This window comes from Halichoerus grypus, chromosome 11, assembly GCF_964656455.1.
Source record: "Halichoerus grypus chromosome 11, mHalGry1.hap1.1, whole genome shotgun sequence".
NCBI classification, from domain to species: Eukaryota; Metazoa; Chordata; class Mammalia; order Carnivora; family Phocidae; genus Halichoerus; species Halichoerus grypus.
In genome coordinates this window covers 25,108,066-25,252,244 of record NC_135722.1, presented here as the reverse complement: position 1 = coordinate 25,252,244, position 144,179 = coordinate 25,108,066, and the positions used below count along the sequence as shown (strand labels likewise).

Sequence of the window (144,179 nt, the reverse complement as noted above, 5' to 3'; positions counted from 1 at the left end):
CTTGAGGCCACACTAAACCTGGATTGCCCCTCATGGTGGCATAGGGTGAGCTTCAGATCACTTAGGCCTGACCCAGAGACTGATTACCCATGTGGTTTGGGAGGCATCTTCCTCCACCCACTAGGCCTCCACTTTCTTTTCTAAAAGGGGGATAAGCACTGTATGTGTTTGTCGCATGCTTGTTGGTGGAAGGAGATAAGGCCTAGAAGGGGCTGAACACCAGGAAGGACTCCAGGACGTCTAGATACTGCTCACCTAAACGTGGATGATTTTCAAGTCCTCTTCAGATCCATTATCCAACTTGTTACTTACAACTTCATACAACTTCATCTCACAGATACCCCAATCTCAGTGTGTCCCAAACCTGGTCCTCTCCCCATAGGCCCCTCCCCCTACCTCAATGAAAGCCTCCATATCTACCCTGCCGTGAAGGCCAGACACCTGAGTCCCTATCGACACGTCGCTCTCAATGCTGCCAAAATCTAACCAGCTTCCAAATCTGTCACTGGGGTATCCTTCAAACCACCTAACTCGCCTCAATCTCTGATGCTACCTGGTCCGAGCTTGCGCCTCTTCCGGGAGCACCCCAGAGCCTCCACACAGGCCTCTTGCTCCCCCTACCCCAAGGACCCAACCACTCTCCAGCTAGAGCGATCCTTCCTTTGCAAGCACAGTTCCGACCATGACAACCCCTGCCTCAGGACAGATACCTTAGTCGTGCTTACCTCCTTAGTCGTGCTTACCTCCCCAGCGGAACCGCTCCAGTCTTCAAGTCCTTACTGACTTCTGCCTCAGGGCCTTTGCACAGACTGTTTCCTTTCCCTGCACAGTCCCTCCCCTCAAGTCCTCCCCCTCAGAGCCTGGCTTCAGGAGACATCCTTGACCCAGTGGGGTCAGATGTGCCTGGTTCCGTGGGCACACGGTTCTCCTCTAGGGGATGGGTTGCATTGTGGTTATGCACTGTTTAATGTACAGCCCCCTAATGAACCTCGCTGTCCACCTGCCCTTCCCTGTCCTCCATCCCCAGCAGAGTTCCTCCACATCAAAACCAGCTTTGAGAACACATGTGTGCACAGGTGTGATATTTTCTGAAGGGAGACTGCTCCTCGGTGGTGGTCCCTCTCCTCAGCCCAGGGCCCGAGGGAGGATACCAGTTGGACTTAGGATGGCATAGTCTTGAAGGAAATCCCAGGGAGAGGGCGTTACTCTACGCCCAAGGGGCTCCACACACAGCCCTCTCGTCCACTGCCCTCTGTTCCTGACCTTTTCGGCCTGTGAGAAGGAACTGCTTCTCTGCTCTCTGCCTCCCAGCTCAGCCTGGTGGATCCTGGCAGGCCTCATGCACGCCTGGAAGGGTGGCCTCACACCTTGGAGAACTGCAAGCTGTGAAGCTGGACAGGAACACAACACTTGCATGCTACAGCCCCAGAAAGGCACACTGCTGTGCTTCTAAATTTATCTGCCGCCCAGAGGTCTAAAAATACTGAAGGTGATGTCTCATCGCCCAAGTACCAGAGCGGCTTGGACAAGGCCTCAGCTGGCCCCTGGTTGGCCTTAGCTCCAAACCAACCCACATAAATTTGCTATAAAAGACGACCTTCTGCACAGGGAGCTTCAAACCAACCCCTCAACCACCCCCCTGAAAACAGATTAAGGCAGCGCCTCACCTCACCTAGAAATTCTGCAGTTGCCACTGATATTTTAATATTGAGAGAGGGAGAGCAGTTCTTTCAGGGGTGGTAGCTGAGGTTGCTCTCCAAGGCTGAGAATAAAATTAAAAAAAATTTTTTTTTTAAAATAAGGTATACAATTTCAATGTGAGGCAATCATTTACACTCAGCCCTGGTTGCTAGCATCTTGCCTTAGGGTAATTACGCCATTGCTCTTGAGTGGAAGCCTATAGTAAAAAAGGGAGCAATTGACTATTACTCTCTGCTGGGACAGGATTTTTTTTTTTTTTTTTTTTTAAGTAATCTCTACACCCAACATGGGGTTCGAACTCAACAACCCTGAGATCAAGAGTTGTGTGCTTTACCGGCTGAGCCAGCCAGGCGCCCCTGGGGCAGGACTTCTAATTGTCAGTTCATTCAGAGAAAGTGACTCAAAATAATCCTCTGGAACATCAGGTGGTTCTGCCTGGAAAGGCGTCTTCCAAGTGACAGAGCACATCCAGACGTACCCAAGGGAGTTCCCGGTTTGGTCCAACACTGGAATCCCAGGAAAACCCACATTCTCCACTCACCTTCAGAGGGTCTCTGAGAGGTAAGAAACACTGGATTTGGGGGTCAGAAGCTTCTGGCTCAACTCTGCAGAATCAGGCAAGCTTTCTCAACTGTGAACTGGGGTTGGTAGCTGCGGTAGAGGTTGCCTCCAGGATAGCAAGGATGAACCATACACATTGGTAGGGCTGGACAGATACTTGCTGCGTCGGAACCTGGTCTCTGGCTTTTGGGTCCAGTAGAGTGTTCAGTACTTTACTATTTCTAGATCAAAAAGATCACTCTAAAATGTTCCCTGCATCAAACTGGTTTGCAATCCTCAGAGTTCCTGTTTCTTCTTTCCTCTCTCATTTGATCTAAGAAAAATGAGCCTCCCCAAGGATATTCCTTTACCTCAGATTGCTTAACAGCGGCACCTAATGTTTACTGAGCACTTACTATATGCCATGAACTATATAAATGTGTTTCAGGCATTATCACACTCAATCCTCTCAACAACCCTGTACGATAGTTTCTATTATTCTCACTTTACCAAAGGAAGCAAGCTCAGAGAAGGTAAGTAACTTGTGATAGGTTACAGAGCTAGCAAGTGCTGCAGCTGGGCCTCAACCAAGCTTAAGTGATTCTAAAAAGCACGTTCTTTAAAAAATTTAAAAAAAGAAAAAAAGCCTTCCTTAGCAAGTGAGATACACACACTAAACTCAAATCTATATTCTTGATTTGGAAATGGCCCAGGGACTAAAAGGGTTAATAAGAGCTCATTGTCAGTGGGGCAATTTATACATACACGAGCTCATGTGCATTTTTTTTTTTTTTTGCTCAAGGGTTCTGGAGGCTTCTGTGAAATGAGGTCAGCAGCTGGAGGGTGGCTGGCAGTGGGAAGTGGAGTAAGAGGATGACCAGACACCCCAAACAGGCCCCCCTGAGGGCTGGCTCACAGACGGATCCTACTATTGGCTGTCTCCTGAGCACCCCAGCTGTCTCCTGGGTAGGAGGTGGTCTGACCACATTCTTTCAAGTGTCTGGTAGCTCCTTGCTGGCCACCTGGCTCAGAAGACGAGCCAGCACCTAAGCGGCAGCCTGCATCGCGGCCAGACTCAGCAGAGAAGCCCCACCTCCTGCCCCCGTGGTTAAGTTCAGGCCCGTCCCTCCCTCATGAACAACCAAGGGCCATCTGATAGGTGGACATCTGGAGAAGTCATCTCTAACACCCGGAGAGATAGCAGGCGTTGGTAGTAAACATGCCTACGCACACTATCAGCCATGCCACGTAAGTGAGAGAGATGCCACTGTGAGGATCACGGGCCTCAGTTTCTTCATCTGTGAAACAGGCTTAGCAGTAGGACTTTGCCACTCTGGCAAAATGAGTTAATATGCATAAAGCGCTCAGAGCCGCGCCTGGGGCTTAACATTCATCAGGCGCGGCTGGTTATCGTTACTACTACCACCAGGGCAATGAGGAGCAAGAGTTCACAGACTCGCTGCATAAACCTCACCACCCCCCCAACCCACCGCCCCCAGAGAGGGACTTCCCCAGCCCCGGCCGGCGGGAAGTTAAGGCCAAGTTCTTCTCCAAGCTGGGGGCAGGTCACGGGGCGTGACCTGGCTGACACGCAGTGCTGGGGTGAGGGGCCTGCCAGTGGTGTGCGGAACGAGTAAACATCTCAGAAACAGGTCCCAAATTTTACAACAGCAGCGGGAGGAGGCTGATGCCAGTGACCGAGGGGTGACGGAAAATACTCCCCGGGACGCTCCCATGAGCGTGGCTCTGATTCTTTGATATCCACCACCCCCCCGAAGCCCAGCAAGGGCAAAGCTGGATGCACAGCCATTCTGCACGTCCTGGGGGTCCTGCTGCTCCTCCTGGATAAACCGAGACGGAGCAGAGGCCTCTGTAAGCTGTTCAGGGAGGGAGAGGTGGGTCTGAGCTGATACTTTCCCTTCGGTGAAGGCAGGGCCCAGGTATGTTTCCGCAATGAAGCGGCTCTACCCCAAGTCTAATCCAGCACATAGTATGTCGTATTAGTCAGCTGGGGCCGCTGGAACGAAATAGCACAGACTGAGTGGCTAAAACAACAGAAACTTATTTCCTCTCAGTTCTGCAGGCTGGAAGGTCCTGGCTCAGCAAGGTTTGGTTTCTGGTGAGAGCTTGCTGAGGACCAACTGCGGTCTCACTGTGTTCTCACATAGATCTCTCTCCATCCCCCCTCATTCTCCCTCTTAGAATGCCACCAATCCTATCAGATTAGGCCCCCACCTTTAGGACCTCATTTATCCCTCACTCCCTCCTGAAGAACTGATCTCTAGATATAGCCACGCTTGGGGGGGGGGGGGTGTTAGGGCTTCAACACATGAATTAAGGGGGACACAAATGAGGCGGTAGCACATGTGTTCAACAGTATTTGTTACACAAGGAAAGGACTAGAAAGGCAAGCCAGATGTGTGTTTTCAAGGGCCTACTTGCCACTCACTGGGCTACCTGCTGCAGGGCATAACCTTTCCTCCTCTCCACAGCAGCCGTAGGGGACAGGCTCTCATTAGAAAGGAGGACACGGAGGCTAAGAGGTCAGCGTCCCCTAGCCCGAGGTCTCACGGCGGTTGAGTGGTAGAGCCCAGCCTTCAGCCCAAGGGTCCACCCCTGGTGCCTGAACCCCCTTGGTATGACGGGCCACATGACTTGTGGGGATCAGGGCAAAAGGAAAGTATGGAGCCCCTCATTCAAACATGAAGGGTTTCCAGATAGTGACAATAAGTCAGTAAGTGAAGTGTGGGGCCCTTCTGAGTGGGGGCCCTATGAGACCTCACAGGATACACACCCAGGAGGCTGGCCCTGCCGCTAGGGGTTGGCTCTGAGAAGCTGAGGGAGAAATGGAGTGTACAAGACATAATCAGCCCCGCATTGCTTCTGACCATTTTCACTTTGCCACGTTCCAGCTCATCTCTCCAAATGACTTCTCCAGAAAAGCCATCAAGTATTATCTTACCCTCCTTTAAAAAAAAAAAAAAAAGCGAAGACTGGAAAAATTTCTGCCAGAAGCATTCAGAATTCCACATTAAAAGGAGGCCTGTGCTTCAGTGAGTCTGTCTTCTGGATAGTCTACGTTTGCAGGAGGCCACGTGAGTGGCAGACACTCTGTGGAAACAAGCTTGCCGGCATTTCGAAACCTAAGTGGGACCAGATCCTTGGTTGAGGAGCCCCAATTACCACAGAGCGAGTTGTCCTGATTAAAACCAGTGGCTTGAGGTTCCTGGATTTCACTGAATAAACACACCCAGTTCGGGCCGACTGATTTCTGCTGATGGAGAGAAGGGGGTCCGTCTGAAATTACCTGTGCCCATGGCCCTCCTGAGCCCAGGCTCGGAGGGGTCTGGGATCTGGCTCCCTGAGGCTCAAAAATCCATCTCTGGGAAACTCTGAAACAAGGGAAAGCTGTTTTGGGGCAGTCAAAAAGCTTTGGGGAATACAGCTCCAAATATTCATGAGGAGGAATGGGAACAATTAGATTGATTCCAGGGATGAGTTCTGGGTTCCCCTTCTCCTCTCTCCCCCACAACCAGCTCCTTTCTCCTGCATTTCTCCTCCCCTTACCCAAATCCCAGCTCGCCCACAAGCCTCAGCAGATGCAGCAGGGAGGAGAGGGAGACCTCTGGCTGGCCACAGCCCTGAGGCTTTTTATTTTTCCACCATGAGTCTGGTTCTCAGGCACACAGGTCTCCAATCCAATTTCTCTTTTCATAGTAGCAATCCGAAGCAACCACCCTTCATGTGTTAGACTATCTTCCATGGCAGGATGTCCGTGCTTCCGACCCATGGACAGAATCCCCAAATACCTGTGCTAGTCAGTCCCTTTACAAAGAAGGGACGTGAGGTGGCATAGGATAATGTGTCCAGGTCAGCTTACATAGCAACTTTTAACCAACCAGTGTCAAGCTGCTAATTTAATGTTCACAGTTAAAGTTGTAAGGTAAGAAAAAAATGGTTTGCAGTGTCCTAACACCTGACATGGCCAGAACCAACTTCATGACCCGGTGGCCAGATTTGTTCAAAAAGGGCTAAAAATGCTAACATCACTCTGCTTCACCCACCTAGCAGGATGGAAACTACGGTTCCAGCCTTCTAAGGGTGTTCTGTGGGGCATGGGGTGGAGACAGCTCTCGGCCAAGGGCATCCAATATGAGCTCGTATTCTGTGGTCAGTCCCAGGCTCTGGCCACACAGTACCACTTGTCACATGGGTATTAGACAAGCTGCAAGCTGTTCCCTTTTGTCCTTTTTCAACCATCAGTAATTGGGACCCTCTGGAGAGACAAGAACTCCTCAGTAGGTAAGTATTCACTTTCTAGAAATGATTTCATTGTAAACTCAGCTCCAGCCCAGCCAATGGTATGGACCTCCTGATCCTTTGGGAGGCAAAGATACTCTCTGGATCATCTCCTACAGTCTGCTCGTTTGCTTTCCTAAAACCGACAGGCTTAAGTCAGTGACCAAGTGTAAACATGTGTTTGCCATAAGTCTCTCATCATCAAGTACAAATGCACCAGGCTGAGTGGTGAAAATGCCAAGGCCAAGTTACTGTTTCCATTGGTGCTGCTGCTAATCTGTGAGCTTCAGCATACACACAAATACGTAAATACATACCTACACATACACATTTTAAATATACCACATACTTAAAAGTGATAAAACTGCAACAATGAGACTGTATATAAAGAGCTTCCAAGGGACACCTGGGTGGCTCAGTCAGTTAAGCGTCCGCCATTGGTTCAGGGCATGATCATGGGGTCCTGGGATCGAGCCCCATATTGGGCTCCCTGTTCAGCCGGGGGTCTGCTTCTCCCTCTCCCACTGTCCCTCCTCCCACCTATGTGCTCTCTCTCCCAAATAAATAAAATCTTAAAAAAATAAAATAAAGAGCTTCCCAGAATGAATCAAACTCAGCTGGGCCTATCATAATGGACTGCATGAGGTGTGTACTAAGGATCTATGGGTGCATAAGGTAGTAGCGAGGCTGAAGATGCAAGCAGTCTACAACACAGCTCCCCACTCCACATGCCAGTGACCTCATGGGCGGAAGCCCAGAAAGGCATATGGGGAAGAAACTTAAAGATGTGGGCAGAACACTCAGGCCCCATCAGTATCAGCTCCAGGACGGCTTTGCAGGAGGGGCTTGGGGCAGGAGAGACATCAAGGTTGTTTCACTCTCTGCCACTAGCAGGCACCTACCAGATCAACAGAGGTAGAGTGACTCCAACCTCCAACCAGAAATGCATGGAAGACCTCTCAACATCTCAGAGTGCACTGTCAGATGTTTCATAAAAACACAACCTGTCTCGGGTAGGGGACGCATGTCACCTGTGAGATTAGTTCCTACTCTAGAATCGGTGGACAAGGCTCAGGCAGTCCTTGCTTGCCCTCTGATTCCACTGCCCTAGGTTCAGATCATTATCACGGTTATTAGCATGTTTTGACAGGCCTGTCTACCCTGGAAACTATAATCTTCCTGCTGGTAAAGGCGGTGGGACATGTCCCCTGTCCCAGTGTTGTATTCTTACTTCCAAAGACAGCACTTGGCCCACAGGGCACCCAATGAGTAGGTGTTGCCAGAGAGAACAAACGTAACGAGCAACAGTAAGGGGAAGTGGTCAGCAAGCCGCCAACGGTGGATCTGAAGGGCAACCCAGACACCCCCTTGAGAAGTCATGCCCTGCCCCTCCCCGCCAAGAAGGAAGCACGGGCTCCGAGGGTTCTGGTGACTGGCCAAAGGTCACTCGGCCATCTTGTGGCTGAGCCAGAACGTGACTGGAGTCTCAGCTTCTAACTACGCAATGGAGCAGTCATCAAAACTCCAACTTAGGTTTCTGGGCACTTGGAAAGAAGGTGGTTTACCCAATTGTGAATCACCAAGTAAGTACAGAGTCCAAAATCCAAACTGGATTATTTTCCAGTTAGTGCCAGCTGATGAGTCAGGACTCCACGTTCCCAGTTGGGAGGTTACCCTTCATGTGATAAGGATCCAATGTGTTGCTCTCAGGTTTTCCTTGAGCAGCTTAACCACCAGCCCAAGGAATCCATAAAACCCGGTGTTTAGAGAAACAAGATGTTTGTTTTTAAAGATTTTATTTATTTATTTGACAGATAGAGAGACCACGAGAGAGGGAACACAAGCAGGGGGAGTGGGAGAGGGAGAAGTGGGCTTCCCGCCGAGCAGGGATCCTGGGATCATGACCTGAGCCGAAGGCAGACGCTAATGGCTGAGCCACAGGCGCCCCAAAACAAGATGTTTTGATGAAGAAATACCAAGAGGTATCATCTTAGGGCTAAGGAAGGGAGCTGGCTTGCCTTTCAAAGGACTGCCCCAGTTGTTAGCCTGAGTTAGCTACACTGCCAAAGGCACCTCTTCCCCAGACTAAAATTCTGGAGCCAGAAACCAGCACTGCCTTAGCAAGAGCGGCAGCAAAGGCTCCTGCAGCTGGGGACCACATTCTGTCATCCCTCCAGAGTAACAGGAATGACACTGGGGCAAAGACCACCCCAAATTCCAGGAATCGAGATGGGCAAGGCAGCGCACTGAAGCTCTGTGGCCTGGGTCTGGTGGACAGGAAGCCTTGGTTCAATCCTTCTTTCCCACAATCCCACTGCGGTCCATCCACGGTCAGGTGGAGAAGGCCACAGAGTCATCAGCAAGGCTCATTTGGGCTTTCTTCCAACCTTGTCACAGAGGTACAGGTCCCATCAGGACCAAGGGATGCCTGGGCTGGCCAGTGTCTCTAAGAGGCAGGGCAGGGGAACCTAGGTTCAGGACGGCTCCAAGCCATGGGTGGGCCATGGGCAAGAAGGGACTGGCCACCACACGCCAAGCAGTGAGTGTGCTGCCGACTTTGGGAAGCGGTTCAGAATTAGCCAGACCTGGGTTGAGTCCCCTCGCCACCACTGGTCACCTCGTGGGAAGTTACGTCACCTCTCCAAGCCCCAGTTTTGTCATCTGGAAAATGAGACACCATCCCTTCTTCGAGAGCAGGTGGATAATGAGTTACTAGGTATGAAGCATGTAGAGCTTAGGACCTAGAACATACTAATCCCTTAACACAGGTTTCCTAATTTTATTCTTTTTTTAAAAAAAGATTTTATTTATTCATTTGACACAGAGAGACACAGTGAGAGAAGGAACACAAGCAGGGGGAGTGGGAGAGGGAGAAGCCCGCTCCCTGCCGAGCAGGGAGCCTGATGCGGGGCTCAATCCCAGGACGCTGGGATCACGACCTGAGCCGAAGGCACATGCCCAACGACTGAGCCGCCCAGGCACCCCCCCTAATTTTATTCTTAACACACAGCTCATTCCCCAGGATCTTGGCTCACAGGGCTGAATGTGATTTGATGTCTTTCTGTCCCATGCACGTGCACGGGTGACCCAAACAGGAACCAGTCTAGCTTTGAAGGCACTGATGTTTTTATAGGAGGAAGGAGCAGACTTTCTTAAGGATGTTAAACTTGGGCAAACACTGAAATATTTTGCATCTCCTGGGCAAGCCATGTGTGAGACAGGGCCCTAGAAATGTACTCGGTGGCAGAAGCAGTCTAGTTGGTGAGGAGAAACTGTCCCTGGATGATCTCCAAGTTGAAGGCCATGGCCATTTCAACTCCCCACCAGTGGAGAGACTTATGAAAACAGGTCACCTGAATGGACACATCTCACCACAGGAGAATCTTTTCTCCAAAGCAGAGTAGAAACTGGAAGCCCAAGTTTTGGGTGGGTGGCATGGAGTACCTTTTCCATTCACTCACCTAGCCATCACTGAGCACTTCCTCCACGAGCACCGTGTCTCCACATCAGAGGGTTGCCAAATGCTCTCAGCACATACATACCGGACTAAATTTATTTCCCCTGGGCAAGGCCTGCTTGCTGCCTTTCCTCTCCCGAGGACAATAGCTCACTTCTGTTACCAACACAGTTTTTATCCTTCTTTCAACCAGGTACACTAAGATCTCCCATGAAGTTTTACTTTGTACCATTCAAAGATGTTTCGCCTTGGGTTGTCTTTGCAAGGAGAGAAGGGACATCTGCAGATTTCCCCCTCCACAGAAGTCAGACCTTTATAAACGTTTCTGGACAAATCACAGACAGCAGTGTGCCAAGAGCTCAAAGGAAAAGGAGAAACATTAACCAACCAATTTGAAAAAACACAAACACACACAGAGGTTTAAGCAGGAGGATAAGGAGAGTTTGAAGGTCAGTTCCCCTTTTATGATCCAAGGAAAATTAAAACCTATCAGGGATGACATTTCTTTTTCCAGAAAGATGCCTGTGAACTGAATGCTTTATTGGGACGCTTCTGGGTGTAAAACCACAAAAAGTAGCTTAAACAGTAAGGGGATTTATTAGCTCTTAAGTTATCTCAGGTAGGGGAGTTTCAGGGTTGGTTGGGTGTGTGGCTCAGCAATATCATCAAGGATCCAAGTTATTTCCTTTTCCCCCCTCAGTCTGTATCAGGATGGTGGGCTCTATCCTATTTCCCTGCACAGCCATTGGATGGCTCCTGCCTTAGCTCCAGACATGCCCATATGACATCCAAAAACCTGAAAAGAAGATGACCCCAAACTTGGGTCATCCCTTTGAGAGGAAAACCCTTCCAGAAACCCCACCAAGCAGACTTCCCTCAATGGCCTGAATGAGGTCCCAGATCCATTCCTAAATCAATCGCTGTTCAGGGGACAAGAACTACAACTGTCAGGACAGTCAGGGCTCACCTCTGGGCCAGGAGGGAAAGCCCAGACACCTAGACGCATCATGCACCTTACTTCTGATTCCTAAACAGAGCCACAGATCCGCTCGCAAGAACAAAGGATGGGGCGGGGGGGGGGGGCAGTTTTGGTGCCAGTTTGGGAGATAACCCAACAATATCTATCATAGTTCATAGTCCTCCTGGGCTCCTAAGGATTTAAACTGTATATCAGGCCACAGAGGCATGCAGAAACCATCCCAATATGCGGGTCTGATGTCAAATGCCTTTCTCAGAATTCTACCCATCATGAAAACACATTTGGGTTAACAATTTGCAATGTGCGGATCTTGTTTGGAATCTGATTCAAACCAACCAACTTATAGAAGATATTTTTGAGGCCAACAGGTAAATCTGAATATGGACTAGCTACTGGGTTACATCAAGGAATTATGATGATGTCATTGTGCAATTAAATGTAAGAAGCTATATAACATGTAAGCGAATCCTTATTTCATCAAAGGATGCATACTGAAGTATTTAGGGATAAAATGTCATGATGTCTGTCTGGGGTTTGATTTATTTCAGCCAAGTAGAGGCATAAAGAGTGTCAAAATGGTGCTAACTATTGAATCTGGGTGATGGACGTACAGTCACGCATTACACAATTCTCTCTCTTTAATGTTTAAAAATACTTCGTAACAAAGATTTAGTAAGTAAGGTATGCTATGATCTGACCTTGCCTTCAGAAAGCTCACTATGCCTTCAGGCTGTTCCTCCTCGAGGCCCTTTGGACCTTCTGTCCCATCTTCCTGGGATGTTTCCCAAGATCCTTGCATTTCTGGCTCCTTCTCACACTCAGACTTCTGTCCAGATGTCACCTCCTCGCATTGGCTTTACTTCCCCCCAATTTTACTGCACAATCCCCCCACAATCTTTCTCTATCTTATTAGCCTGATTTTGCTGCCATTCGGTACTCATTGCTACCTGGAGCTACCCTATTTGTTTACTAGTCAGTGTCTATTTCTTCCATCTAGAACAACCTCCGCGAGAAGAGTGACCTAGCGTACCCTATACAATCTTTCTCTGGCGCCAAATTAGCACCACGCATATGGAAGGCACTCAAATATGTGAACAAAGAAATTGAATTCTCTTTCTTCTTAAAAGCCCTCACTGACACTAACCAGAATGATTACCATTTAATGAACAATTTATGTATATTCATTTAATCCTCATAATAATCCTAGGAGGGCAGGTCTTGTGCTACGATTAAGGTCCAAGACTTATTTAGCCCCTGTACACTAACTAAAGGTGACACACCTGACCAACATGCTTCCAGCCCATTCCTGGGCCCAGGACAGGCATCCCTGATAGGTCCCCAAATTCTTCCCACAGAGTCTGGATTCAACACAGTGCTCCAGGCAGTTAGTGTCATTCCATTAGGTCTGGCCCACGAGGTGAGGTCTACTTGCCATTCCCATACTAGGTCTTGCTATTAAAAAGCAGGTGTCAGTGTGATGGAGCTCCCCCTCCAACAGTTCTTTCTGGGGTTCATTCCTGCCTCTTCAGGAAATGCAAAAACCGAAGGCTCCAAACCAACCTTGGCCTTGGCGAGTGATATTGCCAGACCACTGGATCAGCCTCGAGAAGGTTATTAAGTAGCGCAGCCCAGCTGCCAAAGCCTTCTGAGGCTTGGCATGCAAGGAAGGGCTCCCCTGTGGGGACTGCTGGCTGTCCCCATCACTTACAGATCGGAATTTCCAGCCCTGCTACTCTGCTGCTTCCCACACCTTTCTGCCAAGAAGGCACAAGGAAGCACAAAGACCAAAAGCAGGAGTCAGGAGACCTGCGTCCAGTCCAGACTCTGCCTCTACACGGCAGGCGGCTTCACTCCTACCACCTCCAATTCCACACCTGAAGAGACGTCCCTTCCAGTTCTGACCTCAGATTCGAGGTCCATTTTCAGAGCTTTGATATTATGTGCATAACCCCTGGCACAGGAAGGTCTCCCATCAATGATTATAGGGAAGAGGGCAAGGAGCCTCTGAGTGGATCATCAGCAGGCTCTAGCAGGGGGCGATCTCAACATGGTGGAGAAGGCAAGGTCCCTAGGACAGACTAGGAGTCTGCACGCCTTCCAGTATGTTGTTCTTCCATCGAGACCCTCTGATAGCAGGAGAAAATCAATGGGTCAAAAGTCTGCTGTTTACTGGCTAGGTGACCTTGGGCAAGTTAAACACCCTGTGCCCTAGTTTCCTCATTTATAAGATGCAGATAATTGCAGTACCTACAGTATAGGGTTGTCGGAATAATAACATAATGCCTGTAAAGAACTTGGAACAGTGCATGACACACAGGAAGTGACCCAAGTTAGCTATTATTACTATTCTTACTACCAATACTAGTCTTTGGATTATCCAACCTAGAAGGGAGGGGATTCTGCTGCCTGGTTAGATGCTAGATAAAGGTGAATGAATGAATAAATGAGATAAACCAAATTTCATTCTTCCATTCGTTTCCCCCCCACACACACACTACTTGATTGATGGGTTAGAATGACTTCCCCTGAAGCTAGATTTTACATGGAGGGACTTGGATGGTGGTGAGCTGTCTATATTGCACTCCAAGTATGAAGATATGATTTCTCAGTTGATGTGAAAACATAAGTATTTTCTTTAAACCTTAGAGCAACCACTTTTAAGAACATAACTACACAAAGAGATGGTAAAAAGAATAGATAAAAGGCAATACTAAAAATTGTTCAAATAATCTAAAGGCAGAAAAAAGGAAAGAGGAACAAAAACAGAGGGGGCAAATAAAAAATAAAACGGTAGAACCTAGATCCAAATATACCAACAACTATATTAAATGTAAACAGGCTAAACACACCAGTGGAGACAAAGATGGTGAGGATAGAGAAAAAACAAAATGCAACTATATGCTGTTTACCAGAAACTCACTTGGTATAGGATATGAACCAGTTAAAATTAAATGTATAGAGAAATACACTATGTAAACATGTATCAAAAGAAAACCGGAGTGGCTATCGTTAATATCAGATCAAGGGGCGCCTGGGTGGCTCAGTCGGTTAAGCGTCTGCCTTGGGCTCAGGTCATGATCCCAGGGTCCTGGGATCGAGCCCCGCATCGGGGTCCCTGCTCCTCGGGAAGCCTGCTTCTCCCTCTCCCACTCCCCCTGCTTGTGTTCCCTCTCTCACTATGTCTCTGTCAAATAAATAAAATCTTTAAAAAAAAAATATCAGATCAAGTAGACTTCAGAGCAAAGATAATTCTTCGGGACAAAGAGGGCCATTACAATGCTAGCTTTTACATAAAGCATCAGAAAAGATGATGTTTCTAGCAGGATGAGGTGGAAACCATTCCGAAAGACCCTCTTCTCCCCACCCCCTCTCCCCCATCTCAGCTGCCCCAGAGTCCAGTGGCATTGCCTGGCTCTCTCTCCCAGGCCTCAGGTACCTCTAGTTCTCTGTACCCACACCCCGTTCCCTTCCAATCTCAATGAGCTTCTGAGGAAAAACCACCCCAAGGCATCAGTGACCTTGTTGAAAAAACCATCCCCAGTCCAGTATTACACCCTCATTCCTTGGGGTACATTCTCAACTCTATAGCATCATGCTAGATTCATGGGGCTCTACGTCCATGCTGTTAAGGACTTGGGGCAAAAATCCCCTCACTTCTATTCTCCCCCCACCTCACATTTCTACCAAAGGAAACTATATGGGGGGCGGGGAGGGGAAAGCCTTTAAAAAGCAAATGATCCTGCCCAGGAGAAAGGGTTCTGGATTATGTTTTCTGCTCCTACGACCTTGGCAGGATCTGGTTTAAACAAGCCCCCGGTGGAGTGCGCGTGTGTGGTTAGGACGCGCTCTGTCTGCCGCCTGGCCTCCCAGACCCGGCTCCTCGCAGTGTGGTTTACAACTCCAACCCCCACGCTGCCTGCACCCTCCGACGTGTCAGCCACACAGTGTGTGAAAACACAGACTGGGTGCCCTCAGCAGCTCTGGACAACTCTGGTCCCACCCGATTCCCGAAGCCAGATTTGGTTTGTGCTCGGACTGGTCCTGCTGTCCATGTTGCAGACAGGCTGGACTAGCAGCTCAGAGTCCGAAGTCAGACAGATGGAGGCATCACGTGGGTCAGACAGGCTGGCGGGAGGCCCACCCGGTATCCTCTTTCTGGAAAGGCATCGGCCTCAGCAGTCAGGCAATCTTCCTTCTTCCCAGGCCTGCAGTTTCATGAGTGATGAAATCTGTTATCGGGAGAACTCATTTTTTTGGACAGTGAGAAATCCTGTAGTGACAGGCTCCATCCACGGCACTGGGGTGAGGGACTCGGGCTGTGCAGCTGGGGAGAGCCTACCGTGAGCCTGGCTTTGCAGCTCACTTGCTGTGTGACTTGAGGCAGGGTTCCTAACCTCTCTGAGCCTCCACTGCATGCGAAGTGCTTTGCTCCTGACCTGCGGAATGAACAGCTCCTGTTGGTCCCCCCACAGGATCATTCCTCCAGCGTAGGAACCACTCCTTTTTTATCCTCCATGATGCCTACAAGATGCTGGTCCAGGGCAGGCATTCAAGGAACCCTTGCTGGCTACGCATTCACACTATCTGGATCTCGTTAGCTATAGGTACTTCAAAAGGAACATTTAATAACACCCCTCCTTGTCTGGTTTAGTTCAGAAATGGAAAGCAAATTAGCCACCAAGCCATCCAAGACTCTGAAAACCTGTGGCCTCTAATATTATCACACCTTCCACTGGCACCTGCAGCTGATTAAAAGGAAGGATCTGTGAGATGGACTTGCCTGTGGTACTTGACAGCACACAGCTTAGACCAAACGGTCTCACGAAGCCTTGCAGGTGGCACTGGGCCGGTGACTGGAAGAAAAGAGAGGTGGCCCTTCAATCCATCTGGCATAATTTAAGATGCCATCAGGACAGAAATCAGACTAGTCACCAGCTATTCAGGACCTAATGGCTCTTTCCCTCAAACCTATAATCGGACTCTTGAAGACACACTCCAAAGTGCTTTTCTTCCAGAGGGGAAAGGTTACATTAGAGCAAATGTACACTGAAGTCAGTGAATATAATAAAGAATAATTGCTCTAATAGCTGCAACAAAGACACTTGTGAGCTTCACATTTGCATTAATGGTCTGTTGAAGCTCTCTTCAAATAAAAAAAGTTATCCTTGCCCAGCCTAAGGTGGCAGATGTGTTTCTCCATAAAACTGGTTTTTCCATCTGACTTTTCCTCCTGGATCGCCCAGCCTACCTCCCCGCCTCCCAGGTCCCCCAGTGCCTTGTCTCCACGGCATCCGTCTTTCTCTCTTCTACCCAGAGCCCCCTTATGGTTCTGTGACCAGCAGGGCTCCCAGCCTTCCCTCCAGCATGGGAACTGTATGTGGGCAATGGACTACAGCGATTGGTTTGATGGTGGACCCAAGACCTCAGTCAGGCCAATGAGACTCAAGTCCAGGGTTTTCGTTTGAGCGGCCAGGCAAGCAGACTTGTCCCCTTGGCTATTAGGCTTTAAAGCTGAGGCTGCTGCAGGCAGTTTATAATCATGAGGAAAAAAGCTGATGGATAATGGAGCCAACCGAGGAGGTTGACATCAAGAGGAGGGAGCAAGCAAGAGAAAACAGGGCCTCAAAGATCCTACTGAACCCCTGAATCGAAGCACCCCTGAAGCCAACCTTACTTCAGGACTTTTAAATAAGCCAGTGTATGTTTTTCTTCTTTAATTAGTTTGATATGTGTCTACAACCTACAGAGTCCTGACACAGAAGTTTTAAACAGAAGTGTACTTGTAAGTAGTAACTGGATGGCTTCTCAGCTTCAAAAACTCGGAGGAGAATGATGCATGGATTCCCAGAATCCTTCCCATCTGGCCGCCCGGAAGAATGGGTACAGGGCTGGCCACTTCTGAGCAAGTGGCTGCTGGCTTAGAAATGCCCATGACCTGGGACGACTGGGGGGCCGTCAGTTAAACGTCTGACTCTTGGTTTCAGCTCCGGTCACAATCTTGGGGTCGTGGGATCGAGCCCCACATCAAGCTCTGCGCTCAGTGGGGAGTCTGCTTCGGATTCTCTCTCCCTCCCCTTGCCACTCACTCACTCTCTCAAATATATAAATAAATGAATAAAATTCTTTAAAAAAAAATGCTGGTGACCTCACTTAGATACTACTACTCAGGTTCACAGGTCTTGGGTAATGACAAAGTATGGGTCCTCAGGAGACCTGAGGTCTGGCCCCAGTCGGGTCACTCATAACATACCCCTGGGACCTCAAACATACCCCTGGTTCCTTCTAGTAAGAGAATGAAACCATCTGCCTGGAGCACAGGGAGAATGAGAGGCACCACCACGTGGCATTTAGCAACATGGGCTTTGAGTTGGGTAGATTTGGGTTCAAATCCCTGGTCAGCCCTCAACTAGCTATGTGATCGTAGGTCACAGGCTTAATCTCTCTGGGCCAGTTTCCATGTCTGTAAAATGGAAATGGAGTGTTACCACGTAGGGTTGTTTTAAGGATTAAACATGGTAAAATTTGTAAAGTGCTTAGCAATGTAGCCAGTCTATAGTAAAGGCTCAATAAATGGTAGCTATGATGGAGATCAAATGAGGCAGAACGGGAAAGGACTTTGTAAAAACCATAAGGTGCTGTCCCCATATTAGTGAGTATCGGCCTCACCTCACTCCTGAACTGGCGGTGGTTAGAATGTCATAGTGTGGGGTGAGGGCAATCAACCCAATAGAATGACTTCAAGTGATAAATCATACCTGACCCAGCAGAGAGAGAGAGAGAAAGACAGTTGTCAATGGGGCACAGGGTTGCGAACCCCATGCTATAATTGTCATTTTGTTGACAGTTTAGCACGCTCCCCAAGAAATAGATCAGGGCAGTTCATGGAAAGCTGTATCAGTAGCGACCTGTTAAATGTTCCTCTGGAGGCCTGGAACTGTGCCCAAGCTATGAACAGTCTGGCCCGTTCTGAACTTTTCCAGAGCTACATCTGCAGAACTACAAGGCAAGATCCCCTTCCTGATTTTTCTATTTCTTTTAACAACTTCATGGGCAGGATGAAAAGGTGCTTCTTTATGAATGAGAAACTTCAGTTGCTGGACTTGGCGGCAGAGATTTCCAAGAAACCCAGCCGTGAGGAGTGCTGCTTTACAGCAGGACCCCTCCTATTTTCCACTGGCACATCCCGTAAAATGAGGGAGTGTGGGGTTTCACGGGGGCTGCTCGCAGGAAAGGGACAGCTGTGGCAAAACCAAAAAGATATTCCTTCCAGGTTCTGGAGAGAAAAAGTCCCCCCAGGCTGAAGGGACACTGGTTCTTTTTTAGTTTGGGAGCTTTAAAAAACACATAACCAGCCTTAGAAGTGCTCTCCACAAACATACAAAAGGGTCACTTCAAATAACCCAAGGATTGCTTAATATGGAAAAACTTAAAGCTTGAAAATCAGGTCCATAAAACGTAAGGAGTCTTGGAAAAACAACCCCATTTGATTCTGCACTACTCGCGCAGGAAAATAGATAGATTGTTCTCTTACTCTCTCTTCTAACTGCAGCCTGTAGACCAGCCGTGTGTATTTTGGACTCTTTCCCATCCTACCATGATTTCCTGTCTAAGTCTGGGTCCCATGGTAACTGCAGCAATCTGGCATCCCGGCCCCACATGCGGTGATTGGCCACGTGAGGGATGCCAAGCGGGTATCTTCTTCCATAACAAACACATCCCTCTTCTGGGTCTGTGGCAGGGCTAGTCTCTTGCTCATAAACTCTTACTAATAAAGTCTTCAGTTTATAAATGGATCTCCCCACCCCGCCTGTCTCACCCACCTTGCGGGGAAGTGAGCGTCTCCTGCAGAATCACAGGGCCTGTGTATTCCACATTCCATTCATTGCCCAGGGTAGAGAGGCTATAACATTGCTGGGGGGGGGGGGTGACAATTATCAATGGTCTTGCCACCAGCAAAGGCATCAAGCGGTTCAGTAGAACCAAAATCTCCTTTATGGGGTGGATGGAAGTGATCTTTGGAAATGTGTTTCGTGAGAGTCCCAAGGATACCCAGATGGGGGCTGCGTGTTGCAGACGTCTGAGGGTTAACCTCTATCTACCTTTCTCCACGCAAATGACACCAGCTCTAGGCCTGTGATAACCCTGCACCCCCAATCTGGATCAGGGGCTGTGGTCTTCCAAGCATAGCATCTAGCAGACTGTGTGACAAATGCCTGTTTAATTCCTGCTCCCTGACTGGAAGTTTCTTCCTGAAGGGCAGGGCCTGGAACTTTGCACCTGTATTTTGCCACAAGGCTTGATGTCCTGTAAGTGTACGTACGATGTCTGGTGGGCAGACCTAGCCCTGGACCTCAACACAAACTCACAGAATCTGCCTTCATGGCCCCCCTTTGCCCTCTGTTCGTTCGCTGCCACCCACCATCCACACGGTTCTACCTCCTCCTTCATGAAGACCTATCCTCGGGAAAGGACAGGATAAAAACCATTCGGGTCAAGGTCACATGGAATCATACATCATGAAGACAGAATGTACCCCCCTGCCCAAACTCAGGGTATTAGTGCCTCCCCTTGACCCAAGGAATTGAATTATAATCCTAGAATTTTAGGCAAACACAGAAGATGATTTTGCTTTTTGTTTTTTAGGAACTGAAAGAGATGGCTCCTCCCACTGCTTCTGAAACCTCACAGTGACCACAACTCCTGGCATTTCAGCAAAAGCAGCATCCAAGGAACCCCCACTCAGGGGAGTCAGTCCAGCAATGCCTCTGTTGATTTTGCTAATAGAACAAACAGACCCTCTTTGGAAAAAAAAAAAAAATAGGCAAAAGCTGCAGAACTCTGCTTTCCTGCCCATTTCCCCTGCCTTATTAAGAACTGGTTTCAGTAAGAAACCCTGTAAACCACAGATGGAACCATCTCAGAAGGGTGCTCAGAGGGCCGCAGGGAAGGGTGTGCGGGGCACAGGAAGCAGGCCTTGCGGCGAGGGCAGAGGGGGGAGACACAGGCAAAGACTCTGAAGTCCACCACGGCAACAGTCAACAGTAAACAGCTTCACCTGATGACGTGTTAACTGCTTTACATATTTTACTAATGACTTTACACGTGGTATCTCATTTGATTCTCTTAACCCTACAACACAAGTACTACAATTTTGCTTTCAAAAAAAAAAAAAAAAAACGGGGATCAGAAAGGTTTGATGATGTTCCCACCCCTAGAAGTTCCAAAACAGGCAAAATGAATGGATGGTGACAAAAGTCAGGGTAATGGCTACTTGGGGGCAGGTGGGGGGTGGGTATAGACGGGGAAGGACCATGAGGGCACGTCCTCATGGGAGTATTTTAGATCTTGAACTTCACCTGGGTCGATTACACAGCTGAATGTCTGGGTAAAATTTCATCAAGCTGAACAGAATTTAGGAATCCGCACTTAATGCCCTTCAATTTAAAATAAGGAAAAATGAATAATACTTGTGCCTCAAAATGACACGGTGAAGATCCTGAAATTGAACCTAGGTGTCCCTAATTCCAAAACCTATACTCTCCTCTCCTTCAAATTCAGAGGGTGGCAGGACATGAGGATCATTTAGACCCAGATGCCACGGACCTAGAGGCACAGGACTAGGGTGTCTCCAATGCCCTCCACGCTTCCCCTTTCTGTTAAGGGAAGGAACCACAGGTAAAGAAAAGCCATAGGCAAAGGTCATGATGCTTGATGGTGGCAGTGAAAGCAGAGAGGTCTAAGATCATACCAAGACAAACACCGTCGGATCCAACCCAAACATTGCCTTCCCTTGGAAAGAAAATCTCCTGGCGAACATGAATGCTCCTAAAGTGATTCTAATGAAAGCCTTTATATCTGGCACAGCTAGGACAAAAAACAGCCCTGTCTTTGTTCAACTGTGTTAGACACACACAGGAGCTGATGCCCAAGACCTGCAACAAACCTAAAGAGCAAGGCAACAGAGATATCCCTACTGTCCCACACTCCTCACATGGAAGCCACTGGGGCTAGAGGTGGGAAGGCGTGGTGCTCAGGGCATTTTGCACAGATGACAGGCCATCTCAGAGGGTAGTCGTGGTGGCCTAGGGTGTGGTCCAGGTGGTTCAGGGGATAATGACAGTTACCGCCTACTGAGAACCCACTAAGTTCTTAACTTTGGATGCACAAATTGGATGTATCGTATTCCCCGGTTCATGACCATGTGTATTTAGTTGTAATAATGTGAACTCACCTCCAAAACAAAGCTAGAGCCTTGACAACCCTCCACATGGCAGCCACCGGGGCCTCCCTCCCTGCACAGGACACAAACACCGTCAGTGTTCACCACCCCCACGCTCAGGAGAGTGTTTATACGGGGTTAAATGTGCCCAGGAGGAGCCCCTCCGATACTTTTTCACTTAAAAACTTTGTTTCTAACTTTACAAACATTGTATCATGCCACATGTAATCTTTTGAGGCTGATTTTTATTTTCGCCTATTACATTGCTACGGGTCATTCAACTCCTATTTTTCTTCCCAATTCATTCATTGCCAGCTAAGCCCATGCTTTTTGTTTGCGTTTTTGCTTTTCACTTTTATGACACCACAAGGCAGGTGATGCTGTCATCCTCATTTTATAGATTAAAAAACAAAACAAACAGGCTCTGGGGCTTTCCCAACCTCACATAAAACAAAAAAACCCCAGCTTAGTGGGGATTAAACCCAGATTTGTCTCTAAAGCCTTTGATCTTTTCCACTGTAATACTGAGGATGTGCTCACACAGGAGTGCGTGCCCTCATCAGACTGGGAAGGGTCACCAAGGACGCCCACCCCCAACAGTCACCGTTGTCCTCATGATCATCATCCTAATGGTTAACATACCCGACATTTACGTGCCAGGTACTATTTCAAGCATTTTAGAAAGTGTAATTCACTTACTCCCTGCAACTACCATAAGGGGTGGGTTAGTATTCTCTCCATTTTACAGGCAAACTGAGGCACTGAGATAGGAAGAAATTGGAAGCAGCGGATCCAGGCTTTCAACCCAGGTGGTCCGCTGCATGTCTGCCCCCTCAGTCACAAAGCTATCTGCCTCGCAGGCTGCAGAGAGGGACAATCATTTGAGTACCAGTGATGAACAGGGATAGTGGCCGTGTGGAGTTTGCACCCCGGGCAGTAACGGCTCCACTCCCAGATCCAGATTTGTTTATTTATTGAGGAAGGCGCTGACTCTAGGCCTGGGTCCCAGGAGAAGAGCTGCATGCAGGGGCTGGGCAGGGAAGGAGGAAGGGGGAGGAGGAAGAAGAGAAAAAGCAGACTAAAACACAGACAGGCTCAGTGACGACTGGCATAGTTTACTGGTGGCTGGTCTCGGTCAGGGGCTGGGTCTGCAGACGGAAAGAACCAGGCTCTGAAAGCCAGGGCTGGAGGGCCACAGGGCAGTGCTGTGAGGAAAGATGGCATGGCAGATCCTTCTGGAAAATCTCATATTCTATTTAGAATATAGAATTATTTGACCCACTCCCAATAGCCTAAGGATTGTGATTAAAATTCCAGCCAGCTTCCAGCAATGGAAGCCGTGGGCTTTGAAGGCTGGTAACTCTGATGTCAAACTCCACCCCTGCCACCTGCTGTGTGCGTGCGGGACCTTGGCCAATTCACAAATCTGAATTACCTGAGGGGCCTTTAGAAAATATACATGTTCTGGCCTCACTTTTCCAGGGTTTTACTTATTATGTCCAAGGTGGGGCCCAGAATATGAATTTTGAAAATGCCTCAAGATGTTTCAGCCCCCAGCCAGGCCTGGAAATGACTGATGTAAGAACTGCCTACATTTTAGGAGGGCAGAGGAGATGTGTGGGCTCACGCTACAGGTACACGGACAGACACACACACCCCCACTGGGATCTTTTGACATTTGAGGGGCCCCACCGACAATGGAGAAGACGCTGGCACAGATAACTAGCAAAGCAACTATTTGCCAAGAAGGATCCAAGTTACCGATTAACCACGAGTGATTTGTCAATTCCAGGGAAGCCACACAAAGGACAAGGGTTTGGTCAGCCTGGAAGGGCTCACGGGGGGCCCAGGTTACACAAATAACATCAAGATAATGCAATATCCTGGCCCCATGTCTTTCCTTTCTGCTCTTAGAAGCGTTTACTTGAAAGTGGGGTCTCCCTCGGTAGAACCATCTGTAGAAGGAAAGTAGGGATAGCACCACCCTCGGCGGCATTTGGATTGCCCTCATTGAAATCCATCTCTTGTAACAACTGTGGTGAAAATTATTCGATTCCCTACATATGGTTCCAAGTTATTTGGATTTCATTACAAGTGGCAGATTTAGCACATTCTGTATGTGGGCAAACGAGTGGCAACTGCATAACTATATGGGCATTTCTCACCACAGATTAATCCTATAGAACAAACCCAGCTCTGATTACACTCTTGGACGGGGCAGTGCTGGTCACCCAGCCCAAACCAGCAGGACGGAAGCAGGCTGGTGGTTACCACGTGAGGACCTGACATGACCACTGCACAGAGGCACGCTCTTTACCCCCACCATCCTCCAGAAAGAAGAAAGAGAGGAGGAAGAAAAAAGACCATGTGGAGGCCCAAGATACACAAACTTAAACCTAGCCATTCACTGGGAGACCTGACACCCTCTGGGTCACTTCTAACCAGACAGATGATACATCCTCGAGTAGAAAACGCGAGCGCCACAGGAAGTGAAAGCACGCCGCATGCCATTGCCCAGAGGTGGTGACCGCCAGGATGGCCGGTGGCACGCGCCTCGTGGCAGCTGTGCTAGGCACTAGGCTGGGGGCTTGGTTCGGCGTTGTCCCATTTAATCCTCAGAAAAACATACACAACTTTGTAGCATGTGTGTGTTCTTGCTATGCGTCGAGCATTCTGTTTCACACCTATTTCTTCATTTTGTTTAATCCTTACAAAACCCCAAGGTATCTTTAACCCACCCTTTGTCGGCCCTTGTCAGTACAAGGGCACCGCTTCAGAGAGGCTAAGTGACTTGCCCTAGGCCACACAGCTTGGAAACGGTAAAACCTGACCTCGTGTCAAGGGTCCAGAGGTTAGAGCCACAAGAATCAATGGCCTTCATCTCTACTTCCATGAATCTTCTTGTTTCTGCAAACAGAGGGCTTTAGAGAGGCCGGAGACTAGTTCAGATTTTGAGGCCTGTGAAAACCCAGAGAGCTGGCCCCAAGTGACCCACCGATGACCCACTCTAATGGCCACGCATCCCACAGAATTGTCTGCGATGATGCAGGGGCCTCCATCTGCCTCGTCCAATACGGTGGCCACCAGCCTTATGTGACGAGTGGTCACTACAAACGGGCCTCGCGTGCCTGAGGAAGTGACTTTTTTTTAATCTCATTGAATGTTTACTGAATTTCCATTTAAATAGCCTCACATGGTTCGTGGCTGTGTATAGAACAGAGCGACACCTCTCCCCCACAGCCCAGGTCTCCTGGGCACCACACAGCGAAGGTTGTAAGAATACTCCCGCTTCCAGGGCAGGCCTTAGTGCAAATGAATAAAATAAAATAAATTCTTCTCGCCCCAGAGCAAACACCATCACCATGATCTGGGAACTTTTGCAGCTGGAAGAGAGAAATGACTGTTTCCAAAACAAACGGCCTCGCCTCATTTTTTCCCTTTTAAAAGAAAAAATTAAATGTGTAGCCCCCTGCCCCCATTAAACTACTCAAGAGAGGTTGTCACTTTTTTCTGGGGACAAACTCCTTTGGTTTACAGTGACATAAGGGCTAAAATATGGTCGAAAGGAAAAGCCAGAAGAATAAACAAGAAGAGGCCCAGCACTCTCTAAGGTGTCATAAATCAAGAGGAAATAGACTCAGGGAGCTAAAAGCTTCCTAACATTCTTCCTCTTGAACTATTTTAAGCAACCCACACATACAATCTCTCAGAGGTTATTTCATTCACAGCAACAGATGAGAAGCAATGAGCTTGGCAGGAGATCTCTTCAAACATGCAGAGAAACAAACACCTCCAACCACAGCCCTCAGGCCTGTCCGATCGGCCACCCCACCAAGCAAGGCCACTATTTTAAGGCACCTACATGACTCTGTTGTTCAGAAGCAGCGAGGGATGCTCTGGCCTTGCTTCAGTTCCTCTCACCCTCTTGGACCAACCTGTCGCTTTCTCCGCTCAGGAAATCACTAAATGTGCTTCTTCGCCCCCAGGCTGCTCTTGAGGAGAGAAGCAGCAGGGCCGATGGGGACTCTGGAGCCCGACAGACCTGGGTTTGCATCCTGCTGTGTCATTTACTAGCTATGCCCCTTGGACTTCTCTGAGCCTCATTTTCATCCGCTGTGAAAGGCGGGGTAAGAAGACTTAACACACTGGGTGCTTTTAAGAATGACATGGTAGGATACAGGTGAAGTGCATGGCCTAGGGCCTGGTACTTGGGAAAAGCTCCACACATGGTAGGTATGTGCTGGGGGTCTGAGTTGAGAATTCAGTCTCTTGGCTTCTCTGGCTAGGAAGGGAACACAGCGTGGCAGAGAGTAGAGAAGCTGGTGGAAGGCTGCCTGGGTTTGATTACAGTCTCTACTTCTTATTAGCTGCATGACCTTGGGCAAGTGACTTAACCTCTCTGAGACTCCGTTTCCTCCGCTCAAAGATGGAATAAAACAGTACCCACCTCATTTACTAATGGAATAAATAACTTTGTTATATCCTACCACTACCATTCTAGATCGAACTCGGCCCTTTCCATGCAACCCTAACAATTCAAGCTTCTCTTGGGTGTTCTCTGGTGATCCTTCCAGATGAGCGAGCCAAAGCAGTGAAGTGAAGGAAAGTCACCATCCTGGGTGGGGCAGAAATGAGCACTCCAGAACAATGATTCTTTTACCACCAATAATAGCTAATGTCTGAGTGCTCTCAGAGCACCAGACTTCCCAAGAATGCTACCCACACGGTCTGGGCCCCACTCCAGGCCATTTACATCAGAATTCCTGGAGGTGGGGCCTTAAGACACACACATACACAGGTGTGTGTGTGTGCGCGCGCCCTTAAAGCTCTCCAAGTGATTCTAATGTGAATCCAGGGTCAAGAGCCACTGAAACAACCTTGAGACAGGAACCATGATAAATACCCATTAAACAGGAGAGGAAAACTGAGGCTCAGAGACCAGGTAACTAGCTGGCAGTCAGGCGGTGGTGACTCATGTTCCGTGTCTTGGCCACCCTGTGTTGGATGGCCCTCCTGAGGAGAAGGGGCCACACCATCTAACAGGCACCCAGACACTCCCACAGGGCCTTTCTCAGACTGCTCCGGAGTCCCCTTCACCTTCTCAAAGCACCCAAGAAGGTTCTCTCTTGGGCTAAATTCCTGACCCAGATTTGACCTCCACAAACCCAAAACGGCCTGAAATGGAGCCTCACTTTCCAAGGACCAAGGGATACATGCACAAAGTCAGAGCAATCCACAGAACAACTGGACCTAATTAAACAGATCTCATGTTAATGACGGGGAAACAGATTTGACAATCTTCATTAAAGGCAGCTGGCTGCCCGTGAAGAAGCTAGAAAGCAAACTTTAGGGGCTCTTAAGGCCATCAACCACGGAATTATAAGACTGAAAATAAATCTCTCCTGCCTGAGGCCCTATCTGACCCTGCTGGACGGTGCCCACTAGCAGGTCAGACAAAGGAGCACAATGTTTCAATCCATCATATGATTAAGGGCATTCAAGGAGATCTGGAGGCCAACCTCCTTCTTGAGATCTCTATACAGAAGTGTGGGACAAGCAACCAAACTCACACGCAGACCTGTGGCTCAATCCGGCTTCTTCCACACACGGCTGTTCCCATTCTAAGCAATGGCTACTCCCGTCTTTCAAGTGCTCAGACCATCAACCTTGGTGTCATCCTGATTGCTCTCTCACGCCTCACACATCCAAGCTGTTGACATATCCCCTTGGCTCTAATTTCAAAACACGCCCATACCCTCCCCGCTGACTCCCAATCCAAGCCACCATCCTGTCTCACCTGGATTACTGTGAAAGCCTCCCAGCGGCCATGCTGCTTCTGTTCCATCCTTGATGCTATGTCCCCTTTCCAACCTAGCAGAGGGGCTGATCTTGTTAAAGTACAAATCAGATCATGTCATTTCTGTGCGTCAGTCCCTCCAGTGGCTCCCTGCAGACTCTGAATTAGCAGTCGAAGTGCCACCCAATGGCCTACAAGGCCCGACCCGACTCACCCCCCCTCCACTGGCTCTCCAACCGCATCTCCTCCGGCACTCTGCTCCCCAGCACTCGCCCCAGCCCAGCCACACTGGTTTCCCGGAGCCCACCAGGCACTTGCTGTTTCCCCTGCCCAGATCCTTCTGCTCCAGCCTGGCTGGCCTCGCTATGATTCTCCCAGCATGCCTTATTCTTCCTCCTTATCCCCCAGGCCTGCTCCCTCCCATCCCCCTGGGCCTCTTTCACCAGACCTGGAAGAGTGCCAAGCGCACAGTAAGCCCTCAGTAAATATTTGTTGGATGAACAAGTAGATGTACCCTAACCTCAACTCTTGGCCTCTCCGATGCTCCCAACCCCTGCGACCCACCACCTTTCTCCTCAAAGCCCGACATGGTAGAAGGCACACAGGTCTCTCCTAGAATACTTTGTACAAGCACCCACTAGACAGGTAAGGTTCACCATGATGCCTTTTCAGAGGCAGCTCTACCATGGAGCGTGCTCACCTGCTACTGAGTTGGGTCCCAGCATCATTCTGGCCTGCCCTGCCTATCCCGGCAGGATTATATCCAGAAGAACAGCTGCAAGTAACTTGCTTCCAAAGTGTGTGCTCGTGTACAACTTGATCTACCCAGCTGAGAGGAGTGAAAGAAGCAGCACGAGGCCCCTGGTTTTCACAGAAGCAACTTTTGGGGCTGTCCTGTCTCCTTCTTGAGAATAGTTTATTCATTTTCAACTTGGGGATTCTTCTGGTGGATGGGCTGGTGGGGAAGAGGGTGATAAGCCACCCCATTGGCAGCGCCTCTCAAGGTGAGCTTCCCAAGCCCTGGTCAAACTCTGTGGTTGCAGGGTAAACTAGGGGTCAGAACCCATGCACCTAGGACTGCTGAGCTCCATGTCCTAGTGCTTGGAGTTGCTGGAAGCCTGTCATCCCCACTTCCTCTTACTTTCCCTCCTCTTTGAAAAACCGGCCCTGCCAACTGCAACAAACAGCATTTAAAAATATCTTGCTGGATTATACAGCCCTGCTTTCTAAATTCCTCACAATGCCTGTCTCTGTCCCACATAGTATGAAGACGGGTGTAGCGTATTTAATTTTTTTTTTCTAGCTGCTCCCCTGCTATAAATACCCAAGTCTGGGTAGGCGGGCCTCAAACACCGGCTGCATGAAGTCACCTCGGAGGGAGCGGATCCCACCACAGTGCCGGCCCGCCAGGGTCTGGACACAGCTGTTGAGCACTGAAGTGCTGGGTCGGCCAGGAGGAGACAGAACTTATCCCTCCGATATGGGGGGGCGGGGTGAAATGTCTAATACAGTAATTGCAGTTAATCCCAATATGGAAAAAGATGGTGTTTAGTCCTACTACCCAGCCAGGTCTTCAGAGAGCATGTCCAGCTCCATCCCGGGCTGTTTCTTTCCCAAGGATACTAATCACAGGGCTTGACCTTAGGAAAATGATTTCACAGTGTCCTTGTGGGGTCTAGAAACATTATCAGAGACAGAAGGGCCCTTGGAGAATCTAGCCCAACCTCTTCACACCACAGATAAAGCAACAGAGAGCCAAGAAGACAGAGTGATTCACTCCGGGTCACGGAGGGGCCATGCTCCAACACAGAATTTTCTGGATCCAAACCCTCTGCTCTCTGAACTGGATTGTCCTAGATGCTTGTGCACATATAGTTGCTTGGTGTGTGAGCTTCAGCTTGTGTTTATTAACAACTCTCCTCACAGAAAATGCTGATTTTCACATTTTAAAAGATACAGACTAAAAAAAATTTTTTTTCATTTTTAACAAAAACTTGGTCTCAGTTTCAGGGATGATTTTTATGCACTAAAAGTTTGTTTTGCCCTCTTTGAGGTCTAATTTAATCTCTCCCCACCCTAATCTTGTCTATCTGGTACTTCCAAGTTTAGTTCCCCTATTTAATTTTCCCATGATGGACCTGAACCCACCCCCCTCTCCTCAACTCACTTCTGGAAAAAAATGGACCCCAAATCATTAACCACAAAAGACTATAAGATAAATAAATATATGTGTATATATATATATTTCATTCATGAGCTCTTTTTCAAATGACAAGAAAATTCCTTCATTGGGGTCAGGAAAAGCACAGCAGTTATTAGCTAGGCCATTGATGATCTATCACATTTTATTATTGTCAGTGGAATTCAGCTGGACCCCAGGGAGTCCAATCCAGATGGCGTGGAGCGACAGAGTGGTTCCACCAGATCAAACATTTAACAAGACTGAAATCTTTATTATCATTGCTCTGGAAATACCTTCACCAAGAATTGGAAGGTGACTAAACCTCTCTGAGAACTGACCTACTACTTTCCAAAGTGATCAACGCTAAACTGGAAATTGAACACATCAAGTCAGATACTCATTACCGAAGAAAATATCTTACCCTGCTTTATGTCCCTCTCCACCTCCAGATTTGAGAACCCTGCCTTGGCAAGAGTCAATCCGACAGCCTCATTTAACGAGTCCGTCAGCCCTGACCTTCATTTGGTACTGTGATTGTTCTCTCCTGAAATGCTCCGTTCAGGGCCCTGGGAAGAAATGCTGAGTCTGAAGCCAAGTTGAATGGGAGAAGCAAGGTGGATGGAAGCCTTGTTCTTCATGCCCTCTCAGCCCAGGTCTGCTCGCTCAGTCTTCTCTCATTCCTTGTACCGCTAGGACAACGGACGGGGGGCACTGCTGAGGCCAAGCTTCCAATCAACAAGAGGGGTAACGGGAGGTCTGGGGCTGTGGCTAAGATGCGCTCGGGGAGCAGACACACTCGATTTCTGAATTATAAAAATGAGTATTGGAAAGCTCTCTTCCTGTACTCTGGCAGGCTTCTTAACATCTGGATAAAAGATGTGGGAAAGTTGTCCCTTTTCGCTGTGTTATCTACCCTGCTCTCCCTGTCCTGCATCTGAACCTTCTGGCCTTCGGCTTCCAGGTCTCTGCGCACATCATTCCCTCCTCTGGAAGTCTCTGTGCTCCCCGCACCGCCTCCCCTCCCCTGTCACGGCCCTGCCCGCCCCAATCCCACTGGCCCTGATGCCACATCCACATAAAGCAGCCCTGCCTCCCAGCCAGCCAGGCCTCCTCTCTCCCCTTTGAGCTCTCTCGTCACCAAGAGCTTCCAGGTCCCCATCTATAGGGCAGACATGACATCCACCTCACAGGAGGGCTTGGGAGCAGAAATGAAACAGCTGATGGAAAGCAATCAGCGCCGTCCTTGCCGACTGAAGCCAGCGACCCCGGACTGCCTTGCAAGGATCCGGGCGTGTGCTCTGCTTTCCCTCCTAGACCCTCCGCTCCCTGACAGGTGAGATCAACTCTTGCCCTCCTCCAGCTTGTCTCCATTGCCTCGTCCGCAGTCTGGCTCTCAGTAAGCAGCCGATTAATGAGGCCGGCGTGGCATTTCTCGGCTTCCTCGGGCCGTGCTCCTTCAGCTTCTCCTCCCAGTTCGGCATGTGGCTCCAAACATGTCGCCAAAGCTGCAAAACCATTTAGGCCTTTTTTTTTTTTTTTTAAAACAAGCAAGAAGACCACAAACTATGTTTACATGACAAGCCAGCAAAACACAAAACACCTGCTGTCCCGTGGCTCAGGACTTGGCAGCTGCAACAAGCGGGGTCCAATATCCACAGTGGAGTTGCTCCCTGGGGCCCGGAACCTTGCGTGCACACTGCCATGGTCCTCGGCGCAGGGGGCGGACAGGAGCTCGGGGAGAGGGGTCTGATCTCGCTGCCCCCTGCCCACCGGCTTCATCTTGGGGTCAGTTGGGCCACAGCTGAGCAGGGTGCGAGGGTGCTTTTTCCAGATTCCATAACTTCCTTCTACCTATTAGTCACCAAGGAAAGCCTTGTGACTCATCCTCATCACCCTGGGATTTGGGTCACAATCCTCCCCTGCCCTAGAGACTCCCACTATGACAAAAAGCAAACATGACAGGCACATTCAACACAAGTCTGCAAAAATACAGCAATAATTAGAATCAATATTTTATGTGCCAGAGTACAAAGTTCCTTACGGAGGCTTTTAGTTACTCTTTTCAGTCCTATTACAGAGCAGCGTTTCTCAATCAGTGGTGATTTTGCCCCCCAAGGGACATCTGGCAACGTGTAGACACGCTTTTACTGGCCACGGCTGGCAGCAGAGGGGCCAGAACAGAGGGCAGGCAGGGTCTAGCGTCTAGTGGGTAGAGGCCCGGATGCTACTAAGCATCCCACAATGCACAGGACCGCCCCCACAACAAAAACTACCCAGTCCAACCTGTCAACAGTGACAAGGTTTGAGAAATCCTGTTATAGAGAAGGAAACTGAGGCACACAGCCCTCAAGTAAGGGTGCCAGGAAGGACACCCAGACAGTCCAACCCCGAGCTCTGCTCTTCACGCTGAACCCAGCACCTCGGCCATCCCGGGAGCCCCCACTCCGCACCGAGTGCAGCGCCCCACGCAGAAGAACCAGCCCCTCATTTTACTGTAGCTCAACGGAGACCTGGAGCAACTTTCCCGGAGGCCAAGCAATTTGGGCCCCAACCAGGACTTCAAAGCCAAAGCATTTCGGTGCTTGCTACGTGGGCTTCTCTCCCCAGGCTCCCAGCACTGACATTTCGCCCCGTGAGGACTACGCCGTAGCAGACTCTGAAGAATTCCTAAAGGCTTTTTTGCCAACTCCAGAGTCAGTGAGTTGAGCTCCCAGAGACCAGTGGCCTAAACACAGGCTCCCTTGGGGTGCATTGCCTACTGCGTTTCCTCCTTTCCTGAACTGACTCACCCTCCATAAGAGTTTGGCAGTGGAGGCCGCAGCTTTTCCATTCAGCTGGGCTCACTGCTCACCAAGCAGCTGACACGTGCAAGGCCCTCCCTGGGCAGGAGAGCTCCCTGCCTCCTCAGGAGCAGCAATCTTGGCTCCTTAGGATCGATGGCACCTGCCCAGCATGCTCGGGGACAGCTGGGAGGCTGCAGTTAAGCACAGTAACCGGGCCTCCTTTGGGGGCAGACCCGTGCCTGGATCTTAATGCCCGGTTTTCACCATTGGTTATGAAGATTCACTGGCCTAATGCATTTAGGGTGCCCGGACACAGCAAGCCGCCAACAAACAAAATCTATAATAAATACTGCTGTCGCTAAGAGTTTGGTGGGGAGGGTCACATACTGACCAGTTCCCCACACCTTTATTTCTGTAACTTCACAGGAAAAGCACAGGCCTAAGGCTTGAGCAATCCGGGGCTCTGTCCTGGCATGGCTGTGACCTCACTGTGAATTCTGGGAAAGGGCGTCCTGTTCCATGGATTTTTATGGGGACCCGGTAAGGTCACAGATGAAAAATGTTTAAGGTGCTGCAGAGTGTGGAAGTGTGGAGACAGGCCAAAGCGCCCACCCCCTGTCCTGTCTGGCAAAGGCCAGATACAGACAGTGGGGTGGATAAAGACCACTGGGGTGCTTAGGAAAAGGGGGGAAGGGGGAAGGGAGGGTCCACCTCTCATGGAGACCTGGGGATTAGAAGCAAGGTATCTCTGGCTTGTTTTGGAACTTCAGTGTTGCTTGTGCATCCCAGGAGTGTCTCGGCAGTCGATTGCCTTAGTTCCTTCTCAGACTGGAGGCAGGGGCTGGAACCTTTTCTGAGCAACAGTCATCAACCGAGATCACCCTCTGGGGCAGCTCTGTGGGCAAGGGAGGCGTGGGGTTGCTATTCTTAGGGGAACTTGCTGCCTCCATCTCTCAACTCAATCCTCCCGTTGATTTATCTGCTGCCTATTAACTTCTGCTTTGACACCTCCACTTTGGGTACTGTACCCTGAAGGGAGCCCCTATTTACCTTTGAAATACAAATGAAACCCCTCCATTTACATTTACTCATCACACCTGGCCTTGGGAACCCTTCAAGAAATTAGAGTATCATAGGCTGAATGATGTCCCTAAGGCTTGGGAACCCCCAAAATGCTGCCTCTGCTCATCAAGCACTTGAAACTCTCTACCATGGTGTAAAAGGGGGAAGGTTCTTCCATAGTGTCAAAGGATTTCAAATCAACTTTCTGGAATTAAACATCTGTGTGGTGGAATCATTTATTTGCCTGACGAGTATGTATGGAGCACCTACTACGCACCAGGTGCCATGTGGGGCATCGGGGGAGACAACGAGCTCACAGTTGGGTGCGAGGGACAGACCCAAGCAAGAAACGATAGGCGCATATGCTCCGGGTGCTGCGGAAACGTGGAGGAGGGGCGGCTTTTCCAGTCGGGGCGGGGGTGGGGGTGTGTGTGGAGGAGTCAGGTAAAGCCTTCTGGAAAAAGCAGAACAACTCCACCTTGTTCCTCCAACTACTTGAGGCTGGGTTGCATTTCTCAGGCATTCAGGGGAAAAAAAAATAAGTTTTCATTTCCAAAGCTTGCTTTCAGTTTTACCAGCTCCCTTGACTTCAATAAAATAGTCCAAGAGAAGCTGCCCTCCTCCCTCAGACTACCCAGGTGTGGAAACTGATTAAATAGCAACTAGCGGCTCAATTAACCCTTGCCCCCTTCGTTGATGATCTCAGGGAAATCTCCTTATAACCTCCTTGCTGTGTCCTACAGAACAGCACATTCCCCGCTGAAGATGCAGCCCTTGTATTTCTTGGCCATAAATGAGATTGTTGGGTCTTGCCTCAGATGATAAATAACTGAATAATTCAGAAAAGTCCCCAGTCACTATATTTTGCCTAGAGATTCTTCGATAGCAGTGGTATTGATAGATACTATTACTAGTGACATGCCTGAGAGGCCCTCCTTGGCTGTCATTTAGATTAGCTCTAGTCACACTATCCCATTACCATGTCTTTTTTTTTAATAACATTTACTACTAAGGGTAAATCCCTATTTGTCACTGGTTTATAAGCTTCATGAGAGGCAGACCCTCCCCTCCCCCTCTCCACTTAATCTATAGCCCCTTTAACAGCGATGGGCACAGGGTCAGTGTTCAGTAAATATTTGTTGAATGAACTACCATTTACTGAGCATTTACTATGTGCTAAGATCTTTAGACCTACAATCTCACCCAATCCTTATGATCTCATACCAACCTCATGAGTTAGGTGCTGTTATTACCCCCCATTTTACAGATGACAATGGTTAAGAAATATGCCCCGGGTCACTCTTATAAACAGCAGAGGTGAGCTCCAAACCCTGTGACTCCAGAGTTTGCACTCCTTACCTCTGATGGGGCTACTCTTGTGCACTTCCTGGTGACTGATTTGGAGTAAGAATATTCTCAGCAAAATCCTCTCATTTCACATGCAGTCTTGGAACTGAAGAGGATTTCTCAAATGCTTTGAACACTCGTGAAAGCTTCGTAAGACAAACAGCCAAGAAGAAACCCAGGAGTGAGTCTCGGTATCAAACTCACACACAGGGATAAGAAAGAGCGGGCAGAGAGGAGGGGGGCAGTGAACCAGAGAAGTTTCTATTTTCTGCCAGCTCCGTGCTTATAAATAGCACCCTATTAGAGTGGTTTCTCTACCTCCCATAAGGAAGCCACGGAGATATCATCCCTTAATGACACTGCCCTGGGAACACGGACCTCAATACCAAATGAGCAAGTGACAGAGAACTCCTGCCGCTCTATGAAGCTGAGATCATGTTGTATAAACACTACAGAACTTTTGTCATCCATCTTGGGCTGAGCAAAACCACATTTGCCCAGCACTCTGAGTAATGGCCAGGAGTAGATGGATTAGGGCTCTTAAATTCCTGGTTGGAAGACATTAAAAGTTTAAGAGCCCTATATAGCTGAGTCAAATGCATGTGCCCATGCTGTATAATTAGCAGGCACAACAACAATAAAGATATAATTGAAAGGGAAGACCAGCAGGGCAAGAATGCGAACCGGCACCCTCCTCCCGGGTGTAGCCCCTTCTCCCTTGGTCTTCAGCTGCGTAAACGGTAACCTTGCCGGCGCTGGGCTTCAGTGTGGCAAAGGTTTGGATCTCCATTCCTTCCCTGAGCAATTTCTGTTTCCCTCTGAAGTCAGCTTTCAGGCATAAGTAATTCACTGCTCCTCTACTAAACATTCATTTCACTTTGTCTAAACAGACTTCTTAAATCAGCCTAGTTATTGTTTACGGAGGCCACCAGCAGGATCTCATGTATAAAAAATGAGCATCCATGATCCTAAGTGGAAGCGAATGGTCACCTTGCCTGCAAAAGACTTCCCAGGAGACCAGGGAAGGCACAGAGGGAGACGCTTGCTCTGGACATCCAGGGAACTTTGCTGTCTGTCACGTGGAGTCCTGCTGTCTTGACTACCATGGCTTGAGAAGGATTGTTTGGAGTAGGGGAGGAGGGTCAGTGATGGGGTCAAAAACTCATCCTGTAAAGAAAATCCCAAGGAGTGATGGCCCTAGATAAGAAACGGCGCTTTGGGATAAGCCCTTTAGTGGAGGACACCCGTGTTCTAGCAATTTCTGGCTACTTTGCATTTTCATGGGACCCTGGAGAAGCAGCTGTTCTTTCTAGCTTCAATTTGCAGTTGGAAAAACTGAGAAGTTCTTCTACCTGCTGGGCGCCAGCTGTGCATGAAGGGCATTTTTGGTTCTGTTTGGCACCCCTTGTTCCATTTTTGTTCTAGTCTGGTTTATAGGCTCGGGGCCTCCGTCTTTTCTGCTAAGGAGCTTTCCTTCTTTGAGCTCAGTCTGGGCCTCCCCCTCAGCCCAAAGTACAGGACTCTCCCCTGGGCTATGATGGTGGGTGGAAATCCCCCTGCCCTCCACTTCCTCTCCTGGAGCTCATGTTCCCGGTGTTGATACCACAAACTCAGAAGGCAAAGCACAATTATCAGCTGTGACATCATCAACACAGATTCTGGGCTGACCTCAACTCTGACCTAAGAGGAGGAAAATTAAAAGGCAAATGCTCTTCCATTCCAGGCATCTCCTTTGGTGGTGCCAGAATTAAAACTCAAACCAAGGAAGGGCTAAGCAAAGCCATGCTGCTACATACAAACTATCTCCAAAATGAGGCCTTAGGTGTCAGATGCCCTCCTTGGAAACTGGACTCCTAAGAATGAAGCTGTGTCCTCTCCTCTGATGGCTAAAAGCTTGAACTCTGCAGCCTGCCCAGGCTCAAAGTTCAGGTTTGTCACTTAATATCTGTGTAATCTTGGGTAAATTCCTTAACTGCTGTGTACCTTGGTTTCCCCATCAGTATAATGAGGATCATACTAGAGAGTACCTACCTAATAGAGTTGCTAGGATTTCTTGAGTTAACGTATAAAGTGCTAAGAATAGTGACTGCCATCATGTTAAGTGCTCACTTTACATTTTAGCTATTTTGATGTTAAACCACGTTTAAATTTGACTCCCTTTATCCCCTTTCAGCACCCACCCGGCCTCTTCCATGGACTACTTGTTTACCACCAAGGGCTGTCCCCAAAATGGCCTTCCAATCAGATTGCAAGGATGTCTAGCCATAGTACCATTCTAAATAATTTATGGTTTGCTGACTTCTGAAATTGGAGTCTGGTAGGCAGTTTGCTGTTAAATGTATGTCACACCCTAACCTTACCAGGGAGAAGGTCAAGTGCTTCCCTCCACCCTTTGCACTGAAGCCTTGTCATCCCTCAGAGAAATGCAACTACCCAGTGTGGTTCCTTTCTCAGACTCCACATCATGCAGCTGCCCATCCCCCACACCTCTTCCCCATAACCAAGTTTACTGGGTCATCATTTCTTTTAGGAAAGCCCATAAGGTTGTGCATTTAATACAACACTAAGCACAGACGTTAAGAAGCCACCACTACTTCTCCGCCTTCCAGGAGGAGGCCTGAAGTGCATCCTTCAGGCCTGCAAAGCCCAAGGCAGCTGCTCCTGATCCTGGGCTTCCCGCTCCCTTCCTCCCGTCCCACTTATCCAAGGCTCAGGTCTTAGAGTTTGGACCCTCTGGCTGCTGCTATTGGGCTGAAGAGATCCAGGGTCAGAGCTACAGTCCACCTGCTCTGCTGCTGGGGAAAGACCCCTAGAGATCCAGTCAAGCAAGGCAAAGAGCGGCAGGGCAGGCAGCTTTGCGGCAAGGAAGGTTCAGGAATGGCTTGGTCAAGAGCCTCAATCAGTGAACAGCACCCAGACAGTGACAACAGCGCGAGGAACAGTATGTAGTACATCAACCTCAGCTTTATCCTCCGAAAGCCAGTCACCCCAAGAACTATCTTTGCGAAGAGCCATTCGATGGACTCCAACCACAGAACAAACGTTTTCTCCCAGGTCCTGGCACACCCACCAGCTTCAACCTAGGAAATTCACCCCGTGGGTAGCCCAGGGCGGGAATTCTCTGCCATCCGTCCACGGCCGAGGCCCGCACACTTACCATTGGCGTTCTTGCCGCAGATGAGATGTTCATAGGGCTGCAGGACGCCCCAGAGCTCGGCGTCGTTGTTGATGACCATCTCCAGGGCCTCGGCGGACACCTCCCCGCCCCCGGCCCCTCCACCATCGGGGCTCTGGCTGGCCAGCACCCTGGCCCGGATCTCCTCCACCAGGTTCTCCATGCAGGCCGTGAGCGAGATGGCCGCGTACTCGTGGATGCGCACGGAGATGCGGGTGTCCACCATCCAACGGAAGAAGCGGCCCACCGAGAAGGTGAGGCCACAGCGCGCCGACTTGCCGCGGCGCAGCCCATCGCCGGCGCTCATGCTGTACAGGGACAGCGCCTTGACCGCGGCCAGCGCGCAGCTCTCGGCCAGCGCCCAGCTGTGCACCAGGCGCACGGCGCTCTGCACCTCGAAGCGGGTGCACTTGGCGTGCAGCACGCTCAGGCGCTGCGCCTCGCGGGCCACGCGGATGAGCGCCCTGCGGAGCAGCCCGGCCAGGCGCCGCACCGCCTCGGCGGAGAACAGGGGCAGCCGCCGGCCGCCGGCGCCTTTGCGAAGCACCCGGGCCACGTCTCCCTCCGTCCAGGGGAACTCCTCCAGCTCCGGGAGGCGCGGGCAGCGCGAGAAGAGGTCGGCCACTTCGGGGTCCTCGGGCAGCACCGTGTTCACCGTGTCCCAGCTGTTGTGGCGGCTGTTCATGGAGCCGGAGTAGCACCACCAGGCCGCCCCGCGGTGCTGCTGCGCCGAGGAGTTGAGCGCCTGCGAGTTGGACTTGGAGGACGAGAGGCTGAGGGAGCGGCACGAGTCCCCGGCCCCATACCCGGAGTCCAAGGTCAAGTCCTCCAGCGTCTTCAGAGTGGAGCTGTAGGTCCCGGCCATGGGGAGCCTGCCGGCGGCGGCCTCGCCGAGCGAGGGGCGCTCACAACTCCATGCTCCCTTCCCCAAGCGGGCAGGAACAGGCTCTAGGCTCTCCGGGGCGCCCTCCTTCCTCTCGGCGGCCACATCGCCCGCCCGGAGGCCGCGGGAAGGTGGGCGAGATTCTCGGCGGCCGGGGCTCCACGCGCCCCGCGTCCGACGCGAAGCTGTCACTGGAACGGCCCCCGCCGCTCCTCCTCGGCGCTCCCCCTTGGCCCACCTCAGCCTCCCGCCAGCAGAGCGTCTGTCCGCAGAGAAGGAATCCCGGGAGAACAGGGCGGCGGCAGAAGGAGGAGGCGGCTCGCGGCGCCGCGCGAGTCCGGGACCAGCCGGCGAGAAAGCGCTCGGCAAACTTCTGCGCGGCGCCGGCGGCCCGCACAGCTGGGTACCCCGCCGCCGCCGCCGGCATGCAAATAACCCGAGGCGGCTCACCAATCATCGGCCGCGACGGGCAGGGGCTGCACCAATGATCTCCTCGAGGGGCGGTCACTATGCAGATTTCACGGGGCTGCGGGTGAAACCCCGCGGCGACGGGGGCGGGGCTGGAGGCCGAGGGTCGGGTGAAGCGGCTGGGATGAAGGTGGAGGAGGGGGGAGGAGAGCCCGCGAGCCACCGGGCGCGCCGGGAAGTGCGAGCCGACATCGGGAAAGGAGGGGTCGAAGCTTTAGGCTCGGGAGCTGACGATTTAAAGAAAAATTTAAAGGAAAAAGCCACTGTGCCCTAACCCCCTGCCCGCCGTCCAGGCTTTGGGCGTTCGCAGCCCCTTTTCAAGCCCTCTGCAGCCAAGCACCGAGGCTGACTTGTCGAGTGTGGGTCCGGGGGGCGGGGGGCAACAGGCGACTGGGGGAGGGGGGCACAAGCCAGGCACCGCACCTCTCTCCCGGACTTTCTGGCAGGCCCTTCCCGTTTCCTGAGATGAAACTCCACTTGTGTTTAGAGGGAGGAGGGACGTCCCTTCTTGCTTCTCCCGAATACGTCTGGTTTTACGTTGCTCTCCTAGGTTCCAGTCGAAGCAGATCTGATGAATAGACGGGCTCCAGGAGGTCTGTGGTCCCCCTCCCTCCCCACCACGGGAAATTACGAAGTTTTCTGAGTATTAACTCTGGGGAGAGGGTCCTAACTTTTATCAGATTCTCAAAAGGGCCCGGGGCTTCCCTGTTACATCTGTACAGTCCTGCTGGCTGTCAGGTGCATCCTCTCTGTCCGAGGTGCGCATGTCCGAGTGTGTGTGTGAAGGTGAGAAATGTACCCAGCACTGGCCTGCGCTCCGAACACGTGGCTGCATGCACCACCCCCTGACGGTGTGCCCATGGGCGAGCCCTGCGCCCCCTTGGGACTCGGTTTCCTCCAGGGTGAAATGAGTGCTGACCTCCAAGCAGCGCCGGGGTAAACACGTCTCAGGGCCTGTGTCCAGAAGCGGTCAGTCAGAGCGCTATTGGTTCCAGCAGATCCACGCCCAGTCCTCTCCGTCCGGCTGCGGTCCTGCAACTATGCACACACACGTGCTCGAACGTGCATATACCCCCCTTGACCGCAAAGTCAAGGAGGAGATTGTGCACGCGTTGCCCCCAAGTTGGCCTCCCGCGCTCCTGAATGGTTCCTTTGTGCTGTATTTTACACAGTTCCAACCTCGGGCCGTGAGTTGGATACGAGCTGGAAATGTCTGGTTTGCTTCTTTCCTTCTGAAGTTAATGGCCCTTTCCCTGTGAAACTCCTTTTTCTGTAGAAGTTTGGCTTAAATTTTCCTTTCTGCGGATCTTTATTGATGCAATATTGCCGCCTCGTGGTCAGAAGTGGGAACAGAGTCAAGGGTGGAAGTAATACGAAAGACACAAGTCCGCAGCGCTCAAGTTAAGAGGACACAAGATGGGACTACATCTGGTAGAACTGAGATAAGAAGTCAAAAGTGGGTATTGAGGTTCAACATGTCAAAAATTCGAAAACAAATTGGATGCAATTTAAAACTTATTAGGGGAAATATAATTTTAAAGCAAATGTCGCCCTCTAATGGACATTTAGAGGAAAGAAATTGCTCACAGGCCCGTCGGTTCTTTCTCTTTTTCTTTCTTTCTTTCTCTCTCTCATTCTTTTTCTTTCTTTCCTTCCCTCCCTCCTTCCTTCCTTCCTTCCGTCTTTCTTTCTTGTTTTTCTTGTCTTTCTTTCTTTCTTGTCTTTCTTTCTTTCATTCATTCTTTCTTGTTGTGCACACCCTTAAGAAGCAGAGAAAATTTCTTAACTGGAAGCTTAAAACAGGGAACTTACTGAATGGAAAAGTTATCTGGGAAAGAGCGGATGCCGTTTATCTTATATTTAAATGACTTGATGACATAAAAGTGTAAAGACAATCAAACATGCCTACAGCCAAATTTCAGAATCTTGTGGATGTTAAACTACTCCGCAAAGATTTGTTCCGCAAAATTTAGCCTACTGGAAAAACAATTGAGTTTCATTAATAAATAAATTACAAGGAGAGAAAGAGATGGTTAAGAACCTTATATACTAAAAAAGACTTAAGACATATCAACTAGTTAGTCATAATGTGTGGAATTTATTTGGAATTTGATTTTTTTAGAATCAATAAACATTTGACATTATGAAACAACTGGAAATCAGGAGCATCACCCAGATCTTTGCTATTATGAAATCACTGTTACTTTTTTGATGTGGTAATGGTAGTGTGGTATATTTATTAAATATTCCTATCTTTTAGAGATACATAGAGAAATGTGTGTTGTAATTTTTTCATTAAAAAAAGGAAGAAAATTCTTATGGGAAAATCTGGTAAAGGGACTAGAAAGTTATGAAAGATGGTTAAGATTGTAGATCTCTTGTCTTTCATATGTTCACCAAAGTCTTCTATTGCCAACTAGAGAACTGGACATACAGAGTAAACCCGAGTGTGTCTCTTTGTGTTTTGTGTGATGGGGGGAGAAAGAAACGGAGGAAGATAGAGGACAAGATACATTGAGCCATGTTAGAAATTAACCAACTGATTGATTTCAGTTAGTCATTTGGGAAGTTGGCAAGCAGGGTGAAAAACTTTGGATCAAGAAAGAAAAGACATGGCTTCTTATACATACGTGTGTGTGCTTAATTAAGGCAATCTGGTGGTAATGTGCTTAATGTTAGGAATGCAAATTATATTAGAAGAAGAGGAAGTATCATCCCAAACCAGGCCTGGCCCAAACATCATTTTTGGAGAAAAATAATTGTCATGTATCTGGACACGTTAAAAAGAACATGATGAAACCACAGCAAACATTGGGAGAATTCCCAGGGGAATGAGTAATTAAAAATCTGGGATTGCCTATGCAAAAATTATATAAGGGAGGAAGCTTGAAATACAGTTTAGAAACTTTACCTTGGCTGATGTCTCATATTTTGTTATACAGTTTCTTACAAAATCAAAATCAATCTGGAGATTAGGGGACAAAATACCCTGGAATTTATCTTGAAAGCGAAGAGGTTAAAACTAAGTACAGAGAGGACTCTCATATGAGAAAGGTAGCTTATGTCCTTGGCTTTAGAGAGTGGCCAAGTTTCTATTTAGTTTGTGGATCATTTTTGGTAAATTCTCTCAGTAATATTTATTGAATACCTACTGGGTCTGGACTGTACTAGCACTATGGAGGTGCGTTAGACAATGTTCCTGCCATTAAAAAAAACCAACACACACACACACACATGCCCAATATGCAGACAGACAAGCATATGAGACTAACTATTCTGCAAAATATGCTTTGCAGAACTGCTCAGAAACCACTGACTAAGGGCCACTGCCAGTTCCTTGACTCACCACACAGGCTGCACCTAGAGGAGACATGGCACAAACACGAGGGAGAAAATACTCTGGAATGCAAGAAGGGTTGGAAAAGGTGCCATAGTTGTACAAGCACGTGATGTTTAGCGGAGAAGTTTTGTGGCGGAAAATCAAGCAGAACCCTCAGTTGTTGAAAAGGGAACCAATGGTGTGGAAACTGTGAGATAATCCTTCCATTCCATGCAGCCCATGTTAGCCCAATCCTGACACAGGGTTGTTGTTGTTGTTTCTCTCTCTCTCTCTCTTTTTTTCTGGACCTCATGACTAAAGAGATCTACAGATCATTTGGAACAAAGAGCCCCCAAGATGACCCAGGGAAAAAGAAATGCGCTTCTCCCAAGCACGTTCTGCAGAATGGTGTCAGGGGTTGGTTTGTGAAACAAGGATCAGTAGTTACCTTTGGGAATTTCTGCATTGTGTTTTTCCCTCTAGTATATTCATGATGGACAGTATTTTATTTCGGGCTCTTTCATATTTCCTTGAACCCAGCATATAGCAGGCTTAACTGGGCAGAGAACTCTTCCTGCCCCGGGGCTGCTGCAAAGGAACTGGGACTTTTTATTTAGCTCGAAGCAGAAAGGACAATTACCATGCTTTATGAGTCTGCTCAGGCAGTGGTGGTAAGGCAGGACCCTTGGAAAAAATCCAGATAAACCCCTGAACGGAGCAAGGTTCCCCATCTAACCCCTGCATAGAGTTTGGTGATCTGTTAGGCACAAATGTGACTCCAAAGGTAGATGTAAACCTAGAGCATTGGTCCCCGGGGGAAAAGGAGGTCATGTGGGTTTGGGCACAAGTCAAAAGGTTTACAGAGTAAACAAGATGGGGGGCGGGGGATGTCTCTCCAAGGGGGAAATTCTGCTTATTAGGCAGCTGGTATTACAGATTTGTTAGCTGCTATTAGGGACGAAACCATCAACACCTGGCGATTAAGGGCAAGAATTTTAGGGGATGGTCTGGAACTCAAAACTACAGAGCTGAATTCAAACAAGAGGACAGAAAACCAAGGAACAACCTCACGGAGGTAATAGTGCCAAATCCCCACATCAGGATGTTCTATGTGCCAGTCAGAATGCACTGCAGTTGTGTTCTTCTGCCCTGGTAAAGAGGATATCTAGGGTGAAATATGATATTCAACTCTGCAATATTTACTAAACAGTCATCTTGTAAGATGCATCTGGCATTCTTATTGCAAATCTGAAGTCCCAGCCCCCTTTCTTGAAGATCCTGATTCAGGAAGCCTGGAGTGTGATCCAGGTGAAAGTATTTTCAACAAGCATTCCCAGAATGCTAAGGCATTTGTCTCTTAAACCTCAAAGTGCCTGAGGACTGGTATAAAAATGCTTATTCTTGAGCCATACCTGCAGAGTTTCTAATTCAGTAGGTCTGGAGCCTATGAAACTTCATTTTTAACCTATGGGTCTCAGGTGATTGGAATGCAGGGAGTCCAGAAAACTTGCTCTTCAAGTTGCAGGGCAGGGAGTTCAGAGGTCTCCAGCAGGTGGCGCTCTTGTTCGTTTTGCTAAAAATTTGCTCGTTAAAGAAATTAAATTCTTGACTTACGAGCTGGATCTTTAAAAAAGTTTACATTTCCCAAGTGGATAGCTCTGGGACCAAATAGCTATTCCTATTTATGAATTCACTGCATAATCTGAAGATGTCTCTGTCTTCTCCGAAGCAAGGATGCTCAATATTACAGGAGTGACTGTAGACAGCTCCCACCACAGGGATGGAACTGGAGGGAATAACCTTCAGAGTTCAGGCAGTGGTCTCTTCAGCCATTTCAAGGTTAAAGACAAGACTATGGTGGGAATATCTCTTAATTAGCACCAAAGTTTTATTTTTTTAAAGATTATTTATTTATTTATTTATTTGACAGAGAGATAGAACACAAGTAGGCAGAGCGGCAGGCAGAGGGAGAGGGATAAGCAGGCTCCCCACTGAGCAGGGAGCCCCATTCAGGACTCAACTCCAGGACCCTGGGATCATGACCTGAGCCGAAGGCAGACGCTTAACCCACTGAGCCCCCCAGGCGCCCTAGCACCAAAGCTTTAAAATTGAACCCTATTTTAGTCTTTTTAAAAAGCAGTCCAAAATAATCAACTTGGAATTGAAGAGGTTAGTGGACATTAGGGATGATCCCTATATTACAGATGAACATGGGAACACGGAAACTTTTCTTGACTCAATTTGGTCAGCAAACCAGAATCAGACACATGATTAATAACCAAGATTTTTTTATTTCTACTTGAATGATCTTAGTTAAAACTTTTTATTACTGAGAATTCCAAACATAGAGAGACAGAATTTGATAATGAACCCTCATGTACATATAACCCAGCTTTCATGATTATCAGTTTGTGGCCAGCCTTGTTTACACTGTCACCTACTTCCCCATCTCCCAGTATTTTTTAAAGCAAATCTCAAAGGTCATAACATTGGGTAATGTCCATGTTAAATCTGTCTGCTAGGCTGACTCAGTGGTTTGAAGCAGGCCTAATAGGACCATTCTTTTTTTTTTTTTTAAGATTTTATTTATTTATTTTAGAGAGAGAGCATGAACGGGAGGGGCAGAGGGAGAGAGAATCTCAAGCAGACTCCATGCTGAGTATGGAGTCTGACGCCAGGCTCAATCCCACGACTGCGAGGTCATGATCTGAGCCGAAATCAAGAGTGGGCTGTTCAACCAACTGAGCCACCCAGGCGCCCCATAATAGGACCATTCTTAATTTGAGTCCTGCTAGGGTCACATTAAAAGAACATGTGCCAGGTTTGCAAAATACCGCCCCTGATGCCAAGAAGACACTTGCAAATGTGGGTGCTGCTTTAGATTATGGGGCTTAGGGTACACTTGATGAGGTTTTCCCCTCCTATGTGAAAATAATTGTTGTTACCAGTATGAACGACCACTATTAATCTGTTTTCTTAATTTCTGAATTGAAGCCAATACACCTCCCACTTTAACCAAGGGGCTGTCGATAGGATGTTGAAGGGAGTAATTCTCTAATAATTATTTTTCCTGTGTATGGTTTTGGTTTTTAAATCGTCACCCTCCCCTAAGTTAGAAAAGAAATCCTTTTAAAGTTTATGTTAGGAGTCTAGGATAGCAACTTTATTTCTAACATTTACATGTCTTTCTATATTTAAAATATAAATATAAATGAAAAATAAAATGAAGGTAAGTACCAACCATAAACCCACCAATTAACAAACTATACAAAGTAGGAAGTAGAAGTTCTTTGTTTATTCCTTCAGGCTCATGCCCCTTAACAATTGGGCCTTCCAGAATTTTCCCTTGACCTTGACAGATACATCTTTTTCTACACACATAAACACACACACACTTATTTTCTTTTCACAGGGATGAGTTTATGGTATGCACATGTTCTGCAAGACATCATGTGAAAAGATAATGTGGACATTTTTCCAAATTAGTTAGTAATGTATTTTATTGCAGTCTTTTCAAAGACAGAATAGTATTCCATTGCATGCTATACCAAATTTCTTCAGCTAGTCCTTTATTGAGGGGCTTCTCTTCTTCTTTCTTCCCTTTTCTTTCTTACTCCTTGCCTCCCTCCGTCCCCTCTCTCTCTCCTTCCTTCCTTCCTTCTTTCCTTCCTTCCTTCCATTTCTGTCTTTCCTTCTCTGCTGTACAAACAATGCTGTGATAAACTTTCTTGTACATGAATCTTTCTCCCCTTTCAATTATTTCTATATGATAGATTCCTAGAGGTGGGATTATGGGTCACTGGGTATACTCTTCATTTTTTAAAAAATATGTATCAACAAATCCCCCCCCAAATGTTATACCAGTTTATATGCGGCCTTCTCAAATCCTACATATCTTCCTTTCAGCAGAGTTCCTACTCCTAGCTTCCAGGTGAAATTTTGCCTAGTGGTCTAGCCTGTATGCATTTGTAACTTACTTATCAGTCAGTGCCCTTGTCTGTTTCATACCTGACTGTTCTGAAAACAATGTACTTTGTTGGAGAGATTTAATGAGCAAATGTTATGCCCTCACCCCATTTCAAATGTTACAGGGTTTCAGTTCTTAGAATTTGTGGTAAGGAAATTAGAATGAGCTCAGATATTTAGCAACAACAACAACAAAATCCATTGCAGTATTGTCAGTGATTCTGAAAAAGATAGAAACAATGTAAATATCTAACAAGGCTTACCTTTCCCTGCTTCAGACCTGGCTCTGTTATTTCTCCAGAAAGCCCCGGTTCTTTTTAGTCAGGCCTCTCAGAGTTATCTTCCCTGTGAAGCTTTCTATAACCTTCCCATACCCCTACCCCACCCCTCAATCCCACTTCTACTGTAATCATGCCTCATCATAGTGTGATGAGACTCCTATTTACTTGTCTGATTTTTTCCATTTTACTGTAAGCACCTGAAGGCAGAGATTTTATTTCATTTAACTGTGTATCCCTGATTCCTACCTAGCGCAGGCCCAGGGAAAGCATTCAGTATTTTTGTTGAATAGATGAATGAATGATATTTATCATGTATGCCCAAAACATGATTAAATTGTTTCTTGGGTATGTGTCTCTTCTTTCCAACAACATTACCTCTTTTTGGAAGAAAGCTGTTTTATGTCTCTTGTTCTATACCCTTTTCCTTCCAGAGCCTAGCACTGTTTAAACCCAGAAGAGGCACTCAATAAATATGTGTTGCCTCAAACTCAGTGAACTTACACTGAATAATGCAACACTCATTGCGCAGAAACTGAGAGCTCTATCTCCTTGTAGGGCTATATACAGTTTGCTTGTGAAGCTTGTACAGCAAAGGATTTATAAATATTCACTGAGCAACTACAATTTAGAGCACTCTTTCTCTCTTCAAAATGAAGACGATTCAAGGTCAGGTAGATCAGCTAGAAAGAAACCAGTATTGTAACAAGATACATCATTTATGACAGCAAACAGGAAAAGTCACCCCAAACACTCATTCCACAGTTAAAAACTACTTAATGAAGTAGGTCTCCCAATTACCTAACCACCTCACTACAAACATTCTATTTGCAGGGAGCAGAAGCAATAGAGCCAACGTTCTTTATTCTTGCTTATTGTTAATATGACAATTATATAAAGTGATGACTCAGACTGTGGCCATCTTCACGTCCATTCTGGCATCTTAATGACAAGAATAAATGCCATTTGCCTCACCCACTCACCCATGAGTCTGAAATTACAACCTGCCTTCTGAAATTCTTCAGGAGTAATTGATGTAATAATGCTGATGGGGCAACTCTGCTTTGCTGACATCTGCTTCTTCGTCTTCTTCTTTTTGACTTTATTTTTTTAGAGCAGTTTTCGACTCATACCAAAAGTAAGAGGTACAGAGGTTTCCCATATACTCCCTGCCCCCAAATATACATGGTCTCCCCATTATCAGCATCCCTCACTGCAGGGGTACATTTGTTACAACTCATGAACTTACACTGACACAGTATCATCACCATAGTTCTTGTTGGGGTTCACTCTTGGTGTTATACATTCTATGGGTTTGGACAAATGTATAATGACATGTGGCCACCACTATAGGATCCTACAGAATAGCTTCACTGCCCTAAAAGTTCTGTGTTCCACGTATTCATCTCCCCTCCCCCACTGCAACCACTGATCTTTCTACTCTCTTCATAGTTTTGTCTTTTCCAGAATGTCATATAGTTGGAATTCATCTGTCATATAGCTGGAATTCACTTTTCAAAGTGTAAAAGAATGGAATAAGACTTTGCCAGACTTAGTCTGGAAACCGGTGACCTAAGAGGGGCGAGTGGAACTCAGGGTATATTCTTGGGGACTATGTCTTTTCATGCTCTCTAATGTGATTCCTGGGTTGTTTCTAATATTTGATAAACTGGGGCACCGTGAAGTCCGAAGAACTAGGCAAACTGTGTTGGAGTCATTGGACCTGCCTTGGAGGCCCTGGTTCATTATCATTGAAGGAATCTCCCACCTCCTTGTCCTGCTTTTCATTTTTTTGAATAAGACTATAACCCCCAGAGAGCAAACTGCTCTTTATTTGAGCAAAATTAACATGCTGACAGTCAGGTTGGAGTGGAGCAAGGTCACATACAAGTTTGCAAAGCAGGAAATATACCCATGGTTTTGGCAAGCCACAGCTAAATGTGGCCCAAGCAGGATCTTGCCAAGGGTGCACTTAGATAGGCTGAGTTACAAATATTGACATTAGGAAAAATATCTGGAAAAAAAAAAAAAGTGGGGAGGTAGTCTACAAATTATCCCAGGCAGCCTGCCATTCGGGCTTCAAGAAGACATTACATTTCAGAACTAATCATAATCTTGTGTTTTATAGCACAGTGATATCTTCCAGCCAGCCACACCGGTAAAAGTCATTGAACTTTGGCCCATAGTTCATGCACCTCTGATCAAGTTTAATCGACAGCAGCTAGTACTAAAACCCAAGACCACAATAAACAACTGAGCTGGGAGTCTTATGTTGTGGCCATTGTCTCTAAATCTGACTACAGGTGAAGTATTTTAAACCTTACAGGGTTCCACTTCTTGGAATTTGTGGTAAGGAAATCAGAATGAGCTCAGATATTTAGGAACAACAAAATCCATTGCAGTATTGTCAGTGATTCTAAAAAGACAGAAACAAAGTAAATATCTAACAGTAGGAGATTGCTAAAATAAATAATAGAATATCCACATAGTAGAATAATATGTAACCATATAAAATGATGTTGTAGAAATATCTTTTATCTTGAAATATGTTCATGATATATTAAAAGAAAAAAGCAGATTATAAAACATGTGTGTTTTGATCCTACTTTTGTTTAAAAAAAAATAGAAAACAGCTTAAAATCTTGAAGTGCTAATAGTGGCTCAAGGTAGATAAAGTAGATGGGGTTATAGTTTTCAAGTTGGAGTTTTTTGGTTTTGTTTTTTGCTTGCCTGCATTTCCCAGTCTTTCTGAAGTGAGTGTATATTGCTTTGTTATAGCAAAACAATACATTTTGAAAATAAAAGTGTAAGGCCTGGTCCTATTAAGTGTTATGAAAATAAATGAATGAACCGAAGGTTACTTAATGTACAATTGTCCCCACAGAGCAATTTGTGCTGTCATGACATGTGAGAAAAATGTTTTAATTAAAGCATATTTCACATTGCATTGTGATATATCTATTTACATATCTGCCTCCCCTTCAGCCCAAGCTTCTCCAGGGCTAGGGTTATTATTATTCATCTTTATATCCCTAGTACATAGGTCTAGAATGTAGAGGGTGATGAGTAAATGTTGAATAATTGAGTATTTGGCACACCAAAGAATGTTGAAAGATTTCAACTTTAGTTTCGAAGCATGATATTCACAATCACACCATCTGTCTTGCTCTAACCTAAGAATGTAGTTGATGTATTTATGATAAAACAAACTTTGATTTGAAAAAAGCAGTGGTTTTCAAACCTAGATGATGATCAGAAATATCTGGAAACTCTACTCTCAAACAACCGAATCAGAATCTGACATAAAGAATCTCCAGCTGTAAATATGGCAAAAAGCCAATCCACCACAGGCGGTCCTCCAGGCAGTGTTAAGAAAAAAGGTCAGGGGCCAAGGGCTGAAGACAAATAAGTTATAGAAATCACATGTTTGTGTTGTGGGTTCTACCTCAAAGACACCATCAAGTTTAGGATCTCAGAAAGTATTCAGGAAAACTGCAAACAAAGCAAATGGTAATACTTAGTGCTTTTAAGAAGGATAAAGAAATAAGCGCATACTTTAATGCATATTTTCTGGAGATCGGGTGAAGCATATTCATCAAAAGCTTTAAAAATATGCATAACTTTTGACCTAGTAATTTCACTTCTGAGACTTTATCCTAAGGAAATTATCGTGGATGTGCCTAAGAAAGTCACTCTCAGGCTCTTGATCACATTTCCACGTATAATACCAAAAACAAATAAAAGAACTGAAAATTAGTAATGGGAAATCTCTCTAAAAATGGAGTCGGGAGGTTTCGGCAGGGGGAGCTCTCATGCCCTACCACTCAGTAGTCAATTGCAGATCCAACAAGAAGAGATAGACTTGACCTTCCTCAGATTTAACCTTGTGGTTAAAGCATTTGGAAACTACTCTACTGCTGCAGCTGAAGGAGGACATGCTTTTCTTATCTCCCCAGTTCAGCCAACGAGAAGCCGCCACACTTTTGAACTGCCAGTTTACTCCAGTGAACTTCTTTTGTTTTGTTTGATAAAGATTATTTATTTGAGAGAGGATGAAAGAGAGAGAGGAGGGGCAGAGGGAGAGGGAGAGGGAGAGAGAGAATCCTCAGACTCCACGCTGAGTGCGGAGCTTGACATGGGGCTGGATCACAGGACCCTGAGTTCATGACCTCAGTGGAAATCAAGAGTTGGGGGCTTAAATGACTGAGCCACCCAGGTTCCCCACTCCAGTGGACTTTTAGTTCATAACAGCTTTTCCAAATTATCCCTTTCTCCTTAAAAAAAGGGGGGGCCTCTCCTTTGTCCCCCCAACTTGCCTATGGTTTTACTGCTGCATATTTGTCCCAGATTGCAATTCTCTTTTATTCCCAAATAAGCCCATCTTTTGCTGGTAAAAGAACTGTCAGTGTCTATTTCTAAGGTTAACAGAACAAAATAACTAAACCAAAACAAACAATATCAATGCCCAACCCCAGACCTAATTTTTGCAAACAAAAATATATAGATGAGTGGTTGCATCTGGAGGAGGGAGATTGTAGATTGTTAGAAGTTTCTTTTGTTTCTTTGTCTTTTCTGAGTTTTTTGTAGTAAACCTCTATTGCTTTTATAATAAAAAAAAGAAAACTAAGACTTTAACAAAAACATACACGTATTAAAGCCTAAAATCAATAAGTTCAGAGGAGAAAGGTTTTAATTTTGGAAGCCGGCTCTTATATCACACTTACTATATACTGTGTATGCCATCAAGTTACTTATATTCATTAACTGATTAATCCTCATTACAACCCTGTGAATAAGCCACAGAGTGAGTGGAGCTCGGATTTGGACCCTGGGAGTCTAGCCCTAGAGTCTGTACTCCTGGCGAGCACCCTACTATGAGGGGACAAATCTTGGTCTGTGTCTCCCTGTCATCACATCTCCATGACGTCCATTTATCACGTCTCGTTGATTTGAGGCAGGTGGTAGGGCAGCACATACTGGAGAGAATCTGCCTTGCCCTGCAGGAGTAGGCTTTGAGAGTTATCCTGGGCTAAGCTCCGTGGGTGAAACTGACCTCTCAGCGCCTTCTGCCCTACCTGCCCCGCTTGCTAAATTTAGTGCCTTCACCTGATTATTGATACTAAAGGTCTACTCTAAATGTCTGGAGATTTCCTGATAGATTTCTACCATGTTAAAGCCTAGTTATCTTATTAGTTTAACGGGTGGCTTTATACTCAGCAACTGCTAGCCAATCTTCAGAAATGAATCAATGCTAACATGGTAAAGGGTACAAGTGTGTTGGTGGTATGTCACACTTCCAGTCCACATATACATATAAATAGAGGCCTTCTAGAAATTACTCCTCAAGCCAAAGAATTCATCATTCTCATGGTAGATATTTTGGACATTGCAGGTGAAATATTTTAGGCATTCATAGATGAACTGGTTGAGCAACAGCTGTTTCTAACCCCCTTAGCTCCTGCCAACTCCCCTAACAAGCCTGCAAAAGCTAAATACTCCTGTTCCCAGCCTCCTTGCAGCTAAGGGTAACCATGTGGCACGGTCCTAGCCAATGAGATCTAGTTTGTCGAGGGTTAGGGAAGAAAACTTCCACTTTTCTGATGCTTATACCCTCCAGGGCCTCCTCCTGCCCCACACTAGGTGCCTTCAACTTCATACCTGGAGCTGTTTTAGTCATTGGTGACTGGAGGAAAAGTTCAGAAGAATCTTGAAGATACCAGCCCACAAACTATTGAACCACCGAGCCAACACCAACAGCTGCCCATGTCCAGATCTTTTTTTTTAATGTGGGAAAAATAGTCTCTGGGAAACCACTGTTAGTCAGTTGCCTTTCACTGTCAGCCCAAACATTCCTGACTGATAGACACATCTTTAAAAACAAACCGCAGTTCAAGTTCATGGCTCTAGTTTTATCCAGATTGTTGAAGTGCAGTTCCAACACATAACAAGGCAAACAAAACCAAAGGTCCACAGCATTGTGGAGTTTGTTCGCAGCATTCCTGAGCGTGTTATATGTCTTTACTTAATTTCTGGTTACTTTAACAAGAAACATAGAAAGATTAAAGAATAGAGGCCACTATCTGAGATTCATCACGGGTAACAAAATGCAATGTGTAGCGTGAAAAAGTGTATTGTTTAATTGACTTGACAAAAATATTTGATAATGTTCATTTATTCAGACTTTTGGTTACTGTTTTTCAGTTTTGATAAATCCATCAGGTTCTTAGCAATATATGCTGCAGAAGCTCACTGATCAGATCTGTTTTCTTTCTTACTCTTCTTCCATTTTATCTTTTCCTCTTTTCCTCCACTCCCTTAAATTAAACCCTCCCTCCCTTCCTTCCTCTCTCTCTCTTTTTTTTTTGTAATCCACAATCCCATATGGAAAAAAAAGAATAATATGTATAAGTATGATGTAATAAATCATAATGAAGCAAGCACTGGGGTCAAGATACATGTGCTAGCTATCTTCTGTTTCTCCCCCTAGATCCATTGTCTACCTGCTGTTGATCCTGGAAGCTGACCAGTGTGGACCCATGAGCAACTTTGCTGTCTGACTCTCTCTTGGGTCTGGCTGATGGGGAGCCTCTGCTGGATATCTGAGGAAGGAAAGAGAGTGGGGTAGGGCATCTATTCCCTTGGCTCCTAATGTGAGATCATCTCAGGCTGGCTGTGCCTTTCCACTCCTCTTGACATGGTAGAATCTACTTAATTTTCTATCCTTCTGATTTCAGGAACCAAGCATTCCCCTTGTCCCTGCAGGCCTAAGCGTGGTAACAATTTAGCTGCCGCTAGCCCTGGGTTGTTTCCCCTACACCTGTACCTTTGTAATTATTGTCTTATAAATGAATACTCCTCAAATTACCCTATTTTGAGTAAGCCTGCTGTTTCCCATTAGAACCTTGACTGATCCGGGGCGCCTGGGTGGCTCAGTTGGTTAAACGTCTGCCTTCGGCTCAGATCATGATCCCAGGGTCCTGGGATTGAGCCCCACCTCAGGTTCCCTGCTTCTCCCCCTCCCTCTGCCTGCCACTCCCCCTGCTTGTGTGCACGCTCTCTCTATCAGATAAATAAATAAAATCTTAAAAAAAAAAAAAAAGGAACCTTGACTGATCTAAAATGATACCACATTGTCCAATATAGTAGCTACTGGCTTCAGGTGGCTATTTAAATCTTCGTTTTAGTGAAAGAAATGAAATAAAATTAAAATTCAGCATTCTGCTCCTTGGTCACACCAGCCACTTTTCAGGTGCTGAATAGCAACATATGACTAAAGGCTACAAGTTGACCCAGCTGGCTGGCTCAGATACAGAAAATTTCCATCATCCCAGAAAATTCTACTGGACAGCACTGATAGAATATTGACCATCCCCAGACCTGCCTTTCTCCATCAGGCTTTTTCTTGCTTTTATTGTAATCACATCCTTGCTTTTCTTTATCATTTTACCACCTCTGTAAGCATACTAAACAATGTTTTAAGTTTTGCCTATTTTGAACTTTAAAATGTAATTTTACAGTATGTGTTTCTGTTGGCTTGCTTCTAGACTGTTTTGAACACCCACTCATATTTAACTAATGTTTGTTCATCATCATTGCTATATAGTATTCCATTATATGAATATATCACACTTCAGTAAAAATCCATTCTACTGTTGCTGGATGTTTGGGTTGTTCCCAGCTTCTGGTAATGACAAACCATGTATATGCTTCTTCGTGGATGTTTGTGCACATAGGCACATTCCTGGAGTAGAATTGAATTTCTGGGTCATAGAGTATGCATTTCTTCCCCTTTAATAAATCATGTCAATCTGTCTTCCAGAGCGACTGAGCCAATTTACACTCCCATCGGCTGTATGTGAAAATACCTATTGCTTCACACCCTCACAGCGCTTGGTATTTCAGATGTTTACGTGACAGCCATCCTGATGTGTGCTGTGGTATCTCCCTGTGATTTTTAAATTGCATGTGCCTGCTTACCAATGAGGTCAGCACCTTTTAGGTCCAAGTTCATTTTTTCCCACATATATAGTCAAGTATCTTGGCATCATTAAAAAAAAAAAAAGACTGTCCTTTCCCCATGCCTTGTGCCACTTATGTCTAAATCAAAGTTCATATATGTATGGGTCCTTTTTTAGGATATGCTTTTCTTATCTGTTGGTTTCTTTGTCTATCACTGTATCAATTCTACACAGATTTAATTACTGTAGCTTTGATATCAACGTATCTTGGTATCTGTTGGAGCAAATCCTCTGACATTGTGCTTCTTATTTAAGATTATCTTGGATAAGGGCACCTGGGTGGCTTGGTTGGTTAAGCGTCTGCCTTCAGCTCAGGTCATAATCCCAGGGTCCTGAGATGGAGCCCCACATCGGGCTCCCTGCTCAGTGGGGAGTCTGCTTCTCCTTCTCCCTCTTGCCCCCTCTACTTGTGTTTTTTCTTACTTGCTCTGCTCTCTCTCTAATAAATAAATAAAAAAATCTTAAAAGAAAAGAGATTGCCTTGGATATATTTGGTCCTTTGCATTACCATATATGTATGTTTTAAAATCAGCTTGTCAAGTTCTAAAACAAAATAATACAGGACAAAAGCCCCAAATTCTGTTGAGTGTTTTGGCCAATGAATATGGTATATCTTCCCATTTAACCAGATCTTCTTTAATATACCTTAACATAATTTTATAATTTTCTCTGTAGAAGTCTTGTATAATTTTAAAACAATTTGTTTCTAGGTACTTAATATTAACAATGATATTGGTTATAGTATCACCTTTTCAAATTTTATTTTCTATTTGTTTTTGGTACAGAAATGTTGCTTATTTTTCTTTATTGACTTTGTATCCTAGCAACCTTGCTAAAATCTCTCACTGCCCTAATAATATAAAGTAGATTCTTTGGATTTTTTTAATGTCATTATCATATAATCTGTAAATGAATTTTTCTTTCTTCTTTTCTAATTGCTGTGTCTTTTATTTATTTGTCTTGCTTTATTGCACTATCTAAGGCCTCTGGTATACCCAACAACGTTAAGTAGAGGTTATGAATAGAACTGTCTTTGTCTTGTTTACAACCTCTAAGGGGAAGAATTCAATGATTCACTCAGTTGATTATTTGCTGGGTTTTTTTCCAGATACCATTTATCAGATTAAGATTAAGGAAGGTTCCTTCTATTCCTGGTTTGTTAAGGGTTTTTTTTTTTTTTTAATCATCAATGGGTACTGAATTTTATCAAATCTCTTTTTTGTATCCATTGAGATGATCATATGCTTCCCCGCCCACCCCCCCCCCCCCCCCCCGCCACTCATCCCCATTACTTATATACCAGCCTCAGAAAATTAGCTGGAGAGTTTCTAGGTCTATTTTCTAATGCAAGTATCTTACAACGTGAATCTGTGGGTATATCAGTTTAGGCTCTTTTGATTGCAAAAATAACATAAGCCAAAAAGGGAACTTACTGTCTCATTTAACCAAAACTTTGGCACAGGTGAATTTAGGCATCAAATGATGTCATCAGGACTCTTTCTCGTCATCACTGTGCTCTGCTTTTCTCTGTGTTGGCTTCCCTGCGTCCCCCTTCCCCCACCTGGGGCAAAAGACTGCCAAAAGCCATGGGCACCTTCTTCAAGCTTCAAGTTCAACAGAATAAGGTTAGGCTTCTTTCTCTCAGCTTTCCCAGCAAAATTGCCATTGTATCTCATTGGCTGCAACTGGGTCATGTTCTCATCCCTAAAGCCATTACAATTGCAGTGTCATACAATGACCTGACCCATCAAGCTTTAGTCATGAATCTGGGGGTGGCATCAACTCATCCTTAAGCAGATGGATCGGGAGGAGGGGCAGGATGTCATTATCATATGTGATTATGATAGGTGACTTCTGAGAGAAAAACTGGAGTATGGTTATCAGAAATAGAGTAAAAGGATGTCTCTTACACTAACCTAGATCTTTACTACTACCAGTACGCCTGCTGTATCTATCACTATCTTAACTTGCTGACTAGATTTTTCTTGGTTTATGTTTAATTTGAATAATGAAGCAAGTGCTTAGGCAGTGTGCTAAGTGCTTTAGATGAATTGCTCCTATAATTCTCACAACAACCTTAAGAAGTAAGTACAAATATTACCCATATTTATAAAATAAGGCCTAAGTGGCACAGTTGAATGGACAGAACTGGAATTGAAACACAAATCTATTTATCTCCAGGGTCTGGGCTTTTTACATCACCCAACACTGCTTCTCTAATCATCTAACTCTAAAATACAAGGTTACCGACATTGGTAAATCTAATTTTCTAAATTTAAGCCCCTTTATCTCATTCCAACAGAATTTTGAAATATTATCCCTGAATAATGTTTTGTAATATAACATACCCCAGAGGAACATACAAATGGAAGGATATATGATTTGTCACAAAGGATGTGCTTCAACAAGAAAGCTAAAGAAAACAAGGATCAGTGCCAGGTTGTCCTGTTGCCCAGCCTTCATTAGCGGCATGGGGCCATTTCTGCATTTAGATTCCCTGTGAATCAGCCACCTAATCCCAGAGTGTCATATTAAGGAAGTATTATCTGGTTGGCAACAATGGCATGATGAGAGTAAAATGTCCCCGGGGCCATGTCAAGTGTTCCTGCCCTCACTTTCTCCATGCTGCTGCCTGAAGGGTGAGATTTTGCAGCATCTAGCGCCCTGTGGTCCCCCATGCCTTGGATCCCTAAATGTCTCACTGTGACCCACCTGCTCTATTCCCTGGTTATCAGTGTCCACAGAGAGGCTGCCTTCTGATAACCATTATAATTGGAGAATGAAACTCTTCTGTGATCCAATTATCAGTATACTGTTTTCATAAAAAAAAAAATCTGTTTTCTAACTAAACTGGACCCATAGAATTCTGCTGTGTTTCCTATCTAACGCAATGTTTCTTTTATTCTCTATACCAAGAGTGATGGGAAATTGGGTTAATTTAGGTTTGCTAAGACAAACTTTGCAAGGGCATAGTTTTTTTTTGTTTTTTTTTTGTTTTTTTACTCATTTTATTGAGGCATCACAAGTGTCAAGAACTGTTCCTGGCACATAATAGGTACTCAAAAAAAAAAAAAAAATTAGCTCAATTAGTGTGCTGAGTGTCACAGTTGATTTGTATTCTGGAATGAGCTCCTTACCTCATCACGGAGGCTTAGCAAACAGTTCATAAACGGGCATATGTCCTTGGCCCTCACTTTGAGTAGCCCTGATCTTGTCCAGTGTTTCTCTATGTGTGGCCTTCAGAAAAATGTAAACTGCCTAGCATGGGGTCTTTGAATTGGCAGGTTTTATGAGTAACCTGGGCAATTTTTAGGCATCTTAACACTCTTGAGATCCTTGATCAAGTCCAATATCTTATTTGATAAGAGAAGGGAAGTAATTTACTCAAAACCACACATTTTAGGCTATATTAGCACTTGTTCCCTCTTTCTCTCTTCCTAACAGTCTCCAGGTTTTGGTTTGAGCATATCCCCCATTCACAGCCTGTGTGCTCTGGAGGAAGGTGAACAAAATCCCCCTCAACTTCAAGGTTGTACCCTGAATGGCATATGTAATCCCTCTGGACACAGTAGTTGGTTTAGAAGTAGACACATGACTCAAACTGGTCCAACCAAGGTGAATGTTAGAATTTTCCCACGTCATGCTGACATGGCAGAATTCTCTCTTTCTGAATACCTGGGATGGTCTTCAAGTCTGCAATAGTTGTAGCCATTTTGCATCACAGGGAAGCCAGGTACAAGATAAAACCGAAGTCTTTAATCCATTTTGAGTTAATTTTTGTGAATGGTATAAGATAGTGGTCCAGTTTCATTCCTTTGTGTGTCATAATTAGGCTATATATGTATGGGTTTATTTCTGAGCTTTCTATTTTGTTCCATTAATCTAAGTCTCTGTTTCATTGATCTGTGTGTCTATTTTTATGCCAATATCATACTGTTTTAATTATTAAATCTTTGTAATGAAGTTTGAAATCAGAGAGTGCAATGCCTCCAGCTTTGTTCTTTCTCCAGAGTTCTTTGGCTTCTCAGGGTCTTTTATGGTTCCATACAAATTTTAAGATTGTTTTTTTCTATTTCTGTGGAAAATGACATTGGAAATTTGATAGGGATTGCACTGAATCTGTATATAGCTTTGGGTAGTATGGACATTTCAACAATATTAATTCTTCCATCCATGAGCATGGAATATATTTCCACTTATTTGTGTAGTCTTCAATTTCTTTCATTAATGTCTTGTATTTTTCAATATATAGGCCTTTCACTTCCTTGGTTAAATTTTTTCTTAGGTATTTTATTCTTTTTGATGCAATTGTAAATGGGCTTGTTTTCTTAATTTCTTTCTGATAGCTCTTTATTCATGTATAGAAACACAACAGATATTTGTGTATTGATTTTGTGTCCTGTAAGTTTACTGAATTCGTCTTTTTTTCTAACAGTTTTTTAGGGTTTACTATATATAATACCATGTCATCTGCAAATAGTGACAGTTTTACTTCTTACTTTCCAGTATGGATGTCTTCTATTTTTAGTTAAGGGATACACAAGATAAAAAGATGGAAAATGTGACATCAAAACCATAAAACCTGTGTGTGTGTGTGTGTGTGTGTGTGTGTGAATAATACAGTTGAACCCCTATTTTAAAATTGATAACTTGAGTGGGGGTGGATGGTTCTTTCCGGCTTAGTCAATTGCCCTTTGGGAACAGTTGATTTCCTAATTCCTGGAACAACGATATTGCTAACTGGAGAAAGAGTAGGTGTTAAGGTCTGTTGGTCAGAGACCATGACTGTTTACCAACTGTTGAACCTGCATTGTCTGCATATGTAGATGCCCAGTTAAAGCTTTTTGTTTTGTTTTTTTGTAGTTTTTAATTTTATTATATTATGTTAGTCACCATACAATAAATACATCATTAGTTTTTGATGTAGTGATCCATGATCCATTGTTTTCGTATAACACCCAGTGCTCCATGCAGTACGTGCCCTCCTTAATACCCATCACCGGGCTAACCAATCCCCCCTCCCCCCTTCCCTCTAGAACCCTGTTTGTTTCTCAGGTCCATAGTCTCTCATGGTTCTTCTCTCCCTCCAATTCCCCCCACCCCATTTTTCCCTTCCTTCTCCTAATGTCCTCCATGTTATTCCTTATGTTCCACAAATAAGTGAAACCATATGATAATTGACTTTCTCTGCTTGACTTATTTCGCTTAGCATAATCTCCTCCAGTCCCATCCATGTTGATGTAAAAGTTGGGTATTCATCTTTTCTGATGGCTGAGTAATATTCCATTGTATATATGGACCACATCTTCTTTATCCATTCATCTGTTGAAGGGCATCTCGGCTCTTTCCACAGTTTGGCTATTGCGGACATTGCTGCTATGAACATTGGGGTGCATATGGCCCTTCTTTTCACTACATCTGTGTCTTTGGGGTAAATACCCAGGAGTGCAATTGCTGGGTCATAGGGTAGCTCTATTTTTAAATTTTTGAGGAACCTCCACACTGTTTTCCAAAGTGGCTGTACCAACTTGCATTCCCACCAACAGTGTAAGAGGGTTCCCCTTTCTCCACAACCTCTCCAACATTTGTTGTTTCTTTCCCTGTCCATTTTGGCCATTCTAACTGGTGTAAGGTGGTATCTCAGTGTGGTTTTGACTTGGATTTCCCTGATGGCTAATGATGATGAACATTTTTTCATGTGTCTGTTAGCCATTTGTATGTCTTCTTCAGAGAAGTGTCTGTTCATCTCTTCTGCCCACTTTTTGACTGGATTATTTGTTTTTTGGGTGTTGAGTTTGAGAAGTTCTTTATAGATTTTGGATACCAGCCCTTTATCTGTAGTGTCATTTGCAAATATCTTCTCCCATTCTGTGGGTTGCCTCTTTGTTTTGTTGACTGTTTCCTTTGCTGTGCAGAAGCTTTTTATCTTGATGAAGTCCCAAAAGTTCATTTTTGCTTTTGTTTCACTAGCTTTTGGAGATGTATCTTGAAAGAAGTTGCTGTGGCCGATGTCAAAGAGGTTACTGCCTCTGTTCTCCTCTAGGATTTTGATGGATTCCTGTCTCACATTGAGGTCTCTCATCCACTTTGAGTTTATCTTTGTGAGTGGTGTTAGAGAATGGTCGAGTTTCATTCTTCTGCATGTGGCTGTCCAATTTTCCCGGCACCATTTATTGAAGAGACTGTCTTTTTCCCATTGCATGTTTTTTCCTGCTTTGTCAAAGATTATTTGACCATAGAGTTGAAGGTCCATATCTGGGTTCTCTATTCTGTTCCATTGGTCTGTATGTCTGTTTTTGTGCCAGTACCATGCTGTCTTGGTGATCACTGATTTGTAATATAGCTTGAAATCGGGCAACGTGATGCCCCCAGCTTTGTTTTTCTTTTTCAACATCTCCTTGGTGATTCGGGGTCTTTTCTGATTCCATACAAATTTTAGGATTGTTTGTTCCAGCACTTTGAAAAATGTCATTGGAATTTTGATCAAGATGGCATTGAAGGTATAGATTGCTCTGGGTAGCATAGACATTTTAACAATGTTTATTCTTCCGATCCATGAGCATGGAATATTTTTCCATCTTTTTGTGTCTTCTTCAATTTCTTTCATGAGTGTTTTCTAATTCCTAGAGTATAGATCCTTTACCTCTTTGGTTAGGTTTATTCCGAGGTATCTTACGGTTTTTGGTGCTATTGTAAATGGAATCGTTTCTTTAATTTCTCTTTCTACAGTTGCGTTGTTAGTGTATAAGAAAGCAACTGATTTCTGTGCATTGATTTTGTATCCTGCCACATTACTGAATTGCTGGATGAGTTCTAGTAATTTGGGGGTGGAGTCTTTTGGGTTTTCCACATAAAGTATCATGTCATCTGCGAAAAGAGAGAGTTTGACTTCTTCTTTGCCAATTTGAATACCTTTTATTTCTTTGTGTTGTCTGATTGCTGTTGCTAGGACTTCTAGTACTATGTTGAACAACAGTGGTGAGAGTGGGCACCCTTGACGTGTTCCTGATCTTAAGGGAAAGGCTCTCAGCTTTTCCCCATTGAGGATGATATTCGTTGTGGGTTTTTCGTAGATGGATTTTATGAGCTTGAGGAATGTTCCCTCTATCCCTATACTCTGGAGAGTTTTAATCAAGAAAGGATGTTGTATTTTGTCAAATGCTTTTTCTGCATCAATTGAGAGGACCATATGGTTCTTCTCCCTTGTCTTATTAATGTGTTCTATCACATTGATTGATTTGCAAATGTTGAACCACCCTTGCATCCTGGGGATAAATCCCACTTGGTCGTGGTGGATGATCCTTTTAATGTATTGTTGGATCCTATTAGCTAGGATTTTGTTGAGGATTTTGGAATCCATATTCATCAGGGATATCGGTCTGAAATTCTCCTTTTTGATGGGGTCTTTGCCTGGTTTGGGGATTAAGGTAATGCTGGCCTCATAGAATGAGTTTGGAAGTTTTCCTTCTGTTTCTATTTTTTGAAACAGCTTCAGTAGAATAGGTATTATTTCTTCTTTGAATGTTTGGTAGAATTCCCCAGGGAATCCATCAGGCCTGGACTCTTGTTTTTTGGGAGGTTTTTGATCACTGCTTCAATCTCGTTACTGGTTATTGGCCTATTCAGGTTGTCAATTTCTTCCTGTTTCAGTCTTGGCAGCTTATAGGTTTCCAGGAAGGCCTCCATTTCATCCAGATTGCTCAGTTTATTGGCATATAGTTGTTGATAATAATTTCTAATAATTGTTTCTATCTCCTTGGTGTTAGTCGTGAGCTCTCTCCTTTCATTCATAATTTTATTAATTTGGGTCCTTTCTCTCTTCTTTTGGATAAGTCTGGCCAGTGGTTTATCAATCTTATTAATTCTTTCAAAGAACCAACTTCTAGTTTCGTTGATCTGATCTACTGTGTTTCTGGTTTCTAATTCATTGATTTCTGCTCTAATTTTAATTATTTCTCTTCTAATGTGTGGCTTAGGCGTCGTTTGTTGCTTTTTCTCTAGTTCTTTAAGGTGTAGAGTTAGTTGGTGAATTCGGGATTTTTCTATTTTTTTGAGTGAGGCTTGGATGGCTATGTATTTCCCCCTTAGGACCACCTTTGCAGTATCCCATAGGTTTTGGACCGATGTGTTTTCATTCTCATTGATTTCCATGAATTGTTTAAGTTCTTCTTTGATTTATTGGTTGACCCAAACATTCTTGAGCAGAGTGGTCTTTAGCTTCCAAGTGTTTGAATTTCTGCCAAATTTTTTCTTGTGATTGAGTTCCAGTTTTAGAGCATTGTGGTCTGAGAATATGCAGGGAATAATCTCAATCTTTTGGTATCAGTTGAGACCTGATTTGTGCCCCAGTATATGGTCTATTCTGGAGAAAGTTCCATGTGCGCTCGAGAAGAATGAGTATTCTGTTGTTTTAGGGTGGAATGTTCTGTAAATATCTATGAGGTCCATCTGGTCCAATGTATCATTCAAAGCTCTTGTTTCCTTGTTGATTTTCTGCTTAGATGATCTGTCCATTGCTGAGAGTGGAGTATTGAGGTCTCCTACAATTAATGTATTGTTATCAATATGACTCTTTATTTTGGTTAACAGTTGGCTTATGTATATGGCTGCTCCCATGTTGGGGGCATAGATATTTACAATTGTTAGATCTTCTTGTTGGATAGACCCTTTAAGAATGATATAGTGTCCTTCTGTGTCTCTTATTACAGACTTTAGTTTAGAATCTAATTTGTCTGATATAAGAATTGCTACCCCAGCTTTCTTTTGAGGTCCGCTGGCATGGAAGATAGATCTCCATCCCTTCACTTTCAGTCTGGATGTATCTTTAGGTTCAAAATGAGTCTCTTGTAGACAGCATATGGATGGGTCCTATCTTTTTATCCAATCTGCAGCCCTGTGCCGTTTTATGGGAGCGTTTAGGCCATTCACGTTGAGAGTGATTATTGAAAGATATGAATTAATTGTCATCATGTTGCCTGTGAAGACGTTGTTTTTATAGATTGTTCCTGTAAATTTCTGTTGTAGATCACTCTTGGGGTCTTTCTCCTTTTACAGAACCCCCCTTAATATTTCTTGCAGGGCCTGTTTAGTGGTCACATATTCTTTCAACTTCTGCCGGTCGTGGAAGCTCTGCATCTCTCCATCCATTCTAAATGAAAGCCTTGCCGGATAAAGTATTCTTGGCTGCATGTTCTTCTCATTTAGTTCCCTGAATATGTCTTGCCAGGCCTTTCTGGCTTGCCAGGTCTCTGTGGATAGGTCTGACGTTATTCTGATGTTCCTCCCTCTGTACGTAAGGAATCTCTTCCCCCTAACTGCCCTTAAGATGGTTTCCTTGGTTCTAAGATTTGCGTTTTACTACAACATGCCGGGATGTTGGCCTGTTTTCCTTGATCTTAGGAGGGGTCCTCTCTGCCTCTAGGACTCGAATGTTTGTTTCATTCCCCAGATTAGGGAAGTTCTCAGCTACGATTTGCTCAAATACATCTTCTAGCCCTCTCTCTCTCTCCACTCCCTCCAGGATTCCAATTATTCTGACATTGGAATGCCTCATGGTGTCACTTATTTCTCTGATTCTATTTTCATGGATTCTGAGTTGTTTTTCCCTGGCCTCCTCTTTTCCCTTTTTATCTATTATACTGTCTTCCAGATCGCTTATTCTCTCTTCTGTCTCAGTTACCCTAGCTGTTAGATTATCTAGATTGGATTGGATCTCAGTGATAGCATTTTTAAGTTCTGCCAATTCACCTTTTAGTTCTGCCCTTAGAGACTCTATGTTGCCATTAATTGATTTCTCCGTTCTAGCCATTGTCTTCACAATTGCTAGCCTGAATTCCATCTCTGACATCTTGGTTATGTCTGCATCCATTTGTAAATCTGCAGCATAAGTCATAATCTCTGAGTCTTTTCTGTTTTGGGGGCTCCTCCTCCTAGTCATTCTGTTGATGGGTGTTTGAGGGAATGTATAGAGTCGAAATTATTGACCAGAACCCAAGCAAGATGCACCTGTTTTCTTGGGACCTTAGGGTTGCTGGCCTCTTGTTTTCCCAGCCTGTCTTCTGCGGGAGGGGCCTGCCTCGCTCTTACTCAGGCAACCCTGTTTGGGCAGAGTTGCCCTGCGCCCCTGTGGCGGGGGATGGGCTCAGTGGGAATCAGTCTTTGGGGCTTTTGTTCTCTGGCGCCTTTCCCTGGCGGCTTTCTGCGTCTCTTCTGCGAGTCAGAGCAGAAGAGACCGTTTCCAACCCTCTGCCTCAGAGCAGAGAGACCGCAGTCTGTTCTTCAGTGAGCTCTCCAGGCCACACCGTGTCCGTTTCTGTCCGTGCTGCTATAAACTGCGGCGTCCTGGGTTGTGCGCCCCTCCGCAGCGCTCCCAGTCCTGCCTCCAGGTCGGGGCACGTGTCTGCCCTTTGTGCTTCTAAAACCGCCAGCCGCTCCCAGTTTGCGGGTGCGTGACTCCGACGCTCGGGGTTTCCACCCCGGGGGTTGCAGTTCACCGGTGGGACCCCAGCGCACCGGGTTTCCGTCTCGGAGGCTGCAGTTCGTGTGCGCACGACCGTTGCTCCGGTTTCTGTCCAGGGGGCTGCAGTTCGCGTGCGCGCTACCCCGCCGGTCTGGTTTTCCACCCCGGGGGCTGCCCTAAAGTCCTTTCCCCGCCGCTACCGGTCTGCAAGTCTGTGCCCTGTCCCCGGCGCGTGAGGCTGTCACTCACCGGCGGTGTAGGATCCCCACGTCCAGGCACCCTCCCGCCGCTGTTTATCCTCCGATATCTGCCCGCAGAATCACAGCTCTCCGCTTCGTACCTCAAAACCAACCGCCTGCGATGTTCTGTTTGTAGAGATCCAGATCTTCTTACATCTCAGGCTGGTTTCGTGGGTGCTCAGAGTGGTCTGGTAGTTATCCAGCTCAATTCCGGGGACCAGTTGAAATAGGGTCCCCTACTCCTCCGCCATCTTTCCCCTCTCCCCAATTAAAGCTTTTTGAATGCTGAACAACTGAGGACGGGCTAGCCAGCAGAATTTGATTTTCAATTCAGAGCTAGCTCTACTTACAGCACTTAAGCTATGAATCAAAAGGTTCATGATGGGTGTACATTTGGAGAAATTACAAAGAAAACTAAATTCAGTTACAGTTTCCATTGGTTAAGGGGTGAGATTCCAATACTCCAGCCTACTATTGACAGGTTAGATCACTTTATGACATACCCAAAAAGCATGACTTACACTGAAAGCTCCTTATGTTAAACAAAAGTCTTTTCTCAATGGAACAGATGTCTACTGTATTGATGTTGCCCTACCTACAATAACTGACTTCCCCAGTGGATCCTGATATTCTTTCTTCCCCCTTACCCCTGGTATCTACCATCATCACTCTTCCCTTATGCCAGTGGCAGTTTTCTGTGAGTCCACATATAAAATCAAGCCCCAGGAAAAATTAAGGAAAAGCAGGGATTGTGTTATTGGTGCGCATTGCTCTCACATTGATGAAGTGTAACCTCAGCTCCACCCCCAGAGATCCAGTTTAACTGGATGTTCCATAACAAAGCTGCTCAGTGGGCTGGACACATCCCAGGAAGGGTGGGGAGAGTTATAAAAGCCATCTCTGCCCTTTGTTTACGTAGTCAGTAAGCAGCAGAGGAGATTGTTTTTCCTAAACTTCAGTTCTTAAAATATGAGAACTTCTACCCTCAGAATTTAATAATATTGTTTTGCCCACAATTACATTTTGGGGGGGGTGGTTAAAAACATTTATGCCAAGTATCTTTGAGGTTGGCCACATACTTGCTACTTAATTGTTTAAGTTCCTAGCTCATGGGAAGTTGGGAATCATTGTTGTAATTTTCTAAGGAAGCTTTAACATGTCTCATCATAACCACATTGTATCTTAAATGAGAGTTCCAATATGGATTTCTCAACAAAACAAATCATAATTAGATATAATTTTTTTCCTTCTTTATTTTTCTGATGCCTGCCTTCAGAAATGAAGCTCAATACTATGGCACTTGACTTCCATTAACATTTGGATGAACCATATTGACATCTCATTAGGTAACTTCCAAAGTGACTCAAAGACAGCTAATATTTCCTCTAGTAAACATTTAATTATAAATTAAAGAATTAAAGAATTTTAGTATTAGTAATATTCTAAGTTCTTCTGTTTGGATGCTTCACTTAGTAGATGTGGAAACTATGTTTTAGAAAAGTTAAATAATTTCTTGCAGACCACATTGCTGGGAGATGGTAGAATTAGGACCAAAACCTAAGGCTCCTGACTCTCAAATCAGTCTATTTCTTTACACCAGTGATTCTCAAAGTGTGGTTCAGAAAATCCTGTAGGTTCCCAAGGCCCTTTCAGGGGTCAATGAGGTAAAGATTATCCTAATAATACTAAGATGTTATTTGCCTTTTCCACTTTCATTCTCTCGCAAGTATACGGTGGAGTTTGCCAAGAGTTACACGACATGATATTGCAAAAGATGGAATGCCAAAACAGGTATGAGAATCCAATTGTCCTTTGTTATGTCAGCCATGAAAGGTTTCGCTAAAATGTAAAACAATGTCACTATTCTCACTAATTGTTTTGAATAGGCTTATTGTTTTTATTTTAAAATGAAGTAAATAAAATTAAAAAATTAAAAAAATAAATTTCTAAAATTTCTCAGTTGCAATTTTTATCCATATATATATATATATATATATATATATATATAATTCCAACATTAATAAAAGAAAACTCTTTGGAGTCCTCAATAATTTTTAAGAGTACAAATGGGTTCTAAGTCAAAAAGTTTGAGAATTGCTGCCCTATACCATGTTGGTTGGAAATAAATATTGATCAAGATAGGCCTATAATAGCTCCAGAAACTGTTCCTTAAAATGCATCACATTATTTTGCTTTCCACAAGTTGTATCAGTGAGGATCACAGCAGGAGATAGCACACTCTGAAGGGATCATTGAGGGAATTTTCATGAAGGGCCTACACAAAAAGTGTGATTAGAGTTAAGGGAAAGCAACAGGGGAGGAGGAAGCGCCTGTGATTATCAGGCAGGCTTTACCACCCCTGGGCTAGAAGAGGCAAAGACAAAAGGTGGTTCCTGGAAATAATTACAACTGTAGCTGTAGGCAATGCCTCTCTTGAGGCGCTGTGGGCCTGGTAGGGGTGGGTCCAGATTTTCAGGGGTCTGACACTTAAATAATTTGCAGTACCTCATTAGGGAAAAGAACACAAAACAACCTTTATTTCTTTAAAAGAAATCACAACTTACAAACTTGAATAATCTGGTAAGTACCATACACATCACAAAATCCTGGAAAATAGCATATTTTATATGATAATACAAAACATATTTTTGATAATGACCAATTGTCAAATTTGAGGAAAGCAATACCAACTTTATTTTATATAAGATTTGTAAGATTTCAGGACATTTAAAATTTTCTTGTGTCATGGCTAATTCCAAATACTCCTTGGATTGATGATGTGTATTAACCATTCTTGCTGTGATATTGTATTATGAATTTTATGTCATCTTCAAACTAGCAAGAAATTAATAAGAACCTAAGTGATTGTAATTGGGGAAGACTTTCAGGCCAAGGCAAGACATGGGCAATGCAAGCAAGTTTCAGCAAAGGTAAGAATTCTAGCTTGGTAGAGTGAAGAGTACAGGTAAGGCAGTAGTGGGAGATAAGACCCAGTGACAAGACCACAAAAGTGTGCTGGAGTCTGAAGGGAGGTGGGAAAAGAGTGTCAAATATTGGCAAGAGACTGAGAAATCAAAGGCTCATTAATGATCACCAGACATGGGAAAGGCAATACAGATCCTTAGTATTAGAATCAGATATAACTCTGCCACTTTCTAGCCTATGAAACCTTATGAACAATAACCTAACTATACATGGAAGAGACTATGAACCACCATAATTAAATTCCACTAAACCCAACTAAATGAATCTCGAACTCGGTGTCTCCTTAGCTGGATGCTAAAAATAACCACAGCCACCCCAATAACACCTGATTAAAGGATAGTGGGATGGAAGGGAATTCAGGGTCTAAAGAGACAATGGTTATATGCAATTGTGATTAAAATATCTTACCCTTTCTAATTTGATGAAAATACATTACATGTAAACACATCGTGAGAACTCTTCCCAGAAGTTTGACAAGTGAGGAACTCTAAAGTTTAAGCTTCATCAGCTTTAGCTTTGCAGCTGAGGTATGAATGTCTTGGCCTCTCCTCCTAACCTCCATGCCAGCTCCCCTATTGGCTGAACCCAGCAAGAAGCCAGTGTATCATGGGGCCAAGTGGATGATGAAGTCAAGATTCCTGAGTATAGATAGAGTAGGGTGGAGAGTGGATCTGGAGGAGGAAATAGAGAATGTCTACTTTTCGAGTGAAACAGAGAAGCTAATCAATGACCTGGAGAGATATTGCAATTGATCCAACTCACAGTGGGAACTAGAAAGAATCTAAAGTCCTACCACTGAACAGCAGAGATCTGGGAAAACAAGGGTTAAAATAAGGAGACATATGCAGCAATGGGTCCAGGCGATGGGGATGTATACGGAATGACTGGAGAAACCATGTACATTATTGGATACTTGACAGTTCTTTATGGGCACTGTTTTTCTCTTTCTTCTTTAGGTTCTCGAACAGGTCTGGTGATCACTGTGACTTGGCAAAAATCTCTGGTAGTGGGGCGCCTGGGTGGCTCAGTTGGTTAAGCGACTGCCTTCGGTTCAGGTCATGATCTCAGAGTCCCGGGATCGAGTCCCACATCGGGCTCCCTGCTCAGCGAGGAGCCTGCTTCTCCCTCTGACCCTCCCCCCTCTCATGTACTCTCTCTCTCTCTCATTCTCGCTCTCTCAAATAAATAAATAAATCTTAAAAAAAAAAAAATCTCTGGTAGCTCTCAATGGCAACGTTCACTTACATGAACTTGAAATACTTTCTTATGACATCTATTCATGTTGTTGTTTTGGCTAAAAGTTGAGAAGCTTGGGAGGAACCCAGGAGAAATGAGAGACAACATGAGAGAGAAAAGGAAAGTAGAGAAATGAGAAGAGGGGGGCAGCCAGCACTAAGGAGCAGTCATTGCATGGATCAGACGTATCAGTGCGTTGTTACGAACAGCACTGGACTCAGGTGGTGGTAAACCAGTGGCATACCACTCAGCCAGCATAAAAGTGTAAAGAACCATTTTATAACACGAGAACCACTTGAGCCATATATTATGTTATAGTCCTCCATCACCTATGGTAGCTTATACTCAAGTGGCAGAGCAGAATATTGCCTTCAAGAAACAAATCATCCTGAAAAATGGATTCAAAATTTCCTCTCCTGAAAAGCGAGTCAGAAGTATTAAAAACAAAGTTTGTGTCAAATCTTAGAAGGCAAAATGTACTTGAAAAAGAATACATGGGTGGTTTAGTCTATTTATATCCAACACCACCCTGTCACATATCAGTGGATCAAAGGTCCTTGGGTGTATGCTACAAGACGATAGGTTTTCCCCCCTCTATATGTGTGCACATTAATGCTACTGATGCTGAGAAGGTGGATATAATGGAGTACCTGGTGGGACCATTGGTTTTTGTTTGTAAGACAGTGAAATGTCATTTAAAAGATGCTACCAGTATCTGTTTTCGGGAGTGAAAATTTTCATTTACTTTGGGTTAGATGTTTTGGAAAGGCCTTTGAATGGACTCCTTCATTTACACAATGACTTAAATGGTAATACTCTAGATTAAGATGTCAAATGTTATATTTAGGAGTATAATTTGAGTCCATCTTTAAAACCATGCCTCTACAGACATGTTTTTTCCCCTAAGTCTTGAATTTTAATGCTCTATGCCTGAAAATGGACAGGCTTTACTTGTTTATTGCAACCCTCCCAGCCCTCCTCTTTCATCACTTAGTACGCACTAAAAAAAAAAAAAAAAAAAAAAAGATTTATTTAAGAGAGAGAGAGCACACAGGGCAGAGGGGCAGAGGGACAGGGCAGAGAGAATCCCAAGCAGACTCCCTGCTAAGCACAGAGCCAGACTTGGGGCTCTATCTCACGACCCCAAGATCATGACCTGAGCAGAAATCAAGAGTCGGATGCACAACCAACTGAGCCACCCAGGTGTCCCACTTAATATGCACTTTAAAAAAAAGATTTATTTATTTATTTTAGACAGAGAGAGAGAGAGAGAGAGAGAGAGAGAGAGAGAGTGCACAACAGGAAGGGCAGAGGGAGAGAGAATCTGAAGCTGACTCCACACCGAGCCCAGAGCCTGACTCAGGGCTCCATCTCATGAGTCTGAGATCACGACCTGAGCAGAAACCAAGAGTCAGTTGCTTAACCAATTGCACCACCCAGGTGCCCCTTAATATGCACTTTTTAAAAAAATCTGAAAACTAACGTTTTTCTTCAATTATTGACCCTTTAATATTCTCTCTATTCCATTCTATTCTTCTAGAGCCTAAAAAAATGTGTATTAGAGCACTTTAATCTAGCCCCTATGTCTCTTAGTTTTCCATTCATGTTTTAATATCTTTACTGGTCTGTGTTTACTATCAGTGAATTCTTGCACTAGCTTCCAATATTCACAGATTCTTTCTTTGACTTTGTCCAGCCTAGGGTCCAGGCCATCCTTGCCTTGCATGGTACCATGTTAAGAAATTTGTGCCTATCTGCGGTGCCTGGGTGGCTCAGTTGGTTTGGTTAAGCAGCTGCTTTCAGCTCAGGTCATGATCCCAGGGTCTTGGGATCAAGCCCCACATCGGGCTCCTTGTTCAGTGCAGAGCCTGCTTCTCCCTCTCTCCCTGCTTGCCGCTTTGCCTACTTGTGCTCTCTCTCTATCTCTCTGTCAAATAAATAAATAAAATTAAAAAAAAAATTTGTGCCTATCTGTGTCCTCAATGATCACAGAAGGATGCAAGTGAGGGCATAGTTCTGATGTGCATAAGTTGGGTTGACACTACACTGTGAAAAGTGAGAGCTGCCTGTATATCCAATTCACCATATGTTTCTATTTCCAGGACTATATTTTTCATCTACAGGATTTCTAATTGGTTCTTTTCCATGCCTATTGGTTCTCAATTTAAGCTGCCTTTTTCTTACATTTTCTTGTCTTTTTACAAGTATATTATTGCTTCACTTATTTTCTTGAATTTCTGAAATGTACTTATTTTAAAGTAATTTTGAGAGTGGAATACTAGTTGCATTTTATGAGGAGTGAATTAATTTCTCCATTATTGAGTTCATTAGCTGGTTATTTCTATTCATTCTCATTATATGTCCTGATAATTTTATTTGAACATTTATCTTGAATAGAAGTTTCTTTTCTCCTTTGCTCTGTCCTAAGTCTATCCTGTTCAGGCATTTCTGAAACTGACTTCCACTAGTTCCAGGACCTGCAATCAAGAACTAGGTGTACAATTGTAAGTTCAGGGCTCCTGTCCTGTAGTGATAGGATCCAGTCATGCAGCCAGCGCAGAACTTACCAGCTCTGGTCCACATGGTATTTTCTGCCTCCTCCAACCACCACATGTAGTTTACACCAACTCCTTTCCCTGTGGGTAAGCTCTGCCCCAGCTCCCATTTCATACTGTAAGGCTAGATATGATTCTCTGCTGTGCATGGGGTGCTTTTGGTTTCTGTTGTCCAGCTCTGCCTCTCTACTTAAAGGAGATCATCCAAAGCATTATCAAGCTGCTTGATCTAACTTTGACATAAGGACCCCTGATGGTGTTCAGTTCTCAGATCTGGGTATAGCTCCACATGGTTAGATGAATTGCTGCTAATAGATGTTCGATCATCCCAATACCCTGATACAGAATGGTAGAGAAGAAGAGGATAACTATAATAAAAACAATTTAAACTCATTCAGAATAAGGCAACATAGGAAACATTACACAGGGGCCTCTGTTTCATAGCATGCACATCTTAATAGGCAGGAATCACAAGATTTCCTTTTCTTGCCAGAAGTGTGAGCAAGCTCATCTGGTTAACAATGGTGTATTATCTGGAGGTCACCCCTTGTCCACTGACAAATGCGGCCATATCTAAAAGGGACTTTGGTGTGGTACCACAAGTGTGAACAGCCCTGATAGGGGCCAGTACCACACCAAAGTGATTCCTGCCCCAGAGAGAGGGGAAAATAACCACACATACCAGTTTGACTGTAGCCCCAGCAGTGGGCTGGGGGCAGACAGCTGGTCTAATTGCAGGCCCCACCCACCAATGAAAGCCCCCCAGGGGATAACACAGGGAGAGCACCCTGCAGTTCAGTGCCACCACAGCTCTGGCAAATGCCTGGTCTGACCCAACTCAAGCCAACACGGCCCCAGACTGGCCCATTAACAACATGAGGACCCTGACCACAACAGGAGAAGAGAGTCACTGAAGATGATTGGACAGAAGGAAAAAGCTCAGCCACAGCAGCAAGGTGCATGCAACACACATACGAGATACCTCTGAAGCACCAGGTTCTGGTGAAGAGGGGACATTGCACTGCGGGGCACCACAGGACCTCTTCTTCATAAGGCCACTACTTGCAAGTGTAGGAGACAGCTGACTTTCCTAACACATAGAAACAGACACAGATAGTTAGACAAAATGAGGAGACAGAGGAATATATCTCAAATGAAAGAACAGGACAAAATCACAGCAAGAGAGCTAAATGGAATAGAGATAAGTAATATGCCTGATAGAGAATTTAAAGTAATGGTCATAAAAATACTCACTGGAGGGGTGCCTGGGCGCTTAGTTGGTCAAGCGTCTGCCTTTGGCTCAGGTCATGATCTCCAGGTCCTGGGATTGAGCCCTGCATTGGGCTTTCTGCTCAGCAGGGAGTCTGCTTCACCTCTCTTCTTTCTCTCTCTCCCCCTCTCCATCACTCATTCTTAATCTCTCTAATAAATAAATAAAATCTTTTAAAAAAGATACTCACTGGACTTGAGAAAAGAGTGAAGGATCTCAGTGAGGACCTCTATAAAGAGATAGAAAACATAAAAAAGAACCAATCAAAGATTAAGAACTCAATAACTGACATTAAAAATGTACCAGATGGAATAAGTAGTAGACTAGAGGAAACAGAAGAATGGATCAGTGACCCAGAGGACAGAGTAATGGAAAGCAACCAAGTTGAACATGAGAAAGAAAAAAGATTAATAAAAAATGAGAATAGGTTAAAGGAACACAGCAACACCATCAAGCATAACAACAACCATATTATAGGAATCCCAGAAGGAGAAGAGAGAAAAAGTGGCAGAAAATTTATTTTAGTAAGTAAGAGCTGAAAACTTCCCTAACCTAGGAAAGGAAACAGAAATCCAGATCAAGGAGATGTAGCGAGACCCTAACAAAATCAACCCAAAGAGGTCCACAGCAAGACACATAGTAATTAAAATGTAGTGATAAGGAGAGAATTTTAAAAGCAACAAGAGAAAAGAAAACAGTTATATACAAGGGAAACCTCATAAGGCTATCAGCTGATTTTTCAGCAGAAACTTTGCAGGCCAGAAGAAAGTGGTGTGATATTTTCAAAGTGCTGAAAGAAAAAAAAAAACCTGCCATCAAGAATACTCTGTCCAGCAAGGCTATTGTTCCAAAATAGAAGGAGAGATAGAGTTTTCTAGACAAACAAAAGTTAAAGGAATTCATCATGACTAAATCAGCCTTACAGGAAATGTTAAAGGGGACTCTTTGAGTGGAAAGACCATAAGCAGGAGTAAGAAAACTAGGAAGCACAAAAGTGGTAAAAAAGTATATCCAGGGACGCCTGGGTGGCTAAGTCAGTTAAGCATCTGACTCTTTTTTTTTTTTCAATTTTATTTTATTTTATTATGTTATGTTAGTTACCATATAGTACATCATTAGTTTTTGATGTAGTGTTCCATGATTCATTGTTTTCATATAACACCCAGTGCTCCATGCAATATGTGCCCTCCTTAATACCCATCACCGGGCTAACCCATTCCACCACCACCCTCCCCTCTAAAACCCTCAGTTTGTTTCTTGGAGTCCATAGTCTCTCATGGTTCATCTTCCCCTCCGATTTCCACCCCCCTTCATTTTTCCCTTCCTTCTCCTAATGTCCTCCATGCCATTCCCTATGTTCCACAAATAAGTGAAACCATATGATAATTGACCTTCTCTGCTTGACTTATTTCACTTAGCATAATCTCCTCCAGTCCCATCCATATTGATGTTAAAGTTGGGTATTCATCCTTTCTGATGGCTGAATAATATTCCATTGTATATATGGACCACATCTTCATTATCCATTCGTCTTTTGAAGGGCATCTCAGCTCTTTCCACAGTTTGGCTATTGCAGACATTGCTGCTATGAACATTGGGGTGCATATGGTCCTTCTTTTCACTACATCTGTGTCTTTGGGGTAAATACCCAGTAGTTAAGCATCTGACTCTTGATCTCAGCTCAGGTCTTGATCCCAGGGTCATGAGTTCAAGCCCCATGTTGGGCTCCACAGCCAATTTACTTATTTAAAAAAATAAATTAAATTAAATTAAGTATATCTATAAAAATCAGTCAAGGGAGTCACAAAATAAAAGGATATAAAGTATGACACAATATACCTAAAATATGGGAGGAGAGGAGTAAAAATTTAGTGCTTTTTGAATGGATTCAGGGGCACTTGCCTGGCTCAGTTGGTAGAGCATATGACTCTTGATCTCAGGGTTGTGAGTTCAAGCCCCACATTGGATGTAGAGAGTACTTAAAAATAAAATTAAAAAAAAAAAAGAATGGATTCAAACTTAAGACACCATTAACTTAATACAGACTGTTTTTTGTACAAGATGTTATATATAAGCCTAATGGTAACCACAAATAAAAAAAGGAGTAATAGATACGCAAAAAAAAAATAAAGGAATCCAAGTATATCACTAAAGAAAGCCAGCAAACCATGGGAAAAGAGAGCAAGAGAAGGAAGGAACAGAGAAAAACAAAAGCAGCAGTAAAACATGTAACAAAATAGTAATAAGTATGTACCTATCAATAATTATTTTGAATGTAAATGAACTAAACATTCCAATCAAATGACATAGGGTAATGGAATGGATTAAAAAAAAAAAAAAGCACGGCACATCTATTTGCTGCCTCTAAGAGACTTATTTCAGACCTGAAGACACATGAAGATTGAAAGTGAAGGAATGGAAAAATATTTATCATGAAAATAGAGGTGAAAAGAAAGCCGGGGCAGCAATACTTGTATTAGACAAAACAGACTTTAAAACAAAGACTGTAACAAGAGACAAAGAAGGATACTACATAATCATAAAGGGAACAATCCAATAAGAAGATATAACAACTGTAAAAATTTCTACACCCAACATGGGAGCACCCAAATACGTAAGACACCTACTAACAAACATAAAGGAAGTAAATGAGAGTATAACAATAATAGTAGGGGACGTTAACACCCCACTTACATCAATGGATAGATCCTCCAAACAGAAAATCAATAAGGAAACAGTGGCTTTGAATGACACATTGGACTAGAGGGATCTAACAGACATATTCAGAACATTCCATCCTAAAACAGCAGAGTATGCATTCTTTTCAAGTACACATGGAACATTCTCCAGAATAGATCACATGTTAGGCCACAAAACAAGTCTCAACAAATTCAAAAAGACCAAAGTCATACCATTGCCTCTTTTCTGACCAGAGTGCTATGAAACTAGAAATCAACCACAAGAAAAAAATCTGAAAAGAACCCAAATACATGGAGGTTAAATAACATGCTACTAAACAATGAATGGGCCAACCAAGAAATCAAAGAGGAAATTTAAAAAAATACATGGAGACAAATAAAAATGAAAACACAACTGTCCAACTTTGGAATGCAGCAAAAGCCATTTTAAGAGGGAAATTTATAGCATACAGGCCTACCTCAAGAAACAAGAAAAATCTCAAATAAACAATCTAACCTTACACCTAAAGGAGCTAGAAAAAGAAGAACAAACAAAACCCCAAATCAGTAGAAGGAATGAAATAATAAAGATTAGAGCAGAAATAAACAAAATAGAAACTTAAAAAACAAAGAACAGACCAATGAAACCAGGAGCTGGTTCTTTGAAAAGAACAACAAAATTGATAAGCTTTTAGCCAGACTCATGAAAAAGAAAAAGAGAGGGTACCTGGGTGGCTTAGTCAGTTAAGCATCTGACTCTTGATTTTGGCTCAGGTCATGATCTCAGGGTCATGAGATTGAGCCCCGAGTTGGGCTCCGCGCTCAGTGAAGAGTCTGCTTGTGATTCTCAGTCTCTCTCTCTCCTTCTTCCCCTCCCCCTGCTCGCTCTCTCTTTCTTTCTCTCAAATAAAATAAATAAAATCTTTAAAAAAAAGAAAAAAGAGGACTCAAACAAAATCAGAAATGAAGGAGGAGAAATAACAGCTGACACCTCAGAAACATACAAAGAGAATATTATGAAAAATTATACGCCAAAAAGTTGGACAATCTAGAAGAAAAATGGATAAATTCCTAGAAACATATAACCTCTGAAAACTGAATCAGGAAAAAATAGAAAAATTGAACAGACCAATTACTAGCAATGAAATTGAATCAGTAATCAAAAACTCCTAACAAACAAAAGTCCAAGACCAGATGGCTTCACAGGTGAATTCTACCATATATATTTATTAAATATTTATTTATTAAAGATTAACTTTATTTGGGATTGTGTTCCCTCTCTCACTGTCTATCTCTCTGTCAAATAAATAAATAAAATCTTTAAAGAAATGATTAACTTTAGTTGAGAGAGAGAGCGCGCGCATGAAAGTGGGGGGGGCGCAGAGAGAGAGGGAGATGCAGACTCCCCGCTGAGCAGGGAGCCTGAAGTGAGGCTCAATCCCAGGACCCTGAGATCATGACCTGAGCCGAAGGCAGATGCTTAACCAACTGAGCCATCCAGGTGCCCTGAATTCTACCAAACGTTTAAAAAGGAGTTAATACCTATTCTTCTCAAACTATTTCAAAAAATAGAAGAGGAAGGAAAGCTTATAAATTCATTCTATGAAGCCACCATTACCCTAATACCAAAACCAGATAAAAACACTACATTTTTGTAGTGTAGCCTGTAGTACTACAGGCTAATATTTCTGATGAACATGGATGCAAAAATCCTCAACAATTAGCAAACCAAATCCAACAATACATTAAAAAAAATCATTCACCATGATCAAGTACGATTTATTCCTGGGATGTATGTGTGGCTCAGTATTTGAAAATCAATCAATGTGAGACATCATATCAACAGGAGAAAGGATAAAAACCATACGATCATTTCAATAGATGCAAAAAAAGCATTTGACAAAGTACAACATCAATTCATGATAAAAATCCTCAACAAAGTAGGTTTAGAAGCAACATACCTTAAAATAAAACCATAATATGAAAAGCCCATGGCTAACATCATCCTCAATGATGAAAAACTGAAAGCTTTTCCCCTAAGATCTGAACAAGATAAGGATGTCCTCTCTCACCACTTTCATTCAGCATAGTACTGGAAGTCCTAGCCACAGCAACCAGACGAGAAAAAGAAAGGCATCCAAATTGGTAAGGAAGAAATAAAACCTTCACTATTTGCAGATGACATGATACTATATATAGAAAACCCTAATGACTCCACCAAAAACTGACTAGAACTGATACCTGAATTCACTAAAGTCGCAGGACACAAAATCAATATACAGAAATACGTTGCATTTCCATACACTAATATCGAAGTAGCAGAAAAAGAAATTAAGAAAACAATCCCATTTACAATTGCACCAGAAATAGTAAAATGCCTAGGAATAAACCAAGGAGATGAAAGATTTGTACTCTGAAAACAATAAAACAAGGATGAAAGAAATTAAAGGTGACACAAACAAATGGAAAGATATTCCGTGCTCATGGACTGGGAGAACAGATACTGTTAAAATGTCCATACTACCCAAAGCCATCTACAGATTTAATGCAATCCCTACCAAAATACAAACAGCATTTTTCACAGAACTAGAACAAATAATCCTGAAATTTGTATGGAACCACAAAGGACCCCAAATAGCCAAAGAAATCTTGAAAATGAACATGGAGGTACACAGATTTCAAGATATACTACAAAGCTGTAGTAATCAAAAGAGTATGATACTGGCACAAAAATAGACACACAGATCAACAGAACAGAACAGAGAGCCCAGAAATAAACCCATGATTAGATCATGAATTAATCTTTGGCCAAAGAGGCAAGAATATGCACTGGGAAAAAGACAGTCTCTTCAACGAATGGTATTGGGAAAACTGGACAGCTAACATGCAAAAGAATAAAACTGAGCCACTTTCTTACACCATATACAAAAATAAAGTCAAAATGGATTAAAGACCTAAATGTGAGACCCGAAACCATAAAAATCCTTAAAGAGATCATAGGCAGTAATGTCTCTGACATCAGCCATAGCAACATTTTTCTAGATATGTCTCCCGAGGCAAGGGAAACAAAAGCAAAAATAAATTATTGGGACTACGTGAAAATAAAAGCTTCTGCACAGCAAAGGAAATCATCAACAAAGCAAAAAGACAATATACTGAATGGGAGAATATATTTGCAAATGATATATCCAATAAGCAGTTACTATCCAAAATATATGAAGAACTTACACAGCTCAAAACCAAAAAGCCAAATAAACCAATTAAAAAATGGGAGGAAACCATGAACAGACATTATTCCAAAGAAGACATCCAGATGGCCGACAGACACATGAAAAGATGCTCAACATCACTAATCGTCAGAGAAATGCAAATCAAAACCACAATATCACCTCACACATGTCAGAACAACCAAAATCAAAAACACAAGAAACAGTAAGTGTTGGTGAAGATGTGGAGAAAAAAGAACTCTTGTGCACTGTTAGTGGGAATGCAAACTGGTACAACCACTGTGGAAAACAGTATGAAGATTCCTCAAAAAATTAAAAACAGAATTACCATATAATCCAGTAATTCCATTACTGGCTATTACCCAAAGAATACAAAACACTAATTTGAAAAGGTATATGCACCTCTGTGTTTACTGCAGCATTATTTACAATAGCCAAAATATAGAAGGAACCCAAATGTCCACTGATAGATGAATGGATACAGAAAATGTGGAGTATTTTATATATACATATATGTATATATGTATATATATATGAATAACATATGAATATTATTCAGCCATAAAAAAGAATGAAATCTTGCCATTTCCAACAACATGGATGGATCTAGAGGGTAAATGCTAAGTGAAATAAGTCAGAGAAAGATGAATACCATACAATTTCACTCACATGTGGAAACAAAACAAATGAACAAAGCAAAAAAGAGACAAACAAAAAAACGGACTCTCAAATATAGAGAACAAACCGGTTATTGCGAGAGGGAAGGCACCTGGGTGGGGGGCGGTTGGGTGAAATAGATAAAGGGGATTAAGAGTACACTTACCATGATGAACACTGAGTAGTGTACAGAATTGTTGAATCACCATATTGTACATCTGAAACTAATATAACAGTGTACATTAATTATATTGGAATTAAAAATAATAATAAATTTAAAAAATAATAAAAAATAAAAAGGCTTTGGAGAGAAAGCTCTCAGTGGGGGGCTGTATCAATAACAAGATCATTTTATACCTCCTGGATTTAAGAGTCTGTGGATTGCCTTAATGGCTAAGTAATCACAGGCTCTTATTGTTTGTTAGGCATGAATTTCTCTGGAAATACACATCTTCAAAAAAAAAAAAAGTTTCCACCCATTTCCATTTGCTTTACTCCAAGGTCAAGTAACCAAAGATTAGTCAGCCTTCAACTCTACCATTCAGTGTGATAATTTATTTTTCCTAAGAATAGGTGGTGCTTTGCCCATCCCTCAGTCCTCAGTTGAACTTGGGTTCTGCCTTCATGCTCTATCACATGCTGTAAGGAGTAAAGGACTTTTAGAGACAAAGCTGTATCTTACTCAGTCTCTGCTTTCCCATAGGCCAATTTCAACTGAAGGTTTTCTATTGCTTATTGAAATTTTACCTAAGGTTGGAAGACAAAAATAATTCAAGAAATAAACAGACCATGTTCCAACCCAGCAGAAACTGAATGGTTTTCTCTTCTGTATTCTAGGGAGGAGGTGCACTTGTGCAAGGAGTTCGCCTAACCACTTAACTGGAGGAAATGGTCTGGAGTAAGACTACGGAAAGTTTCTCAAATAGTAAAAGAAACGTGGGCTTTGGTGTCAGGGTGACCTGTCTCAGAACCCTGGCCCTCACTCACTAGCTGGGCAAGTCACCTCCTCATTGCTGAGCCCCTGTCATAGCACCTACCCCTCCCAGGATGGTTGCAGGGATTAAATGACATGTGGCTTCCAAAGGAACCTCAAAACATGTATCGCCAACCATTGGCACCAGCCCGTCTGCTTCTCCTGGAACAAGTTGCCTAATGAAGGAGCTATTGGTTATGAAAGAAAATCTAATAAAATATGTAGAAATTCTTCCTACCCAGCACTGAGATGAGGAGTCAAAACTAAGAACTACTGGGGACTCTGAGAAGACGTTCAGTCTACTTTATGATCTCACAGTACCACTTCCTTATCTACCATTTCTCAGTAGGCTCTTTTTAGACCATCCTTTTGAAAGCTTGTTTTATATTTATGACATGAATTCTTGCTTCTTTTTGCTTGGCCAGATCCCCTGAGCATAAAACAAAGGGGCATGCCTCCAGTGAAACCAGCTAAGGGCAGCGTGTAGATGAAAGTTGGAAGTGGGGGTGCCTGGGTGGCTCAGTCGTTAAGCATCTGCCTTTGGCTCAGGTCATGTTCCCAGGGTCCTGGGATCGAGCCCCACATCGGGCTTCCTGCTCCGGGGGAAGCCTGCTTCTCCCTCTCCCACTCCCCCTGCTTGTGTTCCCTCTCTTGCTGTGTCTCTCTCTGTCAAATAAATAAAATCTTAAAAAAAAAAAAAAAAAGAAAGTTGGAAGTGGATGTGAGTGGGGGAGAAAGAGACAGTGGATGCCTGACTTTGAAGTCTGGTGTGTGATGGAAATTTGACCAGCGTGGGAGTGTTGTGCATAGGAGAGAGGAGTTCTGTCATTCAACTTTTAAGAATTCCTCCTACAGGAGGACTTATAAAAGTATACAAAAGTGTACAGTCAAGGACAGACTTATGATAGCATTGTTTGTAAAACTGAACATTGGAGACTATCTAGTGTCTATTACTAGGGGATGGTTAAATACATTATGGTGTGCACATCCTATAGAACATTACGTGGGGATCTAAAAGAACAAGGTGTAGTTGTATATATTGACACAAAAGCATAGTCCTAAGGTGTGTTTGAGTAACATAAGCAATTTTCAGATTAGTATGTACCATATGATGGAGAGAGAGGGAGAGAGACGATGAGCCTGGCAAAAGAGTGGGTCATGAAGGGGAAGGACTCTCACTTTTTGTACATTTTTATTTTGTTGCATCCTGTTTTATAAGAAGCACAGGTTGTTCTTCTAAAGTAAACAAACACAAAACCCTCTTGGCTAAAGTATAAATGTATTAACGTTCAAACAAGTTAAAAGAGGAAGTTAAAAGAGTTGTCCCCTCCTGCACCTTGCCACATGCTCTCTATACTCACACATGATAATCCCGAGACACAGGTTAGAGGGGTACTGGATTGGCTAGTGGGCATCGGCCATTCAGTTAAGATTTGGTGGTTGCTTTCCAACAGGAGAGGAGTTGCTAGAATGGGGTCATTATTGGAGAGGCCACTTTCTCCTTCATCTCTTTGGAATTGCTTACAATGAACCATTCAATCAATGTATAAATCTGTTTTCTCTAAATGGGGGACACCACCATCTCAAAACAGAGCTCATGGCTCTCTTGTCAGGAAAATGCTAGGCATGCCCTCCTCTTGAAGTCTAATCATAGGGCCAAAGGTGCCACCGCCAGCACTCTAAAAATAGTCTCCTTGCCTGCAGTGCTGTGGGACAGCAGTTCTGACTGCGGATGTCGATGTCCGGTAGGCATGTGATCAGGGAACCACCTGAAATCTCACTCAAATCCCCAACACACAGTCTGGATGGAGACATGACACTTGAAGTCTGACTTCTCAGATTCTTTAGAATAAAGCACAACATGATTTTCAGATTTCTCTTCATATGACCAGGCTAGCAATCTGAAGGTCTGGGAAATTGACATGTTCCTGTTTCTCCTTTTAGGACATTTTTTCTTTTAGATAAATAAAAAGGGAAAAATATAGGATGTATGTGAAGAATGTGTTTATCTGTTAAGGGTTTTGTACTATAGTTACAACAACACTGACATTCCATGATGACGTATTTTCTAGGTGCTGTTGTGGTTTCACTTTCAAAGGCATTAAACTTCAGCAAGTTTCATATATATTCGAGTTGCATCGTTTATCATGATTTGCAAACATCATTTAATGATGTGTTGGATGTAGTGCCCAGTCCTCATCGATTCTATTTTATGGTCGCTCTAGAATCTATCCCACTGCCACCATGCTTCCTTCATTTTATCCGGACTCTTTTAGTGATCTTATGACTGCTCTTCTGATCTCCACTCTCCCCATTTTATGACCTCTTTTTATACGCTGACAAATTAATCTTCCTAAAACACAGTGCTGGGCATGCCACTGTGTGTTAAAACATTTTCAGCAGGACTGAGTAAGCCTTAGAAGTCCATGCCCCTTAGCCTGGCTTTCCAGGTCTCATAGAACTTGAGAGTAGCCTTGTTTCCCAGACATCCTCCAGTAACTTGCAGAGATCCTAAGTTCCAGGCAAACTGAATTATCCCTGCATTCCCCATGCAGTACCTTACTTCTACCCTGGGTTATCTGCTAACGTGGTTATAACTTGAAATTTCCTCAGACCTCACCAGCCTGAGGATGAATATGGAGGCACATTACCATCAATACCTCAATTTCACTAGCTTCTCAGATACAGGAAGTCCAAACCTCTACCAACTTTTCTTTCAAATATTTTGACAATTCCAGTAGAGTGTCCCCATATATTGAAATGATACTTGAGCTGACAGGCAGGCATGCTGCTACTTCACTTTTCTAGGTGCCAGGGAAGCTCTCTGTTTCTGGTGGTACCACTGGCTTCCCCATGTCCTCCTGCTGTGCATCTTGAGCCCTCCTGAGGCCACGGTTGACCTTGGCAGAGTGAGAAAGAATGGCTCTCTCTCCTTTGTCACAGTCTCTTGGTGGTATGTTAAAGCAGTGTTGTCCGGGCTCTAGTGTGTTACAGAATATAGAGAAAGAATAATCTTTTATTTCGCAGTACCATTGAAATTAAACTTGCACCCAAAGTCTGCCTCACAGCTCCCAGGCTATATTTAGAATCGCCACTTCTCTTTGATAATTCAGGTTTTGTTCCTGGATCCTGCAGTTCATGCCTGGATTTTCTTCTTGTAGGATGAGTTGTTCTGTTAAGAGATTTCTCAGGACCTCTGCAAAGAGATTTGTGTTGGACCTTGCTACCAGTTTACTAGACATGTCCAGAAACTCTAGCTCCTGATAGTGCACTCAAGTTCTTAATAGGAGACATCTTAGCCTTCAAGCAAGGAGACTTTCCTTTTGCCTGCCCCAGTACTTCATCAGACATACCTCCATCCCATCTCCTACAGATGGACTCAGCTTGGGCAGGATTCATGTTTACAAAAGAACACATACAATGTGATAGCTTTTATGTAAAGTTTAAAAATATGCAGGACCTGTTCCCCAAATATTTATAGAACATATGTGTTTGGCTGAACTATAAAGGCAAGCAAGAGGGAGGGAGGAAAGTGTCAGGGAGGGATATACAAAAGACATTACCCATATTAGTAATGTTTGATTTTTTAGGCTGAATGGTGGGTCCATGGTGTTTAATTTTATTATTATTTATAATAATGTTTATTCATTACATATATATGAATTATATCACATCCAAAATATTAAATATGTATCATGTCATAATTAAAAGTTTGTTCTGATTTAAGAAAACATGTAAGTATTGATTTGTACTTTGCTTTGCTTTCTTATCCCTTTGTTTTGCTTTTTAGTACTCCTCCCCTGTATTGTGTACTGTAATCTTCAAGGTCTGGAGCGTCCTTTCATATTTGCCTTCTTTTTCTTACCTCAAGGGCTGTCCTTCTGTTTTCTTCTATGATTTTTACCTCTGCTCCCTTCAAGACTGCGAGCTTCTTTATTTAGTTCTTTTCTGTGTATATTACATGATTCATTGTCTATTAGACCTGACCTCTGGGTTTTCTATTTCCTTATTTTTTTGGCTGATCTTTGAAAAGATATAATTTTAGATATTTCATGGACTACTTTATAAACTTTTTTGGGAATTGGAATTATGGAAGATTTTTAAGAGGTGCCAGCACTACAGTGAAAAGGAGATAGCCCCTAAGAAAAATGCTTTCTTAACAGTTTCTCCTCGGGAAATTTCTGCTGCCCCTACTCCAGCTAAAGAACACCTAGAGTAAGCATCTGTGGGATACCATGTAGCCATTAAAAATGATCATGTAGCTTATTATTTATTGACATGGGAAGATGTTAATGACGTATTAATACATGAAAAGAAATATACTATGCATATATGCACAATATTTGTACATAACGTATATATTATATGATTTCATTTTTATTTAAAGCCTTCTATATTTAAGCATATATGCATTGATAAAACTAGAAGGACATACACAATATTAATTTCATCTAATTGATAAAACCATTAACAGTGGTTATCTTGGAGTGGTGGGATTTGGGATAATATTTTTGGTTAAGTTTATATGACTTTCTCTGTTTTCTAAAGCACTTGAAATGAGCATGTGTGGCTTTTATAAAAACCAGAAAATTAATTTCCATTTTGATTTAAAAAAAGTTTTTGGTGAGATTAAGAAGTTTCTCCTCAAAAGATTTCAGGCTTTTTTTGAAAAAAAAAAAAAAAATCTGCAAGTATACTTATCTGGAGGTATCCCTACCTGGTAGCATTTAGCATAACGTATTAGCAGATTTTAAAGTGAAAAAAAAGAGTGAGAAATCCACATGGTATCTCAGTGCACACATATTAGAAATCACAGTAAGTTATAGGTACAGGCCACATCACTCTGGTTGTGAGGGTAGGTCCTCCCCGAAGATAAGGGCACTAGGGAGAGCAGGATGGACAGAGAGTGGACTGCAGAGAGGAAGGGCAGCTTCCTAGGGTTGCATAGTTCCATCTAGGGAAATGGAGGTAGGGGACCCAGCAGAGCACCCTCAAGGCAGAGGAAAAAGGTACCCCACCAGTTTTTCTTAGGACAGAAGTATGCTCCTGATTCCACTGTTCCCACCTCAAATTCTAAGACACAAGTCAGCGGCAGTGGCAATGGTGACCACTACGGTGGTGGGATGTCAATCTATTCTGCTTTGCCTGGGACTTTCCTGTTTTAGCACCGAGAGTCCTACATCCCTGGAAACCCCTCGGTCCCAGACAAAACTGGGATGTTGGGCTCCCTATATGGTGGGAATATCAGCAGGGGTCAGGAGATGTATTTGCCTGAGCAGTAAAAGGTTTTTGGAGGCCATGACAAGCAAAGAAGAGGAGGTGGCAGTTGCACAGTCACTGCGATGGGGTCTGTTAGAAGCGATGCCAAGCTACGGTGGTGCTGTTGGTAGCAGTGATCTGAGCTGCAAGAGGAGAGCTGTGTTGACAGCTCCAGCAGGAAGGGAGGGGTTTCCAGTTTTCCACCGTTGTTATATGAGGAAATCAAAGGTGTTGGGATGGAGGTGGTGGTGAGGATCCAAGAACTACATTGACAAAGACCACACTTACCATTCTTGTCTCTCTGCGGCTCTTCAGGTGCCCTGCCGCCACACTTGGGGCTGGGAAACAGGAGCAGGTTCTTTCCAGACTTCATCCAGTTTTGGGGACTAGAGTCACCTTTTGCTCATTTACACATCATCACTTATCTTTCTTGTTCATGTTCTTCTGTAAAAAAAAACAAAAAAAGAAAAAAGTCAAGTATTTCTTAACTCACCAGGCAATGGAACATCTATTACAGAAGAAACTCACTGAGTGGTTTTACCGAGGGGAATGAAAACAAGCACCTGGATAGGAAAGAGTAAGTCCATAGACCTGTATGCTGGTCCTGTAAACAATGACCTGCGGTTCATTGGTCAAGAAATACTTCACAGTTGGATGCCCTGAGGTCAGGCCAGCCCCAGGGCGTTCAACTTTACAGTCCTAACCAGTTGCAGCTGCTGAAACCAGTTATGATGAAACACACAATGTTCCTCTCTGCTGTCTCCTAGGCAAGTGCTGCTCTAAACAGGATGTTTTCTAAGTGAAAAGGTCTCTTGTAGTCAGGCTTTGCTTCCTCCACCTCTCCATTTTAATCCCTGCATCAGCCACCATTCCTAGGACTTTGCTGGAACAAATCCCATCTTTTTATTCTGGACAAATAGTACCTTCCTTAGTATTTCCAAGTTGAGTCTTGATCACTGTTTATTTTCCCAAATTTTCTTTTTTCCCTCCTCCCTCCCTTCCATCCTTCCTTCCTTTCTGTCTCCCCCGCCCCCCATCCTCCCTCCTTCCTTCCTTTATTTTTTTTCTCTGATGAGGGCAGACTATTTAATCTCCATCAACTCACCCTTATCTCTTTGGTTCCTCCTAGCTTCCTTTGCAGCCAGCTTCCCACAGCTACATTTGTCCTCAGTCCAACTATATGGCTTGGACTCTCAGGGAGTCACTAGCTTTGACCCCCCCAGGTCATTGTTTCTTTTAGAGCCACAAGAGTATGAAATAATGACACATCTGCATTGAATTATGATTCAGCCTTCCTGGCCCCACAACCACAAATTTCTAATGCTTTGGAGGGAAGGAGTGTTTGCTACAAATATTGGCTGTAGTGACAATATTTCGATATGCTTTTCATTTCCTAGATGTAGTCATAAACCCACGTAAAGGGTGGCTGAAATGGTTGGAAGTGGAGTATTTGGAGGATCTGACATGGTTTAGATAGGGTTCTTCACATGGCTGCACACACAATACTTTGTTTTTTAGTTTCTTTCTTTACAAATATGCTTCTCCCCCCCTTCTTTTAAACACTGGTACAGAACAACTAGAACTTTGACTTTGGTATCACAATTTATGTGGCTGATTTTATAGACTATTGTGTTTCATGTTATAGAGTATTTCTGAGAGTTACAAATAATTTTTTTTTTAGGGCATAGGGCTTTTGTGTGGGTATGTTTGGAAGGGACAAAGAGTAATAACATGTGGAATATGATAGAAGGAGGGCATATACTTTTCCTCATACAAGCCACATACCCTCTGTCCCCAGCCTAATGCAATGCTTCTGTCCATAGTTTATGCTGAATTCCCTGTCCATGCAGTCTGTGGTTAGCCACTGCTAGATCCTTCTTTCAACTGTGAGGCTCCCTGTGGGGTTCACTGTGGTGTGAGGAGGAGTCTTGGTGACTGACATTTTGGCATCCTTTGCTTGTTGTGGGCTTCAGCTGCCTCAACCCCTTTCCAATATCACGATACTTTCCTTTGCTCAAGATTTACTTTATGATTAATTTTTACTATAGATACTTGGGTATCAGAATTAGACTGTTTAAGGAATGCATATTGCTATAAGTAGGGTGAGTCTCCCACACAATTAACTTCAGGACTTGTATTGTCAGGGTTCCTGTTAATGGAACAATATACAGAATAATCTCTAAACTTCACAGTGTGATCGTACAGCAATATAGGTCATGTTCCAAACACCACCAAAGGCGGCCATAAGAACAGGGCTTGTTTTGAAGATAACAGCGGATATTTACTAAAATAATCAACTAATTATACAGTAATGAAAAAGTCAGAAACAAATGTTCACTGGTAAGTAATTCCTTACCTCAGGATAATAATATAAGGTTAGCTTATAGTGCTTTTGGTTGGATGACCTCAGGGTTTTATAAGTACTAATACATCATATCTTATACATATAAGAATTAAGAAAATTGTATGGCCATTTCTCTGTATAGCCTGCTTGTCTGTCTGTGTTTATATTTTCTTTTTAATTGTCCTTGTGTCTTAAATTGTTCCTACAAAAAAAATCACTAGGTCCAAGGCAAAACTGTGACATAGGTAAAGTTTGAATTCAACAGCTTCCGCTTCCTCCTTTTTTTTTTTGCTGTTGATACGTCTTCACCCCCACATTAAGGCCTAAACTGGGCCTCATTCTGGGCCTCAGTCAGCTACTACATAACTTATAATTAAGGTATTACCTGAGGAAATATTTATATATGACCCCTCCAAAGAATGTATTTACATTTATTTGGTAAATTTTTTTTTAAAAATGTTTTATTTATTTATTCATGAGAGTCAGAGAGAGAGAGAGAGGCAGAGGCAGAGGGAGAAGCAGGCTCCCCGCCCAGCAGGGAGCCCGATGCGGGACTCGATCCCAGGACCCTAGGATCATGACCTGAGCCGAAGGCAGACGCTTAACCATCTGAGCCACCCAGGCGCCCTATTTGGTAAATGTTTACTTTGATATATTAAAATTGCAGAAAGTTACAAAAATAATACAAATATCCCCAGTTTACCCTTTACGCAGATTCAGTAATTGTTTACATTTTCCTCTGTTTATTTTATCATTTGCTTGCTTCCTTTATTTGTATGTATGCATGTATTTTTTCTGAGCCATTTGATAGTGATTTGCAGACATCATTCCTCTTTACCACTAAGTGCTTCAGTATGTATTTTCCAAGAACAAACATCCTCTTACATAACCACAGTGCAATGATCAAAACCAGGAAATTTAACACTGATACAATGTTATTATTCATATTAAATTTATAGTTTATATTAGGTTTGTAAATTATCCCAATAATATTCTTTAAACCTTTCCACTCATTCCAGATCCAATCTAAGAATACACTTTATACTTAATTGGCAAGTCTCTTTAGTCTTCTTTAAATTGGGACAGTCCTTTAGTCTTTCTCTTTCATTTTCTCGGTATTTTAAAAAAAAGTGTAGGCCAATGATTTTGTAGAATGTCCTTCAATTTGAGTTTGTCTGAAGTTTCCTCACAATTAGATTCAGGTTATGCATGTTTGGTAGGAATACCACAGAAGTGATGTGTTCTTTTTGGTATAGCATATCAGAAGGCTCGTGATGGGTGGAATACATTTCTTTTTTAAAAGAGTACTCTTAAACATGTGAAAGCTTTCATGTCCTAAAGGAAAATATATTTAAAAATGAAATGAGAGGATGTATTTGAACAAGGGATCTTAGCAAATCCCTTAAGGGATTTTGTTGTCATATAGTTTGTCCTAGTATTAGTTCACCCATTAATTCATTTATTTGTTCATTCATTTAGTCCATGTTGGTCAAACACCTATGGAGTAGTAGAAAACTTCCAGGTGCTGAGGATAAGCAGGAAGAACAAAAACAAAACAAAAACCACTTTCCTCCTGAAGCTTCTATGTTTTAATGTGGTGAAATACACGTTAAACAATTTAGGTTGGTTATATAGTATGCTAGAAGGTAAGAAGGGCCAGGGGGGAGATAGAAAGCAGGGAAGGTATGATCGGAAATACTGCAGGAGGCCGTAACATTAAGGGAGGTGATGGGGAAGGCCTTCCTGAGAAGGGAACATGGTAAACTTCAGGCCCAGAGGCTGAGCAATGTGACTTCTGTACTTCGAGTAGGCAGAGATTAAAAGGGCGTTCAGTGAAAGAACTCTACCTTTGAAAATTTTATTAGTGAATCATCTATAATTTATCCATCAAGTAGCTGAAATGTCAGAGGCCAGGGAGGAGGAAAAGAACAGTGACTGCTGTTCACTGGTATTTAGAATACTGGGTGGGATGGAACTGGGAAAGATGCAAGACCAGTACAAGGTTCCAGAGAACGAAGCTTCTAGTGGTTGCTAAGTAGAATACTGAGAGAAAGATAAGGTGGGGGATGAAGAAGGAGGGCTAGGAGGGACAAATGGGGCAAAATTTGAACAATTGGCAGAAAGTAAGCTAGATAATAACATATAATGCACATATTGTATGCTGTATTTTAAGATTTTATATTTTAAGAAAGTAAATAGACTGTTGTTTTCAGATTGCATGAAGCAATTGCATTTGACACTTGACACCATAGGAAGAATTTTGCTAATGTCACAATGTCTCAGAAACGAATCTGCTTATGTCCACCTATTCTAGAGTGAGAGTTTCATATAAGTGATTATAAGGTCAATGGATCCTCTTGCCTGGTGGAAAGTGAGTCTTTTAATGGACATGTTTTCTCAGGGAATATTCATTCTACTATCTCCAAAGTCTGAGGTTCGGGCTGCCCTTTTGCTGTCAGGATGGAGAGATGTCTAAGGATCTTCCTCATCCCTTTTCATCCTCACCGCCCCTACAAGGCCCATCTCCTCTGGTACCCTTTTCACCTCCTTTGGTTACCCCTCAATCCCATATGGTTCCCTAGGGCTGTAATGCTCTTGTATCACAACTACTTCTCATTCTTTCTTTCAAAGACACTCTGGAATGTCATTTTCTTGTGGTCTTTCTCACCTATGTGGGGCTCACAGTTGGTTTACATCAGTGTGCTTCCCAGAAAGCCAGGTCTGCAGGTGGAGAGGAGGAGGTAGGATGCTTCAGTTGTGTTCTAAGAATGTGGGACACTCACCCCAGATCTTCCTGTATTCCTGCTTGCTTTGTGGCAAGCAGGACCATGTCGAAGTTGAGATGTGACCTCCGGGGCCTGGTTTGAATCCTGGCCCTACCACTAACTAGCTATGTGACTTTGGGAGGTTACTTCATCTTTCTGTATCTCAGTGTCCTCATATGTAGAGGAAGATAATAAGAGTTCATACTTTACAGGGTTGTTGTAAAGATTACATGGGTTAATATTGGGGAATGCTTTTAGAGTAGAACCTGGGACATTGTAGGAATGATATACCTGCTTATTAAATAAATAAAATAGGTTTGAGATGATGGTTGTATGGAACAGGAAGGTTTGGCTTAGGGCAGTGGCTGGTCCTTGTTTATCACTATGTGGACCTGGAGCTACACTTGCAGTGGCCAGAGGCATTCTCTTCACTCCAGCACCTTCTGTAAGGGTGGGCTGTAATATAACACCCTAATGCCAAGTGTGCTGTATTTCCTCAAGAGCTGTAGCAGTCCATGAAAGAGCCATGTGTGGCCTGAGAGCAATCCTGGGAAATGCTGGTCACTAAGGCCTACTGTGCGCTCCATCCCTCTTGATCTTCGCAACAACCCAATGACGTCAGTATGGCAGATGCTGCCAGTTGACCACCAATCTCCATTTTCCCTTTCTTCTTTTATCATAGAATGCCTGAGTTTTGCCAAGCACATGGTCGCACAGCTGGCAACTATATCCCCCAGCTTCCTGAACAGTGAGGCATGGCCATGTGACCAAATTCTGGCCAAGGGAATGTGAGCAGAAATCAAGTGTGCCATTTCCAGGTTATGCCTTCAAAAGGAACAGGCGTATGCTCCCTTTGCTCCTTTGTCCCCTTCTCACTGGTTGGCATACAGTTATGGCCAAGGGAGAGGGGACAGACACCTCGGACTCAGAGATGAAAGCCTCATATCGAGGATGGCTGAACTGCCTAACCAGCCGTGCAATCTAGGTCTGAGATGTTTTGTATGAGAGAAATAAACTTTTATATTGTTTAAGTCATGGTATTTTTTTGGGGGGTTCTTTTCATTTAGCAGCTTAGAAGGTGTTAATATCTCCATCTTACAAGAGAGAAATGGAAGCTTAGAAAGATTAAGTGACTCAGTTTGTAAGAAGCCATAGTGGGATTCAAATCCAAGTGCTCTGATGCTGGAGCTGAGACTTTTTTAACTGTGCATCATGTCATTTTGCCCCTTGAAGCCCTGCTGGTCTATGATCTGGGTTCATGGGAAAGAAAGGGGGAGAAAGATACCTGTCCCAGTCCTCCTGGTCTACATTCCCTGCTACAACCAATAGTTCCACTCAGCATGTACAAATTATAACTATTAGTTTCTTCACAGATACATAATTGTGTGGTCTCAATCCATATTGAATGTGTTGATTTATCTATGAGGTTTTTGTCATTTTTTCGAATTGTCAGAGTTTAAGAACCCAAGTCTGGTTTCTGCATACAGATTTAAGCCCAGAGTCAAGCACAAATGCAACACTTAACAGCATATACCAAGGAGACCATCAAAATACCTCAAAGACAGCAGCCCTGGAACATAACTCAAGCCAGGCACAGCATCCCAGTAGTTAACACGATGGACTTGCACAGTCTTGCAAGGGAGGGAAAGATGAGGAAGGAGAGTGGATGAACAGCAGGAACCAAAGCCAGTCTGAGTCAGATACAGAGGCCAGCATGCTTGGGCAAACTTGAGAAAGGCTGAACCCCAGCCGCAAATGTTTGCTTGCTCTTCTCATTCTAGTCAAGGTGTCACAACACCATCACTGATGAAGTCAGGCTTTCCAGAAAGAATGGAAGAAATCTCTTCAGATTTCTGTGGCCACAGTGGGGCTAATTCATTTGGCCATTATTTCCTTGAGGTAGCCTCCCATGACCTCTCAAGTTCAGGTTAGGTGACTTTCTTTGGTACCACTGCAACAGCTCTATTTCCTTTCTCAGAACACTCTTCACACTATGTTATTTCCTGGTGGTTTGTTTGTTTTTGGTTTTGTTTTGTTTTGTTTTTGCCCATACCCATCTCCTTTAGTGCTATGTTCCCAAAGTCAAGCAGGCAGAGCACACAGGACACTGTAGACGTTCACTAGATGGAATGAATCCCATAGGTGTGGTGGTAATGGCTCAATATAATACGAGAGGTGTTGTTCTTTCTGAACAACCTAATAAGATATGCATTGTATAGGCATCTAGAATCTAACTACTTACCTATCTTTAAAATTTTATTTCCAGTCCTCACTCTCAGTGTTGGTGAGTGTCAGCTGGCTCAAGTTTTGTAGAGAACAATGGACAATATGTCACAAGGGACTTCAAATGTTGATATGATTTCAACCAAAAGTTACTTCTAGAAATAGGTCCTAAGGAAGTAAATACAAATACAAAAGAAGGATGTTCACTATACTGTTATTTATACTAGAAAAAAATTAAATGTTTCCAGTAAGGGAATGTGTAAATAAGGGATCAGTTTTTTGATTGCACATTGTGCAACCATGAAAACACACACACACACACAAATATTTTCAAAGACTATTTAATGATTCAGGGAGAATTTCATTCCACAAGGTTAAGCAAAAAAAGCAGGACACAGGATATGGTTTTTGTGCCATGGTGCCAGAGAGGCTGGCAGCAAGGTGGTGGACAGAGTTTTGGGATACATGGCAATGAAGTTTCTCGTCAGATTCAGGAGTAAGAAATTTAAACCACAGTTGTAGTGACCTAACCATTTTGAGGAGGAGCGTTCCTGACGGAGAGGCTCTGCATTTCAAGAAAATGGAAGATTCAGCTAAATGACAAGAGGTTGCTATGGAAGGAAAAGAAGGTTCAAACCTCATAGGAATCCCTATTTGCAGATGGATGCCCTGACAACCTGAAACATCTCTAATTAGCTGAAGAGGAAAGGCTCAGGAAGCAATTTAAAAAAGTTAAGCAGCCTCTGTCAGCAGAACAAGGTGTCCAGCCATTGCCAGAAGACCAATGTAGCATTGACCAGGCTTTGTGTGAAGAACACTGCAGAGTTGACCAGCCTCAGCCAGAAGAACGTAGCAAAAGTGTAGACTTCATTACTATTCCAAAGAAAAATTAATCATCAAATGAAAAAGCACAAGAAAAAAGTGAACAAGTACAAGCTAAGTGTGCTACTAAGAAACAAGAATCTGAGAGGAGAAAATGAGAGAGACAAAGTTCAAAAGCTCTACAAAATGAAAAAAATGCAAGTGTTCAAAAGATTGAGCAGAAAGACTAAACATAAAAAGGTCTAACCAAACTTGAATTTACAAATGGCGTATCTTCTCTCTCTCTTTTTAAAAAGATTTTATTGGGCGCCTGGGTGGCTCAGTTGGTTAAGCGACTGCCTTCGGCTCAGGTCATGATCCTGGAGTCTTGGGATCGAGTCCCGCATCGGGCTCCCTGCTCGGCGGGGAGTCTGCTTCTCCCTCTGACCCTCCTCCCTCTCATGCTCTCTGTCTCTCATTCTCTCTCTCTCAAATAAATAAAAAAAAAAAAAAAAAAAAAAAATAAATAAATAAAAAGATTTTATTTATTTATTTGATGGAGAGAGACAGCGAGAGAGGGAACACAAGCAGGGGGAGTGGGAGAGGGAGAAGCAGGCTCCTTGCGGAGTAGGGAGCCGGGCGGATGTGGGGCTTGATCCCAGGACCCCGGGATCATGACCTGAGCTGAAGGCAGATGCTTAATGGCTGAGCCACCCAGGCACCTCACAAATGGCATATTTTTAAAAAAATAAAATAAAAAAAAGCTGTCAGATGCTTTGTCCTTGATCAAGGATTAAGCTATGTGCTGTCTATTGAGTTCTTTTGAATATGTAATGTACCTCCCAACAATTAACTAAATTTATCAACATAAACTGGAATGCTAAGCTATACAGATATCATGTCTAAATATTTTTGTTCCCGTAAAGGAAAATATTCCATATATGATCTACAGAATATGATTTGTTTCTTATTTGCCTCTGAGGAAAGTTGGCTTGAAGGATGGAAAGAGCCTTCTATTTGGATGACAGGTTTAAGCATGTAATACTTTTGTAGCACATGAAATTCAGGGGAAATGAAATGTTTTGAAAGTTTAAAAAAAACCAGCTTGTGGGTGTGTGGGTGAGGGTCTTCACACCAAAGATGTCTCGACTCTGCTCCTTACCCATTAGCCACTTCACTACCCCCCCCCCAAACAACTCAGCTTCCTGGGTCTCCGCCAGTGAGGGGAGGGCCCTGACCCAGTATTAATGAGCAACATGAGGAGAAGTGCTCTGTGCCATGGTCTTTTTGGGGCAGGGGGTGGCAGTAATACTTCAGCTCTCATCTCCCTCAGGGGCAAGGAGCACCCAGGGTCTTCTCTGGGCATCGGGGAAGGGCTCTGAGTGCCCGCGGTGCCTCCCTGTCTCTGATGGTGTGTCCAGCACTCAGACTGGTGTAGACTGTTGTTGTTTTGTATGAGCGAAATTGTTTTTACTAAACAGATTTAATAGTTGAAAAAAAAAGCAGCACACACAATTATATGTTCTGTATGATCCATTATTAGTCTCTCTTTCTCTTTCTCTCTCACACACAAACACACATCACATACATAAGAGAAAATATCAGCAAGAAAGATCTCTGTTTATTACCATCCTTGGATAACTGTTTATTTTACATATTATTTTATATTTCTAAGCCCCCATTAGTGGGCATTCATTACTTTTCAAATCAGAAAAAAGAAGTTAGGGTAATAACAAATGCCAAATTCTTATTCCTGTGTTTCCTTTTTCTAAAACACCCAGATCAATACAAGGAACACGTGGCCTGGGGGAGAAAAAGCACATGGATTTTTTTCCTTCCGGATAGTTCCAACTATGTCCACTACCAGACACCAAAGGACATGTGGGCTACCTCCTCCTAAGTAACTGTTCTTATTAAAGCAGGAGTAAGGTATGGTAAAGCAAAGGAGGCAGAGTAGAGGGTACCTGCCACTACCACATATAAAACCACTGGCACTTTTTGCAAATTCTGCTTCCCTCTCCTGTCTGCTCAGGCCTAGCCCACCGTGGGTTGGAAACATACAGCTGTGGTGGAGTTCACCGTCCTTCCCTCACAGGGCATTCTGGATTGTAAAACATCTCTTTTCTTTGACACTCTGTTCCTTTTTTCTCCCACTGTCTCTATCCCCAAGTTACTCCACCAGGCCACTGTGAAAGAATGAAATAAAAATATGTGGAACATTCTCAGCCCCTCAGAGGGTGGGTGGAATCAGAACAGAAAGAACAATCTCGGTTTCTGTTACTGCCCCTGCTGCTCTGTGTACCTGTCATCCAACAAAACAAAATTCGTCCTCTCCATTCTTTTCTTTCAAGTTAAGTGATTAAAGACAATTTGTCAATAAAGGTTCCTAGTTACGTGGCCAGATTTTCTCTTCAGCATTTATTGTATGGTCTACTTTGTAAGCTTGGATTTAGATTTGGTGATATCAGGATTCACAACATTATGTTTCGTGCCAATACATTTTATTTCACTGGGCTCTGAATAATCAGAGAACAGCATTTTCTTTTTTTTTTTTTTAATATTTTATTTATTTTTCAACAGAGAGAGAGAGACAGCGAGAGAGGGAACACAAGCAGGGGGAGTGGGAGAGGGTGAAGCAGGCTTCCTGCTGAGCAGGGAGCCCGATGTGGGACTCGATCCCAGGACCCTGGGATCATGACCTGAGCTGAAGGCAGACGCTTAACGACTGAGCCACCCAGGTGCCCAGAGAACAGCATTTTCTAAATAACTATTTTACTCAATACCAACGAAAATACTCATGTGTTTATGTTAATAAAATATAAAAATCTGGGACCAAATTTGTTTACTGAGCCACTCACTTGGAAGTACCTTTAGGAATCAAATAGATTTAATGTATTTTTTAACTAGGGCTGATTTTTAGAAGTGTTTTCACTTAAACTATAATAAAATGATAGTTGTAAAGTCAATGAATATAATATTAGGTATGTAGCCAAAATAAATTCATTGTCATACTTGAAAGCACATACCTTATTTTAATGTACAAGATATGACATGATCTGAAAGTGTCTTGTTTCTCCATTTCTCTTTCACTGGAAATTCCTCAGGAATCCAAACCAACACTAAAGGAAACAGAGAAAAAAAAAATAAACAGGACAATGCTCATGTAAAGAACAAAGGTTAACACATGACATCAGGTCTCTTTTTATTTACTTTGTTGAAATTTAGTCAATGAAGAAACTTATTAATTTGATTTTTTCAACATTTATTTATTCAACGAGTCATGAGCTCAGGAGATGGTCAGGGCTGGAATCCTGACTCTCTGCCTTAATAATGGTGTAATCTTGGACAAGTCACTTATTTAACCTCTCTATGCCTCAGTTTCCTGAGTTGTGGGTACCGAAAGACATCACACAAATCACACAGCTAACAGCATCTTCACAGTTGAATAAGTGTGATGAAGGAAAAATACAGGGCACTGAAGATTGATTTTGGGGCTGCTTTTTCAATGAACTGCAGAAGTTAAACTTTTATGACAGGTTCTTGATATCACGCTTTTGTAAAATCAAGAACTTCTGAAATTTCCACTGTCATATGTCCACCCATTATTTGTAGCTTTACTGAAAAAAGTAAAATTTAAAAGTTGAGCACTCTTAATTTGAAGATTATGGTATGTTTATGTGTATTAAGGTGTTTAAAAAGAAATCCTAGCACCTGAAGGGGGGGAGGAATCATTCAGTCCATTTGAATACAATGACAAACGAGTCAATAGCTTACAAATATTTAATTTTCCAACATGGCTCTTTAAAAACATAAGAGTTCCAAAATTCTTAGAATTTTTCAAAATTCTTATTCTTAGAAAGGTTGGATGGAACAGTGGTTCAGGGTCCAGGCTCTGAAATCAGAAGACTGAGGATCTAGGCTCTGACATTTTGCTGGTTTTTAAGCTTTTGGCAAGTTCCTCCACCTCTTTTCAGCCTCAGATTCTTCATACTTAAAGTGGGGGATAACCAAACTTTCATCACGAGTCACGAGGCTGTTGTAAAGATTAACTGATACAGTCTAGCAAACATCTAGCAGCATTCAGCACACGGCAGACACTCCAAAAAGGGGAGCTGCTCAGCCAAAAGGGAACTTCCTTCCTAAGGACTTGCCACTATTAAGACCATTAAGAACCTGTCAATGTTTCATTTTCCCGTGTTTTTTAAAAAAGGCAGTTTTTCTGTATACATAGTCTGTGGTCCAGGAACACTAACGTGACATTTGGGAGTAACACGACTGGTTAAAACTTCACTGCGCAATCAGTGTTCGCATTTATTCCAAATTCCCATCAATCCTCAGTTGCAAACGATACTAACATTAGGGTAAGTCAAAAATTCATTTTGCACAAAGGAATTCAACCCAGGATTTCTGACTTACTAAGAGCTGAGATCGCGTTTAGAGTGCAAAGTCCCACCCAGCAGCGCCTAAGCGTTCCCTCAGCAAGACCTGTAGGCCACCAGCCGTCGCGTCGCGGGGCAGCCTGAAGGATGCTGAAAACCTGAGGCGAGAGTCGGGGCCTCACAGGCGGGGCCCAGATCTGGGTTCATAAATCCCAGGGCTGGGGGTCGGGCTCCCCTCCCTTTTCACACACCTCTCTGGCCTCTCCATGTCCCGGGGTTCCGTCTCCCTCCAGAGGGGACCCAGCGCCTCGTCCGTCTCCTCCCGCCCATATTTGGGCCCAATCCCATCCTGCCTGGCGCTGGAGCGGCCAATCAGGAGGCGGTCTCCTCGCGGGGGGCGGGAAAAGAGGGGCGGAGCTGACTGGCGGAGTCTGAAGTCGCTTACTTCAGTCGCGCGGCGGTAGAGGGGTGCGTCGGCTGAGGGTGGAGACGTGTCAGCCGAGGCCGCTTGCTACGTTCTGCGAAGCCAGTCGCACGCCATGGCGGATAGCCGGGATCCAGCCAGCGACCAGATGAAGTTCTGGAAGGAGCAGCGGGCCGCGCAGGTATACCCTGCGTCCCCCGAGCCGGCCCGAAGGCTTGCGCAGAGAGCTGGGCGTCGGCAAGTAACGGCCCCGGCTTCGCCTGCGCAGCGGCGTTGCGGGGGGCTGTACCACTGATCACGGGCCAGGGTGGGCGCTGCTTTTCAGTCCCGGTGGACTGTTCCATTCGCGGGGAGGAGAGGAGAGGGTTCTGGGGGGCACGCCTGCAGGTTTTGTCGTTGGCCGCAGGGCTTGGGTGATTGGCTCCGAGTTTTGCAATTTTGCCAGCTGGGACAGAGGTCGCAGTTTGAGGGAGGAATGAAGGCTCGTGGGGAAAGAGGCAGAGAGCTACAGCTGCAAGAAAGGAAGTGAGGGGGGAAATGGGAACGGGGCTCTCGCCTTGACCTAGCTCCAGCAGTAACTACAAGCTTCCATATTTGCGGGGTGCTGTGGGGGCAGGGATCGTGCTTTATCATCTCGATATCCCCAACAGCAGTCCCAATACCAGATGCCCCGTGCGCGCGGCACTCAACGACGAAATAAAGAATTTTTACGGCCATGATTCCATTTGCATTTAAAAACACCATACCTAACATTTTAGAGCTAGAAGCGACATTAGGGATTGGTTAATGCGTTTATTCACACGTATTCTTTGAGTGCCTGCCTGTGCTAGTCACTGTGCTGAGACAAGGTGTACAAATGCCAGTGAGGCAAGAACTAGAGCCTGGAGAAGCTCCAAGTCTAGTCGGGGAGACAACACAGATAAACAAGTGATTACCATATGGCGTGGTGAGGGCCCTAATACAGGTTATTTGTAAAGTGTCAAGGGAGTGACGGGACTTGGCTGGAAAGCTTCCCAAAGCACGTGACATCTGAACAAGAACTTTAAAGATGAGAAAGGAGTTCAGCTCCGTGGTGGTGGGTGAGGCGTTCCTGGCCAGTGTCCAGGGGCGCAGAGTCTCAAAGAACATCTTTGAGCAGGTTGGATTAGTTGGGAGTGCTTCTGATCTGAGTCTTCTCTGGTCATATTGGTCCAGAGAGTCTTGAGAGACTTGGCCATTTCCCATGGCAGAGAGAGGGCTAGAGCCATGCTTTTTCTCATCTTAATGCTCTTTCTCAAAACTGGGTTAGTATTCATGAACTGGAGTATTAATGCTAAGTGCCCATGGATTGCTTTATAATTCCCTGCTCTTGAGAAGGTTATTCCCCTCTAAGGGCCTGGCACATCTCTCTTCTTGTTTTGTCCTTTATTATATGCCAGGAGGGTAGTTCAGTTTTTCATGAGTTCCTAAAGTGAACCAGAGAGACTTAGAGTCTTATTAAGGACAGGCAGCTAGTTAGTGGCAGAGTCAAGATTAGAACTTAGCTGCTGGGGAGCAGGATTCTTTCTACATCTAGCGGTTGCTAAATCCTGATTCACATTGAGGTTTTCATGATACTCTGTGAACTGAGAAAAATATGGACAATGTAGTAAGTTTTTCATAAAGCACAATTTATTCATTTTTAAAGGACCCCTCCCCCCCACTTTGTTCTGAGACTAGCTTGCCTCTTAATTTTGAGAATCATTAACTGTTGTTAAATCATTACAACACTAGTGGCGATTTACCCTACATGGTCGCCCATGTGTGAAACATCTGGCTCATGAGAACACATCTATAATGGGGGGCTCATAGTTGAAATACTGTTGTCTCCTCTGCCTATGGCATGTCTGTGCACTGTGTACGTGGTCCTGATTGGCAGTCACTTTAATGTCTTGTTGTTCTTCACTTTTAGCTGCTCTTGGTGAAAACTGCTTATTTCTTTGAGGTGACCTCCTCCCCCTGATCCTCCAAAGGGAATTTTGCATATGTCCCGTACCCTTTATAATTTTCCAATGCTTTTTATGGAAAATTTCAAACATTCAGAAAAGTTGAGGGGATCATGCAGTGTATACTTATATATTCACCACATTTTGCTATGTATCTTATATTACATATTATTCTATTTGTCCATCCCTTTGTATATCCATTAACCTCCCCCTTTCTTGTGGGTACATTTTAGAGTAGACTGTGGACATCAGTAGGCTTCACCCCTAAACACTAGGCATGCAAAGGAGAGTTCAATGTTTATGTGTTTAAGGTAATATGTACTGTGAAATATACAAATATTAAGTGTACCATTGCATGATATTTTGATAAACATATACACCTGTGAATCCTATTCCCTCATCAAGATACATAGACAATTATTGTTACCCTGGAAAGTCCCCTCATGCTGTTTCCCAGTGATTTACTGCAGCCCTTGCAATCTTGCCCCAGGCAACAGCCATTTTGATTTCTTTTTAACCATTGGCTTATGTACTTTTGTGTGTCTTCCTTCATTCAGCAAAAATATTTCAAGATTAAAAAAAGAAAAAAATGTTTTAAGATTTATTCATGATGTTGTTTGTATCAGTAGTCTGTTATTTTTATTGCTGAGTAGTATTCCATTGGATGAATACAGCACCATTTGTATATCCTGTTGCTGAGCATGTGGGCTATTTCCATTGTTTGGCTGTTATGAATAAAGCTGCAATGAAAAGTCTTAAACAAATATTTTTGTGCACATATGCTTTCATTTCTCTTAGGAAATACCTGCAGTAGAATTGTTGGGTCATAGGGTAAGTGAATATTTTATGAGAAACTGCTAAAGCCTTTTTCCAAAGCATTTATACCATTTTACACTTCCGTCAACTGTGTATGAGAGTTCCAGTTGCTCCACATTCTGTCAACTTTGGTGTTGTCAGTCTTTTAATTTTAGCCATTCTTGTGGGTATGAAGTGATGTCTCACTGTGGTTCTAATTTGCATTGTTCTGATGACCAGTGAGAACTGAGCGTCTTTTCATGTGCTTATTGACCACTGGTGTATGTTCTTTTGACATAGCTGTTTAAGTCTTTTGTCCTTTAAAAACCTAGATTGTCTTTTTATTATTGATCCATAGCTCATATTTGAAATTATATGTGGGCTAATTGCTGTAATAATTCCAAAATGTGTAATGGTATAAACATAATAGAAATTTATTTCTCTCTTTACATGATGGGCCAAAGTGGTTTGGGGTGAGTACCCTATGGCCCACAGTTATTGAGGGAGGGTTCCAGGCAGACAGAGGTTCCCCCTTTGACTACACTTAGCTTTAAAGGTTGCCCTGGGCATCACTGTCCAGCCATAGAAGGTTAAGAACATGGAGGAGGATATGTGAGAGGTTTAGGGACCAGGCTCTAAGTGGAGTAGGTCACTTCTACTCATCTTCCATTGGCTACATTAGCTTCAATGGCCTGCCTACCAGTGAGGGCAGCTGGGAAATGCAGTCTACCCCTTGTCCAGGTAGCCAACTTAGTATGTTATCCAAACCATACGTTCCATGTGAAAATCTGTTTAGCCGTTTCTGGTGATGTGGTGATGGGCAAACAGATAAAATCTTTTTTTAAAGATTATGTCATTTTTACTTTCTGACATTAAAATATTCTTTTTCTTAGAAAATTATGATAATAATGGATGATGTGTGTGTGTGTGTGTGTGTGTGTATGTTTTTTTTTTTTTTTTAAATCTCCCTGTACTTGGCAAATGCCTCTGTGTAAGTGGGCAGCTCTATATCAACATCCTCCCACTCTCCGGTTTTTTATTTTTTTCTTTTCTTTTTTTTTTTTTTTTTTGTAAGTAAGCTCCAACCAGTGTGGAGCCCAACACAGGGCCCAAACTCACAACCCTGAGATCAGGACCTGAGCTGAGATCAAGAGTCAGATGCTCAACCAACTGAGCCACCCAGGTGCCTCTTTAGTTTTTATTTTTATTTTAAGGTTTTATTTTTGATAGGATTATTCTAAATGTTTGCTAATGATTGAAAACCAATAGCAATGTTTTGACCATTTCTTGCTGGAAGGCTTGATAACTCACCAAGAAGAGAGAGAGAAAAAAAAACCAAAACATTAGCAATTGTTGTGACACTTTGACTATTACACATACTGATATAAAACAGCCTGGCTTGAAAAACAAACATTTCCCATTGGGTGAAGGAGGAGGTGTGTTCAGTCTGTGTGTGTTCAGAGATCCAGCCATATGACCTTTAAGTCTGACATCTTCCTTGTAAAAGGCAACTTTTATTTTATTTTTTGCTGGAATTAAAACCACCCACTAGTTCTGTCTCTGGGATTTTTTTTATTTTCTTGTGTCATTTGCTCCTCCTCCCTTCCCGCACTCAGTGCAACAGCATGGACAGGCAATTCTTTGCGTGCCTGATAGATCTTATTGTCCCTTGCTCAGGGCACTGTTGTTAGTCTAAGGCCATAAAAGTTGCAGATCTGGTAGCAGTTAGGACACTGCTGAAATGGCCTGTTTAGAAGCTTTCAGTATACCTTATTTAGTACCAACGGGATCCATTTGTTTTCTTTATTAAGAACACAGTTTGAATATTATAGTAACGTTGTAACAGATGGTGACTACACTTATCATGGTAAGCATTGAGTAATGCACAGAATTGTGGAATCAGTATGCTGTATGTGTATGTTAATTATACTTAAAAAAAAAAAAAGGCTTGATTTTTTTTCTTACCCTTTTTGAAAAGATTTCACGTTTTCCATGATATGTTATTTAATATATTTTTGAGTGTACCCTCCTAGGTGGCTTAACCATGATGAAGTCTGCTTATAGGACAAAGTGCATCCCAGTGATGAAGTCTCTGCGTGTAGCCCAGGAAGCATAGTTTTGGTCATTAAGGCAATCAGAAACATTTCCCAGTGTTATCACTGCATGTATTTTGATATCACTGCATGTATTTTGACCTTGTGAATCGCCCTGGTATGATGTGGCTTAATTAAGGTAGGGTACCTTCTGATGCTTAGAATGTCTTAAGGTTAATTAAAAAAAAAAAGCCCATCGGACTACATCTGGAATTTAGTATTAAATGGCCTATGTGGTAGTTAGGGTTTTCCACATTTTCTAGTGATGATAAGCCCTCTTTGGGCAGGAGCCAGTATTAACCTTCTGGTCGGTTGCCTAGTGTGTATTTTGTGTGCAGTGCTGAATTCTGCTCTTTGTCTTTACCGAATGGGTGGCTATAGGGAAAGAATTCAGTATGGAGTGTGGTCAGAATGAGCACTCACTTGTTAGAGTTACTGATGCAGCCAGCCCTTTCTCTTCCTTTACCTTCTTCCTTATTTCTTAGACATTTCTCCTTGATTCTTGGTGTTAAAAAAAAAAAAAACCCTGAAGCTTCATATTGTGGAAAATTTCAAACCAGAACTGAAGTAGAGGATCGTGTAATGAACCTCCCAAGTGCCTTTATCTCCAAAAAATAAGGACTCTTTAAGAATACCATTGTCACTCAGCCAGTCAGGGTGTTCACTTTCCCTGATTGTGCAGAAAAAAGTTCACCTACAGACCTGAGATGACTGTCTTTAGAAAGGCCTACTTGCAAGGGTGGCCCCTGGCTGGCGTCTGGAAGTTGGATTTCGGGAAGGCTCCCCCACCTGAGCTGCTAAGAGTGGCTGACTGTGCCGGAGCCATGCAAACAATGTGGTATTTACTGAACCCCTGCTTTCCTGCTGGGAGCCAGAGGGCACCTCCACCATCAGCTCCTTATATGAACCCTGTGTGCTGAGTCTCTAATGAGCTGCCCTGCTAGACAACATTTCACAGGTGTTGCCACATCTCGGTGGGGGATTAAGCGTGTCCCGTGTGACCTGCCCTGGGAGAGGACCCTGGAAGCTTACACTGGTTTCCTCTGGACTTCACTCCATGTGCCTTTCTCCTTGCTGGGGTTTTGCTTTGTATTAAAATGCTATAATAAATTAGAGCCTGAGTATGACTGGGCTGAGTCCCATGACTCCTCCTAGGGAATCACCTGGAGGTGGGTGATCTTGGGGACCCTTGGCACATCTTTCTTTTTCTCTGTCTGCTTTTTAATGCTTTGTTCAAACCCAAATCTGAATAAGGTTCATACATTGCGCCAGTTGATATGTCTTTTACGCTCTTCTTTATCTTCTGGTGATAAACACAGTTTATAGTGGTTTAGTGAAGAACTGAAGGGTTAGGCTTTATAGGCAGGATTCAAATTGTGGCTTGACTGCTGGGCAGGTTACTTCACCTCCCTCCCCCTTGGTTTCTCCATATTAAAAATGGGATAATAATTCTCCTTACCTTGAAGGATTGTTGAGGACTCATTTATGTAATACATGTGCGTTAATTAATATATGTCATTACCCAGCACATAGAATGCGTACAGGACATGTTAGCTCTGTTGTTTTAAGAAATGCTGTAGTGTTGTGATTAAGAGTTTGGGTTCCTGAGCCAATTTGCTTGGGTTCAAATTCTGATTCTGACCTTTTCTAGGTGGGTGACCTGGAGCAAGTTGCATAACTTCTCTGTGCCTCAGTTTCCTTCTCTGTATAACAGGGATTATACTAGTACTTACTTCAGACAGCTGGATTAAATGCGATAACCCAAGTAGAGTTTAGAACAATGCCTACATACTGAGCTGTTGTTGTTGTTCTGAGGTTTGAGAACGTCTAGTAAGTAAGACCTCTCACACACACATTCCATACCCAAGCTGAATCAAGAGTCAGCGGGATGAGTGAGTTCCAAGTGTTACTTTTATTACTGGTAGAGGCTTGATTGGAGAATGTGGCTTAGGAGTTTTGGCCAAGAGGGCTTGCTGAGATCACATCCCTGTGTTGAATTTACCTCTTGCATTTAGGCAGTGGAGATTACCAGGCCTGCCCCTGGGAGAGCAGGATGTGTACTGCCTGTGGCCACTGGCTTCCAAAGGGGAGAAGGGTGGGGGCCCTGTGCAGGCCTAGGTTCTTTTCCCAGATTGCCCAGTCCCTTGGAATGGGCCAGGAGGCCTGGAGTGCTCCAGTTTCTCCCCTTTCCCCCAAAGAAATTTGAGGGCCAGGACAGTCTTTGGTTTTCTGTACATAGGTGTGCACATTGCAGGTATTTGATGAATCTTTATTGAATAAATATAGAGTGTTAAGCAATAATTTACTAGAAAATATCAGGTATATTCTGTGTTGATCTCTGAGAATGAGAAGCTGTCATTATGACTCCTTTGGGATTGAAAGTTAGGGATGGGCTGTATTACCAATCTTTGTCAATTAAAAAATGGAAGAATGATGTTTAGTAAGTTCTTAGAACTTCTGTAAGCAGAGGGCACTAATAAATGGAAACTGTTGATAGAATATTTTATCAGACTCCAGGCAAAAATTAGAAAGAGCAAAGCCAAAATGGAATTTTACTTTGAGTCCCTACTTTTAATCATGGTGTCAGTTTTAGCCAAGCCAAAGTCTTTCTTTGCCAATTTCTGCAGCAGTTTTCATAACATTTGTCTAAAGATGTTTGATCAGAATTTGAAGTTATAAATTCAAGTATTTCCCATTTATTTTTGGAAGGGGAGATGTAGGGAGAGGGATAGACTTTTGTTGCTTCCTTCTCCTACTTAGAAATAATCTTTCTTGGCCATTTTGTGTTGGTCCATAGTTTAATTTATTCACATGTTGAATCCAAGCATTTTTAAAAAGATTTTACTTACTTATTTGAGAGAGAGAGAGAGGAGAGGAGCTGAGGGAGAGGGATAAGTGGACTCTGTACCAAGCACAGAGCCCAAAGTGGGGCTCAGTCCCATGACCCTGAGATCATGACCTGAGCCAAAATCAAGAGTCGGATGCTTAACCTATGAAGCCACCCGGGAGTCCCACACAAGCCTTTTTTTGTGTACTGGTTGATAACAGCATCGTGTCAGGTGTCAGGGATATAGATGTAAAACAAGTACACTGTCTGGAGAGGAAAAACAGTGAAGCAAATAGGGAATTATAAATATTTTGTTCTCTCGGTTCAGGAGAAGCATGTGTGAATGTCATGGATAGTTGTCAGCCAGAAAGATGTAAATATCTTAACAGGTACAAATGCCGCTTTTCATGAGAGAGAGAGAGTTCTTAGAATTCTCCAGCAATGAAAAGCTTTTCTTTGATTAAAAAATTCTAGTTCTAAAGTGATCTGAGTTTAAAAACAACAACAACAACAACAACAACAACAACAACAACATAATAGTCAGCAAGTTGGAAGATATCTCTTTGCCCATCATACTTGTTATATATAACAAGTAGACCGGTGCCCCAACATTGAAATCTGTGTAAAATCACTTAAATTCTCCGATCATACAGCATCACCGATTAAATGAGAGTAATGACATGTCTCTCACTGATTATTGGAGGCTTAAGTGAGGTGACTTATGTAAAGGTAGGTAGGATAAAGCCTCGCATATGGCAGGTGCTTCAGAAATGGTAGTTATGAAGGGAAATTAGGAATTCTGTACAGTTCTGTCAATTGCATTGATCCTCTGTCCTTCTTGGTTAGCTTTGGACCAGAAATGGCCACCCTCTGTCCTATTACTAGAGAAAGCCCAGAGCTGGCATCCTGGGATGTTGTTTCTTTGGTCTGTTGCTTGCAAGAACCAGGCGCACAGGCTGCGGGGCGTGGCTGTGTTCTGCGTTACCGCACTCACTGTCCTGCAGGGGCCCCCTGTCCTGTTGTTTGTGCGGAACATAGAGATTCCTCTTGCCAGGCAGCCTCTATGGTCCTTGGGGACAGGCGTGGGGGCGGGGTGGGGGGGACAGGGACAATGCCGGTGGAATGAATGAGTGAGTGTTGAACTGAGGGTGCCTGAGGGACCCTTGTTCTTAATGCTGCACCCTCTGGATGGCACCATGAGGGGTCCATGTTGGGATGGTTGAGCTTCTAATGTGACCCAGGTGCCTACGGCTGCTTTTTGTGTCCTTGACCTGCAGACAGGCTCAGACTTATTGTTCCCTCCAGCTCTTTCCCCCCTATCATCTGTATAAAGCCTGCCGCCCTGTTGCTGCCCTCAGCCTTGTCGGGCGGCTGCTGGCCCCACTGTTTGTGGGCTTTTTGTTTCCCCTTCTTCTCTCCTTTCATCCCCTCCTGACCCTCTGTCCTCAGCTGGTGCTGGGAGTAGCTTCACCTGATTGGACTCACCTAATCAGGCATCCTCTTCCAAGTCTTCCGTTCTGGCTATTTTTGTGGTGATTTGTAGCCCCGGAGGGGTTTTGACTGCTCTCCGCTTAGTAGTTCAGAAATATTTGAAATGCTGGAGATTGCTGCAAGTTTGCCCTAAACCAGAACAAAAACATTGTATTTAGAGTGGGGTTGATCGCAGTGTTCGGTGCGTGGTGCTGACTGTGGAATTGGACACAGGGTGCTCACTGCCTTCTTGCTGAGGCACCACCTCTCCCCCCTTCCTTTTCTCACTGCTGTTCTAGAGACACTGCATTCATAACCTCTGCTTCCTTCCCTCCTCCGCATTCCTTGGCCTGCTCACTGTAACTTCCACCTCCAGTGTCACAGATTTAAAGTCGGACACTGGTCAGAATCCTTTATTACAGGACCTCAGATGCTCCCCGTCAGAGTCATCTTTTCCTTGGTTCAAGTCACACTCTCAGTAGTGGTCAGTGGCTGGCTCTCTCTCGTTTTGTTATTTTATTTACTATTGAAACTGTCATGGGACTGGTCACCAGAGGCCCCGGGTTTCCAAGACCAGAAGCCTCTTTTCAGTCCTCAATTCCATTGGTCTTTGTGCAGCAAGTACCTCTGTTGGCTTCTGTCCCGAAATCTCTGTCCCAGAGTTGCGAGTACATGATAGGCTTCTGTTTCTTCCCTGCCTCCTCATGAGTTCTTTCTCCTTCACTGCCTCTTCCCTTTCCTTGTGAGTGCTCTGTCCTTGGTCTCTTCTATCTCACCCTGTCCCTCTTCCACGTCCGGCTCCCTCATGGTCACGGGCACACACACATTCCTCCGCTCCTGCCCCTCTTCGGTCAGCATTTAGTGGCCGTAGTTTTGGTGTATCAATCTTGACAAAGGAATTTACACACTAAATATAGCTGCTTTTGAAAATATAGCGGATTTTAAGACCTTGCTTTCCCAGCCTTGAGCGAACATCCTATTTCATTGAGTCTGAGACGCCGCGCCCTGTGAAATGTACCAGTGTGTTACACACTACTCAGAAGGAGAAAACCCTGCCTGTCCAAACCAGGGCTCGTGGCTAAGATGCCACAGATGGTAAGACATACCCCAGTTTTAAAGACCTTAAACTATTAAAAAATTGTGTATGTTATCATTGATGAACTCTGGTAATTAACATTTGTTTAAGAGCCTGTGCTCAACAGTGGCACGTTCTCTGAAGAATTTTCCCTCTCAGTTGTAATTATTTCTCTGAAGAAAGAACGTGGAGAAGAGGAATCTTATTTAGGGACTTTCCTCATAAAAATGATTACATATCTATCATATGCTTCTTTGTTTTATATGCAGTCATTTTAAGCTGAAGATGTGGTAACTCCAAATGAAAATTTCATGTTCTTAAATTCACATGGGCAAGTGAAAATTAAGCATAGTTTAGGGAGTTTTTAGAAAGTAATTAGAAGAGTGATTAGAGGGCGCCTGGGTGGCTCAGTTGGTTAAGCGACTGCCTTCGGCTCAGGTCATGACCCTGGAGTCCAGGGATCAAGTCCTGCATCGGACTCCCTGCTCAGCAGGGAGTCTGCTTCTCCCTCTGACCCTCCCCCCCTCATGCTCTCTCTATCTCATTCTCTCTCTCAAATAAATAAATAAAATCTTTAAAAAAAAAAAGTGATTAGAAGTGGACACTTGTGGTGATACAGTACCTTCATTAAAAATGTTTTTAGGGGGGAGCTGTTGACTATGTTGGTTAGGTGTCTGCCTTTGGCTCAGGTCATGATCCCAGCGTCCTGGTATGGGGCCCTGAGTTGGGCTCCCTGCTCAGTAGGGAGTCTGCTTCTCCCTCTCCCTCTGTCCCTTCCACTCATGTGCACACGCGCTTTCTCTCTCTCTCTCTCTCTGAAATAAATAAAATAAGACCTTAAAAAATGTTTTTAGGAACTTTATGACATGAGGGTGTATCACATTGCCTTCATTAAGTCAATACAAAATACAGATAATTTGAAAAACTTCTGATATTTGATTAGATGTAGGCAAAGACTTTCTGACTTAAAAATTATTTTAGGAAAGAAAATAGAAATCTAAAGAAAATTAAAATGACCTATAATTATATCACCTAAATGTTACGATAGTTTCATTGTTATTAAAATTTTTCTGTGGGTGAAATTCTTAATGGTGGCATAATACTTCATTAATTAACTGTTCCTCTATTTTTGGATATTTAAGCTACCTGTCAGCTTTTGCTGCTGTAAATAATATAACATTTAACACCGCCCGTAGACTGTGAGCTCCAGGAGAGCAGGAATGTTGATGTTTGCTGCTGCAGTCCCCGGCATCTAACACACCATAGGCACCCCCTAAAAATTTTTGGAACGCTGTTGGGTGAATGTACTCTAAATCTTAATGCGCACATTCTTCCTGACTCTGAATATACCTAGAGAGTAGAAAAGGGAAGCTAGGGAGATGATTTAATTCCTTCTTTTGTAGTATTTTTGGAGACGTAGCTGGAATATAGTGTCCCTCAAGGCAAGCAGATGCATTATAAATGGTTTTCATTCCTTTTTGTCTTGGGTTCTGTGAGGAGGAACCTTTAACCTCGGAGTGTCCATTGTCACTTCCTCATAATATAAAGATGAGAAAAGAGGGCATTTTGAGGCAAGACCATTGTTGCTCACACCGAGCTATTGTTATCTTCTAGAAATTTCTCTAAAGCCTTGCACTTTTTTTCCAGAATTTATGTTTAAAAATTTGTTTTCCATGGTCCATTCCCCATCCCCACTGCTCATTTTATTTAATACAGCTTCATTTCATTAACTCTTTTCTTCTCAGCAAATATATGGCATCCTTCTCCTCACCTTCTAAGAAATACTCTCTTCTCTTTAGTTCAGGTCGGTTTCTCTCATCAAATGTTGCCTTAAACAGCCCCTGAAGTTGGAGATCTTTTTCTCCTGGTCTTTGCCCTCCCTTTGGACTCCCTTCTGTGTTGCTGACCCTGTTGAAGCTTTTTCTGCCACTTTTTTGAAGGCAGATTACATACACATTAGCATGTGTGAGGAAAACTTAAAAATTAGGACCAATGATCTATTAGAGCAAGGAAGAGAGGCTGGATGCTACATTTGTAATGGAGAAACCCGGGTTTACTTCTTAGAATGAATGGTGTTGTGGAGGACATTCCTGCATTGGGTGGGAGGGAAGCCCCATGGCGCAAAATTCCAGCATTCTCATTCCCAGCTTTCCATGAGTCCGGGCCATCAGGTGAGACCATCTCATTCTTTAATTCTTCACTCAGCCGTCCATTCATCCACCTTGCCATGCATGTACCTCCTCTGGGTCTGGTTTTTATTCTTGACCATATCACTCTGACCTGGTCATCTGGAGGGGACGTGTGATGTGCCTTCATTGCTTTCATGAGTGATGTAAATGACAACTCTGACCTGTTTACCTTTCTTTTTCCGGAGCCTCTTGGTATCCTCTGTCGTGCTTCTCTCCTTTATGTGATGTCCCCTTGATTTATTTATTTATTTTTTTAAGATTTCCTTCAGTGCTATGTTTATGTGTTGAAAAGAGCATGGTAAAGTGTGGACAGATTGTTTGCTCAGACTCTTTTATTATTTTTTAATTGTGGATCATCCCAAAGCTTGAAGTCAGTAGTGCTTCATCCTGGCTTCACTTAGGAATTACCTGGGGAGTTAAAGAAAATCCTGATGCCCAGGCCTCACTGGGACTAATTATATCAGAAATCTCTAGCTATCTATGCATTAAAAAGCTCCCCCGGTGATTCCAGTGAAACTCAAGGTTTTAGGTTTAAACCAAAGGTGAAGTTGTACAATTTCCCCCTTCCTTTTTCTGATTCATTTTCTACTTTAAATGAAAAAAAAAAAAAAGTATCCATTGTCCCATGTATTAGCACATGTGTATCTTCAAAAGAGAGTGGCACGATTGGGTGGTACCTGGTGACCAGACCCTTAAACTCTCCTAGATTTTGGAAGAGTTTGCTGCTGGATGAGGAAGGGATGGGGCGAGAGAGTCTGAATGGATGCCTACACACGTGTCATGGTGGTTAGAAAAAGAAACCTAAAATGCTCTGCTTCTGCTATCAGATCGCTTCACACGGCCAGTAAAATGGTAGTGTGGGTGTGCCTGGTGTGGAGCCCTCATTTTGCATGAATTTAGTGCTTTCAATCCGCGGATTAACTCTGGGAGATCGTCGTTTCTTGTCCATTTTGCACATGCAGAATTGAGACTCAGAAATAGCAAGTACAGTGCTCACACATACACATCTGGTGATTGGCAGAGCTGGAAGTCGGACCCAGGCTCTGTGATGCCAGCACTCACGATTTCCCTAAGGTTCCATGTCGGTCTCTTCCCGTTTTGATGTGAAAAGAACTCTAGTGGGTGTATGCGTCTTGTTTATTCATTCTGAAGAGTCCAAGATCTCCCTTGTTGAATGCATTTTCCCAAAGAGCTCATGGTATTTTTATAGTTTTTAAAGTGACCCCTCTCCTCCTAATATCCCCTTCTAGGGAAGAGACAGGTATTGACCTTCTTTTAATATTCAGAGCAGGTGTACCTGGAGAGGAAGAGTTATACACTCCATTCCAGGTCTATGAGAATTCTGTGCATAGTGCTTTTCTGCACACATGAAGTTGGTACTATGGACTTTCATCACTAGACGTTTTTGAGTTGTTCTCCTAGAATGGAGGTGGCTTGGCTTTGCTTTCCCCACACATCTCCCCTGGTTTCCCAGTGGCCAGGGGAAGACATTGGAAAGGCAGTTGTCCCTGGTTAGGGTATGAGCCAAGATGATGCTAAGAGCTGCTTAGGATCATTTATTGAAAAAGGCTGCTGCTCCATCCTGGAGAAGGGGTAGCTGGGAGGCTTCCGATGTAACTGATCCTGGAGAACTGGGTGGATGAGAAAACTAATTCTTTGTTACACTAAAATAACCTATCCCATTTCAGGGACATTTGACATCTTTAGAAAATTAATACTATAATCCATCTTACCAGCAACAGTTTATTTTCAGTGACAATAAAAGCCATTGACCTTTTTTGGCTTTTTTTTGTTTTGGAATTGGAAAGAGATGTTGCAAAGAGCTGGCGCCCGCTGCTTGAGAGAAGTGAATGCTATCCGGGATGACCCACTTGAACATCTGTAGCACTCAGAAAGCAGCTGCAAGTTGACCATTGACCAGCGTGGCTTCTCCAGAGACCATCTTCTTGCGATCAGTTTGGACATTCCGTGTTAAGCGCATAGGATCTCCCTCCCCGGGGGCTTCCTGTGTGGAGCCCGGTGGCTGTATCGAGAGCAGGGGCTGAGCGAGTTGGCAGCTAATTTAGCCATCTTTCTGCTCATCAGAGCAGATTTCTTGGCAGATTGGTGTTGAGATTTTTCAAGGATTTCTGAGACCCGCCTCTGAATTTCAGGCAGTGGCGTATCTTTGCAGTATTTCAGCACCTCGGACACAGGAAATTTAAAAAGAGTTTGAGCAGAAGGTATAAAAATTGGAAAACAGTGTGCCCTCTGCCAATGTAAATAATGGTTTGATTGTACTGACTCTCCTGTGCTCTTTGTCCTTTTGTGTTTATTCACTTAGAAACCTGATGTCCTGACCACCGGGGCCGGTAACCCAGTCGGAGACAAGCTTAATGTTATGACAGCGGGGCCCCGGGGGCCCCTTCTTGTTCAGGATGTGGTTTTCACTGATGAAATGGCTCACTTTGACCGGGAAAGAATCCCTGAGAGAGTCGTGCACGCCAAAGGAGCAGGTGAGAGCCATGTTTATTTGTTGTAAAAGGATTGTTTCGCAACACCTGGGTTAAAAATTACTTCTCACGGGGTTGGAGCTCCTTTAATAGAAGAGGCAAATTTCCATTCCTGGGAGAAAGGAAAAAAAAGTGTCCACAAGGAGAGGAATTTGTAAATGATGGTTATTTCTCTGGATTGAACATGATATATAAAATATTTTAGTAAAAATGAAAGGGATCTTCCTTTTCTTCCATTGTGTACTTTAGTGAAGAAATAAAAATATGAAAATACAGACATGAGCATGCTGAAATTGTAGCTAGATTTAGATGGTGCACTGAGGAGATACATACTGTAGTGAATGGTGCAAAATTGAGGATAGTTGTGTTCAGGGGGTGGGTTTGTGGTGATTTTTCCTTTTTTGTCCAAAAGTTGTGTAAAACTTTTGCTTTTATTGCAGAAACGCAACATAGGGTGGTGTTTAAAAGAAAGCTGAAAATTCAATGAGACAAGAAAGCTTGATAGAAAGGAAGAAAATGTTTTTCTCTTAGCTGCTTGCTCAGACTCCCAGTTAGAACTTTCTAGTTTCTTTATTTTTTCCTTCCATCTTCTCCAGCTTTTTCTGTGTGGCTTTTCCATCAGGGCTTTGGTATGCTGTTCAGTTTGTAGTTTGGCCTGTTGTGTCTTCCTAAGTGTTTAATCGATCCTTTCTTTCCCTGTGTTTTCTCCTCTTCCCCCTATTCTTCTGTTTCTCTCCTGGGTCCTTCCTGTACTTCCAGACCTCCTCAGACCCTGTGTCTCAGCCTTGACCTGCTACTTCCAGCCCCACTCATCTCTCCTTCCACTTGGTTCCAGCTGCGTAGCACTCGGTGTAGCACTGAGGGCTTTGCATTTTGCCCCCATCATTTTGTGTTTGGACATCTATCTCCCCTTTCTTCTGTCAATGTTGGAAGCTCCCAAAAGGCCAGTGCTGCACCATCTGTCTCTCTTGTCACCCAGATGCCTATTGAGGGCCCAGTGGTCTGCGATGGTCTCACGATGAGGATTTCTGTGTCTTTCTCATTAGGGGCTTTTGGCTACTTCGAGGTCACACATGACATTACCAGATACTCCAAAGCGAAGGTGTTTGAGCATATTGGAAAGAGGACTCCCATTGCGGTTCGATTCTCCACTGTCGGTAAGTCCGTCTGTTTGCGTAACCCAACCCTGTACCTTCTTTGGGGCATTTATAACTACATTTCAAGGAAAGCATATTAGAAGATAGAAAAAAACACTTCTCCAAATGATAGCCAGGTTTTACAGTAGAAAAAATATTTTGAGACATGCAGAAAGTTCCTTTTAATTCTGTTTGTTGAGGTCTTAGGAAATCACACTCAGGCAGAGGCCAGCATTGCAATTCTGTGACATTTGGAAGGAACTTTCCTACAAGTGGTTGCCTCAGATGAAAGCGTGGAGTGGGGCACTTATTAAGCAACCACAATAGCTGCCCTTTATTGGGAATTAACTCTATGGCACCCATGGTTAGACGCTTTACAGACATTAGCTGTAATCTCATCTGTAGATCCACGCTGCACAGTGGGGTTATTTCTATTTTTTTCAGTAGTGCTAGTATGAATTAGATCTATCATCTATCATCTCAACACCCCACAACGCACGATTAATTCCGTTTCTCTTCACTCTGTGTTTGTGCATTTTAAAAATACTGTGGATGCAAAAATAAATGACATTAAGAGTAAGAATCTACATTTTCACTCATCTTCTTAATATTAACCTCATAATTTTAACGATTCAGTTATTCTCCTTATTTACTATCTTAATCTTTATAATTATTTTCTTCCTTTATTTTAATTTAAATTTTAATTACCTGTTTAAACAAAGCTATCTTATGTTAAATGGATAATCTTTTCCACTTTTATAGTTATGTACTCTCTTATTACTCTCAATTAATTCTTTTGTTTAATTGGTAGACTGAATTAGGTGGTAGATGGTAGAAATAATAACCCAGGCACTTAAATATCTGACTTCCTTCAAGGAAGTGGATTAGAAAGGATAGATCCCAGTGTTTCTTTATGACTTTACATTTCTTGGATCCCAGGTACTCTGGCTTATGCTTCATTTTTCCCATTTGAATTTTCTAGCTGGAGAGTCAGGCTCAGCTGACACAGTTCGTGACCCTCGTGGGTTTGCAGTGAAATTTTACACAGAGGATGGTAATTGGGATCTTGTTGGAAATAACACCCCCATTTTCTTCATCAGGGATGCCATATTGGTAGGTGATAAAGTATATTGCACTCTACATATGTTTGATTTAAATTGATTTCAAACACTCTGTATTGACTGGCATTTGAGGAGAAGCCCTGGGAAAAGCAGAAAGAAGGGAATTTGGGTTGGCTGGATTGCCTTTTTAAGCACATTTTTCTGTATTGAATATCTTTTTATAAGATCAAATAACAGTTACCATTGGTCTTCAGTTTGGCATTTCAAGATTCACGGACTTCGTGGGAATAGTCCAGTTTTCCTTGTAGAGTCTAGAAGATTAATAAAAAGAGGCACTTTGCCTTGGAAATATGTAGAGGGTAAATTTCATTTTAGGGTTTGGCAGTGTAACATTCTAGGATTATCTTGTTCCAAGTTATAATCTGTAGACCTAGCAGTAGGCAATGTATAGTGTAAGACACCAAAATTCCTATAAACTTAGTTTTGGGATTTTTTTCTCTTTTTCTGTTTAGTTTCCATCCTTTATCCATAGTCAAAAGAGAAACCCTCAAACACACCTGAAGGATCCGGACATGGTCTGGGACTTTTGGAGCCTGCGCCCTGAGTCTCTGCATCAGGTAGGAACTCTTCTTTTTCACTCTATTATAATGTTTCACCTGAACTATGCCTCATCATGTGTTTCTCAAACAGCTTTGGCTATATCTCATTGGACTTGGTTTCTGACTTTCTTTTTGGGAGGCTTCCTCAGATTTCTTGACTCTGAAGAGTTTTATAATGATTGATTTTGTTAATCTTCCCCCATTCATAGCCCTTAAGTGATGCTAGAAACGTTATCAATTGATATTTAACAATATTAAGGATTAAAGTCTCTAGTACGAAGTAAAGCTCTTTGTATTAGGGAAAGAAGGGAAAAGTGTTACCAAACATATTTACTGTTAAAATAGATTCTGAGGGCGCCTGGGTGGCTCAGTTGGTTAAGCAACTGCCTTCGGCTCAGGTCATGATCCTGGAGTCCCGGAATCGAGTCCCGCATCGGGCTCCCTGCTCGGCAGGGAGTCTGCTTCTCCCTCTGACCCTCCTCCCTCTCATGCTCTCTGTCTCTCATTCTCTCTCTCTCAAATAAATAAATAAAATCTTAAAAAAAAAAAAAAAATAGATTCTGAGTAATAAGGTAGGCTACTTTTCCTATTTGTTTTTGCTTATCTTTATTGAATTCTGAGCCATGAGGTTAATGATTTACATATCATTCTGCTTTAAAATTCTTGTTATTTTGTATAAATGATACTAATGATAACCTTTCCTATGGGAACTTGCTTAGTGTGTTCCATGTCATTAAGAGATTCTTTGGAAACTTAGGAATATCTTTAAAAAATCTAGGATGTTTTGATTGAAACTGGAAAATTTTAGGATTTATTTTTCTGTTTCTTAGGTTTCCTTCTTGTTCAGTGATCGAGGGATTCCAGATGGACACAGGCACATGAATGGATATGGATCGCATACTTTTAAGCTGACCAATGAGAAGGGAGAGGCAGTTTATTGCAAATTCCATTATAAGGTACATGTTGCCTTTGGGGCAGAAGGTGCAAGGCTCCTACAACCCACGTCTCTTTACTTCTGAAGATTGGGAGAAGATCAAGGCTCCTCCCCGCCTTTCCCTTACCTCCACTCTGAAGGCTGAGAGGTACTGGTCCAGTTGACTTGGACCATGACTCTTCTCTTGGCTCCGCCCAAGTGAATAGGTGCATGCTGCCCAGTTAAGGGAACTGTGTGGGCTCTCTTTGGTCTCCTCTTTCCATGTGGCCAGAGGGTAGGAGTACACAGCTACTAACAATGGTCAGGCTTTCTTCTCCTTCTGGGCCCTGGGGGCAATGTGTAAATATTTGGGGAAATGCTCATTTAATGCTGGTTCTCTGGTTTAATGTTCCTGGTGCTGGCAGGTGAATATCCATTTTCCCTGGAGAAGGAACACTTAAGGTTTTGGTTTGGGCTCAAATGGAAGGAGATAATATAGGCCTCTAGGCTATGTGAAAGATTTCTACCAGGTTTAGCCTAGCTTTCTAGACTTCTTTGTTGGAGTTTAGAATTAAGCCTTAGCAAACAGTGAAGTGTTATGTTGCTTTGCCTTTCCTAGCCCTGAGTCATGGTGCTGAACATAGATATCTTTTATGGTCCAAGAGGGGATTATGGCAAAAATGGGGCATTCCTGTCTGTAATACCAACCTCACCATCACTTTCAATCTGATGCTATCTTTCCAGAAACATTTCTCCTAATTTTTTTAAACTCATCCATCCATTTATTTAGCATTTATTGAGGGTGTATTATGAATAGGGCAAAAAAAGTAAAATCAGTTACAAATGTAAAAAAATAAAAATTGTCTTTTTCATTTACTTTCATATAATCATCAAATAAGTTACCTTCGGGGGAAGCTCTGAGAACATTTTAATTAACTGAAGTGTTTTAAAGAGCTCTCTTGTATTATGATCTTGGCATTTGTTACAATAAGCAGTATTCTCAGAGAACTCTAGAAGGTATTTAAAAAAAGCCTCTGGTGGCCTGAGAATGTGTTTCCAAATACTACTGCTAAAATAAGCACAGACCAGAAGGGGACTCAGGACAAATACAGTCTCCTTAATGGTATCTACCCCAAGACCTGTTTTCTTCTGTTTTGTCTTAATCTTTATCTGAACAACTTATGTAGGTATATCAAATAGGAAAACTGTTTTCCCTCTTTATACTTATAGCTTGGATATATATAATCTTTGGCAGAGAACAGTTTTAAGCAACAGTTGCCCCATTGGCTTGTAACTGCCAAAAGGAGCAGTGTTGTGTCACAGAGAGCAAGGGGTAAATGACTGTGTCTGGGGCACCCGCATGGTGGTAGCTTTGCAGACAGAGCAGTCTGAATTCAAATTTTCCTTTTTCTAGGTAACTCTGACTTGGTCATATTATTAAAAGTTCTCTGTGCTCCAGCTTTGTCACTGTGAAATTGGGATAATAATAGCAGCTGTCCATGATCCTGGAAGGATTGGATTGCTTATGGGCCTGTTCAGTAGAGGGCCCTGGGGTAGCCTGAGACCTACTTGGATATATCAATGTGGATTATTCTAACCTATGACTAGTCTTTTCTAAGCCTGAGGGATTCAGTTAAAACCAGAAAGGTATTGCAGTATTATTGCACAATTTAATATATTAGCTCTCTGGGTGATCTGCAGATGGTGACCTCCATTTTTAAATCTGGAAGGTGACTTCTGGTCTGATAGTAAGAAGGGTTCATATCTTGCTGCTGGCTAGAGAGACTCGAGATTTCTGTGGTAGAAAGAGTTTCAGAGTTGACTTTGATGAGGAAATCTTTCCATGCTTGGCTTGTGGGGATCTTTCAGAATAAGATACAGGTGAGAATCTGTTGAAAGACTATATGGTGTGATAGTAGGAGCGTTGGTGAAAGTGACTAACTTAGTTCGGTCTTCATGGCTTGCTTGGGAAGTCAGAATACTAATTTTGGGGCTTCTGGGTGGCTCAGTTGGTTAAGTGACTGCCTTTGGCTCAGGTCATGATCCCGGGGTCCTGGGATCGAGTCCCACATCAGGCTCCCGGCTCAGCAGGGAGCCTGCTTCTCCCTCTGACCCTCTCCCCTCTCATGCTGTTTCTCTTTTGCTCACTCTCTAATAAATAAATAAATAAAATCTTAAAAAAAAAAAAAATACTAATTTTGCCTGCTCCTAGGCAGACAACTCGTTCAGAGTGGCTCTACTGAAGTTCTTTTCAGTTCTATGAACTATGATTCTGTGATTTCTGAAAAAAAATAAAAGGAAGAGGGGGGTAGAGGGATGCTAACCAGCACAATCTCAATAATTGATTTGAGCTATTACAAAACAGGGAATTAAAAACTTACTTCATGCAAAAAAAATTATTTGCTTATTTTAAAAGTATTTTTTTATTTTTTTATTTTTTCTGATTTGAAAAGTAACATGAGTGTAAAAATTCAAATAATCACCACTCTGGAAAACAATTTTGAAGTTCCTCAAGAAATTAAATGTAGAATTACCGTGTGACCTTGCAACTTTATTTTGAGATGTATACTAAAAAATCCACTGGGGGCGCCTGGGTGGCTCAGTCGTTAAGCGTCTGCCCTTGGCTCAGGTCATGGTCCCAGGGTCCTGGGATCGAGCCCCACATTGGGCTCCCTGCTCGGCGGGAAGCCTGCTTCTCCCTCTCCCGCTCCCCCTGCTTGTGTTCCCTCTTTCGCTGTATCTCTCTCTGTCAAATAAATAAATAAAATCTTTAAAAAAAAAAATCCACTGAATTGGACACTTTAAAATGGTTAAAGTGGTACATACTATGTTATGTTTATTTTATGCCAAAAATTTCTTGGCTTTTCTGAAGACAGTAGTACAGCATTCTTTATATGGGTGAGAAATTGAAAATATATGTTAACAGTTAAATTCAAATAATACAGGATACAGAAAGGGAAATATAGAACTAATTTTAAATATGAAATGTATATACAGATTCCCTTAGCATTTAAAAGAATCAAGATAACCAAGTAGAATTTCTTGTTGATGAATTCCTATTTGTATCAGATTTGAACAAGGAAAATCCAGTGTTTGGGTTGCGTTACTCATCATCCTTCAGTGCGTAACTGATTAAAGTTCTATAACTTTGCCAATACATTTCAGTTTGAGCTGCTTTCTCTCCTTCTGTAGACTGACCAGGGCATCAAAAACCTTCCTGTGGAAGACGCAGCGAGACTTTCTCAGGAGGATCCTGACTACGGCCTGCGAGATCTTTTCAATGCCATTGCCACAGGCAACTACCCCTCCTGGACATTTTACATCCAGGTCATGACTTTTAATCAGGCAGAAACCTTTCCATTCAATCCATTTGATCTTACCAAGGTGAGTCTGTTAACAACTAAATTGTTTTCTTTTTTAAGTCTCTTTGTACCTAATTTTACAAATTCCAGTCAAGTATTCATAATGATCGTGAAGTCATGTATGAAATGCCATGCAGCTGCTTTGCAATTTCCTGGCCTGTGCATCTCACTTCTAGTTCCTGTTTGCTGAGTTCATTGAGTTCCTCAAAGTGGCTTGATCTATCATTATTAGCAGGGAAAAAATCTTGAAAAGCTGATGTCCTTTTGCCCAGGGAAGATGTCAGTATTTACTGTTTCCTGTTGTGAAAGATTGAACCAGTGCACTCACCTAAGTTCTTTTCACTTTACTGGATTAAAAAATTATCGTTATATTAGATTCATTATATTAGAAAGCTGGTAATTTTTTTTTAAAAGATTTTATTTATATATTTGAGAGAGAGTGAGCAAGCAAGCGAGCACGAACCGGGTGGGGGGAAGGGCAGAGGGAGAGGGAGAAACAGACTCCCCGCTGAGCAGGAAGCCCGATGCAGGACTAGATCCCAGGACCTTGGGATCATGACCTGAGCCAAAGGCAGATGCTTAACCGACTGAGCCATCCAGGCACCTGGAAAGCTGGTATTTTTAATAAGTACTTTAATTTCTTTTAGTTGGTTATTTGGTAATTGTGAATATGACATTTATTTTTAGATTTGGCCTCACCAGGACTACCCTCTTATCCCAGTTGGTAAACTGGTCTTAAACCGGAATCCAGTTAATTACTTCGCTGAGGTTGAACAGTTGGCATTTGACCCAAGCAACATGCCACCTGGCATTGAGCCCAGCCCTGACAAAATGCTTCAGGTAAGCCTGGTGGATGGAGATCTTATGAGGCAGGAGTGCAGGTGTGTGCATGGGTGAATGCACGCCCGCATGAGCACACGCACATACACACATGCTATAATTTGGCATGATGTTTATATAAAGAATTAACTAGAACATCACTTAAATTTTAATTAATCTGGGTCCTTAGTTCCTGTGGGTCTGACTGAGGCATCCTGACATTACAATATTACAGTATAAAGCAAATTTCATAGTATGTTAAGACTTTGATATTTAGTCTCTTAATTTAAAAGAAGTTACATTAGAAATGCCTCAGGTATTTGTAGAGTAAAGCACTCTTTGTTCTGTCATTGATGGGAGGGAATATCATTAAATGTTCAGTATAACTTGATTCATTTCCTCTCCCATGGTGATGCTTGAATTTTTCCATCTGTAAAAAGAGACTGGAGATAGTTTTTATGTCACCAGTGATTGAAGGCAGTGGGTTAATTTAACCATTTGTTTCAGTAATGTTCCTACGCTTTCACTACTTTTTCATCACTCTCCACTAGGCTCTTTCAAGAGTAGAAAGAGTGAAAAATACTTTTTTGGACCAGAAATCAGTAGGAAAATATTTGGCTTAATAATTATTGAGTAAATCAATCTCTTGTGTTTTTGGACTCTGACCATGAAACAAAGGTGAAAGATTATTACCTGACATTAGGCCACAGTGACTGATGGTTGCTTCTCATAGAAGCATCTAACTCTGGTTCAGGTGTCACTCTCCATGGAGACAAGCTAAGATTCCATTGCTTTTTTTTTTTTTTCATGTTTTATTTATTTGAGAGAGAGCGAGTGAGAGAGAGCACAAGCAGGGTGAAGGGCAGAGGGAGAAGCAGACCCCCTGCTGAGCAGGGAGGCCAATGTGGGACTCCATCCCAGGACTCTGGGATCATGACCTGAGCAGAAGGCAGACGCTTAACCGACTGAGCCACCCAGGCACCACCATTGTTTTTTTTAATAGTAACTTTCCTGCTTTGACATTGAGAACATCTAAAACTTTTATAGAAAATAAGTTTTTTATTCGCTTTCAGTTCAATTTAACATATATATAAATATATATATGTATGTATTTTTTTTTTTTGAAAAAGAGAGATGACTCACATGTGAGGGGGCAAGGGGCAGAGGGCGAGGGAGAGAGAGAATCTTAAGCAGACTCCATGCCCAGTGCGGAGCCTGATGTGGGGCTTGATCTCACAATCTTGAGATCATGACCTGAGCCGAATCAAGAGTTGGACGCTTAACTGACTGAGCCACCCAGCTGCCCCTTAACTAATAGAAATTGAATACCTCTCTGCGGATGATAGACTGCTCTGGCTGCTGTAACATATGAAAACACAAGATAACTATAATATAAGGCAGAATGCCATTTGAATTAGGAGAAATCTTGTCTGTTAGGAGGATGACGACAAAGTTTCAAGAATGAGGTAGCATTTGAGATGGCTTTTGAAGAATGGGTAGGATTTCAGTTTTCAACAGAGGTAAAATGGGACAGGAGAGAAACCTGAGTATAGGAGCAACAGTGGGCCATGTTGGGTCTATATAAACTGTCAACAGTCACTTCTTCCTGAAGTAGAAGAAATAAGATTGTGTACATTGAGCATAGGTCAGAGGGGACTTTAGTGCTTGAGTAGAAGTTTGTACAATTGTTCCTTTTAGGACAAGGTTTCTTCAGTTTTGAGAAATGTGGTCTGTGTGTATCAAGTAGAATCTGTCCAGTTGGTGAACTGGAGGTTAGAGAATAGAGAAGTAAAGCCAAGCAGATCACAGAGCACAGGCAGAGTGCTTGTGTTGAAAGGAGTAAAGGAAGCCAAGCCCTGGGACCCTGGGCATCCAACCTTCCCTCCCTTGGGGTTGGAAGGGAGGTGAAACGTGTGAAGGAGGTTACTGGGATTTGCCAAGGCATGAATTTATCATGGGTAGAGCTAAAACTGCATAACCCTGGTATTGAGGGAACAGGTTAAAGAACAAATATTATCCAAATTCTTTTCACAATTCAGGTCAACAAGGGTCTCTGGGGCCACAGTGAGACCTGGAGACAGTTAACAACACTGAGTCATACAATGAGAAGAGCTGGGAGGCACCGTGTGGAGGCCTAGGCCCAGGGCAAAGGACCACAGATCATATCCATGTTCTCTGCAACAACAAAAAGCAAATGTCTAAGACATTTCATTGAAACTGTTGGGGAGAAAGTCCTGAGAAAAGATGATAAACCAAAATCATGCAATTCTATTAGTGAATTGAATTTATGAATGAATCCTGTAATTTCTGTCGGTATTAATTTTGGCTATGGCAAACATATTTTAAATTTAATGTGCTGTCTTCTTTTTTTTTTTTTTTAAGTGTGTTTAGAAAGTGAAAGGGCTTTATTTAGTAGGTGCAGTCAAGATATCAGTCCCTAGCCCAGTCTTTCTACAACGTAAGTCAGTTAGCTGTGAGTTCTGACGCCAGAGAGCATGTGAGGAGCCATACATACAACAGGGAAAGACTGCTGTACTTATTTAGCCGTTTGGTGACCAGTGAGGAAATGTTTCAAGTTTTTTGAGTAGTTAAGTCACATAATCTGTGTGGGGTCTGAGGCTGATGCTTTTGGCAGGAGTGTGTAGGACGGTGATGGTGAAGGAGGGGCTGGAAGTGGCGATCCAGGTAGGGGGCCTTTGAAATCACTCTGATGGGGACTAATGAGCATCCCAGGGTGATAGTGGTTGTATGGTCATGAACAGTGGTCTCCATTACCTTTCAACAAGATCGTGTTAATAAACTTTAAAGTGTTATCCAAAGCAGTAAGCCAGATCACAGTGAGAAGGACATAGATTCCAGTTAGTGGGGTTCTAGCAATATTACAATGTGATAACATCCTTGAGTGTAGGAAGTAATACAGGGCAGGGCACTAACTTGTTATTTGAGGGGAAAAAAGAAGTTCTTACCTAGAACAGGTGTGAAGACTTGTGGCTCTTTGGCTGTTTGACAGGGAAGATTAAGGACCGTTCAGTTCGGGAGAACTCATTTCATGAGAGAAGAAACTTTGCTCTTTTGGGGGGCTAGTCAGGGTTTGGTGGTAACGCCGTACAGAGTGCTTTGTGCTTGAAATTTGAGAATGAAGTGCACAGACCATTCTGCCGTGTGTGTGACTGCACGCAGTCAGTGCCTGTTTCGTTTATAACTGTAGGGCCGCCTTTTTGCCTATCCTGACACTCACCGCCACCGCCTGGGACCCAACTATCTTCAGATACCTGTGAACTGTCCTTTCCGTGCTCGAGTGGCCAACTACCAGCGTGATGGCCCCATGTGCATGCTCGACAATCAGGGTAGGCCTCAGACGTCTGGCTCACCCGGGCGGGTGGGGGGGTGGTGCCGAGAGTGCCACTGAGCAGAGGGCAGGATGCCCTGCTAGGCCCGTGGTCTTCAGGCTCCTGCTCTATGAAGACAACCCAGGGGACCTTCTGCTCTATGAAGCAAGGATGGTTTAAACTGCCCGAAGACTCTATACTTTTATCTGTTTGATATATTTTATTGAGAGTTCCCATCTCAGATTTTCCTTGCCGTCCATCAGATAATGAAAGGTGGGAGAAAGATCTTTCACACTGGCTGTTGAAGAGTAGCATTCAGCTTAGGGGTTAGGTTTTAAAGACTTTTCACAAAGTGGACAGTTCCTTATCACTCTTAAATCACTAGGACTTAGACTCTTGGAAGTGCAAAAGTGCAAGAGTTCCTGTTTCTTGTTTTCCATTGCACTTAGCTGGGGTCAAGGAGGAACAAATGGGGCATGGGACAGGTTAGAATAAGGGAGACAGAGTGAATCAAGGAATCCTCCCTTACTTTTTTTTCAAAGTGAATATAATATAGTTGAATTCATGGAAATCAGCTGGTGAGATGAGACTCTATTGTATTTTGTTCTTTGGAGCTCATTTATCAAATTTATGAATTTCTTTTCTTTTAACTACTGTTTTTGGTGCCATGTATAAACAGCCTCTATTTTTGATTACTTGTTCTAATTAGTGAATGTTTGATTAATGTTTTTTCCTTTTAATGCTCCCCAGTTTAATATCGATCTTAATTTTCTTTCTTTTGTTTTCTTATTTGGGCACATTTTTTTTGGTAATAGGCTGCTTACATTGATCCCTTCAGAAATTTTACTGATGATTTATATTTATAGCCATAGATGTCTATATTCAAACCAAGTTTACTTTTCTCTGATACAAAGAGAAAGAAAAGAAAATTTGGAAAATATAAGGGAAAGAAGAGAAGGGGAGAAGAAAAACCCACTTACAGCCCCAACACTCAGAGGCCACAACTGTTGCATTTTGCTTTATTTCCTGCCAGTTTTCTCTGGGACTATTTTTTATAGACTTAAGATTATTTTGTTTATATGATTTTGTGCCTTGCATTTGTTACCATTATGACTAAGCCTTTGTATGTATTTAACGAGTTTACTTGCTCACTAACTGATTACATCAGGTGTTTGCAGCACTTTTGCTCCCTGAGGTTTATAGAGCTCATGGGGTGTGCTGTTGCCCAAAGGAGCTGATATTTCCTGTGTTGGTCTTCTGCATTTTTATTCTAAAGTGATTTCTTCCTTTCATATTTGTCAGTCCTTTTGTTCCTGAGACCGGCTGTATCGGAGAGGTTCATGTATATTCTGGAACTTCATTAATAAGTACTTGCTTCATGTTTATCATTCTTGTTCACCATTATGGTGGCATGTGTATGAAAAACTACTTAAGGATACATTTTGACACACCCTTTGCCTACTTTTATAAGCTGAGCATTTGGGTTGTGCTCTTGAAGTTTAATGAAAGAGCTTAATTGTTCCCAGTAGTCAATGACTTGAAGACAACTCCCAGAGGAAGGGTCAGAACTCATTTGGAGATAGAATTTTAAAATTACTCAAATAGGCACATTTCAAAGAACTAATTCTTAGTGCAGAAGACCACTGTGGTAGCTGGTTGTTGGAGCATTTTGCTGACCTGGAATGAATCCCAAGGGCTAATAATTGGGCCCCATAATAGTATGGGGCCCTCCTTCTCCCTACGTGCACTTGATGGGTGTGATCTATAGGCACCTCTTGATTATTCATTCTGCATAATCTATCCTGGCAGTGAGCTGGTTAAGATTCTAACCTCAGATTGGTTTGTTCAAAACACTCAAGATGTTTCTAGGCCACTCCTGCTTAGGCAGCATGTGCTCAGGTAATTCAAGCTTCAGCCAACATCAGCTGAAGCAGTTAGGAAAATAAATATGCCAAAATGAAAAATTTATTTTAATTTATTCCAGAAGTCAGAAGATATGTTTTGATTGCATTTGTCATTATTTTTTTCTATAAGTCCAGATAAATGAGTGCTGCCATACTAGAAATATCAAACTAAAAAAACAATCCTTTTTTATTTATCTGTGGAGGGAAGGGAAAGGGAAGCTAGAATTGAATAAAGTCGTAGTCAATAAAGGAAAGACACTCCAAGAATCTTAAAACCTTGAAGGAATAGTGAAATAGAGTTGTGTAATGGGAATATAGTCTGTACTGGAATGGAAGAGACAAAACAGATCCCAGATCCCAGCTCTACCACTAACCACCATGTGACCTTGCAGCAGGCAGTTAACATCTCAGGGCTCAGTTTATATGTGTCTGTAGATTGAAGGAGCAGGGCTAGAACTTTCAGTTGCTCCCAAGAGTTCTGTGATTCAGTGTCTGAATTGAGCCCAAGCCCAAATGAAACTCTCAGATTTGAAATGTATCTTTGGGTCTCATCTTCTATGGGGGCCAGATCAAACCTGTATAAATATATTTGTACCAGTAAGCACTGGAAGATTTTAAAGATCAGATCACTTGAAGTGTTAAAGAAAACTTGAGATCTCTTCATTAAAACTCAGAGTGAGACCGCCCATGAGAGCATTTGGAAGGTGGCATTATTCTCTAAGAATCTGAGTCCTGCTTATAGCTAAATAGACGTTAAAAATAATATGTACATGACCTGCATATATATTGTGTGTGTATATACACGTATATGTGATTGCCACTTGAATTATATCTTATTACATTGACTGCTTGTAGACTTAATTCATTTTTCCTCTCCCTAAGTGAATCTCTATGGTTTTCTTTTGAAGGTGGTGCTCCAAATTACTACCCCAATAGCTTTAGTGCTCCGGAACAGCAACCTTATGCCATGGAACACAGCAGCCGGTGTTCTCCCGATGTGCAACGCTTCAACAGTGCCGACGAAGATAATGTCACTCAGGTACCAGCTTCTTGGTTTGCCATGGGAGTCACTTGATCAGCTTCCTTGTTGATGTCTACATATTTCCCCCTGTCCCCCCCCCCCCTTATTTTAAGATTTTATTTAGAGAGAAAGAGCGTGCATGAGTGGGGCAAGGGGCAGAGGGAGATGGAGAGAGAGAATCTCAAGCAGACTCCACACCGAGCGTGGAGCCTGATGCGGGGCTTGATCTCACAGCCCTGAGATCATGACCTGAGCTGAAATCAAGAGGCAGACACTTAACTGATTGAGCCACCCAGGCCACCCTATTTTCCCCCTCTTAAAGTGTCTAGTATATCTTATATTGAATTCATGGAAGACATCTCTAATCATAAATCAGTCCCTTTATTAGATGGAGTTGAAGTGTTGTGTTACTATGCTCTTTTGGTACAAGGTATGGGGACTCAATTCAGTTCCCCTAAATTTTATTGAAGAGATTATAGGTGGGGGCCACTGGGGAAACAGGGACGCATAGAAATGTAAGAAATGCTCAAATAAAGCTTAAGTACAATCGCATCTGAGAAGCTAGGCAGGACAGCCCAGATTTAAGGGACTAGAATAGCATTCACAATAGCACTAGGAGCTTCAGTAGCAAGAGTGTAGGGTAGGGCCCACTGTTCACAGGACTCCGCTGCTCTCTAACTGTCGGCTTCTGTTTTTCACTACCTGTTGCTTATTCTTACCGTGTTCTCCTGACTTCCACCTCATAGCTTCTGTTTTAACGTTGCTGTGGCTTTGCTGTGACCTTGGCCTAACTCTTCTTTATAGCTTCTTTCTCCATATATTACTTTTTTGGGGGGATCCTTTTCCACTCTCTCTCTCTCTCTCTCTGTCTCAGTACTTCTCTATCAGATTCTGGAGAGAGGGAGTCGAATTGATTTGACTGATCTTTTCACTCTAGGCTGCATCACTGACCTTTGGCCAGTCTGTGGTTAACTGCCCTGGGTCAAGTGCCCACCCTCTTTCCAATCACCTATGGCTGTCCGAGCGCTGTTCTCCCAGGGGTTGCACTGAAAGAGACCCTTTGACTTTGAAGAGCAGCCTCCTCATTAATGTGTCCAGTGCAACTTAGACCTCACACAAGAGAAGAAGGAAATTAAAGTCTAGTTGTGTTAGAGTTCGGTTTGGGCGGTTAGTGTTAAACTTAGTATTTAAATTAGAATAGGAACTATATCTAGTTTCTCAATTTATAAATGTGGGTTCTAAGTAAAAGATGTTTAAATACATGAATTAATTCACTGTGAAGATATCTTTATTTGAAAGGGATGCATACATAGATATGTGTATATAAAAAAGAAATTACTTTATAGTAGGATGTAAACCATATCTAGATGAAATTAAACATCTTCTAAAAGCCTTTTGTAGTTAACTGCATTATTCTTGGTGATGCGGATGATACCAAGTATATTATAATACAATCCCTGCCTCTCAAAGAATTTTGCCTGCATGAGGCCTATTCCGGTGTTAAACTAGCTAATACTACCTCTGCAAAAATTAATTTAGAGAATACGTGGCTTACAGAGTAAGAGAGTATATACACAGTTCATCTAACTAACAACTCATGTCCAGAATATGTAAAGAACTCCGACAGGGCAGTGAGAAAAAGACAAAGGAATAGAAGATGGGCAAAGACTTGAACAGGTACTTCACAAAAGAGGATATCCAAATGACTGAAAAATATACAGAAAAGTGGTTTATCTCCGTAGTCAGCAGGGATGTGCAAAATAAAACCACAAAGAGATAGCACTACATATGCACCAGAGTGTCTAGAATTAGAACGACCAGCCACGTCAAGTGTTGAGAGAACGAGAAACAACTCTAACTCTCCTGTGAATGTAAATTAGTTCAGCTGTTTTGGAGAACAGTGTCTCAGGATCCATTCAAGCTACACGTGTGTGTCTTTTGACCCTAGTAAAGTACACTGTTGTGTAGGAACCTAATAGAAATGTGTACATATGAGCACCAGAAGACACGCACAAGACTGTTCCTGTTACCCAGATGTTCAACAAGAGCTTGGATAAGCACATTTGGCAGAACACATTTAAAATATTAGAAATCAAAAGAATTGCCTTTGGGGAGGCAGTTGGAGAAAGGGGGATAATGACTGGGAGGAGGGACTCTGGTGGGGAGATTTCTGAGGTGTGAATGATGTTCCTTCTTCATCTGGGTGGTGGTTGTGTAGTGTGTTCACTGAAAAATCATTGAACCTTACACTTAGGGTTAGTACCCTTTACTGTAGGGCCGTTACACTTAAATTAAAAAGCTTACTAAAGAAAAAAAAAATCATTCAATTTGTATATAGTAGTAAAAATATCACGTTTCCTTTAAAAAGAATTTGGTCCTGCTATCAAAGGTCTATGGTTAGAGTGTCGGAGCTGATAAAGCCATTTGGAATCTTTATCTGGCTAATAAAATCGAATAGCCGTCCCGTGTGCGGGGTCCGTGTCCCCCTATAGTGAGCAGCTGAGTTGTGTGTACAGATGTTGGCTGCTAGCCAGGTGTAAGGACATGCAGGTCAGAGCACCCTGGAGACTTCTTCAGTTTGACTTCCAAGTCCTGCCTGCCTTCTGCCTGAGCAGCGTGACTGCTGACGCCAGGCTCAGATGGGTAAGGGTTCCATGCTATTTACGTTGCAGCTGTCTTGTCCACATGCTGAGATAGAGGTGCTGTTTACCTTTTGTGTTTGTACATGTGCTTTTTTTGTTAACCTCTTGGAGCTAGATTAACTAGATCTCTAGGAGAGCAAGTATTTCATACGGGTTTTATTGAGTGGTATGTTGATAAATATTAACAGTCACGTACAGAGGGGAAAAGCCCTGGTTTATAGTGTTTGTCAATTTTCTTTCTCTCTCTTTTTATTTTATTTATTTATTTATTTATTTAAGATTTTATTTCTTTATTTGACAGAGAGAGAGAGACAGCGAGAGCAGGAACACAAGCAGAGGGAGTGGGAGAGGGAGAAGCAGGCTTCCCGCGGAGCAGGGAGCCTGATGTGGGGCTCGATCCCAGGACCCTGGGATCATGACCTGAGCCGAAGGCAGACGCTTAACGACTGAGCCACCCAGGCGCCCCTCTCTTTTTTTTTTTTAGAGATTTAATTTATTTATCTGAGAGAGAGAGAGCATAAGCAGGGGGAGGGGCAGAGGGAGAAGCAGGCTCCTTGCTTAGTGGGGAGCTTGACAGGGGATTAATCCCAGGACCCTTGAGATCATGACCTGAGCCAAAGGCAGCGGCTTAACCAACTGAGCCACCCTGGCACCCTATAGTGTTTGTCAATTTTCCTGATGAAAATATTCCCTACAGCTGATTTCCAGCTAGCACCATGGTGTCACTGAATCTGTGGCTTTGGGACATGAGGTTCCATATCACACTATTACGTAGTATTTCTACTGTAGTGATACAGTAGACACAAATAACCTCAGGAACATAAGTAATATGTATTAATTGGGAAATCATACATTTTGAAGGTTTATTATTTTTGTTTGTAATATAATTTAATTGTAAGTTAATGTAATTGAAGTTTTAATAACAGCCGTGTTTAACAACTCACAAAATTCTTAAAAAGATGACAATCTGATCTCATGAGCAATTGGGCTCCAGCACACTGGTGAAATTGCAGGACCAGTTTCCTTTTAGTTTGATGGTAGATTGATGGGACGTAGGAGGCCTCACTTCTACTTGTCATACATGGGCATGCTAGATTAAAAAATTAAAAAAAAAAGTAGTTGAGCTAACAAACAAAATTAAATCTCTGGGTTCTAGAAATGGAATCACAATAGTGCATGAACATGGTGGGTAACCAGACCCTATTTACATCTTATTAAGATTTTATGACTCCAAGGGGCTTGGAGTTTAGGCTGCAGGCTCCATGTGTTGCAGAGAGCTAGAACTGGGCTCTTGACATATGACATAATGATGAGAGCCAGGTGCTGGCACTCCATGGGAAAAACTACCCACCAGACAGAGGCTGCAGCTTGCCAGCATGTGGGCCCTAGACTTCCTGAGAAATTGGGCGTCCCTTTCCTCTCCTCTTCTCCTCTCAGGTGAGGTCTCTGCATTCTTGTTCCACTTAGAACCTAGAAGTTCTGACCTGAGAAACAATGAGTCAGTGAACCTTTCTAGGCCTTTGCAGAGATGGTGAAAAAAATCACAAGACACCTTCACAATTTGGACTCAGGTGCTGTTTCTGCAGAAGATAACTCCTGTTGGAAATGAGTCCCAGGGAAGAATTACAATACATGTAGGGAAATCCAGTGCCCTGAGAAATTACACATGCAATAGATGGAAGAATCATGTACGTGACAGAATAATCTAAAAGGGCTTTAAAATAAGCATGTATACCGTATTCAAGGAGATAGAGAAAGGAATATGATCTATAAGATAAAAATAAGATATGGGAAAACAAAAACAAATAGATTTAAGAAAGAACCAAATAGATGTTTTTAGAAACAAAAAGTACGATCTTTCAAATAAAAATTCAACAGACACAGTGACTCAGTGGTTGGTTAAGCAATGTGTTAGGTACAGCTGAAGAGAGAATTAGGGAATTGGGGGATAGATCTGAGAAAATCCCCGTAATGCAGTACTGTGATTGGATTGTGTTCATGTCAAAAATTTGATTTTTTTGAACTTTAGTATCAAATGTAAATTTTGTTCAAATTTTAAAAATATGTTTTTATGGCTTGATATTTGATAACACACTTAAGAAAAGCTATGAACATTTTGACGTTTTATGAATTTGGTACTTTGGATAATTGGATATTTTTGGACTTTATAAACATTAGTAGAACAGGACATAGAATGGTGCCTGGTATATTATAGGGACTTTATAAATAAGTTCTGGTTGAATGAATGAATGAATGAAATGTTAGAATAAAATCATAGCTGTTACTTAGAAATGCTTGATTTTAGAAGTGAGCAAAGCCCTTAGGACTCATATACCTTACTTCTAAGCTCCTATTTTTCATTTTAATCTATTGATATTCATTTTAGAGGTAAGCTCAATCGTATAAATAAAGTATCACTACTAACATGTGTCTTCTCCAGGATTTTGCTTGGCTTCTGAAAAACTAAGGGTATATATTAATGAAGTAGGGTTTTTTCCTCTATGGTTCTGGATGAATTGAACAAAGGTTGTATTATGCGAAGTTTCCATTTGATGACAGCTTGCCCATTCTGGACTTGTCAGTAGCAAGGTGTGGTGGGATTCTTAATTGTAGGCTATACTGTGTTTTGTTTATAAGAGACATATAACTACAAAGGACATTACTAAGAAGCAGTTGTGAGCTATTATCAACTGAATTCTTCCTATTCCACAAAACAAAAAGGAACTCCACACAAATGACAGTTTTCACTAGAATTTTAAATTATCCTTAAATTCTAAACACTTTTTCTTTCATTCTTACACCAATGAGAAGCCTTGCTTTTTCATTTCAAAAGTGGAACATTGGGTGAGTTTTGTTCATGACAGACTGCTTATTTGACTCTCTGCACCATGCATTTTCCCTGAGCAGGTGCGGATGTTCTATACGAAGGTGCTGAGTGAAGAGGAGAGGAAACGCCTGTGCGAGAACATTGCTGGCCATCTGAAGGACGCACAACTTTTCATCCAGAAGAAAGCGGTGAGTGATACTTTGTAAGCTGACGGGTGACATCTGCTGGCCGGAGAAGAGAGTGCAGCTGTGTGAGAGACCCCTTAAAAGGAAGTGTTTCTATTCTATTAATCGAACTTAAAAAAATTAGTACAAATCCCCAACCCACCTCCGATTCTTTTCTCTGCATGTTTTATCTCCAGTGAATCTGGCGTATCCATTGATCCTTTAGCTCCTTGTCCAGTGTATAATAATTGAGTTGAATTCAGGGTGAATTCTGTTCTATGCTCTTCATTGACTGTGGCCAAATTCTGTGCCAGAGTCATGTCCAATATAAAAATGTGGGTCCTGCCACAATTTTGCTTTGACTTTAGAAGATAAGAAATATGGATTGCATTTTTGTGTTGTGAAGCCTGTCTAACCACTCGGTGTCATGACACCTGACCCTCCTTCAGAAGCAACTAGAAACTTGCACGCTCTCTGGGGAGAACTGAGCTGCTTCCAAAACTCAGGCTGAACTTCTGGGCTGAGGTGCCAGGGAATTTCTGATGGCAGCTCACTGTGCTGCGTGGAGCCTTCTCACTTGCAGTTTTTGGGCCTGCCACACGGGTCAGCTTCTTGGAAACTGAGACAACCCCACAGTTGCCTTGTGTCTTGGTTGGTGCTTCTCTGTTCAAAGGGGCTCTCTGGGATGTGTTCAAAGGCCTGGAGACAAGTACCAGCAGGCTGGGCGCTTTCTCTGTAGGCAAAGTTCTATGTCTTTAACTGTCTTTCACAAGTGTGTATATAAAAATAACCTTTTAAATTGCTGAGGCACTGTTTACACATCGCTGTCTGTAGCAGAGAGCTGGACGGTTGCTCTGTGAGGTAGGCGGGGGCAGGTTTTATCTCACTGATAAGAGCGAGTGGGACAGTATGTAAGTAGCACAACTGGGCTTGAACCCTTGGCCTTTGCTCACATGTGCTGAAGCTGTATGGCTTCCTGGGGGTTCACGATGCCCCCTTCCTGCTGTCCGCTCTGTATCAGCCCATGGTCAGGAGTTCCTGCTCCAAGTCTGTGGACTTGCCCAGCACGGGCCACTGTCTGTGTATCCCTGGCTTGAAACTCAGGCAGTGTCTGGGCCCATCTCGTTATACAAATCGCTGTGACTTGTTGAGTCACCCTGAGGTCGGCTCCTTACATGCACTAAGTGCCGCTCTCCTCATTCTCTGAGGTAGGTTTAATTATGTTGTTCATTTTATTGGGAGTGGACACTGAAGCTCAGAGGAATGACTTATCCAAGGTTGCTCAGCCAGTATGTGCCAAGGTTTTCCCCGGATCCCCCAAATCTTGCTCTGTGTTGTTAAACACTGTGTTGTTCTGCCTTCCTTCCTCCCCTACAGAGTAAACACCGTGCTGCACACGCCGGGGGCCGGCCTAGGAGGGGGGTAGGGTCATATTTACATTCTTTTCATTTGGTTTCAGGTCAAGAACTTCAGTGATGTCCATCCTGACTATGGGGCCCGCATTCAGGCTCTTTTGGACAAATACAACGCTGAGAAACCTAAGGTGAGCCCAGAGCAGCCTGGCTGTGGTAAAGGAAGGGTGTCCTGGATCAGACTGGATTGGATGGTTTGGTTTCCTTTTGTGATGATTCTTCTCAGGGACAACTATTAGATTTTTCAAGCTGTTCAGACACTCACTTGATAGGTAAAGAACTCACCTGCAAAGCACATCCTCTTCACTTTAGCTCTGGACCCCATAAGGTAGTGTAAGTAAATGCAATCCCCAATGGTTATTATCTTCATTTGAGCACAAATTAAAGCTAAGATGAATACCAAGTTGCTGCTGCTGAGCGAGTTAATTAACCTGCTGGTCTTGTTCTTTTAAAACAGAACGCGATTCACACCTTTATGCAGCATGGGTCTCACCTGGCTGCAAAAGAGAAAGCCAACCTGTGAGAGTCGGGGCCCTGGGCCCGCCCCGAGTTGCTCTCCGCCTGTGAAGCAAAGCGTGGTGTTCACACATGTACCCACTCTTCGCCGGGTAGAAGATTCTCCTGTGCTAGGTGCGCAAATGCAAGCTTATGTCTTTAAAAAATGATAATCCAGGTTTCTATAGCAAGTAATGTAGCAGTGGCTTTTAGTGCTATTTCCCTAGGGGAAAAAAGGGTAGGGCTTAACAATGATGTAAAAGAAAATGTATTTGCTTTTGACGGTTGGATTATTCACTTAAAATGACTAGAATGAAAGTTTCTGGCAGAAATATGATTGTATTTGATAAGAAAAAAATCTCGGTGAAATCAGTATGTTTACATATCATCTCATGGCCTTATTATATAAAAATATGGCTATAATTATATAAGAAAAAAAGATCATCTACTCAGAAATTTTAATTTTTCTCAGTTCCATATAGGAAAAACACATTTAATGCACTGAAAATAATTTCATTGACATCATAGCTTAATGCTTATTCCTGCCTGGAACTGATCAGATATTTTTAAATTTGGAATTACATCTATGCTAATATAGCATTGATTTTGCAACAGACTGATTTGTAATTGCTACATTTTTACAATAAAATAATCTATACATAAGAAGAATGGTATTTGATTTCTTTTGGCTCCATTATAACTTGGACTCTTAATCTAAATATCCTGTATTATCAGATGCTTACCCTTAAAACTGAAAATACCAATATCACAAGGATACTATATTATTTGTTTAAACCAGTAGCCTTTAGACACAGCTTTCTGAGACACTGCGGACCAGAACTTTTAATTCTATTGGGAAAATAGCAAATTTCCCAACTTTGAAAATTACTTAGATCTCTTGTCCATTAACTCACTTCCTTATCTGATTATGAATTTTTATTTAAGAACCTCCTGTTCTTTTCTTTCTTTTTTTCTTTAACTCATCTTTGCCTATCATGCTTAAAATCAAGTGGAATGCTCTAGAGGTGAGCTCTTGAGTACTGAATGAAACGTGCTTTCTTTGAAAATCCTTATTCCCTTCACCCCAGCTCTTCAAAACCAGTTTGTACTCACAGGAATTCCCTGAGATCTTGGGCTTCAGGAAACCATTGGACCCCTAGTAGATATAAACTTGCAGTCTTTTAGCTCAAACTTTTTTTTAACCCCCCTGCCAAATTCTCCTGCCTAAATCCTTCCTGTACTTGGCATGTGCTTGGAAACTGTTCTATTTATGAACATAGAAAGTAAAATTGTCCATTTGTGCCTAGTGGTGAATACTTTCAATATAGTGACTTCACTACAATTCTGGCTTTTTACAGTATTAAATATATAAGATAAACTCATAAAAATTAACATAATTTGACGATGGGGAAGGAGTTTATTTGAAAATTGGTTATAAGTACAAAGATGGAGTTTTTTTTTTTTTTTTTTTAAGATTTTATTTATTTATTTGACAGAGAGAGACACAGCGAGAGAGGGAACACAAGCAGGGGGAGTGGGAGAGAGAGAAGCAGGCCTCCCACAGAGCGGGGAGCCCGATGCGGGGCTCGATCCCAGGACCCTGAGATCATGGCCTGAGCCGAAGGCAGACGCTTAACGACTGAGCCACCCAGGCGCCCCAAAGATGGAGTTTTTGAGATAATTTTCTGCTTTGGTCTATTCTGTCGTCTAGAAATAAGTCACTAGGTAAAAATCACATGTATCTAACAAGTTTCCTGTATGTAAAGATCTGACACCTGGAAGTGTCTTCACTTTTACTCTGGAGACCTCTTTTTATAATTTTCAAAGATAAATATTGATAAGGTTAACTTCTTCAGTTAGGTTTTACTTCCTGGGAAGTAGTACTGAATTATATTCCTTTTAAGTGACATTAAGATACATCTTAAGAGTTTCTGAGCCAAATTTATAAGGAGAATAAAATTAGTAAGAGGTGGTATGTTACAGAGGCTTTAGAACCACAGAGACCAAGATTCAAATCCATGCTCTGCCGTTTTCCACCTGTGGATATTTGAGCGAGTTGCTTCACTCTCTGAGTATTAGTTCCCTCATCTCTAAATGGAACCAATAATTGTTCTATCTCCCTAGGGTTGTGTGATGATTATTCAGAATATTTGACCTTGACCACCACTTCTTTCCGGCTCAGCCACCCTGGGACCCCATCTTGGTCAGCTTTTGCTTTGTAACAAACCACCTCAAAACTAAGTGACTTCAAACAATAATCATGTATCACTCATGTATCCAAGTCAGCTAGGGATTGGCTGATCTAGGCTGGGCTCAGTTGTGGCAGCTTGTTGATGTGGCTCTGTGTCACACGTCTCTCATCCTTCTGGGATGCATGGTGATGGCTAGTCCATAGTGATGGCAGAAGTGCAAGAATGCAAGGAAAGGAAATCTATTCTTTTTCCTTTCTCTGGAAATTGAGATTGCAAAAGTGAAATCCCAATTGCACAAGTGTTTTTCAAGCCTTTGTTCATGTCATGCCCACTAATATTTCACTGGCCAAAGCAAGTCATATGGCTAAACCCAAAATCCAAGGGTGAGGAATTGTACTCCACCCATGGAGGTGACTCTGTGTGTGTGTGTGTGTGTGTGTGTGTGTGTGACTCTATCTGAACATTAATTTACCATAGACATCCCCTCCTACTAGTTCTTCGACACTACTAGAATTTCCAATAAGTTCTCAATGGTCTTCACCCTCTTTGTGTCCTTACTTCCCTTCTTACTTTGTTTACATTTTATCTAGTTCTAAATAATAACTACTCCAGAACCCAGCTTTGGTCAAGGACGCCTCTCAGTGACTCAGTTCTTGCCCTGGAAATGACCATGACCAAAGCAAACCACAGCCCTGTTGACTGGGCTTTTTTAAAATTTGACCACAAACCTCAAGCTAGCCCTCAGTCCTGCCTGGAAATCTGTTTTTCCCTCCTCGGAACCCTCCCACTTGGCTCCCCCTCTCCCTTCAGCTCCTTAATTCACCAAGGATAGAATAACTTTCTTATCTTTTCCTCCACCAGAGTCTTCCAGCTTGCCAGCATCACCATCCCCATGCTCTCCTTTCCTTCCTGTTGACAGAGATGAGCTCTGCTCCTGCTGAAGGCCAGATCTCGAATGCGCACTGGCCCCATGCCTTCCCTCCTGCTCTTGGTTCCCCCTGCCCTCTCCTACCTCATTCCTGTTAGCTTGCAAACCTGGTCTTCCAAGTCTCATCAAGTCCTCTCTTGCCCTCATAGGGCTCTCCTGTTATTGCCCCCTTTGTTGAAAAATATCTTAAAAGAATTTCCTTTACTTGCTATCCCTCCTGTCTTCTATCATCCCTTGAACCTACTACAGTCAGGCTGCCCTTGCCAAGGTCACCAGTGGCTTCCATGCTGCTAAAACCCAATGGTCCCATCCAGCAATGCCACTTCTGGGTGTATACCCAAAAGAAGTGCAAGCAGTGACTTGAAGGGATATGTATTCACCCGGTGTTCATAGCAACATTACTCTCAATGTCCAAAAGGTGGAAAAAACCCAAGTGTCCATTGATGAATGAATGAATAAACAAAATTTGGTATATCCAGACAATGGAATATTATTCAGACTTAAAAAGGAAGGAAATTCTAACACATGCTAGAACATGGATGACCCTTGAAGACATGACACAAGGGAAATAAGCCAGATGCAGATGGACAAATATAGTATTGTTCCACTTACATGAGGTCCCTATGCGGTTCCCAGGGCTGCGGGAGGGGGAAACAGATAGTTAGTGTTTAATGGTTACAGAGTTTCAGTTTGGCAACAGGAAAAAGTTCTGGAGATGGATGGTGGTAACGGTTGCACAACATTGTGAGTGTATTTAATGCCACTGAATTGTACACTTAAAAATGGTTAAAATAGGGGTGCCTGGGTGGCGCAGTTGGTTAAGAGACTGCCTCTTGGTTTCAGCTTGGGTCATGGTCTCAGGGTCATGAGATTGAACCCCATGTTGGGCTCCATGCTTAGCACGGAGTCTGCTTGAGACTCTCTCCCTCTCTCTCTGCCCCTCCCCTCTGTTCTCTCTAATAAATAAATACATCTTTAAAGAAAGGTTAAAATATTAAATTTTGTATTATATATATTTTAGCACAATAATGACAATAGTCATTCTTGACTCACGTGGTCTCTTAGCAGTGTTTGACACAGTGGATCATTGGAAACTTTTTTTTTTAAAAAAATAAGAGCTTTTTAGAGATATAATTTATATACCATAAAATTCAAACAATTAAAGTATACAATTCAGTGGTTTTTAGTATATACACAGAGTTGTATAATCGTCACAATCGATATTAGGACATTTTTGGCACCCCCTCACCCCCCAAAAACCCTGTACCATTAGCAATTACTCACCATTCCCCCATCCGAATCCTGCGCCAACCCTTGACCATCACCCATCTAGCTGCTGTGTTAGATATGCACATTTCACTTAAATGGAGTCCTACAGTGTATGGTCTTTTCGACTGGCTTCTTTCACTTAGCATAATGTTTTCAAGGTTCTTACATGTTGCGGCATGTGTTAGTACTTCATTTCCTCTTATTGCCAAATAATATTCCATTGTATAGATATGCTGTGTTTTATTTGCCCATTCATCAGTCGATAGACATGTGAATGTCTCCACTTGTTGGCTACTATGAATAATGCTGCTAGGACGTTCAGGTACATGTTTTTGTGTGGATACATGTTTTCATTTCTCATATTCTCACCTTAAAAGGCATTTCACTTAACTTCTGGCACACCACTGTCTAAAGATCAACTGGTATTTTATTAATATTATATTATATTATATTATTTATTTTTAAAGATTATTTATTTGAGAGGGAGTGTGTGCACAAGTGGGAGGGGCAGAGGAAGAGGAAGAGAGAAACTCAAGCAGACTCCGGGCTGAGCATGGAGCCAATGCGGGACTCGATCTCACAACCCTGAGATCATGACCTGAGCTGAAACCAAGAGTCAGACTCTCAATTGACTGCATCCTCCCGGGTGCCCCTCAGCTCCTGGTATTTTAAAATCGATTGCTTGCTCTTCTGAAAAGAGGACTAGATCTGGCTTTTAAGCTCTGGGAAGGATCTCCTTGTTCTTTTCAAATTCAGTGTCAGAATTTTGGTTTAAAAATACATTAATTTTATGTTTCCCTAATAAAGGAGTATCACTTTAACTTATCTACTAAGGAAATGAGTTTTAAGAACTTAGGACATGCTTTTCTCAGAGAAAAGTGGCCAAGCTACTTGGCCGTATCTTTGCCTCTTAGTTCGCGGTACCACAAAGCAAATGGCCAAATTTCACTTTAAATGAACTGATAAGACAAATTGAAGGCTTTAAAATCCTTATCAGAGCTTTTAAAGATGTGAAAGATTGGTAGAGGTGAACTCAAAAAGTTCTGTATACTTTTGAATTTTGGACAATTTTATTTTATTTTATTTTTTTAAATTTTTTTAAAGATTTTATTTATTTGACAGAGAGAGAGTGAGAGAGGGAACACAAGCAGGGGGAGTGGGAGAGGGAGAAGCAGGCTTCCTGCTGAGCAAGAAACCAGACGCGGGGCTCAATCCCAGGACCCCGGGATCATGACCTGAGCCGAAGGCAGACGCTTAACCATCTGAGCCACCCAGGCGCCCCAGGGTTAGAATTTTGGACAATTTTAAATAATCACATATGAATATACTGAAAGTTTTCTATGGAAAGCTCTATTGTAATCTTTTTTATAAAGGATATTATTCCCTCATTTCACTGTTTGATAAGTAAATTTTACATCATTTTAGGTTTTTGTTTTGCTTTGGTATCGTTTGCTTAAAGTGGGGTATTTTAAGCAGCTCTTTGTATTTTCCATTCTTCAATGAATTGTGTCATGAAGCTATATGTTTAAGTTCACATTTTAAAGAGTATAGTGGGTTGAATGACGTCCTCCAATAGGATAGGACCATGTCCCAACCTCCAGAACCTGTGAAGGTGACCTTATTTGGAAAAGAGCTTACAGATGTCATCAAGTGAAGGGTCTCAAGATACGATCATCCTGGATTATTCAGATGGTTTCTAAATCCAATGATGAGTATTCTTCTAAGAGACCAAAGGGGAGAAGGAGGGGCAGGTCACATGCAGATGGAGGCAGAGATTGGAATCTTGTAGCCATAAGCAAAGGAGGCCTGGAGCCACCAGAAGCTGAAGGAGGCGAGGAAGGATTCTCTCTGAGAGCCTAGGGAGGGGCATGATTTCAGACTTCCAGCCTCCAGAACTGGGAGAGAATGAATTTCTTTTGTTTTAAGCCTCTAAATTTGGTAATTTGTCATGGGCAGCACCAGGAACCTAATACAAAGGGTTGCTGATTTAATGGTTTTGTAAGGGGAAAACTTTTTTTTTTTTTTTAAGATTTTATTTATTTGACAGAGAGACACAGCGAGAGAGGGAACACAAGCAGGGGGAGTGGGAGAGGGAGAAGCAGGCTTCCCGCGGAGCAGGGAGCCCGATGCGGGGCTCGATCCCAGGACCCTGGGATCATGACCTGAGCCGAAGGCACACGCTTAACGACTGAGCCACCCAGGTGCCCCTGGGGGAAAACTTCTTGAGTGGCAGACGGATAAACTCTTTTTTCTGTGAATTGCTTGAGGCCCCTGTTACTCTTCCCCCCCACTTCCCTTCCCCCAGCTGCTCTGTCCCCACTTCATTCCCCTCCATCCCCCTGCCTCAACTTCTTGGTTCTGCTCCTTCCAAGCTCTGCCTGGAAGTTCCTAGTTACTTCCTGTTAGCACATTTCCAATTTTCTGGACAATCTCTTATTTTTATTTTTTTTAAAGATTTTATTTATTTGACAGAGACACAGCAAGAGAGGGAACCAGGGGGAGTGGGAGAGGGAGAAGCAGGCTTCCAGCTGAGCAGGAAGCCCGATGTGGGGCTCGATCCCAGGACCCTGGGATCATGACCTGAGCCGAAGGCAGACGCTTAACGACTGAGCCACCCAGGCACCCTGACAATCTCTTCTTTCAGTGGGACTGTGGGCTTTGATACTGTCCATTGACATGGTACTTACCTCTTTAGATGGCCAGGACGGGGTTCCCAAATTCAAAATGTACAAGCATTCTGGATGTATGAAAAAAACAAAAACAAAACAAACCACAATAATGCAAGAACAAAGCTGAATGTCTGGAAGGAGGTATGACGTGGTGACCAAGTGCTCTGCCCCATAAAGGGGCCGTTTCTACTTAGCTCCAGGAAATTATTGCCACAAAGCATTAAGAAACTAGTGTTGCCAGATAAGATTTTTTAAAAGAAGCTGGAAATCTGGATTTTTCTGTAAATCCCCTGATTTTTAGATAAGGTAACTAATTCATAGTAAGAAACAAAACCAAATCTCAAAACAACTAGGAAAAAAAAAAATTGTGTGTGTGTGTGTGTACCAAACAAAAACATATCTGAAGGCCCCACTGGCCCATATAATCCATTTTGTCTTAGTATGTAGAGGTGGTGGGTAGGATCATTGCATATATTTCTTGCATCTTTTGGGGCTCTTTATTATTTTTTTATTTTTTTTATTTTTTTTTATTTTTAAGAAATTTTTTTTTTTTTTTAAAGATTTTATTTATTTATTTGAGAGAGAGAGAATGAGAGACAGAGAGCATGAGAGGGAGGAGGGTCAGAGGGAGAAGCAGACTCCCTGCTGAGCAGGGAGCCCGATGCGGGACTCGATCCCAGGACTCCAGGATCATGACCTGAGCCGAAGGCAGTCGCTTAACCAACTGAGCCACCCAGGCGCCCCGCATCTTTTGGGGCTCTTTAAAAATCTCCATCTCCAAAATGCTAGGCAATGGAAGTGTCCTCAAAGGTCTAATAGGTCGCTAAACACCTTCCTGGGTCTGCCTTGCCGAATTTAACAACACAGAGACACTTTAACATGTTAAATATTTTATTCACATTGTTTACAAACTATATCCACCTGGAAAACACATGAGTCCAAAAATAGATTATTTTACAGTAATTCACATTTTTTTTTAAAAAAAACACGTTGCTTTTGAAGTGAACTCTAAGCACGGAGGTCCCGAGCCTGTCCCGTGGTTCAGTGCCCGGTGGCCTGGAGCTTCCTGCTCTGCCGGAGAAGCAGTCCTCAGGGCAGCCCACCTCCTGTAGGTCACTAACGGCTTCCCTACCGGTGAGCGATGAGGAGATGTCAGTGCAGACTTTAACCCGTGAATGTTTACTGATAGCAATTCACCGTCGCTACTTTTGTCAAGGAAATACATTTTAGAGCTTGAGTACATGCCAGGAAGACAAAACAAAGGAGACTTACCATGTAATCGGCCATTACAGAGTTGTCAGGCCCTGGCCAGTTCTATAAAGGTTTAACGTCTGGGCCCACAGACAGAATCAACAAGTTACAATTTTGTGGTGTTGACGGCCTGGATCAGAAACAGTGGTGATTTGGAAATCGGCGCAAGGACCTGTGGACTAACTCTGCTGCGCGGCCCCCCGCCCCGCACCACCAGGAGAAGAGCGGGACTAAACTCAGCAGGAATTAATAATGTGCCTAATTTTAAGTGTGTGGCCCTAGAAAGATGGCCGTGGGAGTTTTGCTGAATGGCCCAAAAGATGCCCTGGTTCAG

General features: G+C 43.3%; 2 protein-coding genes, 1 long non-coding RNA gene and 1 pseudogene across 7 annotated transcripts in view; 2 read left to right on the top strand and 2 right to left on the bottom strand.

Annotated features, from left to right (window-relative positions):
* ABTB2 (ankyrin repeat and BTB domain containing 2) overlaps positions 1-39,203 on the bottom strand; it is a 171,485-nt gene extending 132,282 nt beyond the window's left edge. Inside the window, exon 1 of one of the 2 annotated variants that reach the window (XM_078058224.1) lies at positions 37,524-39,203. In XM_078058224.1, coding sequence (XP_077914350.1) covers positions 37,524-38,406 — 883 coding nt within the window. In that variant the 5' untranslated portion in view covers positions 38,407-39,203. The remainder of the gene's footprint in view (positions 1-37,523) is intronic. The other variant, XM_036107023.2, reaches the window with a different exon arrangement.
* A 28,477-nt stretch (positions 39,204-67,680) lies between these two features.
* Positions 67,681-98,923, bottom strand: LOC144379424 (uncharacterized). Of its 4 annotated transcripts, none has more exons than XR_013442375.1 (7): positions 98,775-98,923; positions 97,171-97,263; positions 93,363-93,511; positions 86,300-86,455; positions 79,946-80,003; positions 73,202-73,369; positions 67,681-73,037 (listed from the first exon to the last, which is right to left on the bottom strand). It is a non-coding gene; the product is annotated as an uncharacterized LOC144379424 (long non-coding RNA). The 4 variants fall into 4 exon arrangements; XR_013442377.1 differs by lacking the exons at positions 67,681-73,037; positions 73,202-73,369 and adding exons at positions 73,408-74,958; positions 75,057-75,195; XR_013442376.1 differs by lacking the exons at positions 67,681-73,037; positions 73,202-73,369 and adding an exon at positions 73,408-74,958 and having other exon boundaries at positions 98,561-98,923.
* LOC118544732 (thyroid transcription factor 1-associated protein 26 pseudogene) lies at positions 93,745-95,103 on the top strand (annotated as a pseudogene).
* A 70-nt stretch (positions 98,924-98,993) lies between the features above and the next one.
* CAT (catalase) lies at positions 98,994-136,205 on the top strand. Its single transcript, XM_036107093.2, has 13 exons — positions 98,994-99,128; positions 113,684-113,855; positions 114,899-115,009; positions 115,971-116,101; positions 116,562-116,666; positions 117,479-117,604; positions 120,754-120,945; positions 121,611-121,763; positions 124,951-125,089; positions 127,884-128,014; positions 133,546-133,653; positions 135,089-135,172; positions 135,499-136,205. The coding sequence occupies exons 1-13, from the start codon at positions 99,063-99,065 to the stop codon at positions 135,562-135,564; spliced, it is 1,584 nt and encodes a 527-aa protein (XP_035962986.1). The 5' UTR covers positions 98,994-99,062; the 3' UTR covers positions 135,565-136,205.
* Positions 136,206-144,179: the final 7,974 nt, after the last annotated feature.

What these genes read in the sequence shown, in the direction of transcription:
- CAT (XM_036107093.2), top strand. Translation starts at nt 99,063, where the DNA reads ATGGCGGATAGCCGGGATCCAGCCAGCGACCAGATGAAGTTCTGGAAG. An exon ending in GCCCTGAGTCTCTGCATCAG is followed by an intron (nt 116,667 to 117,478) that starts GTAGGAACTCTT and finishes TCTGTTTCTTAG; the next exon opens with GTTTCCTTCTTGTTCAGTGA. An exon ending in ACGAAGATAATGTCACTCAG is followed by an intron (nt 128,015 to 133,545) that starts GTACCAGCTTCT and finishes TTCCCTGAGCAG; the next exon opens with GTGCGGATGTTCTATACGAA.